This window comes from Sapajus apella, unplaced genomic scaffold (genome assembly GCF_009761245.1).
Source record: "Sapajus apella isolate SASKATOON/1434 unplaced genomic scaffold, GSC_monkey_1.0 scaffold24, whole genome shotgun sequence".
Classification (NCBI taxonomy): domain Eukaryota; kingdom Metazoa; phylum Chordata; class Mammalia; order Primates; family Cebidae; genus Sapajus; species Sapajus apella.
In genome coordinates this window covers 20,736,628-20,864,541 of record NW_022436964.1, presented here as the reverse complement: position 1 = coordinate 20,864,541, position 127,914 = coordinate 20,736,628, and the positions used below count along the sequence as shown (strand labels likewise).

The following is a 127,914-nucleotide window of genomic DNA, read 5'->3' as shown; positions in this document are numbered from 1 at the left end:
CGGAGGTTGCGGTGAGCTGAGATCGTGCCACTGCACTCCAGCCTGGCGCCTGGTGACAGAGCAAGACTCTGTCTCCAAAAAAAAAAAAAAAAAAGTAAACATTGATGACTGTGAAAATGCCTTTTGGATTTCATGAGCGGGGCATTGATGACTTTGGAATTTCAGGTGCATTGTGGAAGCCTGACTGTAGGGAATTAGGAGTTTGTGTGTGGGGAGGAAATGGAGTCACAGCATAAAGACCAAAAAGCAGTCCCCAAAATTTGGCAAGAAAAGGAAAAGAGAAATAGGGTTCCAGTTTTTATTCTGACACCTCCCCATCCCTCGTTTTGGGACAAAAAAGGGATTTTGGGAAGACTTAAGGTTTGAATGAAATATTTAAAGGTGAGATGAGGGAGGGATATGTTACGTATCCCATAAAGGAGGTGAGGCTGGGCCGCTAGATGAAGTGGGAGATAATCTAGACATACTTAAAATTAATCTTTGCTAGAATGAGAAAACAAATGGGCAATTCGAGGGAGCAAATTTGGTTGTATCAAATAAAATGAGATGATTAGAAAAGATAAACAACTTTTAAAGAGGTGATGATTAGATACTGTCATGCATTTCCTCTTATCTTGTAGGCATTTTGAAGCACTGTATCTTAATACCTAGGAAAAGACTTGGAATCAAGTGAGTCCCAGCTCTGTGAACTTGGGCAAATTATTTAATCTTTCTAAGCCACAGTTTCCTCAACTGGGAAACAGATGGTAATATGACCTGCCTAATAGGAGTGGTTGGAAGAATGCATGAGACTATGCTTGTAAAATATTTAGTACAGTGTCAGCACATAGCACTTGGTATTAGGGGTGATTCTTTTTGTCTTAAACTGCTTTATTGAGGTTTGACTGGCATACCGAAAGCTGTACATATTTAGCATGTACAACTTGGTGAGTTTGGAGATAAGTATATACCTGTGAAACTATCCCCAAAGTCTATACCATAAACCTATCCATCGCCTCCAAACGTTTCCTCTCGCCATATTTATTTATTTATTATTTTGAGGGGTATGATAAGAACACAAGAGCTACTATATTAGCAAATTTGTAAGTATACAATGCAGTGTTAACTACTATGCTAAACAATAGATCTAGCCAATGAGTCTTATCTGCTTTGAAAATTTTAGACCACCCTAGACTTGAATTATCATTAATATTCTAGCACTCCTGGCACACTCTGCCTTATAATGCCTGGTGAAGAACCATGACACTGGAGCCGAATGGCTGAGCCACCTGTTTGTTGTGTGGTCTTTGGGGAACGTTGCTTAATGTTTTGTGCTAGTTTCTTCATTTGTAAAAAGGGGATAATAATAGTACCCACTTCATGATGCTATGAAATTAAATGAGTTCATATTTAAGAGGTATGAATAGTGCTTGCTACATAGTATTTGCAATGCCAGCGTTTGCCGAGTAAATAAAAATGTTTTTCCTCTGTGTTGTTGTTGCTGGGTTTTTGTTGTTGTTGTTGAGATGGAGTCTTGCTCTGTTGCCCAGGCTGGAATGCAGTGGCATGATCTCGGCTCACTGCAACCTCCGCCTCCCAGGTTCAAGCGATTCTCCTGCCTCAGCTGCCTGAGTATCTGGGATTACAGGTGTGTGCCACCACTTGTGGCTTATTTTTGTATTTTTGGTAGAGACGGGGTTTCACCATGCTCGCCAGGCTGGTCTTGAACTCCGGACCTCAGGTGATCCACCCATCTCGGCCTCCCAAAGTTCTGGGATTACAGGCATGGGCCACCTTGCCTGGCCTGTTGTTGCTGTTTTTCCTTCTGGGCTTAGAGCATCCCACTTGCTTGGGCACTCATCCTAGCAGGGAGAAATCTCAGAGGATGTCTGCAGCTGTTAGGTCAACACCTTAAAGGAAACTGGACCTTGGTTTGCCTTAGAATGTCATGTCTAGGGAAGGTAATGATGCCCAAGAATAGGGTAGATGACTGTCTGCCTGGATTGTTATAGAAGGAAATGTTCTCTTAGTGGCAAGAAAAGCAGACTAAATGTCCTTGCAGGCAGAGTCGGCCTTGTTTGCATGTCTGATGTTTTCATCAGCTAAGGTGGTATGTTAATCTTACTTAACTGGCCCCTTCTGATGCAGCAGAGAGCCTTGGGTTTGTGATTCATAGATGACACACTCTTGTCTATCTTAACCTTTCTGGCTAAATTAGGAAATGAGAGGATTAGCTCCAAAGTACCTGAGAGTTAAAGCCAACTTGGCATGCTGGGAAGACAGAAGCAGGTGTTGAGGACAGATCAGCCAGGGTCCCTCTGTCACTGACTGGTATTGCTTTCTTTCTTCACATGAGTTTACACAGTAGCACTTCTCTAACACCCATCAGACCTACCTGGCCTCCTAAAGACCCGGACAGGATAACCTTGGACTCATTTTGGAGAACATTTATAACTTTTTTTTTAAGCCCTTGGCTCAGAAAAGCCTTTTGGCTGGCCTTTTGTTATTCTTGCCAAGCTAAGCTAATAACCTTGGAGACACAAAACAAGTGTTCTTTAAATAAATGTTAAGTTTGAATGCTTGGAGGAGGATCAAAGTCATCTTTAAAATGTGCATGCCTTGAGCTCTTTGTGAAGACATGCTCATAAACTGAAAGGAGTAGTGCCTTTTCTCCAGTGACTACCCTCCCAGGATGACTGAAGTCATTTCAATCTGTTTTACCTTCACCTTGGAAAAGGTACTTTTCCACGGGGCGAAGAAAAGATAAAGCAAATCCTGGCTGGTGTTAGATCTCCAGACTCCTCACCCTTTTCCCTGCAGCCACACCCTTGGCCCTGAGATGCTCAGATGATATAACTCTGCATCGCATTGCCTTAAGTGCCCTGAAGCCAAAGAAGATGATGCAACATGATTTTAACACTTGGTGATGGCTTTCCAGAGTTATGGAGGAATGGCAGCTACCAGAGCCTGCAGTCTGTCAGGAAAAGGCAGCTCTTGGAGGGAAAACGGGGTACGCATCCAGACACTACTGCTCAGTTTAGTTGATTCTGCATTTAGTTCCTGCGTTATTGCCTTCCTCCATTTTTTTGTAAACAGTACTTTTGCAAGGCAAGTTCCTCTCTAGGTGATATCCTGGTATTGTCCCCATGGGGCCAGAGCTTCCAGGCTGCCGGAGCTTTCAAGAAACCAGTGGAACTTCTCCAGAAGAAGCCATGACATTCCTTTCTCATTTTCTTCAACCAGAATACCCAAAGAAATATAAATGTTTATCTTGTCTTTTGGGGATTTACTCATAGCTGTTTTGAACTTGGTGATACCTTAAAAGTGGCAGGTTAAGTGGAGATTTCTAGATAAAATCATAAGTGTCACCCTAATTCTGGAGAGACACGTTTCAAATCACACATGACAGTGGTTGGTCCTAGTGAGGGAGAAATGGAACATCAATTGTGTGGTTAGATCTCACTGCTTGCTTAGGAGCTTTGTGGCACTGTGCATGTAGCCTAGGCCATTGAGAAATATCCCGATCATTTCCATCCCTGAAGGATAACTTTATACCCTTAGGTGCAGTCACCCAATTCTATATATACAGGTCACTGTATTGTTCCCAGCCGGGTGCAGTGTCTCACGCTTGTAATCCTAGCACATTGGGAGGCTGAAGCAGGCAGATCATTGGAGGTCAGGAGTTTGAGACCAGCCTGGCCAACATGGTGAAACCCCGTCTCTACACAAAACACAAAAATTAGCTGGGAATGGTGGTGCACGGCTGTACTCCCAGCTACTTGGGAGGCTGAGGCAGGAGAATCACTTAAACCTAGGAGGCAAAGGTTGCAGTGAACCAAGATCGCACCACTGCACTCCGGCCTTGGTGACAGAGTGAGACTCCATCTCAAAATAAAAATTAAAAAAAAATGTGTATATATTGTTCCCAAAGCTATTTTAATAAAGTCTGCTTATTTATATTATCTGGCTTTGACTTTAAAAGTCTAGGATTACAGAGAGGTATATTTCTTCCCACAGGGTGTATTAAAAAGCCCCAGGTGGGGCCCTGCTTGCATCAGGTGGGGAGAGAATTTTTGAAGAGTCACACGAGATTTATAGGCTGACTGCAAAAGTGAACTTCATGGTGTACTCTCATTTTCAGGATGTACGAAAGTGTGTTATGCGAAGGTATATCTCAGCCTGACACAGCCCAAGCATCTCAAACCCCTCTCTGTGTTTCAGGGCATAGGAAAAGGACTGCAAACATTTGTTTTTTGTTTACTTCCTACTTTATATGTTTAGTTCCTACTTTATATAACACTTTGTAGGAAAAATTCAGTTTGATACTCTTTAGATTAAAATGTCCCATTTTGGGATGTAATTCAACTAAAGAGCTATGCGTTGGAAAAGAAACTATCATCAGAGTAAACAGGCAACCAACAGAATGGGAAATTTTTGCAATCCCTCCATCTGACAAAGGCCTAATATCTACAAGGAACTTAAACAAATTTACAAGAAAAAAACAACCCCATCAAAAAGTGGGCAAAGGATATGAACAGATACTTCTCAAAAGAAGACGTTTATGCAGCCAACAAACATATAAAAAAGAAACTTACCATCACTGGCCATTTGAGAAATGCAAATCAAAACCACAAGATACCATCTCACACCAGTTAAAATGGCGATCATTAAAAAGTCAGGCAACAACAGATGCTGGAGAAGATGTGGAGAATTAGGAATACTTTTACACTGTTGGTGGTTGTACAAATTAGTTCAACCCTTGTGGAAGACAGTGTGGCAATTCCTCAAGGATCTAGAACTAGCAATACCATTTGACCCAGCAATCCCATTACTGGGTATATATTCAAAGGATTATAAATCATTCTACCATAAAGACACATGCACATGTATGTTTATTGCAGCACTATTCACAGTAGCAAGGTCTTGGAGCCAACCCAAACACTCATCAATGATAGACTGGATAAAGAAAATGTGGCACATGTACACCATGGAATGCTATGCAGTCATAAAAAAGGATGCGTTCATGTTCTTTGCAGGGAGCTGGATGAAGCTGGAAACTGTCATTCTCAGCAAACTAACACAGGAACAGAAAATGAAACACCGCATGTTCTCACTCATAAGTGGGAGTTGAACAGTGAGACCACATGGACACAGGGAGGGAGACATTACACACTGGAGCCTGTTGGGGGTTGGGTGGCTAGGGGAGGGATAGCATTGGGAGAAATAACTAATGTAGATGACGGGTTGATGGGTTCAGCAAACCACCACGGCACGTGTATACCTACATAACAAACCTGCATGTTCTGCACATGTATCCCAGAACTTGTAATAAAAAAAAAGTAATGACAAAGTTAAAAGACAGCAAGACAAGTCCCCTAGAAACGAAATAAACCCATTTAGAAGACAAAATAAAAATAAAATGTCCCATTTCTGGAAGAATTTCCCCTTTATAGAAAGGGGGCCTGTTTATGAACTCTCACTAGGTTAAATATACTGTTTGCTCTGATAACCCAAACAGGACCATGTGGTAGGAGCTTCATTCTTTCAACACGTCGGGGACACGGGTCCTAAAACACTGGAACAGCAATTGCATCTCTGTGGATTACGCATGTTAATAAATGGGGGAAGGAGAAGGGTGTCATTTTTTCCCAGATGCAGGAATTGGGGAGAAGAGGCACTGGCATTTATTAGATGTAGTGTGTAACAGAATCTTTGCTATATGCATCACATGCATTTTCTCATTGACCACTGAAAGCAGTCCGAAGAGAAAAGAATTGTTATTCTTATTCCATGGAAGAGGAAACCAAGGCTTAGGTTGTTGGCAAGGGACACAAAGCTGGCAAGGAATCAGAGCTGTGTGCCTGCTCATTGTGTTCCATCGTCCCTTGCTGGGCAGTTGGGGAATACAGAATATCAATCCTGTTGCATAGAAGCTTCTAGCAGCCTTCCAAGGTTTCCAAAGGACCATTTCTTATCTCCTGTTTCAGGAGGGAAGATTCTTGAACCCCTGCAAAGCAAACACTGCAGCTAGCCTACTGCCTGATTATAAGCCCAGCACACTTCCCATGGTTCTTCTCTAAGAATCAGGGTGTGCTGTAATAAAGGGCCTTGTACCCACTGGACTCATAAAGATTTGCTGGAAGAATAAAGTTATTCACCAGCTGATAACACTCTGTTCATGAGTAAACTTTGGGCAAAAACAAAATCACATGGAGGCCCAGGGGCACCAGCTCTTCCAAACAAATATCTTTTTCTAAGGAGTTGTGGTGTTGAGTATTTTCTCCCATGTTGTACACAAAGGAAACTACCCAGTGTTCCTTTGGCTATGTAGTGATAAGCATTTTTATGAGGAGGTAGGATCCTCTCAGTGGGAAACAGGGAGCTGGCCTTTCCTTTGTTGTCTATCACAGCAAGTGAGTCGATCACCACCCCCCACCCCTACCCTGTAGAATCCCCTCATGACTGGGGTATTCCAGGCAGAACTGCACAACCCCATCAGAGATTACCCTGAACACAACCATTTGTAGCTTGTAATTGTATTGCAGAGGGAAGGATTGGTCCTTTAGTGAAACCAAGCCACCACCATATTGAGAGAGAATACTTTCTTTTTTAAAAAATATTTATATAGGGTATCTGTCGCTCAGCCAGGAGTGCAGTGGCACTATCACAGCTCACTGCAGTTTTAACTTCCCCAGGCTCAGGTGATCCTCCCACCTAGTCCTCCTGAGTAGCTGGGAGTACAGGCACACACCACCATCTCAGGCTAATTTTTGTATATTTTTGTAGAGACAGGGTCTTGCTGTGTTGCCCAGGCTGGTCTCAAACTCTTGGCCTCAAGCGATCTGCCTGCCTCGGCCTCCCAAAGTGCTGGGATTATAGGAGTTAGCCACTGCACCTGGCCAACTATCTCTTACTAACAAAATTCTGCTTTCATCTCTGTCACAAAATATGCATGCAACTATTCATAATGGCACTGTATTTTCACCTTGTAATCCCATTGGGTAACATGAATGAATGGATTATTTTCCTCAAGCCTCACTTTTCATTCTTGGTGTATAAAGTTTTGAAAACAATAATCCAGCTAGGCACAGTGGCTCACGCCTGTAATCTCAGCACTTTGTGGAGGTGAAGCAGGGCATCGCTTGAGGCCAGGAGTTCAAGACAAGCTTGGGCAGCATATTGAGACCCCATTTCTACAAAAAAATTGAAAAATTAGCTGGGAATGGTAGTGTGTGCCTGTAGTCCCACCTACTCAGGAGGCTGAGGTGGGAGGACCGCTTGAGCCCAGTAGGAAGAAGCTGCAGTGACCTGAGATTGTGCCACTGCAACCCCAACCTGGGTGACAGAGCGACACGATGTCTCAAAACAAACAAAAAAAGCTGTAAAATCTGATTCAACTGACCATATCTCTGCCTTTCCACGCCCATCCAAGCAAGTAAGATAAAAGGACAGATAACAGGAAGAAAAAGGCAGGGGAGAAAAAATGAGGGAAGTGTTTATTGAGACTGAAATGGAACATTGTTCTCTTTTATGAGTTAACAGCATAGTGTGTTAAGAGGCTGATTACAAACTGACTCCAAAATAAGGATAACCTGCCCTCATGAACAGCTCTGCTAACTGTAGTGCCACTAGTTGGGGCAACCTAGTAAGGGATAGAACCATTCAGCCCAAGAGAAATTACTGATTCAACTTTATTTATATTTAGATTTATTTCCTATAAACAATACCAATATTTGCATTTTAAAATTCACATTGAATCATTATTTACTATTTATGATGTTTACATAACAATTCAGTATCACTATGTTGTAGATTTCCGATGTAGGTGGTCAATGCTGAGCACTTATTTACTCTTCTGCTATCTTTGGCACAATTTCTCGTTTCTTAAACATGAAAGCACAGGTTTAAGTTGGCTGCAGAAACATGACTATTTTGGATCTCTGTAAGTACAAGTTTATGTTAAGCATTATTTACAAGATGAGAACTGAAGCACAGACTTTAATAAACTTTCTTCATAAATTAGCAGAATGATAAGCAGAGGGTGTAATGAATAGGGCCAAGACTACTAGTTAGAGCAGTCCTCCCTGGAGGAGGAGACAAGTGTCATGGAATGGAACTATTTACCCCGAACCAGTGATACCAGTTTATGTTGTGGGATTTACTCTGCAAGAACCCAGGTTAGGGGCAGCTCTTTTTCTGCAATGTGGCTTGTTCAACCCATGGAATTTTAATTAAAATACAACTTAGTTGGTAGCTTGCCACTCTTATTTGGGCCCTGAAAACAGAAGTGCAAGGATGGCAAAGTACTGGCCTCTTTGAGTGTGAATGAACTTGGAAGAATAAAGCCTTCCAGTTGGATAAAATCACATCCAACCTTTTGTGAGTGACACCTTTGTATATAATATTATGCAGAGCTGATATGGATTTCCTCCAGGCAGCTCATATCTGGAAGTTGTATATGAATGGCTATGCTACCTCAGAGTATCACAATAATACATCTCTGCTTTAGGCCGATGTGAATTGATTGAACAACATGATTTCTCATTCTAGTGCTCCTGAGAAAGGAGTTCTGATAAGCCCCAAAGCAGACTTGGGTTGGAATTGTAGTTATTATTCAAGTACAAGGAGAACTCTTTATTTCACATTGACGGTTCAATTCTGATCTCAGTCTGGCAAATTATATGAAAATAATAAATATATACACACATATACACACACACATACACACACACACACACATATATATCTCTACGCTGAACACTGGGTTAACAGTTACCAGTGTCCCAATACAGTACATTGAAAAAAGAATCCTTCTCCTTTCCCTCCAAACCCTATGCCTGTCTTAAAAGTATTATTGCAGAACTGTGCTGGTCTGTTTTCTTTGAAATTGGCTGGAGATAAGTTGAAAATGGACATTTTGGCACATTAACTGGGAAGAAGTTGTTTAGATGCATTATAATTTATAAAAAAGTGAGAGGTCAAAGGAAATCCATGCCAATAGAAAGCCTGAGTAAAAATTTGTAACCGATGACAAAATATTTTTTAAAAAAACCCAAAACAGTTGTCTGTGCATGAGAAAGCATTTTCTCTTTCATATCCATTACCTAATTCTAACAGTTATTACTTTATATACTTCCAAACTTTGTCTCTTATAGAATTTCTAAAACCCAGATAATAGAACTTTCCTTTTAATCAATTTTCCTTCATCTTACCCCACCCCCAACTCCCAAAACTTGGAGAGCAAAGCCTGAATCCAAATATAGAAAATAATCTGGAGGTCTGTATATCAAATCAAATGTATACTTGGCCATTAGTGTTTCTCTTTTCCTTAACCAGTGTTTGAGATGACTCTCATGGAGATGTCCTTCCTTGTTTCCAGTCATCTACAGCCAGGGGCCCTAGAACTGTGAGGTCTGGGTGAATGAGATGGTATCAGACTTGTCTACTGCAAAGCCTCCATTGACATAGGACTTCTTGGTGTCTGAGTCTTCATTATCAAGGATTGTGGATTCCAAGGCAAAGGGGTTCACAATGTTGACTTCAGATGAAACATCCATCTGCTCCAGCTCCTTCTTGGAGAGCTTTTCCACGATGCCTGTCCCGAAAGCATCACCGAGGACATTGACCATGGTCCTGAACCGGTCCCTGAGGAGAGACAGGAGGAGTCAGACAGGAGGCCCAGATTTCATTTTCCTTCATCATCAGAGAGATGGAAGGACTTGATGTGTTCAGTTTCAACTTAAGTAAATGCAGAAAGTGCTGTCCTCAATCTTCATTAAAATACAACTTAGTTTATTATTGTATTAAAATACAACTTAGACCGTAGTAGGCTCCTCACAGGCTTGGGGTTGTTCATAAAGGCACAGCATGAGCTCCCCAAAAGTAACAAATGGCTCCCCAAAAGTAACAAATGACTCCCCTAAGTCTCCCTAAATTCCCTCCTCTTCTCCCAAAGAAACATGAATAGAGTTGTTCCAGATATTTTGGGGGGACTGAGAGAGGTTCAGAATTCAGTAAGTTTTTCAGTTCTAACCTCTCTGTCTTGTGGTTTTCTAGATCCCAAATGCCACTGTGGGAAATCATTGGGCTAAGGTCAGAGAACTTGGGTGTTTTGTGGGTGGTATATGTACCAAGTGCATGTGGGGTATGTGTGTGTTTGTTCATGTCTATGGTGTACTTGTTTATTTACCAATTTAGGTCACTCTACTTATGAGCAAACCAGTAGGCATGGCACAGAGAACAGGGTCAGAAAACACAGGTCAGCCCAGGAATGGATTTCTCCATGAGTCACCCTTATCCAGTCTTAACTCCCAGATGGCCTGGAGAAGAGGCCAGTGGCAGGAAGACAGGCAGAGAAGGCACACTGCAGAGGGGAGAATCCAGTTTGATACCGGTGCTTTGTTGATAGGAACAGCATGCAGGGGGAATCTTGTGAAAACTACACCTGCAGAATAGAAAAGGCTGACAGTGCTTACCCACGGCCACCCTGGATGCCCTTCTCTTATTTACAACAAGGCCAGGGATTGAACTGGCCCTAGTGTCTTTTTATCCCATGCCTCTGATTGGACCTTTGACTCATCTGGGTATCTTGGCAATGAAGGTAACTGGTTCCAAGAAGACTCAGGGAAAGGGGAAAAATGCAAATCCATAATAATCACTAGAAAGAACCGTATCTTGCCTCAATGACAGGATATCATTGCAAGAAGGGTGCCACCTCATTTGGGCCTATAGCCCAACTAGCTGCTGAAGGGGCGCCCCACGGCACAGCTTCCAAGACAGGTGCAGGGGCTTTTGCTTTCTGAAATGTGAATCTGTGTTTTCAAGCCCACATAGGATGTCTCTGCTTCCCTTTCCATCTCATCCACCACCTGCAAACTACAGTATATAGCACTGGATTCCTCAGTGAGCCTGAGCTCGTTCTGAGCAAAGGCTCTATGTGGAGTGACACTTACCTACAATGCCAGCAGACAGACCCAGACCTAGATGCTGCAAGATCCATGCATAGGAGTGGGTATCAAGGGTAAAGGAGCCAGGCTGGTTCTAACTTTAACCTTGAGGGTCGCTGAAGGTACGTTCTTACCCAGATGTTCTACTGTATTCTCTGTGTGTGTGTGGGTGTGCGTGTCTGTGTGTGTATGATGTATGTGTGTATATGAGAGACAGAGAGAGACAGAGAGACAGAAGTGTTGTTGATTAGGGCCTGAACAGTCCAACTCATTCTAATCATTAACAAAAAAACTTGCCATTTATTGAGCACATATGGGCTGCCAGACAGTGTTCTAGACACTCCATTCACATGAACTCCCTCAGTCCTTAAAACAACCCAATGAGATAGGCAGGCTTTTCCCCATCTCACAGATCATGCAGCTGAGCCTCAGGTTAAGGAACTTGCTCGAGGTCAAGAAGCTGGTAAGACACTGGATGGAGATTCAAACCCAAGTCAGTCTTACTCAAGCCTTTCCTCGTGCCACTGTCCCTGATGGTTCAGAAGATGCTTAGGATAATGGACTGATTTTGAACTAGGTGGTTCTGAGCCCATGATGCTGAACCAAGGCTGTGGTAGGCCAGGATGGTCCCAGGGCCCTGCCTGGCTTCTTCAGCTTGTTCTTCTGTGTTTATCTTTGTCCCACACCCAGCTCCTAACCTTGAGCATTACCAGGTATAAGGAGCTAATGGATCTCACTGGCTTTTTAAAATCACTGCTCCACGTTATGAGAAGTTAATTATTAATCACGTTATCAGATGCCCTGGTCAGAGGAAACTTAAAGCAGCAACAGGTGGCTCATTAGGCAATCTGAGGAGATAGTTGCAGAGTCCGTGAGGCTAGGAAGCCCGTCAGCGCATCCGGTGGAGGCAGTGCATTTATTCCAACTCACAGGAGCCAGTCGACAGCGATGATCAGGGTGACATCCTCGGCGGGCAGGCCCACGGCACTCAGCACAATCACCATGGTCACCAGGCCGGCCTGGGGCACGCCAGCAGCCCCGATGCTGGCAGCTGTGGCTGTGATACTGCAGAAACAAACCAACAGGAAAGGAGTTAGACATATACCTCTCCCATTAAAGCCTCTGGCCTGAAATGGTTAGTCCCGCTTAGTCCCGATGGCTATTACTGCTGTGCCCCTAAATTGGGCAGTCAGAATCTGTGACCTGCTGAGTCCCAGCTCTGCCTCATTACAGGATGAGAGCTGTGGGATGGGGCTGGGAGGGGTATAATGCCATCTCCTTGCAGAGGGAGATATAGCACACCACTCTAATGTAAGGAAGAACTGCATAAGTGGCACCACAAAAAATGAGCAAGATAGATTTTCAAGAGGAAGGCAGGAGTTTACTAAATGAGGTATTAAGAGAAGGCTTTGTCTACTTATCTATGTATATATACACTCATCCTAATTAAGTGCCAGGTACCTCTGCACCTGCCTTCCTACTCCCTTCTTCCATCTACTCAACAGCTAATAATTTACTGAGCACCTAATATATGACAGATATTTAAGTTGCCCTGAAGGATGGGCAGAGGGATAGTGGTAGGGGCAGATGGGCAATGGCATTTCAGGTGAAGGCAAAGGAATGAGACAATGGTTAAGCAGGCTTTATGCACTCTCTTGACATCCCAGGACTCTACCTCTGGGAAATGCTCTTTAGGGCACTGAATTGAGAAATAGCTGACTCCTGTCCAAGGTACAAGCATTTAATCCTGACTGAGATGTACTTTGTGTGAAAGAAAAATCTGGAATCCAGGAGAGGCAGCCAGATGAACTTTATTACCAGGTATTTAAAAAGATCCCACTTGATAAGATCAGGTGAGGCAGTAGAAATTTTTGTTTGTAATGTGCAGTTTCTTTTTATCAGCAACATCTTCCTTATTTTAACTGTATCATTCTGAAGGAAACAAGGACTCACCATGCCCTGAAAAGTCCCTGGACTTGGATAAGCTTGAGGCCACACCCACGATACTTTCTAGGGACAAGTCCTTGCCCTTGGGCCAAGGCCTCAACTGCTGCTCAGGTGCCACTGGGTTAAAAGGTGAAAATATAAAAATTGCCAATTTAAATGGGAAGAATCTCTGATTCTATCCACAAATCCATATTCTTTGGGGCTAAGAAAGTCTTAGAGTTCTTAGGAAGCTGATTCTTCTGCCCATTCATCTGCCTACTGAGGTGTTGCAGAAAGCATTTGAGGGTACAAACACAGGCCAGAGTTCTTTGACAAGTGTGTTTTCATTCAGTGGTTTGACAACCAAATTACAGTAAATTAGAGATTTGTGTACCAATCACTCTAAAGGTTTCTGGCCTCTATAACCCTGCGGATCTCTTCTGACCTAAGTCCTCTTTGGAAGGCCCAAGTTTATTTTAATGCTGGTTAAAAAAAATTTAAATGGAATGCATCAACAGGTTTTCCTTGTCAGCAGTGATTTGTGTCCATGCCAACAGATTCCTCTTAGAAACCCTGACGTGTCATAGTTAACCATGTCTCTATAGCCTGAGGCTGGGCTTGAAACTCAAAATTCATTTAGTCAAAGAAAACTCTGTCTTTGAGCCTTGATCTTGCTTGCTAGGCTATGGCCATCTGACTGGTGTTGGTCTGGAACTCAGAACTATAAACCTTTAGATGGGAGAAAATAATATATAAAAAGCTATTCCTGCTGCTTGAACATATTCTACTTTGAGTTAGAGGATTTTTACAGAACTATCAGTGGTACAAAGTTGTTTCCCCACATTGAGGCCTAGTTTTAGGACAGACCATTGAACTCGGCTCTCTCAATGGGTTGAAGGATGGGTTGTAAATTGGAGGGAATACAGGTTTTAGTGTCAGACACACCTGGGTGATATACTTTGGCCTCTATGGTTTTACTGATGGCATTTCTTTAGGCAAGTTACTTCTCTGAATCTCAATTCCTTGCCTGTTAGACGGGGACATCATGTCTACTGCAAGCTGCTGTGCAGATTAAATGAGGTTTATACACATAAGGCATCTGGTGTAGCACCTGTATAGTAGAGCTTAAAAACATGCCATTTCCACGTGTATACTTATGTAACAAACCTGTACATTCTGCACATGTATCCCAGAGCTTAAAGTAAAATAAAACAAAAAACAAAAAAAGATTGAAAACATGCCATTTCTGCTGCTGCTTCTGAAATAACAGCAGTGGCTGCTAGTGTTTCTTATACTGCTGCTGTCGCTGCCGCCGCTGGTATTATTACTACTGCTACTGCAGCAACGAAAACAACTATTACAACAACAACTACTGCTATTACTACTGCTACTTTTTTCTGTCAGCTCTTCCCAGGCCCCAAATCTTATAATTATCTTTCTTCTTTATGATTTTTTTTTCCAGAGACAAGGTCTCACTCTGTTACCCAGGCTGGAGTACAGTGGCATGATCACAGCTCACTGCAGCCTCTACCTACTGGCCTCAAGCAATCTTCTTGCCTCAGCCTCCTTAGTAGTTGGGACCACAGGTGTGCTCCAAAATGCCTGGTTAATTTTTATATTTTTTGTAGAGAAAATATAGAAATATTTTTATTTTTTATAAATAACTGTTTATTTATTTTTTATAAATAAACACTGAGCGTGTTGCTCAGGCTGGTCTCAAACTCCTGGGCTCAAGTGATCTGCCTGCCTTGGCCTCCCAAAGTGCTGGTAGTGAGCCACTGAGCCCTGCTGTATAATTAGCTTTACTTTTCTTTTTCTTTTTTTTTGCCTAGACTAGAGTGCAGTTGTGCCATCTCAGTTCACTGCAACCTCTGCCTCCTGGGCTCAAGTAATCCACCCACTTCAGCCTTCTCCTGAGTAGCTGAAACTACAGACATGGGCCACCACGCCTGGCAAATTTTTCTCTTTTAGAATATTTTTGGTAAACATGGGGTTTTATCATGTTGCCCAGGCTGGTCTCGAACTCCAGACTCAAGCGATTCACCCACTTAAGTCTCACAAAGTGCTGGGATTACAGGTGTGAGCTACTGCTCCTGGCCCTAACTATCTTTATAAGACAATTAATCCAATTTCTTTTTGACATGTATACTCACATCAATTTTCAATCAGTTGTAGCCTTTGAGTATTATGATAAAGCCACAAAAGGGCATGTTTTGGGTAGATGGTAGCTATGTTTCTTTGATGTCTAGTCCACAGAAATATACTTTGGGCCTAAAAACTATTAGCCATATGAACTATAACTGTAACTCTCAAGTAAAACTAACTTTTATTATTTCCCAAGTAGAACCAGTGACGATTTTTAATTTTAAGCCAATGATTACTTTGGGTCTCACATTTGTTACTGGTTCTGGGCCGGTAGTTACCAGCAAATCTGATTTAAGAATATACCGGAGAGTAGGGGGAGAGCCTTTAATGTGAATTGACTATTTAGCCTCTAGACCCAGAGTTGATTCCTCTGGCAGTCACGTTAAAAAAATGATTAGAAAGATTTAGAAAACTTATAACTAAAAAAGAGGGAGGGATTTCATTATAAAGTGGCAAATACACAAAAGAATTGGCACCTCATACAGCCACTCCGTGGAAATCAGTTCAGTGGAGACTGGGTTCCACAGGCCAGGGTTAGGGAAGTGGGAAAAAACCCTTGGAAATGTAAAAGTAACAACTGTTGGAAGAACAGGGGTGGTTATGGACCAGAAACTTTCTCAGGCATGATTCCAGATTTCAATTTTAACATACTCTCTGCTGTTATAATTACAGGACTTCACTCAATCTCTTTGGCATGGACTTTTTATAGATTACATGGCATTGGGATAGTTCCCCAGCTGGTGTGCCAAATGGTGTATTTTGCACTTGTCTTTAGCCAACAGAAATACTTTGTGATTTAGGGGCGGGGAGGATTTTAAAAATGCATTGTATTAGAACATTGTTAGTTAACAAACTCTGACTTTATGCCTAGAATTTATGTCTAGGCTGGAAACACAAGAATGAATTGACTTTAAAAGTTCAGATTCAACTTTGAGCAGGCCTGGGGACCCAGTTTAGTCTTTAAGTTGCATTCTAAACTGAACAAAAGTCTCCAGGTTAACTCTAATCCCAGCCTATCACTCTAACACAGCACTGTCCAAAATACCTTTCTGCAATGACGAAACTATTCTATGTCTGCGCTATCTAATTCAGTGGGCCACATGGCTAGTGGTTACCATGCTGTACAGTGCTGTCGTAGGGAAACAACTCTGGCAAAATTCACTAATGACAGTTCTGCCATCTACTTGGGCAGACAATTTCTGTCCTTATTTCATGAAAATTATCTGCAGCATCTGACTCTGTGGACCATTTCACCCTTGAAAATCTCTCTTTTCTGCGTTTCCATGATACCAAGGTTTACTGGCTCCCCTCCCATCTCTCCATCTTCCTTTCCCTCTCCCTCTTGGATTTTCCCTTCTCTATCTGCTTCTAATATTAGGATTTTTCAAGCCTCAGTCCTTAATCTCCTTCTCTTCTCTACAAACTCTCCCTACGTCATGCCATGCATACCAGGATATAGTTGTATTTAATCTTGAAAAGGGACTTCGTAGATCAAGAAAAAGAATCCATCACTGGGACATTCTTGGTGTCCCTTCACAAACCATTTTTAGTGGAGGTAACCTCTACATCACCAGTGACAATGAATGTAACACCACACCCCACCTGATGGTGATGATCTGCCCAATGCCCAAGTCCAGATCATTCAACTGTGCAATAAACACCGCTGCCACTGCCTCATAGAGCGCCGTCCCATCCATGTTGATTGTAGCACCAACGGGTAACACGAATCGAGTGATCCTCTTGTCCACTTGGTTCTTTTCTTCAGCACAGCGGAAGGTGACAGGCAGTGTTGCCGAGCTGTGTGATGAAAAGAGAAAGGAACTTATGGTCTAGAATGCCAGTCCTCAGTCCCCGCCTGAAGACATGCCTGTCTTCCAGAAAGGAAACAAAGGGTCCTTTTAGGTTATCTTGTTGAGAGAAGTAAAGAAAACCACAAAACAAAACAAAACAAAAAAGGGTCCAAACCATGCTGGCCCTGTTGGCAGGTCCAGGAATCAGAAGGTGCTGCGTGCACCGCTGCTCGCAGTGACACCATAACCCTTCCCTGAGCTGCAGACCATGCTCAGAGGGCAGGAAATAAGCAACAGCGTGAAGCAATGTATTCAGGGCCATGGGCAGAGAATATGGCGGTCATTTCTCAAAGGCAGCTATAAAACCCGCAAACTGGAGTCTGTTTTGTGAAGTGAGGTGAGAGTTGATAATGTTAGGTCTGGAGTCTTCTTCCCAAAACCCCTTGTCTGTTTACCTGGAAGAGATCATGAGAGCTGTCAGGAGAGCCTGGGCCATTCCCATGGCAAATCGGAAAGGGTTCTTTCTTACGACAATGAAATATATCAGTGGGAGAATTACAATGGAGTGGATTGCAAGCCTGTAAACAAGAAAGATAAATTAAAGTTTCAAAGATAATACGACCTTCCCACACTTAATCCTTTTATCAAACAGCTTTTTAATTTATTAAACTGTTCGACTTTCATAATGGCCCAATGAGAAAATGGGAGTAGGGCAGGAATATACATCCCCATTCCACATATGAGAGTGTAGAGGCTCACTTAGCAAATGAAGCATCTTGTGAGAGTTAATGACAAACCTAGTAGCTGAATCCAAATTCGAGGCTTCACAGAACAGAGTTATGTCATGCTGCCACACCCCTGTGTGTGCTATTCCTGCCACATGCACAAAAATGCCCTTTATTTCCTTCTGCTGCTGCTGAATTCTTCTCCTCTAAGACTCAGCTAGGCATCCCCCTTCCTCCAGGAAGCCTTCCCTCACTTCCCCAGGTAGGGCTGAGGCTTCCCTCCTTGGCGTCCACTGTGTCACTACTACATTATACCTCATTATACCCCTCATTACAGGGCTGAGTCCTCACCCCCTCCATCCCCTGTACCAAGCTGCTGTCTTGCTGGTGGGGCCCACTGCCCAAGAAGGAAGTCAGTTACAGTAAGTAAAGAAGTCTCAGCTCTTCCTCTTCATATTTTAGGATGGACTTTCTTTTCTTTATTATTCCTGCCTTCTCAAACTGTTCCTTGTTTCACATGGAAATACACAGGTCACATGAACTAGGGGGCTTAATATGAGACTCATTTGGCAGATGGATATATATGTAACTGGCAACTTAGAGTTTACAGATCAGTTATGTGTGTTTGAAATAATAGGAAATGGTCATCAAAAATATAGATCCTGGAGGTCTGGAGAGAGGATCTTCTTGAGAGACAGCTTGTAGCTAAAAACCATGAGGATTGACTTTTAGTTTTCTGTTAGACACCTAGCTGGGGTGAAAGAATAGAAACTGGCAGAACTCCGTTATGAAATGGCTCAGCTCATACACCCCAGCCACATCACTGCTAAGACACAATCCCTGGCACTGCCTGTTTCAACAGCCCTGCAGCAGGGTGGCCTCCAGTGAGGTGGAGGTCCTACCTTCCTTGGTACCATGGTCCTCACACTGTAGGGACCAAGGCTGCCTCTGTGTTGATCTGTGTTTTGGCAAACACAGATTAAGAACTAAATGCTCTGTGCTGGAAATCCCCAGTGTGATCAAGTTCCAATAGATGAGTTGATTGCTCAAGTTGGGTGTTTGTAGATATTGACTTGTGGGGTCAAATCAATGATATTTACTTATTCCCTTGGTCTGTATTTCTTAGCATATGTGACATATTCTGTCCCTGGCTAGGTGTCCAGGGGCACCATTCATAACTCACTCACTGCCAAAGAAACAATAGCTAGGCTGCAATAAATATGCAAACAACCCATTCCCTCTGCCTTCCTGTTTAATGGCTTCTAAAAAGGCCCATATAATTCTTCCCAGCCTTGAGATTCTCCTGGCACTGTCTCTGACATTCTGATGGTGTAGGCCATGGTGGTGGTTAACAGCCCCAGCAACAGTGTTGGAACCAACAGCCATCCTGCTCCTGCTTGCTCAAGTCTGATTTCATTTAGGCCCTTGCTAATTTCTTTCAGGTTCAGGGTACATGGAGGCTATTCTTACTTACTTAGCTAGTTTACATTCTTAAGGAAATGAATGCCAGGGGTGAGCCAAGAGAGGCTACAAGTGGGTTTCTCTATTATTTAAAAAAAGTTGTTTTAACATAACCAACAAAGGCAGTGACAAAGCCTGGTCCAGGCTGTTCTGCCAAGAGCTGACAATTAGCGCAGCATGATCCACCTACAGTACAGCTGTCAAAGGGCAGCCCTCCTCTTCCTGCTCTTTTATCTCTGAACCCTATCTTTCCCAGCACATAGGAGAGAAGCCAGTTTTAACCAACTAAAACCCAGCGTCTCAGTGGCCATCCTATTGGATCAAAGGAGCTTTTTCTCTCTTCACTTGAGTCTGACATACCCAGTCAGGACTGTAGCCATGTAGAGGCCCAGCTTGCGGAATATTTCCCAGTCTTCAACTTCTATGATCTTCCCCGCAATCAGGAACAAAATACCTAGCGGCATGTAACTGGAAAGGAAGCACAACAGGGCGTGATTCTGTCATCAAGTGTCTTCTCATGCTGGGTTGGTGGGGAAGGAACATGCCAGCACGTGCACCCTTAGCTGGGCATGTACACCCCCAGCTAGGCATGAGCACAGGATGGAGAATTGAAGCTAAGAGCTGTTTCAAGTCCTGGGTGAACTATATTGCCCCTAGTTTTTAGTATCTGTGTGCACCTTAAATTCTTCCCATCCAAACTACCATAGGGTGGTTTGCAAACTTGGCAAGAGCATGTGGTTAGATGGGTGCACACCTTATGCCATGTTCCTAGTGCATATATATCCTGCTGATTGTCATATCTGCAGATCTCACTTGAGCTTGATCCTTACTGCCAAATATGGCTCTTTCTAGTCATGGTCATCTCTTGTTTCCCAGGTATGGAGGCAATAGTATTAGTACTGGAAGTGGTCATAATAGCTGTATTTGTGGAGATCTCATTACATCTTGCGTTAGGAAAAATATTTTATGTGCATCATTTCATTTGATTTACTTCTCCTATGCCTGGGGGTAGGTTTTATTGTCCTTTTTAACAGATGATAAAGCTGAGGTTTCTGCAGTATTAAGTGCCCTGTCTGGCCATTTTTACTGAACCCTTTATGTCACTGTCAATGCCTACACTTTGGATTAAGTAATGTTGAATCAATTAAATATGAGGTAAGTGAGGCAGATGCCTCCTAAGAAAGGTGGGCTTTTTGGCATCTCCAGGAATAAGGCAGACATTTACACAGTGTCACTGATATACCCACAGATGGGCACGGGTTAGTGCCCATGCTGTACCAGTTATAAATATTTTGAAACTCACTTTTGCATGGGGCATAATAGGGAAAGCACTTTGTGTTCTTATGTACAATGAACTCCTTCAGATCATTTTTTAAAGAATTACTTCTTACGTGAAGGTTGGTTGGGTACAAGATGATCCCCCAAGGCTTTGAGGGAAAAGACAATGGTTGAAAGCTAGACTTTTGTTCATGAACTTACTCCTGGGTAATAATGTGAAATTATTTAATACTCAGGTGGTAGCTGGGTATGGTGGTTCATGCCTATAATCCCAGCACTTTGGGAGGATGAAGTGGGTGGATTGCTTGAGCCCAGGATTTTGAGATCAGCCTGGGCAACATGGCAAAACCCTATCTCTACAAAAAATACAAAAAAATAGCTGGGCATAGTGGTGCATGCCTGTAGTACCAGCTACTCAGGAAGCTGAGATGGGAGGATGAATTGAACACAGGAAGTAGAGGCTGCAGTGAGTCGAGATTGCACCACTGCACTCCAGCCTGGGGTGATATAGTGAGACCCTGTCTCAAAAACCAAAACAAACAACAACAAAAGCCCCCACAAAATACTCTGGTGGCTCGATATTAAATGTCCAACTTCTCTAGCATGAGGTCACTGAGAAACATACACCTCTTCTTTCTAATTTTGAGGAGAGAGAATTGTCAGGGGAAGCAAAATGACATTAAACAGTGTCTGCTCACCACATGATGATCTGAACGATTTTCATGGTTGCATCACTCAAAGCATTGAAGAAATCCACCAGAATCTGTCCCTTTTCTCCCATTTTTCCAATGACAAGTCCAAAGACAAGGCAAAAGACAATCAAGCCTAGGACATTTATGCCATCTGAATACATGCCAACGATTTTATATTCCTTTGTTTTGTTCTGTAGATCAAAACCAAGAAAACATATTGATGCATGATTATAATCTTGTTAGAAAGTACAGGTCCCGAAATGAGAAGATACAATGACCAAACATAATAAACTGGTGGTCTCCCAGGCAGAGTCAACAAAACTTTAGAAAATATAAAAACAATAATAAAAACACCTATGCATGTAACAAACTTTACCCTTGCTCCCTGAAGTTAAAATGCTTTTCCTCCTCTCAACAAGTCCATATTTGAATATTTCTTATAAAGATTTCTTATTCTGGAATGGTTTACATTTTTATTATGAATTTTAGAATCAAGGCACTTTTCAGAGTCATTTTAACTACTAGCTATATATGGAGTCTGCTTGAAAAAAGACAGGAATTAATAATGTAGGAAGTACAAAATATTTACTAGTGTGAACACTTTTAGGACATCTTACCATCTGTTTTACCCTGATAATGAAGCACAGTAACATTCTTTATGCCTATGGTCTTGGATGACCAATAGGATTTTTTTTTTTTTTTAAGATGAAGTCTTGCTCTGTCACCCAGGCTGGAGTGCAGTGTCATGATCTCAGCTCACTGCAACCTCTGCCTCCCAGGTTCAAGCAATTCTCCTGCCTCAGCTGCTCGAGTAACTGGGATTACAGGTGCCCGTCACCATGCCTAGCCAATTTTTTGTATTTTTGGTAGAGGCAGGGTTTTGCCATGTTGGCCAGGCTAGTCGTGATCCACTCGCCTCAGCCTCCAAAAGTGCTGGGATTACAGGTATGAGCCACCGCGCCCTACCAGGATTTTTTTTTTTAACTTTTACATTCAGGGGTACGTGTGGTGCAGGATGTGAAGGTTTGTTACACAGGTAAATGTGTGTCATGGGGGTTTGTTGTACAGATTTATTTCATCACATAGGTATTAAGCCTAGTATCCATTAGCTATTTTTCCTGATCCTCTCCCTCCTCCTACCCTCCACCCTCCGAAAGGCCCCAGTGTGTGTTGTTCCCTTCTATGTGTTCTCATCATTTAGCTCCTGCTTATAAGTAAGAACAAGCAGTATTTGGTTTTCTGTTCCTGTGTTAGCTGGCTGAGGATAATGGCCTCCAGCTCCATCCATGTCACTGCAAAGGACATGATCTTGTTCTTTTTTAATGGCAGCATAGTATTCCATTGTGCATATGTTCCACATTTTCTTTATCCAGTCTATCACTGGTATGATTTTGGACATATAAAAATTAATTTAAATACCTACTACTGTGATATGATCATAGCTCACTGTAGCCTCAAACTCCTCAAGGGAGGGCCCTGGTGATCCTCCTACCTCAACTTCCCAAGTAGCTGGGTCCACAGGTGCATGCCACCATGCCTGGCTTAATTTCTTCACTTTATCCTGGGTAAAAGCCTGAGATTTACAGAGAGACAGCTGAGTGGTGCCAACTAGGTTTATAAAGAATTATGTTAGCCAGGCACGGTGGCTCATGCCTATAATCCCAGCAGTTTGGAAAGCTAAGGCAGGTGGATCACCTGAGGTTAGGAGTTTGAGACCAGCCTGGCCAACATGGTGAAACCTGGTCTCTACTAAAAATACAAAAATTAGCCAGGAATGGTGGCAGGTGCCTGTAATCCCAGCTGCCTGGGAGGCTGAGGCAGGAGAATTGCTTGAACCCAGAAGGTAGAGACTGCAGTGAGCCAAGACTATACCACTTCAGCCTGCGTGATAGAGTGATACTCCATTTCAAAAATAAAATAAAATTATGTTGAGGAGCCACTGAGCTACCAGTCATTTCTTACTTATGATCAAACATATATTTAGGGAAAAGCTAGAGCATTACTGCACTGGCTACAGCATAAGGTCTTAGGATTCAGCTGGAGAAACAAGACTGTGAGAAGCATGAGCCAATCATAGCAGGATGATATGTAATTAATTATGCAGCCAAACTATGAGATACAAGCATCAAATGGAGAGTGGGACATGAATGAGGGTTTCAAGATTAGGGAAAGCTAGGGCTGAGGAGTCGGCAGCCAGGAGAAAAGCATATTTCAGAAAAATGGCAAGCAAAGGCAAAAATCATCATGCATTGGGCCTCTGCACCCTGCTTGAATATAATTAGTGCTAATTCATCATGGTCTCCAGATTAATTTAACACCCCTTGCTGAATGCCCCCAAAACATCCCATTCTTCCTGATTATAATACTCATCATTCTTTGCGTGAGGACAGAGGCCTGACATCTGTCTTTTCACCGTTATAATCCCAGTGCCTAGCAGGTATGGAGGGTACTCAGAAAGTATTTGTGGAACAACATCAAAAGGCAGGAATAAGGAGTGATGGAGGCAGTGGATCTGGAAAGAAGAGAGGTGCCCACTAGAAGTAAGTCCTGAAAACTAGAGAGAAGCCAGGTCATGCAGGGGCTCTGAACCCAGCCAGAGGAGTTAGGGATTTCTGCAGTAGGAAGCAGGGAGCCAACCGTGGTTTATTGAATTTGATTTTTTTTTTTTTTGAGATGGAGTTTTGCTTTTGTTACCCAGGCTGGAGTGCAATGGCGAGATCTTGGCTCACTGCAGCCTCCGCCTCCTGGGTTCAAGCAATTCTTCTGCCTCAGCCTCCCAAGTAGCTAGGACTACAGACACGCAGCACCATGCCCAGCTAATTTTTGTATTTTTAGAGATGGGGTTTCACCATGTTGACCAGGATGGCCTCTATCTCTTGACCTCGTGATCCACCCGCCTCGGCCTCCCAAAGTGCGGGGATTATAGGTGTGAGCCACCACGCCCGGCCTGAGTTTGAATTCTTAAGTCTAATGAATATTCCTTTTCTCCTTAAATCGTTCCTTTCTGTGTGAAGTTGAGAGAACATTCAGGAGAAGTTTATTATAAGCCTGCAAAGGTACCACTGCACGCCCAGACGGTCTGATCTCCAATTCTGAAATTGGAAAAGCTCTCAAAGCACATTGATTTTATTGATAAGTTTATACTAAACTCTTTTGGTAGCAAAACCTATCCTGAACTGACATGAGGCTCCTGGCTACTAAGAGTCCATTTCTCTCCCTGGGAGAATATTTATGAGTTTATTACAAAAACATTGATGTGCTTGATTCTGGCATGTTGTTGCCCATCCTACTTGCAAAGGTTGCATCATATGCAATACATACACCAGATGGCCTTTCTAAAGTCTGAGAAACTCTGAACTCCAAATCATATTTGGGCAGAGAGAGTCGGACTAGGAATTGTGGACCCGCATTGCATGCTAATATACCTGGCAAATCTACAGCAGTTCCTAGAGATGCCCAGCTCTACTGTAAGCAGACACAGAGAGGTAGAAGAAACAGGGCTCATTTTTTCGCTCTTTATGGTTGATTCTCTCTATTCCAGGTAGTTATGTTCTATAAAGTCCCCATGAACACTGAATTAGCAAATACTGAACTGTTGCACCTGAGGGAAATGCAGGGTTAACTTTCTGGAAACCTTGGACACATCCTTTTCAGCAGTCAATATATAACGTTGTATGTGATAACTTGCTTCATATAGATTGTTGACTTATTAATATTGACCTCAGAGCCAACAGGCTATAACTCATGTCTGAATGAAGCTTGTCTAAAGCACAAATTTTCTCCCTAAGGCACATCACAGTCTCCTTGTGCTTAGCAACACTGGAGAGCACTTCAACATGATGATTTGGTCCTTCTTGTTTTTGAGACAAGAGTCTTGCTCTGTCACCCAGGCCGGAGTGCAGGGGTGCAGTCACAGCTCAAATGATCCTTCTGTCTCAGCCTCCCAAGTATCTTGGACTACAGGCATGCGCCACCACACCTGGCTAATATTAAAATGTTTTGTAGAGATAGGATCTCACTATATTTCCCAGGCTGGTCTCAAATTCCTGGCCTCAAATGATCCACCTGCCTTGTCCTCCCAAAGTGCTGGAATCACAGCTGTGAGACGCCATGCCCAGCCTGGTCCATCTGGTTCATTTTATTCTTTTTTTTGACACAGAGTCTCACTCTGCCACCCAGGCTGTAGTGCAGTCATTAATCATGGCTCACTTGACTTCCCTGGCACAAGTGATCCTCCCACTTCAGCCTCCCAAGTAGCTGGGACTATAGGTGTGCACCATCACACCTGCCTATTTTTTTTTTTTGTAGAAGTGAAGCGTCATTATGTTGCCCAGACTGGTCTGGAACTCCCAGGCTCAAGCGATCCTCCCGCCTTGGCATCCCAACATGCTGGGATTATAGGCATGAGTCACTGAACTGAGCCCTGGTCCATTTTAAACAGAGAAATCAGCAAGAAAAAAAATCACAAAAATGCAAAAAATGTGACATGAACACACTGCAGAATGGACACTGTTTCCAGTATGAGAACCAAAGCAAGAAGGCAGAGCCCAGCCTCATTCAACCTCAGCTGGGAATGTGCCTGTCGGGTGACTCAAATATTTTGCCGCTCTTTGTGTGCCTGCAGATTACTGAAAGCCCTGTAAGGATGGGTTTTGGGATCAGAAATAAATTTTAGCAAGTAGGTGAATTCACAAATGCAGATGTTATGAATGACGCGGATTGACTATATTTCCTGCTCAGTTATGACTCAGTGCCTGCCTCCTGGGGAAGAGCAACAGGAAACAAGAATGGTACCTTGGAAATAGCAGTTGTCATGACGGCTGTGAAGGACTGTTCTGTCATGTTCGTCTCTGGGTCGCTGGGAGGCTTCACTTCTTCACGCTTAGTTTTGTACTGCATGTTGGAGAAAATCAAGGACAAGCAAACAAAAAAAGAATTCTTTTAAGCTTTTGAGGCCAAAGCACAGGAACGTGTTATTTTGGCCAAACATGAGCCACTGAAGAGATCTACCTCCCATGCCTCTATTGGCTCCAGTTGTCAATGATACCTCCCAGCACATTTTGGAACTAAAAGCAGGACTGAGACATTTAAACCCCTGACTCACACAATCTCCTTCAATTATGTCAAAATGTACCTTCACTTTCACAATAAGTGACAAGTTGATGGAGCAATAATACAAAAGAGAGTACCAGCTAGATCTGCAGGTGCTGTCAGAGACAGACTCTGTAAGGATTCCTGTCAATCATTTTTGTTTTTATTAATTCATGAATTATTTAATATTTATTATTTTAAATTAATAAATTATTTTAAATGTGAGCAAAAACACTTCATCACTTTGATAACATCACTACAACTTTAATAAGCATCAAGAAAGGTTTAATGGTGGTTCCAAAATCCACAGTCCCCCTAGGGCTATTCAGCGAGTGAGACTTCTGTTGAATTCTCTTCTTTCAGCCCTGTTTGGTTCTGTGGAGCTTCCCCATGGGAGTTTAAGAAAGAGTGAGTATATTATTACACCAGGGATAAATGTCCCCCCACAAGGCTCTGCCAACACCGAGAACCTTACAAACAACCACTGTGACTGATTTGCAAGACCCCCTGCAATAGAGGAGGTTCTGTTCCTTGTGGAGGCCGGCAGGGAGCAACAGAATTGCCATTTTTGTTGGTATATACAGAAGTCTCTGTTCATGTAATTTATGTAAATGAATACAGCACTTTGTGATGGACTCAGCTGTCTTAAAGCACATAGATAAATAGGAGGGAAAGGCTTGAAGTAAATGGAGTGAAGAGATTGTTCAGTTTTCCTAGAGAAAAAAAGTCATGGCTTTGTTACTGCTCTGTAGAGCTTCAGCAATGGGGATGAAATGATTTTTTATTTTATTATTATTTTTTAGAGACATGGTCTTGCCATGTTGCCCAGGCTGGTCTGGAACTCCTGAGCTCAAGAGATCTGCCCACCTTGACCTCCAAAAGTGCTGGGATGACAGGTGTAAGCTTCTATGCCTGTGTGGGACACAATGATTAAGGAGAAGAGTGAACCCAGACATGGACCACACTGTGAAGGTTAGATCCTGGGTTCTGACACCAGAGGAAAAGGAAAGAGGAGATAGAGAGCTACCTTTTTTCTGCAGACAGTTTAAATTTCCGTACAAATATATCACGGTTCTCTAAAAGTAGGTACTGGAGGCCACATTTAAAAATACTCATTATTTGACAGATTTCTGACTTATACCATTGGAGCCTTTTTGGGGGAAAAAGCATAAAGGAAAAGGAAGCAGAGTAAATTGTGACATGCACCTTACTGTGAGCCAGCAAGGCTGGACACAAAACAGAGACATCACCTTAAACTCTGCCAGTCACAGGTGTACTTCCTGCTGCCATTTTCATCAGGCTTATTCCATTTCTTGGAAAAAAATCTCTTAATTAATAACGGGAAGCAGAAAAAAAAATCTCTTAATTAATAACTGGAAGAGGGTAGCAACTTAAGGGCACAAGTAATTAACATTACCTGCTGAAAACAGGCCTGGACAAGATTCTCAGGGAACATATTCCTGTTGGAGACATGAAAGGCAGTATTATGTAGGGCAAACAGTATTGTTTTGTCATACCTAATATATTGGTGGAAATGAGTATAATATAAAGTTAACACTCTGGTTTCTCTTCTGGCCTCTCCTTTTCCTAATACTTCCTTGTTTTAAGATTTATTTTTTCCTGCTGTGCTTCACCCAAGTATAGAAAGCTCTTCTAATCAACCAATGAGGAGGTTGTATAGAAAGCTCTCCCAATCAACCATCACTTAACTGATTCACTGAGTAACTGACATGCTTGCTCTCCTTGGTGAAATGGATACTCACAGTTAAGAGACTATTTGTTCTTTAATATTCTGAACATTTCTGTTTTCATCAATGAGGATGTATACTTACTGATATGATTTGGCTCTGTGTCCCCACCCACATCTCAGGTCAAATTGTAATCCCCACATGCCAGGGGAGGGGCCTCATAGGAGGTGATTGGATTGTGGAGGGCAGTTTCTCCAATGCTATTCTCATGATCAAGATTGAGTTCTCACGATCATGATTGAGTTCTCACGAGATCCGGTTGTTTGAAAGTGAGTGGTACTTGTTCCTTCGCCTCACTCTCTCTCCTGCAGCCATGTAAGATGTGCCTTGCTTCCCCTTTGCCTTCTGCCATGATTGTAAGTTTCTTGGGGCCTCCCCAGCCATGTGGAACTGTAAGTCAATTAAACCTCTTTTCTATATAAATTACCAAGTCCCAGGTAGTTCTTTATAGCAGTGTGAAAACAGATTAATACACTTACCAAGAGTTCATTGTATTTGTTCCCAAATTCTTTATACCAGTTGCAAATATCATCATAATTACTGAATTACATATTATATCAACCAATAAAATATGAACATAAAAAGGAAGGTATGGTTTCTAAAACTAAGTTGCATGCCTGGAAACTCAATAAAAGCCAATGACTAATATGTTTATGGTTAGATTAGTTATGGGGAGATTATAGAAATAAAAAGAAAAACTGGAAAGATTTACACTCAGCTTTCTTTGCAATGTCTAAACATTTTGGTGCTCTCTTCTATAGAAACTTTATCTGGAAATTGCAGATGATGCATTTATAAGGGCTGTGTATGCAACAGAAACGGTATGAAATTACCATGAGGTGACAAACTTGAAGAAAAGACCTTGGTCTTATGTCAAAAAATTGGTGAATATATTCATTAAGTTTTAAGTGAAAACAAAATATGTAACATGTATCTTATATCATTTTTTATGAGTCTCTGCTTTAACTGGTATTTTTTTATTGACTGACCTATTTACAGCTCTGGTAGCTTTAGATAAGAAGGTTTCTCCTGTACAATTTAAAAATGTATTTTTCTAAGGGTGCTCCAGAACTGACTACCAATCCATCCCAGCATCTCTCTGCAACACATCTGCATCTCTCTTCATTCTAAATCCTGACACAGAAGCCTGTTTCTGTCCTTCCCTCTTGGAACCAAAACTTGGCAAGCAGTATTGGCTATGTAATTTGTGAGTTCCTGGGCAAAATGAAAGTACAAAATAATTTAAAAATTATTAAAAATTTCAATACAGGAACAGCAGAACATTAAACCATGCACAAGGCCTTGTGCTACTATAGGGTTGCAGGCCCTTGAAGCCATCTGTGGCAAGACACTTACCTGATGAGGTCTAACATGGCATCTACTGTACTGACTTCAGGGGTGCTGCCTGTCCTCTCGATTTCAGTCACCTTCTGGGTGACACCAGGCTTGATGCTTACCACCAGCACAATACCTGTGGCCAAGGACAGTGTCCACAGAGCATTAGGAACCTTCCAGTGCACCTGGCACACCTATCACCTTTAGAACAGTGGGCATGGTTGTACCAGACAATACTGTGATGGGGAGGACCCTGAGGTCCAGCCAAAATGCTGAAAATGCTGAGCCTCCTCTGGAACTTCAGCAGCTACCTTAATTACTCTTCCATTTAAATGAGTAAACAGAAGGAACTCCGTGTGTGTGTGTGTGTGTGTGTGTGTGTGTGTGTGTGTGTGTGCGCGCGCGCGCGCGCGCTTCTGGAAACACCTGCTGATGAGAATATTCTTTTTCTTGAACTTATGAGATCAGTCTCGGAAGGTGTTAGGGTAGGGATGATCCATTTTCCATCCCAGAGAATGCATCGATGTCTTTCTGCAACTTTTATCCACAGATGCTACAAAACAAACCTTGCCTTCCTTCCATACCATAGGTCTTCAAGTATCTAGAAAGGAGCCATGTGGGAAAATGTTGTTCCAGGGGTGGAATGAGGACAAATAGATGGAAGTTATAGGGAGAGAAGGTTCATCTCACTGTAAGGAAGAACTGTCTACATGACAGAGCATCTGACAGCACCATTGTGGCCGTGGGAAGTAATGGGTTCCTGTCACTTGAGTGTCCAAGCCAAGGTGGGAGGAAAAGAGACCAAAGCATTGGAGGGTGTTTGACAGGAGGGAAGTGAAGAAGAAAAAGGACCTCATGTTCTTTATTGCTCCTCCCTCAAGAGGAGGCAATGCTAATCCAAGGGGTATAGGGCTCTGGGATGCTGAATGGGTCCATTTTGCTAGTGGGAGGAGTCACAGGGCAGTAAGGGACCATGAGTGGACATGGCCCACTATTCTCCTCTCTCAGGGTTCTAGAAGGGATGTACACCTCTAGCTAATAAGAGAGCAGTATATTGCTTCTTACTGCTACATTTTCTCTGTGTCTGTCTTCCTCAGCAAACTCATGAGATGTGATTTTGTTTTATGGCAGAGTTCAGGCCCCCGTGGGTCCCTTAGCCTAATACCACTGAAGCCTCACCACATCCCACCCCTTCTTATCAGCTCATTAAAGCAGAGCCACAAGGGCCGAGCTGCTGCCACATCTGAGTACATGCTCTTTCTGTCTTCCCATTCCGGGCATTCTTCTTAAAATGTCACACAGGGTTACAAAGACTAAGCATTTTTCAAGACACCATGCTAAAGGTATAAGAAAAGCTGCTCCCTTATTAGAATTTTGTCCCTCTTACAAGTGGGGTTTATCCTTAGCAAGGCTCTATTAGCTGTTAGCTCTTGTTAACTGTGTGAAATGCACTAAAATGCTATATTTCTGGAAATATTTTATAAGTATACTCAACTCCACTATTAGAGAGTAATTACCCACTTTAAGAATTATATAAATGGCCAGGTGCAGTGACTCACACCTGTAATCCCAGTACTTTGGGAGGCCAAGGCGGGAGGATCACCTGAGGTCAGGGATTCGAGAACAGCCTGGCCAACATGGCAAAACCTCATCTCTCCTAAAAAAAAAACAAAAATTAGCTGGGCATGGTGGTGTGCACCTATAATCCCAGCTGCTCGGGCGGCTGAGGCAGGAGAATCGTCTGCACCCAGGAGGCAGAGGTTGCAGTGAGCTGAGATAGTGCCATTGCACTACAGCCTGGGTGATAAGAGTGAGACTCCATCTCAAAAAAAAAAAAAAAAAAAAAAAGAACTACATGGCTTCCTTTCCTTCTACCTAGTGATCCTGACAAGGCATAGACCTGTTACCCTCTTTCTGTTTTTCACTTGAAACTTTAATAAGTAGCACCATGGCTCAAATACAGCCAGCATTACATTCATCACATGAAAGGTACCATGCAGACAGACTTCAAAGGAAAAAGCTTCATGGTACTTTGACAATACTACTTTCTGATTTAAAAAAATTGTGTGTTAGAAAAAGCCCAACTACTTTTTAAAAAATATATTTTTCTAAATTATAAAGAGATTTGGGGGTCTTGCTATGTTGCCCAGGCTGGTCTTGAACTCGGGGATCTGCCTGCCTCAGCCTCCCAAAGTGCTGAGATTATAGGCATGAGCCACTGTGTCCAGCCCTAACTACTTTTTTTTTTTTTTTCAAGAGGGAGTCTCGCTCTGTCACCCAGGCTAGAGTGCAGTGGTGTGATCTCAGCTCACTGCAACCTCCGCCTCCCAGGTTCAAGCGATTCTCCTGCCTCAGACTCTCAAGTAGCTGGGACTAGAGGCACATGCTACCATGCCCAGCTAATATTTTTGTATTTTTAGTAGAGACAGCTTTTCACCATGTTGGCAAGGCTAGTCTCAAACCCCTGACCACAAGGGATCCTCTGCCCACCTCAGCCTCCTAGAGTGCTGGGATTACAGGCCTGAGCCACCGCATATGGCTGCCAACTACTTTTTGAACGAAAAAAAAATCACCATTATTAGAGTAATAAGGATTCAGAAACAAATTTTACCTAGAACTACAGCAATGACAGTGGTACAGAAATAATACACGACAGCACGTAGACCAATTTTTCCAGATACATTGGAATCCAGTGCAGCAACACCTGAAGGGGGAGACAGAAATGAAATCACTTTAATTTTAAAAGACTGGTTTTCAGGACTGGCGATTTAATCCTCAGGGTGTGAAATAAAGAGCTGAGGGATATTCTCTGCATCTACCAGACAATGGGCAACAACATGCAATGGGCAAAGGCAACACTTGAAAGTTCCAAACACAGAGTTAAGAGAGGAAAGCCCAGTGAGGTGCAAGTCCCTCTGCAGGCAGCTTCCCACAGCCTTAGCCTACAGGAGAGCCCTTCCTTCAGATCTTCCTAGAGTTGGTCAGGAAATAGTCATAAGGAGACCCCCTTCTGCATTTGCACTAAGAACCTTACTAAGATTTGTATTATGTCATTCAGATCCCTTATGGTAAACCTCTTTTGGAATTCAGTTATCGAGGAAAAGTTTATCTTGAAGAACTGAGACAGTCTGTTGTTGTTGTTGTCGTTTTGAGACAGAGTCTTACTCTGTTGCCCAGGCTGGAATGCAGTGACATGATCTCGGCTTACTGCAACCTCTGCCTCCCAGGTTCAAGCAATTCTCCTGCCTCAGCTTCCTGAGTAGCTGGGATTACAGGTGCGCACCACCACACCTGGCTAATTTTTGTATTTTTTGTAGAGATGAGGTTTCACCATGTTGGCCAGGCTTGTCTTGAACTGCTGACTTCAGGTGATCTGCCACCTCAGCCTCCCAAATTGCTGAGATTACAGGTGTAAGCCATCATGCCCAGCTTGAGAGAGTTTTTTTTTTTTTTTTAAACACTTAATGAGAATCATGTAACTCATAATAGTTTTCCTTTCTGGCTTTTCTATCAGGAAGCTCAGGTGCAACTGAAAAAATAATGTTTATATACGATTGTAAAAGTAATATATATTCATTACAACTATCTGAAAATAGGAGAAAAGGTAAAGATGAAAATAAAAACCACATCATTTCAACAACCAAGTTAATATTCTGGTGAATTTTCTTCTAATATTTTTCTCAATTTTTTGTAAATAGCTGAGAGAATTTTATAGTTTTTAACCCCCTCTCTTCTTAATATTGTAGTTGTAAGCATTTTCCCTCATTGTTACAAACTCACCCTTGCTCAATAATCTGTCATGTGGCTGTACCAGAATGTATTTAATGATACACTTACTGCTGGATCTTTAAATGATCCCGGGGCCAAATTCACAGTAATGTCATTATGCATTATAGCTAGCGTGTTTCCTTCCTCTTTTCATGATTTTCAAATTGCTTCTACGTGAAAAACCTTATTATGTATAGCTTTTATTGTGAGACATCTTAAAATTTCCATTTGAAAGAGGAAGGATGTAAATAAATAATTTCCCAGAGCACAGGTAATGTCAGAGACTTACGATCATATTGTTAGATCTTGCTTCAAATGGTCCTTGGCTACCAATAAGGTGACTAAGTATTGCCCACATTTGAAAGAGCTGTCTGGAATGTCAAGGACAACTGGATTTGAGGTGGAAGGCAGGCATCCCTCCTTGCCAGAAACCCTTGCTCTCTATCACAGATGCTCATATAAATGGAGTCAAATGCCATTCTTTTCAACTGGACTTGGACATGGGAAATGGGCCAAGTTGAGAAGCAACTGAATCATTTTCCAGCAAGCTGTCATTGGAGGTTTCAGACACTACCCAGCCTGATTTCCAAAATGACGGTCATATTTCGAGTTAAAGGATCATCACAGAAAATTATTTTTGCATCTTCAACACACATAAGTTGTCCCATAACCATTTGCAAAGACTAAAAGTACAGGGTAGCAGGAAAAAGGAAGAGGTTGTCAGAAGGTAACCCCAAGGGAAAGGTAGTAAACCTGTATGCCTATCAGCGTGCACAGGTAGCTTTTTTATTCATTTCCCACACTATAAAAGGCATATCCATTTTTTTTAAGTGACTAGGGATTATGCTTCTCATATATAATCAAACATATTTGACGTACAGGAAAAAATCTGCAAGGAAGTGATCATCATTATGATGACAGAACAAGTCATTTCTCACTCTAAACACACCATTTCCCTGGCTGTTGATCGCTCCTTTGGAAGTTAATATTTTGAGAGAAGGTACTCTGGCAGCTACCCCAGGATGTTGTTAAGGGGCCATTTGCCAACTTCTGGGAAAAAGTGGTGCAATTGCCATATAATGGGCATACTGCAATAGTCACATTCTAGAATAACCTTGATGGATTCTATTCATTTTGAGAAAAATGCAGTTGGCTGTGCTGAAGAAACTTTCTTTTCCTCACAGTAAGACGATGAAAGATAACAATCAGGCAAGGAACAACAGCAACAACAAAAAAGTCAAGAGGGATTGAAGGCCAAAATTCAGAAACAAATTCACTATCTCATATTTAGTTTAGGTCTCTTAAAGAAAGAGCAAATCATTATGCAAATACGTAAGCTTGCTAAGTATATTATATAATTTAAAATATATGCCTATTTCATTTTAGAGTTCAGTACATTATTTTGATAACTATAATAATTATTTCTAACAATAATCATAGGTTAAGTCACCACCTTAACAGACTCCAAGTAACTCACATAACTACCTGTAACCCTAACATGGGATCTGTTTCCGGATATAACGTCTTTCTTTGGTAGATGCCCAATTTAAGCAGATTCCAGCCCCTAAAGTGCGGTCAAGTGAGAGTCACAGAGTGGGTACAGAACTGTTCTTGGGTATGTGTTTGGTGCCCTCTCAGGATTTTCTTCCAGCAGTGAAACAAATTAAATCTATATGGGTAATTGTTTCTAGCATATGTTAATATGTCTTAATTTGTCTTAATGATTTGGCCGTGGGCTGGTGCCTCTGCTTGTATTCCAGGACTCAGCTGGCAATAAAAGGTGATAATAATGAGATCCCTGGTGGAAATACCTTAAATAATACATCCCCAAGTAGTCATCCAATTTCCCCTCTGTCCTGGAGCACAGCAACTATCTTGTAATAACTTTCAGCAAGGGCCTTTGTTTCCCATTCCTCTAATCTGCCTCCATCCTATCATTTTCCTGGATATATCGGAAATGTACTCAAATCAACAATTATACTTCTCTACACTGTATAGTTACCCCTCTACCTCTCTAGTCATCACTGATGGGGGCAGAGCTGGCCCCCCAAATCCAGGCTCTTAGATGATTTATTGTGTTGTTGGGGATATGGGTGGTGACCATGGTAGAGGGAGAGAAGAAATACAGGCAAACAGCCGAATCTTTGAAAACCTCTATAAATAGGAACATTACAGAACTTAATGACCATAAAATGTCTGTGTGGATGGTTATAAACACCCCACCTGCCAGTAATGTCAATAATGATGAGAATGATCATTATAATACAAATAACGATAATGATCACAATAGACATCATATTGAGCAATGACTTCATGTTAATGCATCATCTTTAATTCTCATTATAACCCAAAGAGGCTGGCATTATTACCCCTGTTTTACAGAGGACAGAACTGTAGCTCAGAAAGGCTAAGTACCATATGATCATAAAGCTGGCGAGGTGAGTGGTATTGCTGGGATCCCAATCTACGCTTGACCTCAAAGGCCATATTCTTAACCACTGTTCCATATTGGCTGTATCCATGTGCTGCAAAATTCTAGACCAGCACTGTCCAGTAGAGCTTCCTGATGATAGAAATGTTCTATTTTTGTGCTGTCCCCTGCAGTAGCCACAAAGTAACACATGGCTAGCAAGCACTTGGAAAGTGGCTAGTGTGACTGACTTTTCATTTTATTTCATTTTAATTAATCTCAATTTATTTTTCTTTTAGTTTTAGAGATGAGGTCTCACTATGTTGCCCAAGCTGGTCTTGAACTCCTGAGCTCAAGTGATCCTCCCACCTTGACCTCCCAAAGTGCTAGGATTATAGGTGTGAGTCACCATACCTGGCCAATTTAATTAATCTCAATTTAAGTAGCCACACATGGCTAATGGCTATCATATTGGACTGCCCAATCTCTCTAGACCCTACCAGTGTTTTGTGTTTCATGGATGCTCAACATGTTGAGTGAGCTAACTATAGCTTAACTCCCTTACCAGATTTGGGAAAAGCTCTTTGCCTCGCAAACATGGGCAGAGGAAAGGAAAACGCTAAGCCCAAATCTCCTGGCAAGTAGTTCCATCACAGCGCTGACCATATAGCTCTAAGACCCAAAGCTTATTCTTAACTGGGTCCCCAGTGCATTAAATAAAGTTCTCTGTGAATGTTTGTACTTGAAGCTTTCCACATGACAGAAAGAGCTGCATTTTTACAAGTAATCCTTCCCTTACAAATGACTCCACTTCAAAGATCCACTTGTGGGTTCAAAGCTTGGAACTCAGCATGTAGTCTCCTTAGAAACCACTTGTACATGGTGGTTTAGTTTGGCTCCCAGGGCAGCCAAGGAGAACACTTTTCAGCCATAAAAGACTTCATGAGAACATATATAGCATCTCAGTGTTTTTCAACCTTGTTTTGTTGTCATTATTGTTGTGCAAACCCTGCCCCTCTAAGCCTTTTTCCTAATCACCACCCCTGTGAAATTCTAAAACCACAAACTGTGTATCTGGTTGTACAGTAGATGATACATGTGTTGTTGTTGTTGTTTTTACATAAAAAGAGTAAGATTTTCTCCCCAAACCCACCACCACCAAATAAAAACAGCTTTTGCTGCTTTGGAGACGATATTGTCTTGGTGAGAACTTGTGTTCTAGCTCAATGAATGTTGACTGTGAGAATGATAATCCAGGCATTAGACTATAACTGGTGGGACGTCAGACAGCTGGCCCACCCTAGTACCAAACAAGTAAACCATTTGTGCTTTATTTCTGAGTTTTTACTCCCAATGGCCACCTGGGTTTCTTGCTCTCAGGCCATCTTTGGTGGCTGGCAAGGTCTAGAGGACCCCCTCTCTTTACAGTTCACTATCAGAACTCATTTCTCCAGGGAGCTGAAAGCTGTCCTATGGGAGGTGATAAATGAGAGGAAACTAAGCAGTTGTGATGGCATCTGCACAAAAATCAACAGTGAGTATTTAAAATGTTTACAGTAATTGGACAGTAACTTTATTTCTGTTGAATGTAATAATAAAAAATAGGGGCTGGGCGCAGTGGCTCATGCCTGTAATCCCAGCACTTTGGGAGGCTGAAGCAGGTGGATTATCTGAGGTCAGGAGTTCAAGACTAGCCTGGCTAACATGGTGAAACCCCGTCTCTACTGAAAAAAAAAATAGCTGTGTGTAGTGGCATGCATCTGTAACCTCAGCTACTCAGGAGTCAGTCAGGAGAATTGCTTGAACCTGGGAGGTGGAGGTTGCCGTGAGCTGAGATAGCGCCATTGCACTCCAGCCTGGGCAATAAAAGCAAGACTCCAACTCAAAAAAAAGGGGGAGGGGGCTAGTATTTTGTATGTCTATTTTTAATATAATTTTTCTAGTAATTTGCTTTATAGTTTACAAAGGTTACTAATCTGTAACAGATCAGAAATTTTAACAACTGGATTTGCTCCATCCAGTTTAAAAACTAGATGCTTTTTGAAGCCCTGGTGCAGGGAATAGGTACTGTGGGCTTTCAGAAGAACCTGAGCTGTCACCAGATTTAGATGACCAGCAGAGGCTTGATGGAACAGGTAGTATCTGAAAAGGGTAGAAAACGAAGAGCAGGATTCCATGAGCCTGGGTTCTATGAGCCCAGGGTTGTCCGTTAGAACCTGGGACAGTTTTGAGGCTGGGCTGTGGCCTAGAAACAGGGATAAAATCTCTGGTTGTCCTTGGAAGTCAGGGGCACCTGCTAGCTCTTTATTTTAGGAAAAGGCATTTGCTTTCTTCACCTCAGGATAAGGCTCTGATGAGCAAGTGCATTGGCTCCCAGTCAAAGCAGTAATCATCTGAACTTTTTACAAAAACACTCCAAAGGAAGCAGTTGCCTGGCTAAACAATAGCATGTTTTAAAAATAAACATCCGAGGGCAAAAAGACTCCTCCTAGAGCTCTCTGATTTAGCAACCACCCACTGAGAACAAAGCTTTCGTGACAATCTCTCCACATTGTTGTTAAGGTATCAAAATTAAATCCCTTATTGGAAGTTCTTTTAGGTCTGGCATTTGGTGGTGTTACACCATTTTGAATGGATACCACATCCAAACCCATTGTTGCATAAAGTTAAAATCCACCATGTAGATGACTCCTGTCTCTGTCACCAGCAGAGAGACCACCTGCGCAGAGAGAAGGCATGGGCTTGGTGGGACAGACTGGGCTCAAATCCCAGCCTCCTCCCAGACTCAGCTTCTCCATCTATAAATTGGAGGACCTAAAATGCCTCTATCGTCTTAAGGTTGTGAGGAACAAAGTGAACAGCCTCAGCTTGCACAGCTGTTGTGAGGATTAGAAATTATGTCTATAACAGACCTAGTACAGTGCCCAGAACCAAGTGTGTTCTCAGTAAACAGCCTCCATGATTCCTGAATAAATGATAAAGATGACGTGTGTCACTGAGCAAATGGAAGGCATTCAACAAGCATTAACTGATTCATTCCCTCCCTCATTCATTCCTTCATTACATGGTCACTAAAGAGATCTTTTAGAAACATAAATCAGGTCATTTTATGTATGAGGATAACTCTTCAATGGCACTGAAGATAAAATGAGAAAATCCTTACCTTGGCAAACAGGCCTTGCAGAGGGGACACTGTCTGCCTCTCCAGCCCTGCCTTGTTTCATCTTCCTGTCTTGTCACCTCCTCCAGCCTTTTCTGGAACAGACCAAGCTCCTTCCCACCCGAAGGCGTTCAGGCACTTTTGTCCACCTGGAGTGCTCGTCCTCACGTTTCATTTGCCTTTTAAGACCTTTCCTCAGAATCCTTCCCTGATTATCCAGGCTAAACCAGGGAGTCCTGATTTCCTTACTTGGCATCCTGTGCATATCATGTCTCAACAATTTTTATCATGGGTTCATTATTTTACATCTCTTTCTTGCTAAGTTTTAAGCTCCATGAAGGTTGGAGACCTCGACACAAGCTTGTTCACAAATGTATACTCAGTGCCCAGCACATAGGAGATGCTCAATAAACATGCTGATTGAATGAATAACAGTCATTTAAGTATGGTTGCCTGCCCTGGATCTCTCTCCCAGGCTCTGACCCACTGGCAGCAGCGTGTTGCCAGAACAAAACTTGCCAGTCGCAGGTGCTGCCCTTATGATCTGTGTGATCTTGAAAAAGTGGCTTAATCTGTCTTCAACCTCGTGTTTCCTTATCTTTAAAGATGGAGTTAAGGTCCCACCTACTTGACGACTTCATAGGGCTACTATTAGGATTAAATAAACAGGCTCATAATTTTCAAATTCCAAAATGTTTCTTTTATTCCCCAGGGAAAACAAGGCAGGATATGATCTTACTTTGTTAATCCAGGGCATAGGGAAATTTCTCAACCTGGATTAGTACTCCCTGGATGTTCAAAGGGAAGGGAAGAGGCAAAGGGGAACATGCAAAATATCTTTCTGTGCATGTGTCACCTATAACATCTACTTTTCTTAGCGACATTAAGAACTCCCTTAAAATAGGTAATATCACCATTCCAGGCTATTTGGTGATGTTAACAAAATAAACTGGTCTTTGAACAGAATCAGCTAAAGATCCCCTTGAAGCGTCTGTCAGCTGGTCCACATTTGATGTTCAAAACATGCATCAAGAAGCAGTGGGCTGGACGGGCGCGGTGGTTCATGCCTGTAATCCCTGCACTTTGGGAGGCCGAGGCAAGTGGATCACTTGCGGTGATGAGTTCAAAACCAGTCTGGCCAACATGGTGAAACTCTGTCTTTACTAAAAAATACAAAAATTATCCAGGAATGGGGGCATACACCTATAATTCCAGGTACTTGGAAGGCTGAGGTAAGATAATCCCTTGAATCCGGGAGGCAGGGGTTGCAGTGAGCTGAGATCGCACCACTGCACTCCAGCCTGAGCCACAGAGACTCGATCTCAAAAAAAAAAAAATTAATTAAAAATAAAAATAAAAAAAAGTGGTGGGCTATGTCCTCGTTTCAGCAGTCCAGGAGCTGTTTTAACATTTTTACATTTTTTTCATTGCTATGGAACATAGTGGTATTTGTAGTTAGGACCATTTTTTCAGAGGACTCCATGAACTTTTTGACTCCCTGAACTTATTGTCCAATAAAAGCATTAAACACACCCCAGAGGATCTGAGGAACTCCACTGTTCTCTTCCAAAGTCTGTATGATTGCTCTGACAGCAGCAGCTAGCTAATGGGTCAGTGAGACTTTCCTGGGCTTTTGCCACAACCTAAATATGACTGAGCTGTCCCTGTTTCTCTTTATCCATAAAATTGGTATCTCAGATTTCTAGGCAGAAGCTTCTTACATGCTGGTGAACTTTACACACTGATGGCAGAGCAAGCCTTTTTATATTGTTCTCATTTCCAGAATGAATGCATTCGGTGCATTCATATCTGTGTAGCTCAATTCTAATATTGTCCTTGTAGATTCTGCTGCTAATTCAAGTACTTTATAGGAACTTCTGAAAGTTTCAGACAAAAAAAGAATAAATAAAAAAAATTATATAGCATTCTAGGTGTTCTATGACACATTATTATTATTATTGTCCCTATTTTAAAGCTGAGGACAAGTTAAGTAACTTCCAGGGTTTCACAGCGAATCCATGGCAGAACCAGGATTCAAACCATAGAAGTACGGCTCCTGTCTGTGCTCTTAACCACTAGACTCTCCTGCCCCTCTAGGATGGATTCTTGTTCAGGTGTCCCTCTGTAGAGAATGGCACAAGTGGGAGTCACTGCTAGAACTTGCTTCCCTCATCTACAGGCTCAAGTACAGTCCCCTTAGCAAAGCACACGAGGCCAATAAAGCCTCATGTTCACCTCTTCCATCCCATTCCTCTTCCCCATGTTTCCAGCATTCCAGTTCAAGTCCCACTGTCCTCCCAAGAAGCTATTTTGGGAGGACAAAGTTGTTGTTTTCTTCTGCCTGGTATTCCCCTCCTCTTCCTTTCACTTGATTTCTATGCTTCCTTCAGAATGGCTCCTTGGCTCCTCCCAATGTCCCCTCCACTGTCCTCATTCCCAGAAAGTGCTTATCACACAGCATTGTAAAGTACTCTTTCTTGCTGAAATAAGACTTAATTTTACATCTTTTGTGTCTATCAGAGCCTGGCTTATTAAGGATGGAATGAATAAATAAATGGTCTCCTAGGTCCATGAATCCAGTACATAGAAGGTCCTTAGAATCCCTTTTTAAGAAATACAATTAGGTTATCTTACAGCTGAACAGAGCTATGAACAAGTCTAGTACTTGTTTAGTCAGAAAGTAGGCTCATGTATGGCGGATCCTCTGGGTTTCACTATCTGAGGGCACGACATATTTATCTCTTGCCACTATTCATTTTATTACTTGCAAATGGTATGTTCATTATGGGAACTCTTCCTTATACACTATGTGGTCACTTCATCTTTGGAGGCTAGGCATTACAGAAATCAAATTGATAGAATAAGTCCTTTTGCTTCAACAGCTGTATTCTAACTTAACACAAATTCTTGATAATCTTAGGGAAAGGAGCACTTAAAGTACAGGAAGACACCACTGGTCCCAGATGTTGCAAATGGGGCAAGAAGTTCACTCTCAGACTGTACAGTCTTAGCCAATAACTTTGTGTTACCCAGCATGGAGTTTTAAGTTTATAAACCACCTTGAATGGCAATTTTTATAAAACTAAACTGCACAACAGACCATGAACGTTTCAAGAAAAGAATGCATACTTCTCTCCCATAGCTAAAGTTGACATTAAATGCTCTTAGCCACCTATGTTTATGAACAGAGGCTTATATTTAATAGCATGTTGGACAACGAAGTGCTGTGCATCTTCAAGTCTTACAATTCTTGCTAACTAGGGTCTCCTGGACCTGGCTGTCAGATGACCTCAGCTCCATGACCATGTGAGTGGCAGGGCCTCACATCTTATATGTGGTTTTCTGTTAGTCTGTTTTCATGCAGTTGGAGTTAACAAATGTTAGCTGAATAAAACTGAACCTTGTCTCGGGGAGGCACGTGGCATGGTTCTTTTCATTGGAGGATGTGGGATTCTTTCCAGATACACAGCTGCCTCTGAGTAAATGAATACATAGCCTTTAAAAAAAGCCTTCCCCAGCACCAAAGATTTAAGTGTGTCGTCTGCTGTAAAGCCTGAGTTTACAAATAAGGTGCTCTAAAACTATCACCAACTGGACTTGATTCTGCTGATTCTCTATTCTTCAGTCTCTTCAGTGCATTCGTACTCATTCCCTGATGTGGTAGTTTATTTTGTTACCTGGATTCACCCTCAACTAGATTGCATCTGGAGTGTCAGAGTCTAGCTGGGCAGGGGTCAGCTCCAGGCTGGGCTCCTGTTTTTGTAAATAAATGTTTTGTTGGCACACAGTCACCCTCAATCATTTACATATTGTCTGTGGCTGCTTTCCCATGACAACCAGAGATGGGTAGTTGGGCAAAAAACACAGGGCCTGTAAAACCTGAAATATTTACTATTGGACCCTTTATAGAAAAACCTTGCTTGAAAGGTAACTGACTCACATACGTACTCCACATCTGGCTGTTGTTTAATAAATACCGAATATATCCAAGCTTTTATAAGGCTTTAAACTTTTTTACTTGGTAATCATAGCAGTTTGGGAGACCGAGGTGGGAGGATCACTTGAGGCCAGGAGTTTGAGACCAGCCCTGGCAATAGATCAAGACCCCATCGCTACAAAAATAAGAATTAGTCAGGCATGGTGGTGTGCACCACCTGTAGTCCCAGCCACTAGGAAAAGTTAGGTGGAAGGATTGCTTGAGCTCAGGAGTTCAAGGCTGCAGTGAGCTATAATGGTACTACTGCACTCCAGCCTGGACCACAGAATGAGACCCTGTCTTCCCACCCTCTCCAAAAAAAAAAGTATTAGAAAACCTCTGATCTTATGGTTGAGGTCATGCCCTAAAAATTTTGAAATCCTGACATGAAAACTGTAGTAACAATCATCTAAAAATTTGGAGCAGATTTTTTTTTTTTTTTTTTTTTTTTTTTTATCTTCCAAATGTAGAGTGTTAAATTTATCTTATGGAGAAGTTCCTCAATTGTAAATCCAATCACCCAACCAGTGTCTGGTGGAAACTGAAAGTCATTGATAAACAAAACACAAATATTTTCTCCTGATGTCTAGTGTTTAGTAATGTGACTTGCCCAGGAAGCAGAATCATTACTAGGACTCATACTCAGTGGCCTGGGGGAGAGAGGAGGGAAGGGAGGGAGTTTTCTTGGGTTGATATCTGCTTGGCTGGACATCCACTGAGCTGCAAACTGGTGCTATTTCTTGAGGAGTTGTGTGTGGCTTTGTTTGAGCAGGTGTTTATAGGAAATTCAGAGCTGCGATATCATAGGAATGGTTAGGAAGGAGCTTCTCCTTGCTCTGGAGGAAGAAATGTGCGCAGGAACTGGCATGGACTGACCTGGACATACTCCCAAGTTCTGCAAGCAGGGTGGTTGCAATGACCCAGCAGGTCCTAAGGTATGGATTCTACTGAAGGCTCCTAGTGGGGTCCACGAGGAAAAACTATCCCCCTGTGGCTGTGAGGGGTTTTTTTTCTGAGGTGGATCTTCCACAATGGCAAGCATTCCAGGAAGAGGTCACTCCAGGTCAGAACAGGATGGCCTGTGTGACAGTAGAATTTTTCCTTCTTAGAACCCGATGTCAGATTCTGGGATCTGTGGTGCAGGGACTCTCTGAACACTTTCAGTGGAGAGATGAGCTGGTCCCAGCCTCCTAGAGGCAAGCTGGCAGCTAAGAAGAGGGGCGTCCCTCTTAAGGGACCCTGGGAGCCCCTTAGGAAACAGCTGGATGTCACCATTGGTGTTTCATCTGCTTTTGGTTTACCTTTGACAAAGATTATATCCTAAGTAGCAGCGTGGTCTCACTGCACTCAAGCTTCTGCTCCTGTCTTAGGATGGAGAAGCAAAGATGGGAACTCCTCAGGTCACAGGGGTAGTGGCAGCCGTAGCAGACACCAGGAGGTGGAGCTGTGCCCACTAGTGCTTCTGGCTCAGGCAAGGGTGGCAGAGGCTGGAGTGGAAGAGCTGGAATCTCTTCCTGAGCAAAGTTATGAGCATCAGGGAAGGATGCTCAGGGGACCTCTGGGAGTGGGACTGGAGGTGCTGTTCTGTTCCTGTGCTGATCATAGGAGGCTCCAATCATGACAATTTAATTTTGAGAGGTATTAAAGAAAATGTGACCTGAATTTAAACTCACTGGCTGCTGAGACATGGATCAGGATTTTTCCAGTGCCATAATTCTCAGGCATATTCATAAGCTATTTCCTGTTATTTCTCTGGTGGTTTGACATAAATGTGACTTACAAGCCTACGTGTTAGCAGACCCCAAGCACAGATATTCCTTGGCATGGCATGAGTGTGTTCTTTAGGATGTAATTTATGGGTAGTTTCTATTAGTACCCACAATGTCTGTCTTGGAAAATGTCTTGACTTTATATCAACTGTGCCATTTCTTTCCTTTTTTCTGTTTTAAAGTAAATTTGAGACATTATGTCATTTCATAACTCCATATACATTTAAAAAGTAAGGGCATTTTCTTATACCACTATATGCCATTATCATCTCTAAAGAAATCATTAACAATTTATTGATACCATCTAATAGCCAGTCTATATTCAAATTTCCATGGTAAATATGACTTCTTAATCTTACCAGCATGTAAAAGGGGGTTATTCCTGTTTTTTAAAAAAAGCTATAAAATATTTTTAAAATCTCACCAGAGGCTTTGATGACAGGATTTTTTTCTACCTTTTAATTTGGCGAGAGAGCTTCCTTTAGGCAGGAGCACAGATGATTAATCTTGGGTCTGAATTCCAGCTGTGTTTCTGCTTCTAATTTACGTATCCTTAGGGGACTCATTCAACCCTCCCCAGCTTCCCACCTGCATCCTCCTTCGGCCTAATAGCTGTATACATTAAGCTACCAGCCTGGCAGACTTATGAGGGTGTTTGCAATGTGAAACCGCCCTTCCTGTGTGTTTTCCACAGCCATCTTCTTTGTGGGGAGGCTGAGGACTATTGCAGGGTTTGGAGGAAGGAGCTACATACCAGGTAAAGGTGGCACTGAGCTGGCATGGGCAGAGAGCAGAGATGGGGCAGGGAAGTGACCAGAGGTAGAACTGGAGGAGCTTAGGGCAGAATCCATCCCCATCTCTTTCATTAAAAATACAAACCAAACAAAAACACATGTTCACTTGAAAATGTAAAGAAAGCACAAAGGATCATGTTTTCTTACTTTCCAGATCAAAATGTTAATCTTTTGGTTTTGATCACAACTTTCAAAAATGTATATACACAACAGGATATCGTATTCTATCCAATTTTACTAAAATTTGGATTGTATACGATATCCTGTTGTGTAATTTGGTTTCTTTTCCCATTTCAGGTTATATTGGGAATGTTTCCACATGTCATTAAATATGATTCTAAAACAAGTTTTTAATAGTTGCTTAGTATTCAAATAATGATACTATGTACACATAGTATACAATATAAATTTGTATACATAGCATACATTTATACATTTGTATGCAAATACACAAGTATACAAATGTATACTGTATTTAGGTATAGTATACCTAAATGTATACTACACATTTAGGGTGCTTATAATTTACCACCATTATAAAAAAATGCTACCATGAATATCCTTGTACTTAGCAGTTTGAACTTATCTCTGCTTATTTCTTTATGGTCAATTCTGAGAAACAGAATTACTAGGTGAGGAGATTAGAACATGCTCCAAACTGTCCTCTAGAAAGCTTGTTCCAATTTTTATACGGTCACTGAAAGTGTACGAATGAACTCACTTTCCTGTAACTGTGCCAACACTAGTCTTGTTGCTCTTCCTCTGTAATCTGACAATTTAAAGCGTGAATATGCCATAAATGTCCCCGCCCTGCTTTGTTCATGTCCCTTGAATCTTTGACTATTTCATTGCCGCAAATCAAAAGATGGTGTGGTGATTTTGCTCGCTGTCTCTAGTTCTTGACTGGCTGCTGGGATTTGGTGAAGGAAAAGTGGAGAAACTACCTGACCCACACTATAGCTTCAAAAGTAGCTGGGCTGTCAGTGGAATGCTGAATTGTAAATTATTTTCCTAGATTATTTGCAAGGTTGAGCTAACACACAAAACATCCAGATTGCAAAAATCTCACTAGAGGAAGTACCTGTTTCTGGCTTCTGGCCAGAGGCTACACTTCCCAGAAAAAAACAAAACAAAACAAACAAAAAAACTCATTTGTTATTGACTGCCAAGAGTGGTGTGTATTTTCAAACATCTGATATTACAGAATTAGTATATTCATACATGTATTTTTACCTTTTCTAAAACTCGAGTTTTGGGTTTGCTGCATAACTTGGATCAAGCTTCTATATTTCCCCTCATAGACACGAGTTAAATAGTATTGCTCATCAGGTGGTTTATGCATCTTGTGCATAAACATTGCAAAATACAGTATATATGTACAATTGTGCATGTTTTTCTTGAAAAGAAGTCCAAAGCTTTAATTGTATTCTCAAAGGATCCCACTAAAAGATTAAGAATCTTTGGCTGGGTGCAGTGGCTCACACCTATACTCCCAGCACTTTGGGAGGCCAAGGTGGGTAGATTGCTTGAGCCCAGAAATTTGAGACCAGCCTGGGCAACATAGCAAGACCCCATGTTTTTTTTTTTTTTTAAATATTTTTTTAAATCTTTGATATGGAGAAGATTCTAAGGGATTATAGCTGCAATCCTTACCGGGGCCAGACAGGTAGTATAAGAGTGAAGTGGACAAGGTATTGGACAATAGGAAGTGGTGGAGACTGTGATATTCTCAAATGCATTTCCTCCAGCTAAATGGAGTAGCTTTCTCTTGGTTTCAGACCACTATTGGTGAGTGGAAATATTGGGCCAGTGTTCCCAGATCTTCATCCCCGTCACCCCTGACCTGACAGGAGAAAGCCTGAAATCTGGATATTTACATGAAATCTTTCCAATTTTGGATACTTATGACAATTTAAACAAACAAATATATGGGACAAACAATTGGTCTGCTACTGTGTCACTCAGGCTGCTAGGCTTAAAAAAAAAAACAGGCATTTCCAAACATAATTAAATATATTCATAAAATAATTAAACGTTCTCTTTACATTTGTCATAAGCCAAGAACATCAAGACCAATTAAAGACAAAGCTCCCAAGGGATTCTAGTCTGTTTGGAGTTTGGTGATTGGGAAATTCAAAGGCCAAATGCGACAGCTCTTCAAGCAATGCGTTTGCTGAACGCAGCAGATCCTGACCCCCACCCTCCCTTCCCCTCACCAATGTCCAGTACTCTACTAGGTCCAGTCCTGCGCCTTTACAGTGGTGGTGGAGAAACATGTTCTAGAAGGGGACATGTCACGACTTCTAATTTCATGTTTACGTAAAACCTTGATTTTCAAGCCAACACCACCAGCTACTGTCATGCCAGGTTTTACCAATTACCAGAGTTAAGCTAGGTGCAAGAAAGTATGCAATGCAGAGAAACTTACCACACCCAGACAAATGACATTTTTGTAAACCAAATTCATCTCTATCTACATAAGGAAGTTTGGTCTTTAAAGGAACACTGCAATATGAACTTGACTGCTGGTCCCCACAGCAAATATGTAGGGCACGTACGTAGCAAGTTCTGGGTTTGACTAGAAAGTAGGGGAGGAGTAGAGAGATCTTGAAGGCAGCTGCTGAGAGGCTCGGGGCAGCACAGCTGCAGTTGGGAAGTAAATGAGTGAATGACTGAAAACATGATCAAAATTGACAACCATATTTTTCCTGAGGACACTAGCTAACATTTCAGTGACCAAATATGCCTCTTTTTTCTTCTATGCACAGAGAGTGTTTTGTTTATAGTATGTTTGAAAATGACATTTTCCTCCCAAGACATCAAATGCTGGTCAAATGAAGATTTGAGCAGTGGTGGACAGTGCTATAGGCACAGCATATGACAAAGCAATGCCATGTTGAAAACAGCAAAATGTTTCCACAGAAACAAATATAGACATTCCAGGTGGAGAGAGGTGGAGAAAGATGGGTGGGGTGGGGGCAGGGGGGAGAGAGAGAGAGAGGGGGAGAGAGAGAGAGAGAGAGAGAAAGAGAGAGAGAGAGAGTGTGTGAGTGTGTGATGTAGCTAATGCATTTCAATTTTCCCCATAATTAGAAAAGAACAACTTAGGTGAAAGCTTTTTAAATAATTATAGAAAATGACATGGTTAGGCTTTGTGTTCCCACCGAAATCTATTGAATTGTAATCCCCATAATTGTGTCAAGGCGGAGACCAGGTGGAGGTAATTGAATCGTAAGGGCAGTTTCTCTCATGTTGTTCCCGTGATAGTGAGTGAGTTCTCACGAGATCTTATGGTTTTATAAGGCATTTCTCCTTCCCGCCGCCTGTGAAGAAGTTTGCCTTGCTTCTCCTCTGCCTTCTGCCATGATTCTAAGTTTCCTGAGGTCTTCTGAGCCATGCTTAACCGTGAGTCAATTAAACCTCTTTCCTTTATAAATTAACCAGTCTCAGGCAGTTCTTTATAGCAGTAGGAAAATGGACTAATACAAAAAACATCAGTTTTCTCAAGGTACCTGTAATCATGCTGGATATAATTAATGGCAAAATGATGAGTTTCAGCATCCGCATTAGAATTTCTCCAGGAAAAGCAAAGTAGAATTTATCCAGATTTGAGAGATTGCTGTGTTCTCGAACCAAGACTCCTGTGGTAATGCCTAAGAAAAACAAGAGTTGGAAAGAAGGAAGAGGAATGTTATTGAGTTCTCCTGTATCCATTTTTATGGAAAAAATACCCCAAAATGCACATTTTAATGGCAAGAAAAATAGTTTAGATTATCTCCCATGAGTCTGTAAAATTTAGACTTAAAATTACATTTTAAAAGGTAGTGAACAGAAAGTATACATTATTCAGTAAATCTGTAAAAAGTATTCTATACATGAAAGCTTTGTTGTCATTTCTTCCTCATCAGTTATACTTAGTATAATGACAAAATATCAAAGAACAGTATGAGAAAAAAATTCATCATCTAAGTCAATCCAATATAACTCTGCGTTTACATTACCACCTTTGTCTACCTGCAGAGATATTTTACGTATTTTATTTTATTATTTATTTTTTTTGAGATAGGGGCCCGCTCTGTCACCCTGGCTATAGTGCAGTGGTTCCATCTCGGCTCACTGCAGCCTCCACCTCAGCCTTCCCACCTCAGCCTTCTAAGTAGCTAGGACTATATGCACACCACTATGTCCAGCTAATTTTTTTTTTTTTTTTGTAGAGATAGGGTTTTATCATGTTGCCCAGGCTGATCTCAAACTCCTGGCCTCAAATGATCCACCTACCTCAACATTCCAAAGTGCTGGGATTATAGATATGAACCACCACTATTGGCTCTTTTACATATTTTATAGTTTACATATCAGTTTGTATTTTTCTCATATTTTTATTATAAGTACTTTTTATGGTATATTTTTATATTCTTTCCTGTTTATGCAACTTTTATAATTTTAAGAGGACTATATCCTCTTGATTTGATACATTTACCATATTATCAAATGACTGTTCTATAATGTTTTACATTCTTTTCAGTTACTTCTAGATAATGATATGTTCAAATTTATCTGATTAAAAGGCTTTTTACAAAGTTTCTGATCTTGAGTACCTTGTACACGAAGACTTATAATTATGTGAGTGTAGGGATGTGTTTACTATTAAGAAATGTTAACATTCTCTGAAAGCCTTCCCTTAACAAGATGCCCATATTGAAATTCTGCAGTTATATGGATAACACAATTTAATGACTTTGATAACTAAAAATCACAAAGTTTTAATTTCTTCTTTATTCTCTTCCAAATATTTCTAATAGCATCTAACTGCTTTACCCTTTCCTTCTCCCAATACACACACCCACATTTTATTATTATTATACTTTAAGTTCTGGGGTACATGTGCAGAATGTGCAGGTTTGTTACATAGGAATACATGTACCATGGTGGTTTGCGGCATCCATCAGCCCATCATCTACATTGGGTATTTCCCCTAATGTTATCCCTCCCCTCACCCTGCATCACCCAACAGGCCCTGGTGTGTGATGCTTCCCTCCCTGTGTCCATGTGTTCTCATTGTTCAGTGCCCACTTATGAGTGAGAACATATGGTGTTTGGTTTTCTTTTCTTGTGTCAGTTTGCTGAGAATGATGGTTTCTGGCGTCATCCATGTCCCTGCAAAGAACATGAACTCATTCTTTTTATGGCTGTATAGTATTCCATGGTGTATATGTGCCACATTTTCTTTATCCAGTCTATCATTGATGGGCATTTGGCTTGTTTCCAAGTCTTTGCTATTGTGACCAGTGCTGCAATAAACATACATGTGAATGTGTCTTTGTAATAGAATGATTTATAATCCTTTGTATATATACCCAGTAATGAAATTGCTGGGTCAAATGATATTTCTAGTTCTAGATCCTTAAGAAATCACCACACTGTCTTCCACAATGGTTGAACTAATTTACACTCCCACCAGCAGTGTAAAAGAATTCCTATCTCTCCACATGCTCTCCAGCATCTGTTGTCTCCTGATTTTTTAATGATTGCCATTCTAACTGGTGTGAGATGGTATCTCGTTGTGGTTTTGAATTGCATTTCTCTAGTGACCAGTGATGATGACCATTTTTTCATGTGTTTATATGTTTCTTGGCTGCATAAATGTCTCCTTTTGAGAAGTGTTTGTTCATTTCCTTTGCCCAATTTTTGATTTTTTTTTTCTTGTAAATTTAAGTTCTTTGTAGATTTTGGATATTAGCCCTTTGTCAGATAAGTAGATTGCAAAAAAATTTGTTTCCCATTCTGTTGGTTGCCAGTTCACTTTAATGATAGTTTCTTTTGCTGTGCAGAAGCTCTTTAGTTTAATTAGATCCCATTTATCTATTTTGGGTTTTGTTGCCATTGTTTATGGTATTTTAGTCATGAAGTCCTTGCTCATGCCTATGTTCTGAATGGTATTGCCTAGGTTTTCTTCTAGGGTTTTTGTGGTGTTAGCTCTTATGTTTAAATCTTTAATCTATCTGGCGTTAATTTTTGTATAAGATGTTTAAGGAAGGGATCCAGTTTCAGCTTTCTGCATATGGCTAGCCAGTTTTCCCAACACCATTTATTAAATATGGAATCCTTTACCCATTGCTTGTTTTTGTCAGGTTTGCCAAAGATTGAATGGTTGTAGATGATACACCTGTATTTTAAGGCAAAAAATAAATAGCATGACTTTTGCATCTTTTTCCTTCATCAGCCTCTGATGGATGTTATGATACTTGGAAGTAAAATGACTAAATGGCAGAAAGATTCAAGGAGGATATCACTGGATATGTGAATCTACAAACTCAAGTAATTAGTTTGTGAATACCAAGAGTTGTTTGGGCACAGTTTATAGAGCAATAAAATGATATGTGAATTATAATCAGTACTAGAATTTTCATTTAAATTCAGGCATCCTTACCATGCCCACTAGTAGACCGAACAGATGAACCTCACAAGATGCATTTTATGTACTAACCTTATCCTTAGCTTAATTTTATTTCCCTAAATATTCTACCTTCGTCTTGATCTCTATTTTGTGCACACACTACTGTAGGCATTTCTGGTGATTCAGTAGTGTTTACACACTACTGCATTGTGAATACAGAATTTTAAAATATTTTGGAACAAACATATACACATAAACATTTCCCAAATTGTACCTAAGACAAAGATGAAACAAAACTCTATTGTCAATGCTATTCTGTTTCTATTTTACAACCCTAGTGTTAGCAACTCTTGAATGGATAAGAACACCAATAATTCAAAATATTTTAAGTAAATCTAAAAAGCACAATGTGCTCACCTCCTGCTTTATAAACTGCCTGTGTTCAGCTGTTCTAGATGAACATACCTATATTATGCTCTAAGGATGCTCCGTAATTCTCAGGACTTTTAAAAAACAAACATTCTCTCTCACACTATTCAGGTTGCTTCAAGTAAATTTTTGGCTTGTATGTCAAAGAAAGCTCAGTAAGTAGAAAATAAAGATGTGTCTGTGTTCAAAAACTAGACACAAAAGGACTCTGTTGAGTAGCAAAAGAAGCCCATGTGCTGCAATCTCAGGGCTTATATTACTAATGATTAACTTTGCCTCTAATTATCGCTATACTAAATTAATGTAGGGTTGTTAGAAAGATATGTACTTGCTATTTTTCAGCCTTCAGCCAGATACAGGATTTTTTTAAAGGGAGAAATAAAAGAGTTGCCAGGTACAGTAGTTTGAAAGCAGTCAACGTTGACATGCACCCTAAGTAAGTTACTGTATTTGGCAATTACAACTTTCTATCAAGCTTGTTCTTGAACTTGAGTGCCACAAATTGTACTCCAATCTTTCTTATTTTCTTTTTCCTTCTTTCTCTTTCTTTTAATTTTTCCCTCCCTCCCTTCCTTTCCTTTCCTTTTCCTTCCTTCCTTCCTTCCAAAGAACAGAACTACCAATCTAGTGCTGGCAATGAAGTTGAGAGAGTCAGCAATGTCACCCTCTGACCCTCAAGTACAAGAAATGGCCAGTGAATGACCTCACCTAGGCGTTATGCCTTGTAAATTGTTGTGCTTTATCTTGGTCTCAAGCAAGTTTGGAAACAGCAGATTTGGGACAAGGAAAATCACCAGAAGATTTTCCAGATCCCAAAAGGAGGTCAGAGTCTCATAGGGCATAACCTTTCCTTACCCATTAACAGAGTCAGAACCTTGGGCTGGTTTAAGGATTACGGTGAGGTCCCCAAAGTCAAAGGCTGCTAGGAAGAACTGCCCTTCTGGGAGTATGCAGGCCAGGCCCACGTGGTAGGGCCACTCCCAGAACTAAGAAAGGTGAAGATTGCGAAAATAAGTAATTCAAAATATCAGCTGTTGAAACTTTATTTTGAGCCTTAACGGAATGTGATTATGGAACTTGAGTGAATAAATAGACAGCTGTAACATTTGTTTATCTGATTATAGAGTAGCCTTTTCCTTACCTACATTGTTTTGTAAAATGTTGTAAATGACTAAAGGGTGCTAGGGAAGACCTCTTCCCTCTAAGTGTGGATCTTCATTATAGATTAACCTCCCTGTTTCCTCTTTCACACAAAGGCTTCATGATTATCACACTGTCTAGGATGGAATGTTAAATACTCACTTTTAAATTGGAAAGGAAATGAAAAGCTGTATGGAAAAGAAAACAAACCACTGTAATTAAATTGTTACACATAAACCAGCCTTGTATAGAAAATATTATAATCCTACTAAACTTCTTTGTTTGCTATACGTAAGCAAGTACTTAACTTTTAACTTTGAAGCACTGACCCCATTTCTCTGGGGTCCATGTTTCTTGGATGGCCATTCCCAGCTTTTCACCCAAATAAATTCTTTAAAACTGGATTCAGATCCTTTTGATTATTTCAGGTTGACAAGATCAACAGTTTCCCTGAATTATATAGCAGGAAGGACTTCAGTAGGGCCAATAAGGAATTCCCAAAGGTAAACTAAGTACTTGGACCCCTGAAGCCTCAGCAATGGATGCAGGACACCATTCTTGGGCTTCCATCCTGCCATAAGGCAAGGTGATCCCAAGCAGATGCTTGGAAAGCTTGAGAAGGACACTGGTATTAGACAAGCAGGCTCAAGTCTGGTTCTCCCAATTGTGAGGTTTGGAACCTGGGCTATAACTTTTAACTTCTCCTGTTGTCAAGGGTTAGATGAGCTGCCTTCAGAAGTCCCTTCTAATGCCTCTAATCACCTCTAAGCCTTAATGTCCTCAACTTTACAATGAGATTACATTATCTCATATCTCATTTTCAAGAAAGCTGTCTGTGCTTTTGAAGCAGGAAATTTCCCTGACACCTTTGCAGGTAGGAACTGGAGTGCTAGATCTAGCTGGCCACTTTGACACTGGCAGGGGCAAACTCCACTTACTTGGACCCATTGCACTTCACCTCTTGCAGGAGGCAGTACGCAGGTGAGCAGGTGCAGGAGCCGGGGTGAGTGCTTTTGGGCACTGGCCGAAGTGAACTCCCTGCAGAGTCCTGAGGCAGCGAGGGCATGCCCACTACCCCTGAAGCCCCAGAGGGCATGTGTTTCAGTCAGTGCTCTTTTAGCTTTTGCCATCCATGGATGGCTCACATGTTAACAGTTCCATGGGCCCTCTGCCTTTTCACATGAGTTGCTCTCCACCGAGGGTAGAGGGTCAGTGTGACAGGCGTTAGCATCCTCACTCACAGCACCCAAGCACTTGTTCGGTGTTCAGGAAAAATCAGGTTACACGAACGAATTGAAGGGTGGTGAATATGGAGGATTTTATTGCTAATGATGAAAGTCGCTCTCAATGGGAAGGGGAGCTGAAAAAGGGATGGAGCGGGAAGATCTTCCCCTAGAGTCCAGCCATCCCTGGCCAGACTCCTCCCTGAGGCAGCGTTGTCAAGCCATCCCTCTGAAGTCAAGCTGCTTCTCTCCACTGTCCAGCTGCTTCTCCTCTTCTCCTCTCTCTGCTGTTGAAGCCTAGAGTTTTTATGGGCACAGGATGGCGGGTGGGTGGGCCATGGGTGGTCTTGGAAAAGGCAACATTCCAGCAAGAAAACAATAATGCATGTCCTCTCTTTGGGCTGTGGATCCAGGCTTCAGAGTGAGGCCCTTGCTGGTGACTGCCCTCTTCTGCCCAGAGTTTCCCTGCCTCCTTGCCCCTATCACTTTCGCCAGCTTTTATGCTAAATATAAGTAAGTTGGTAAAACACAAAGAAAGAAACATAGGAGGAAAACAGCCAAGATCTCAGCTAGAGATTCTTTAAGTTCAAAGATGAAAGTTTAAAACAGAAGATGTACAGAATGTCATTTCTTCCATATTGTCTCAAAAAACAACTGCCAGTCCACAGCCTTGTCTCAGAGGTTCTGAGGTGATTTGCTTTTTTGTTTCTAAGTTTATTTAAAAAAAATGCTTCTCAGAAAACAATACTGGAAATCAGAAAAGAACAAAAAAGTCACATATCATTACATCAGTCTCTCTCTCCCTCTCTCATTATTTCCAGGTCCTAACCAGTCCTTGTACTTATGCACACACATGTTTTCCAGTTATAAAATTCACCCGGGAATAGTAGTTGAACTGCATTTGACTAAGATCTATGAAAACAGCATTGTTTTTCTTTTGGGGTATTTGCAGAAAAGAGATAAAAATCATACATGGTTTTTAAAATGAAAGCCATAGAGTAGTTCTCTGGTACAAAAATTAATTGTGACTTGATTAAATAAGAATTACTGGCAAAGGAAAAGATATTTTTAATTACTGCTGAAACAGCCATCTCATCATGCTAGGCACTACATTAAGCAAATTAATTATGTGCCTTTTTGCCCTTTGGGAGCTAATCGAAGATGAACATTGATATGAGTTAATAAGTATATAATGAACACTTATTGACAAATGACTACATGCATTCGGTGGATAAACAGAAAGATAGTTTCTCCATCCTGTCCTTATGCTGTAATATCTGTACCTCCTTCTCATCTCTTTTTGCATTCCTAAAGAGCTGACTAGCTCCACCAATACAGGCTCTTCACAGGAATTCTGGCTCAAAACACAGATGCCAGAGTCTGTAAAGCTTTTATTTTTTGTTTTCAAATCCTTTAAATAAAGTATTTACTATACTGGCAATATATTGTCACAGCTCTACCTGAAATAAAAATAAGTGCAAAAACTCATCCACAAACACGCCAACTCTAATATATGCAAGGTTGAATTGTTTCTACTTTTCCTTATACTATTGCAGCTGTGAAAGGAAAATAAATCTTGGCGCCCCAAAATCACTAAGCTAAAGGGAAAAGTCAAGCTGGCAACTGCTGAGGGCAAACCTGCCTCTCATTTTATTCAAAGTCATCCCTCTGCTCACAGAGATAATAGCATATCTCTGATTATTGCAATATCTGATTGCCTCCTTTGGAAAGGCTAATCAGAATCTCAAAAGAATGCAACCATTTGTCTCCTACCTAACTGTGACCTGTAAGCTCCCTCCCTGCCTCAAGTTGTCCCACCTTTTCTGGGCTGAACTAATGTAAATCTTACATACACTGATGTCTCATATCTCCCTCAAATGTTTAAAGCCCAGCTGTGCCCTGACCACCTTGGGCACATGTCCTCAGGACCTCCTGAGGCAAAATAAACTTCCTAAATTAACTGAGACCTGTCTTAGATATAGTGAACACATACTATATGTCAGGCCTTGTACTAAACATTTCAAGTGAATTATCTCTTGTATATTGTCTCTTATAATTTTAAACATTATTTAAAATCTGTATTCTGAAATATCTCATAATTTTTATTAGCTATATATATAGTTTTTTGTATGCTTTTATTGAGATCAAATTCATTGAACATAAAATTTATCATTTTAAAGTATATAATTCCATGGTTTTTAACATACAATGTTGTACAACTGCCACCAATGTCTAGTTCCAGTATTTCTATCACCCCCCAAAAATTCCATACCTGTTAGTCATTTCCACTTCCCCTTACCCCCAAGGGCTCCTGGTAACCACTAATCTACTTTTCTCTCTCTATGGATTTGCCAAATCTGGCATTTCATATAAATGTGATCATATAAGATGCAGTCATTTATATCTGGCTTCTTTCACTTAGCATGTTTTCAAGGTACATCTATGTTGTAGCTTATGATTTTTTTTAAAAGTACTTTTCATTTAATATTACGTCATAAGCATTTCCCCCACATTAAACATCTTCATCTTTTAAAAACACTGAGTAATACTACTTTGGCTGTTTAGATAGACTTGCCTCTTGACTATCAGCCAACCATTAAATATTCCAATCCTTGTCAATTTTGCTGAATATTGCTGACTTTTTCTAGCAACCAAATAGGCAAGCACTTTGAACGAACTGGATCTACTTGTAGTAGTATTAATATATCTGAAAACACAAAGAAAACAATTTCAGAAATACAAAGCAAGTTGCAAGAAAGTACATCCAGGCTGATACCGTGTGAGTTAAATTTTCAGGCACAAACAGCATAAGACCTTTTGATGGATAGAAACGTGTAGTAGATTTATAAAGGCATGGACTAAAAGTAGGCTCAAATTAGTGATTATCTCTGAGGAGGGAAAGAGTGGATGGAATTGGGGAGGATACAATGAACTCTCAACCATAATGATTTCTTTGAAAAAAAAAAAAAGATCCGTGGAGGATTTGTTCAGTCTGTATGGTGGGTGTAGACATGTTTTATGGTTTTTTACTTTTCATTGAAACATTTCAAAAGAATACTCTTTCAAAGAATCAATAATTCAGATTCTGTACACTGAATAGAATTCTAACAAAATCACAATTAAGAAATAAAGTTAATGCCAGTGTTGCATGAGGTTTTTACTCCTGTGGTTTGGTTGTGGGAAGGGATCTACAGTAGATGTGGTAGTCAGTTCTGAGACAGTACTCAAGATTCCTACGTCTTGGCAAACATACCCTGCGTGTTCCCCTTCCTTTAAGTGTAGATATCATGGGATTTCATATTTGTGATTAGATTTAGTTCTTTGGCAAAGGTAGAGAGATTTTTGCAAATGTAATTAAAGTCCCTAATCAATTATTTATTCCTTACCCTTTCCAATATGCTCATTTTAAGATGGATAATGGAGTCAGTAAATATTAAAATTGAGAGTTCCACAATATATAGGAACGATATTGCTACATCAAGCACTCATTATATTAATGCAATCATTGCTTTTCAAAGTACTCCCATGTAAGCATGTAGAATAAATCATCCAACAATCATTTACAGATCACCTAATTTATACAATGTATTGGCCAATAGGGAAATATAGATTAATGTATGAACAAAGGGCCTTTAATGTACATAGTGAAATAAGGCATGTTAAATCACATGAGGCATTTTTGAAGAAAGGAATTCAGCAGCAACCCTTCAGACTCTCTGAGGAGAGACTGTGTTCAAATCTTGGCCTCACCACTTAATTAGCTCTGTTATCTTGGACAAAATACTTACCCTCTAGCCCGTGCCTCTGTTTCCTCATCTATAACAATGGGAATAACAAAATGTCAACCTCATAGAGTCATTAGGAGGTTTTAAAATGAGAGTATATGTAAAGTACTTAGAATAAAAAATACCTGGCTCACACTGTAAGCACAGCTATTAAATGTTAGCTATTATTACAGGCTATATACTCTTTATAGATTTTCTCATGAAATGTTCAAAAGAGTTTTAGCTCTGACAGATAAGTCATGGTTACAGAGATAAAGAGCAGCAGAGTCAGAAGTTGAGAAGAGAAATCGATGTTAAATATATTTGGTATGACCAAATTTATAAAATTCTTCCCTCAGTCATATTTATTTTGGTAGAGAAATATTTACTTTTGTTCTATAAATTAAAAACTTCAGAATTAAAATTATGATATATAAAGGATTCATGAAATGAATATAATATAATGTTTGTTAATGTTTATACCACTTGATATCACCAAAATAAAGGTCTCAGGGTCTTAGTGGTACTAGAACAAATGGCATTTGAAAAAAAAGAAAAAAGGAGGAAAAGGCATTTGGTATCTTCTGAAATAATTTCCAGTGTGACTCAATAACTTAATTAAATTCTGCTAATATTTACTATGTCCAAGGACTTGTTTTAGGTCCGGGGTGGGAATCAAGATATAAAAATGGATGATGTAAGACCATCTAAGAGGGCTAATTATAGATGCAACTCAGCACAGGCAGGAGTCAGAGTGAGATACTGAACAATGGAAGGTGGAAGTATTGAGCTGTGAGAAGACAGGGAGGGTGAGGAGAAGGAAGGGGGAGGGCTGGGGAAGGCTCGAGCATAAACACAAATAGGTACCTATCTCAGGATTTCTATGGAATTGTTTATAAGTGCTTCAGGGAAATACTAGTTGATCAAGAGATTGTTTTTCTTCGTCCAGTAATGAAAGGAAGATGCAGCTAGTACTAGGATGGTGATAGGGTCTGGCTGTGTTCCCACTCAAATCTCATCTTGCATTGTAATCCCCATGTGTCAAGAGAGGGACCTGGTGGGAGGTGATTGGATCATGGAGTTGGAATGAGTTGTCACGAGATCTGATGGTTTTATGAGGGTATGAAAGTTCCTCCTTTACACGCTCACACTGTCTCCTGCTGCCTTGCGAAAAAGGTGCCTGCTTCCCCTTTTGCCATGATTGTAAGTTTCCTGAGGCCTCCCCAGCCATGCAGAACTATGAGTCAATTAAACCTCTTGCCTTTATAAATTACCCAGTCACGGGTATTTCTTTATAGCAGTGTGAGAACGGACTAATAAGGATGGCATCAAGAGTAAACCAGGTGAAATCCATGGAAGACTTGAGAAGAAAGAGGAAGACTGACTCAAACAGATATTAGACTGAATAACCATGTGAGATGTGCAGGGATAGAGAGAATATAATGTAAATTTAAGCTTCTTCTTTTTTTTTTTGAGATGGAGTTTCACTCTTGTTACCCAGGCTGGAGTGCAATGGCGCGATCTTGGCTCACCGCAACCTCCACCTCCTGGGTTCAGGCAATTCTCCTGCCTCAGCCTCCTGAGTAGCTGGGATTACAGGCATGCGCCACCATGCCCAGCTGATTTTTTGTATTTTTAGTAGAGACAGGGTTTCACCATGTTGACCAGGATGGTCTCGATCTCTCGACCTCGTGATCCACCCGCCTCGGCCTCCCAAAGTACTGGGATTATAGGCGTGAGCCACCGTGCCCGGCCAAATTTAAGCTTCTTATACTCTGATGTGCCATGCATCACCTTGGGGTCTTGTTAAAAGACAGATTCAGATTCATTAGGACTGTGCTTAGAATAGCAAAGAAGGAAATGAGCCTAGCAAGGGCATCCATAAGAGCTTGCCACCAATAGCAGCACTCACTTTGAAGAGCATAAAGGTGCTGCTGCAAGCCTCAAGCAACTGGACACTAACGTTTGGTTCAACCATCATGCAAACAAGTAGGGCCGCACCCTTTGTAAAGGTCCTGAATAAATAACTGTCTTTGCTGACTTTCTCTCCCACTTAGTTGCCACCTTAAACTGCACTTCCTCCTTCCCTCTGCTGCCTCAGTGTGGGGCTCCAGGACTTCCATAAAGTATGTGGGTATAAAGTCACAGTTGAGCCTAAATGAGGGAAAATGACACTAGCCAGCCATTATAAAGCTTCTAACCATACCATCTCAAACAGCAAACTGATCATGATGAGAAGAAATGCGCTGCAAATATTCTTCCTGGATGATGGTGGGGGTTCGTCTGCCCCAGAATTCTTCTTTAAGACCAATTCTGAAGCAAAAACAAGGTCTCCATTCTGCCATGGATAAAAATGTGATAAACCCACACGCTTCTTCCATGACATGTATCTTTAGCCACCAAGGCATTTTCTACTATACCAGATGTAACCACAGCTTTCCTTGAGATGGCGGAGAGGATTAATGCATGGCCTCAACAGTAACACCCTCTCCAAACAAAGTGCTTCCTTCTCACCCCAAACTCCATTTTTGAGCATAAATCCTGATAAGCTTCCAAATACTTACGAGTAAGTAGGAGGTAGGACCTGGTAGAGACAACCAAGTTTTACAATGTGGCAGAAAGTTAACTGTCTTGAAAAATGTTGCTTTGCAATTTATTTAAAAAAGAGAAATGTGCAAATTATATATCTAATAAGGGTCTAGAATGCATAAAGAATTCTGACAAATCAACAATAAAAAGACAACCAAATTTTAAAAAATAGACAAAGGATTTAAATAGACATTTCTCCAAGGAAGATATACAAATGAACAATAAGCATATAAAAAGATGTCCAACATTTATTAGTCATTATGGAAATATAAATCAAAACCACAAAAGATGTCACGTTATACTCATTAGAATGGGTATTTTAAAAAAACACAAAAAAGAGAAAATGATATATGTTGGTGGAGATGTGGAGAAATTGGAATCCTTTTGCCTTTTTGGTGAGAATGTAAAATGGTGCACCCTCTGTGGAAGACTGGCAGTTTCTCAAAAATTAAACACAGAGTTACCATATGATCCAGCAATTCCATGCCTAGGTATATGCCCTCTGGAATTGAAAACATGTCCTTACACAAAAACTGCACAAGAAATGTTCAGAACAACATTATTCATAATAGCCAAAAGTGAAAACAATCTAAATCCCCAACTTATTATTGGATAAACAAAATATTGTATCTCTATCCAATGGAATATTATTCAGTCATAAAAAGGAATGAAGCACTGCTGCATGCTATGGTATAGATGAACCTTGAAAACACTATACCAAGTAAAAGAATTCAGTCACAATAGGCCATGTATTGTATGATTCCATTTATATGAAATGTCCAGAACAGGCAAATCTAGAAGCAGAAAGCAGATGAACCAAACTGATTTTTAAAACGGGAAAAAAAGAAAAGTGTAGAATAATAATATTAAATGTGATTCATTTAATTTTGATTGGTAATTTGATGGCTTTTTTATGATGTGGGAAAGCTGATGATATCACAGTGAAACTTTTTTTTTCCCCTTTAATCATCATACTAATAGCACAAAGATTGCCAAGATGTGACATTTTGCTCAAACTTCCACTTGGCAGGGTGTGTGTGAGCTTATCAGATCTGAAAGTCTCACCATCTGGAAATAACAATTTGAAAACCTAAATGAAGCCAGACATGTTTATTAACAGCTCAAAAGAAGATGATCAATTTAAAGAAAAGCTGTGATTGCAGATTGTGGAACATAGCCTGTAAAGGAGATGCTTAAGAGCTTAATTTTCAGTTACAGTGTCTAAAGATAAATCAAAACAGACAACAGAAAACCAGGATTATTTTGAGAACAGTGTGATCTGAAAATCCCTGCAGGAAAAGTAAAATAAAAACTAATGGCCTAGAAAAAAATCAGCTATCATTAATCAATGACTTGCATACCTGTGCATACAACCATTTGCTAAGCTCTGTGGAAGATGTGGTCCTGGTCCCCATGCGGTTTATAATCGAGGTGAAGATGTAAGACATAGCAGAAATTTCCATGAGTCACCTAGATCTGGAGTTGGGTATGTTCTACCAGTAACCAGCAGTACGATCTTATATAAGTTACTGAATCCCTCTAAGCCTCTATATCCTCATCAGTTAAAGAGAAATAAGAAGAGCACCTGTCATATGGCTGCTGTGAGCATTAAGTGAAATAATGAATTCATAGCACTTAGCCTTGCCCTTGGCCTGCAGGAAGGCTCAATAAATGTCTATGATTGAATAATAACAACAGATAATAATAACAGCACAAGTAGAACGAGAAAGCTTTCAAAACTAACTTATGGCCTGGTGTAAGTAAAAACCAAGCAGGATCAGATAATGCAAAGAGGAGTCAAGAATCTGCATTCCACTTCTATTTCCACCATATATATATTTAGCTATGTCATTTAATCCTCTTGCTTTTTGATTGCTTTATCTAAAAACTTCAGTGAGGGTATCTTGAAAATGTTGGGAGAACCAAAGGAGAAAATGTACATAGGAAACACTGTGTGATCGAAACCAATGTCATGCATTATTCTTATTTTAGAATGTATTTATTATTCTTATTTTTTCCCATTACATTGAAGACCACTCAAATTATACAGGTATTTATGGTATAAAATTTAGAGGCCTAAAGACACACTCCCAGTGGAGGATTGAACAGAAACTTCTCTTTAAAGCAAACAGAAACCAAAGTTTTATTTCAGCTCAGTTTGTAGCTGTCTAATAAACAGTCCTGCTAGTTTGCAGGACTTATTAGTTTATAAGCAGGTCTGCAAACACCAGTCTTATAAATATGGCTGAAAGGAGTTGGAGAGCCCTAAGGCAGATAGACTGGTGGAAAAACATGACATGGTTAGACACAACTGGGCCCAAATCATTCATCATTTATTTTCTCTGTACCATTAGTTTTGGGACAGAGCATAAATGACAGCCTCTATGTGCCTTAATTTTGCCATAAGTCAGGAAGGAATGATGCCTGACTCAGACTCAGGGTGAGTATTAAATGCAATAAATCATAAAGTGAGAAAATTCTCTTCTTCTTTCATTCTTCCTTCCCTGTCACTTCTGCCTCTCCCCTTGGGGAGTGGAGCCATCAGTGCTGATAGGTGGTAGAGGCAGCAGAGTGACCTGATATTTTTCACTCTACTCTGATGGACTGAATGGGACTGATGGCTTCTCCATCTGAAAGAAGCTACAGATACCGCATTGACAGGCAGCCGGAGTTGGAATAAGGCATGAGGCTTCCATCACCACAGATTCTAAACAAATGAAAGATGTCTGCAGAGGGAGAGCACAAAGATATTTAAAAACCATGCTGCAGGCTGGGTGCAGTGGCTCAAGTGTATAATCCCAATTATTCAGGAAGCTGAAGTGGGAAGATCGCTTGAGCCCAGGCTGTTGAGGCTTCAGTGAGCTGAGATCATGCCACTGCACTCCAGCCTGGGCGACAGCGAGATCCTGTCTCAAAAAAACAAAAACAAAAACAAAACATGCAGTAGAACCTTTTCACCACTGAAGGAAATAATATCTCCATGGTCATCTGTCCTAAAATAAAAAAAAAGTAACAACTTAATTCATTTTTTTTTGATACAGAGTATTGCTCTGTCACCCAGGCTGGAGTGCAGTGGTCTAATCTTGGCTCAGTGCAACCTCTGCCTCCTGGGTTCAGCGATTCTCCTGCCTCAGCTTCCTGAGTAGCTGGGATTACAGGCACCGGCCACCACGCTTGGCTGACTCTTTTTTGTATGTTTAGTAGAGACAGAGTTTCGCCATGTTGGCCAGGCTGGTCTTAAACTCCTGACCTCAAGGGATCCACCCACCTCGGCCTCCCAAAGTGCTGGGATTACAGGTGTGAGCCACCGTGCTCGGCCACAACTTCATTCTTAAAGATAGAGTTGAAATACATTTCAACAATTTGCAGTGGACATCAAAGACTGAAAACGTCCAAGGCTACAGGGGTCAGGGCAGAAGTGAGGGAAGCAGGCCTGTGTGTCTGTGGTGGTCCTGATGTCTCTGCCCAAGCCCTGTCACATGAAAGTGAGGGTCCAGGGTACCCATGTCTTCTAAATTTTTAAAGAGAAACTAAAAATCTAGGTCTTTGTGTCAGACCACCCAATTTTTAAAATCTTTCCAAAAGCTTAAAAACAATTGTTAAATTCTGTGAGCTCACCCCAAATACCTCTGCAAGCCAACTTCCTCTTGGCTGTTGTCTTTCATTCTGGTACACAATAAAAGAAGAGGGAAGGTGACCAGTGTTCACCTGAAAGCAAATATCACAGCAATCAGGAAATGAGCACGAGGAACACACAAAGCCTCCCGTGGTCTTGAGTCAATCTTACAAATGTGTTCTGGGTGACTTCTTTGTGCCAGCACCATAGGTGGTGGTATGTTGTGAGGTCAAAGAGAGGACTCTGCTTCTGCCACTTGGAAATCATATTCTAGTAAGCAGGACAAAACGGAAGACAATAGAACAAGCTGGTCTGCAGGAACGGCCACCCCAAAGTTGTAGTTCAGAGCTACCCTTGAAATTCCCATTAGGTGGGATTAAGAAAGGAAGAATTTTAGATGAACCTTAGATGTGAGAGTAAGATGGAATTCACCAGGTGGGGACTATTGAGGAGGGTGGAGAGTGGAGAGAACACCTAAAGACAGAGGGGCAGGGGAAGAAGAAACTAACGTGTCAAGTGTCTATGGCCCAAACACCTTTATAATATATTATTTAATCATCTAACAAGCCTGTTATTTACAGATAAAGACACTAATGTGAGACAGGTTAGGAAACTTGTCCAATGTCACATGGCCAGCCTCAATATCCAGTTCTAATGGACACCAAAGTTCTGTTTCTTCCATAAAGAGGTGATAAGAGTATGCTCAGTCAGTAGTTTGGCTAGTGCTTGAGGAGTGGTTTAGAGAACAAGCACTAGAAAATCACTGGGGGCACACCATGAAAGGCCTTGAATGCCAGGGAGAAGAATTGCTATTTCTCTGACCCTAAGTTCCCTTCCATATAACGGGTTCATTGTGAGGATTAAATGAGATAAACTGTGTGTTAAACTATAAAGTAATATACAAAGATTAGATATTAAAAATAATGAATAGCCATTGAACATGTTTATATAAGGGCCAGCCTAGATTGGAGATAAGCCTGGTATGTGCAGAATGGGCTGTGCGCAGTGGCTCATGCCTGTAATCCCAGCACTTTAGGAGGCTGAGGCACGTGGATCATGAGGTCAGGAGTTCTAGACCAGCCTGGCCAAAGTGGTGAAACCCTTTCTCTACTAAAAATACAAAAATTAGCCAGGCATGGTGGCATGTGCCTGTAATCCTAGCTACTTGGGAGGCTGAGGCAGGAGAATTGCTTGAACCTGGGATGTGGAGGTGCAGTGAACTGAGATCACACCATTGTACTCCAGCTCTGGGCGACAGAGCAAGACTCCATCTGGGAAAAAATAAATTGTGTAGAATGGATTGGCATAGGGATATTAGGCAGTTGGGTGCTGTTTATAGGCAGGAAAGTAAAGCCCATAGAATTGCAAGATGAGAAGGAGCATCAGGAGTGGGATAGATTGAAGGCAGGAGAAGAGTAAGAATTCCAGACCCATGATTTGGGTTGGGCAAAGGTTTGGTGAGATGATAAGGGTGGTTTATTTCAGACTTTGGGTAAAAGGGAGTACGAATCAGTTTGTTAATTCATCTTGTTTCCCAGAGAGAAGAAAAGATCAAGAGAAGCCGTTCTGGCTCTGCCACATCCCCACAGCCAGCCCTGTTTTATTTCAACTGTTTGCTCAAACTAAACCCAGCACAGTAGGGTGCAACCTGACAGGAGCCAGCTGGGGTGTATTGTGTTCTGTTGTTCAAATGTTCAGGCCCATTCTGGGTAAGTTCATGCTGGTGTCTCTTGGAGGGATGCCTAGGGTGAAGAGCTGAGCTCTGAAGTCAGACAAATCTGTTTTAGAACCTGGCTATTTCATAGATTGCAGGTCACTTCTTCTTTCCTTATGACAACTCACAAAAGAGGAACCAGGGAAGCTTCTGTACCAATGTGGCTCTCTAATAGGATCTGGAACTGAAGACTAATTACTTGGACATGGCTTGAATTCAAAAGGACATTTTGAAGTGGTTGAAGAGGAGGAACTTTCCTAACAACTTGTTCAAAGACTCTTTTACTCCAGGGGACACAACTGACTGAAATAAGTGTAGAGGAGCTAGTGCCTTGTCCCACACTGGAAACACACAGGACAGAAGGCTCCATAACAGACCGTGGCCTTGGGAGGAATGTAGGAAGTCCTGACTCAGCAGCCAGCTGAGAGAGGTGGGAGAAGACCCTTGATCTGGGCAAGCAATGGTCCAGTCCTGCTGGAAAGATGACTCTTTTACCAAGCGAATCCTGAATCCCAGAGAAAGAAGTCTCAGACTACAGTACTCTAGGAGTGAAACCAGATGGACATCTAGAGGAACTCATCCAGACTGGGAAAGCTCTTATCTCTCCCTCCTTTGACACTGTGCTCCACACCGATGTTGATGTTCACCAATGGTTTTGTCTTCCACCCTCTTCTAGGGCAGCACACTCTCCCATAGGGATTCCATCTGCTCCTATAGCTTCCATTTCCATCTATATCTTTGCCTTATTCTGTTTCCCAAGTGACAAACTCAATATACAATTATCTGCCAGGAATCTACCTGGATACCTGCATATGGGACCCAACAAGGGAAGAATAAACTTATCTATCCTCCCTTAAGAAAATCTCAGACTTTTCATCCTGGGCCCCCTGCTGGTTTAAAAATAGGACTATAGAATATTTGATAACTCCTTCCATCAGAAAATGGAGGCTCTGTCCCTGTCTCTTGAACCTGTGTTGGCTTTCGTGATCATCTTGATAGACAAAATGCAGCAATAATGAGGCTGTGTGGAGTCCAAAGATAGGTTAGAAGAAGCCAGCATCTGATGAGTTTTCTTGGGACACTCACTTTGAAGCCCTAAAGCATCATGTAAGAAGTCCTGAAGCATCATGTAAGAAGTCCAGCTACCTTGAAGCTGCTATGTTGGAGAGACAACATGGGAAAACCAGAGCAAGAGGAACGGTATTGGGGGTGAGGGGAGAGAGAGAGAGAGTCAGAGAGAGAAGGATACAGGAACCCCATCTGCTTGAATCTTGGCAGCCCAGGCAGAAGACAAGCCTTTAGATGATCCCAGCCCCAGCCACCAGCTCCCTGCAATCACATAAAAAGACCCTGAGTGAGAATTGTCTAGCTAAGCCCAGTCAGTCCTCAGAACTGTGAGCAATAATGATATGGTCATTGTTATTTTAAGCCACTAAATCTGGGGGTGATTTGTTATCAAGAAATAGATATTGGAGAGCTTACCATGTACCAGACCCTGGGCTAAGCATAATTAACTCTGATCTTCTCAACAACTCTATGAAGTAGCTTCATTTTCAGGTGAGAAGCTGAGGCACAAGCAAATGAAATATCTTGTGTGAGACCCCCACAGCAAATAACTGATAAAGCAGATACATTGAAGCAGTTTGGGAACATTCCAACTGACTCTGTGTTGCATGCCACATTCCAAGTTCTGCTGATTTTACTGGCCAGATGACTCTAATTCATCTCTTTCCCTTCTACCCTCACGGACACTGCCTTGGTTCAGGTCTGCTGCAGTTCTCACCAAGGCTACTTCATCAACTCCCTAAAACTCTTTCTGCATCCAATCGTCTCTGCCGATTTCATTCTGCATTCTAAGTCACAGCTATCTTTCCAGGACGCAAATCTGGCAGAGTCGCTCTCCAGCTTAAAGCCCCTTCAGTGGTTCCCTAACACAGCGTGGCACGTGAACTCCATGACCCACCCTAGTCCCAGCCACAGCCCCAACCATGCCCACTGTATCAGTTCTGCCCTGTGTTCACGTCTTTGAGTCTTTATTTATTGCTCCCTCTGCTCTCTCATTTATCTAATTACCATTTCAGTGACTTCAAAACTCAGCTCAAGCATATTTGGAAAGCCTTCCCAACCTCCTCCATGACCCATGTGACATGTGTGTCCTCAAGCCAGACAACCAGGGAGGCTCTGGTTGGACCTGTGGATGTTATCTTAAGAAGGCAGTGAACCTTCCATGCCCAACAATACCCAAAACAATTAGGTCACATATCCTCAGTGGGAATTAGGGCAGCATCAAGCACTCAAGGTTTTGCTCTTTGCAGGGATGAGAACTCACTAGAAAACAGGAATTCCACACTGTTAAACACAGACCCCCCCCCATTGCAAATGCTGGACACGTATCTACCAACTGACTTAAGGAGATGTATGTATGTGTGTGTACATGTGTTGATCATATAATAAAATTGACTTTTTTAGTGTACAGTTCTATGGTTAACATGTTAAAATTCTTATAACCACCATCAAAATTAGAATATAGAACTCCATCACACCAAAGAGCTCTCTCATGCTTTATCTTTGTAGCCACACCCTTTCTCCTCTCCTAACCTCTAGCAACCACTAATCTGTTTTCCATCACTATGGTTTTGTCTTTCTGAGACTTTCATGCAGATGGAGTCTATGTAAGTTTTGAGACTGGTTTCTTTCACTGAGTATAATGCCTCTCAGATTCATCTGAGTTTTGTGCATGTCGTTGGTATGTTCCTTTCTCTTGCTGAATGGATCAAATTTTATGGATAAACTGTAGTTGGTTTATTTACTTATTGAAGAATATTTGGGTTGTTTCCTGTTTTGATTGATTATGCCTAGTGCTGCTATAACATTCATGTACAGGCTTTTGTGTGAACATGTTTTCTTCTCTCTAGGACCTGTATGTAGGAGTGGGACTGCTGGGTTATATCATAAAGCTATATTTAAGGTCGTAAGAAAGTGCCAAACTGTTTTTCAGAGTGGCTATACCATTTTACATTCCCATCAGCAATGTTTAATAGTACCAGTTGCTCCACATCCTCATCAGCACTTGGTGGTGGTGGTGGTGGCTTTTTTTTTTTTTTTTTTTTTAGCCACACTGATAGGTATTTACTGTCATTTTCTTGTGGTTTTAATTTACTTTTCTCTAATGGCTAAAAGTGCTGAACATCTTTTCATGTATTTATTTGCCATCAGTTTACCCTCTTTGGTGAAGTTTCTGTTCAGGTTTTTGCCTTTTTTTTTTTTTTTTTTGAGATGGAGTTTTGCTTTTGTTGCCCAGGCTGGAGTGCAACAGCATGATATCAGCTCACTGCAACCTTTGCCTTCTGGGTTCAAGCAATTCTCATGCCTCAGCTTCCCAAGTAGCTGTGATTACAGGCATGTGCCATCACGCCAGGCTAATTTTGTATTTTTAGTTTATATATTCTGGATACAAGTTTACACATGCTGGATATGTGATCCACAATTCTTTTCTCCCAGTCTGTAGCTTGTTTGTTCATTCTCTTAAGTGTCTTTATAGAGAAAGAGTTTCTGTTTTTTAAAGTCTAACTCATCAATTTTTTCTTTGAATAGCTTTTGTACCATTGTCAAAAATCAATTGGAGGGCCAGGTACAGTGGCTCATGCCTGTAATCTCAGCATTTTGATAGGCTGAAGCAGCAGGACTGCTTGAGCCCAGGAGTTTGAAGCTGCAATAAGCTACGATCATGCTGCTGCACTCCAACCTGGGAGAGAGAGTGGGACCCTGTCTCAATTAAAAGAAGAAAAAGAAAAAAAAACCACCAACTGGGTATATTTCTGTGGGTCTATTTCTGGAATCTTTGTTCTGCTTCATTGCTGTATTAAGTTGGTGCAAAAATAATAGTGGTGTTTGCCATATATGTCTGTCTTTTCACCAGTATTACACTTGGTATCTTGATGGTTATATTGAAACAAGATAGGATGATTTCTCTTTCTTATTTTTCAAAATTAGTTTAGCTATTCTAATTCTGTCTTTTCATATGAATTTTATTTTTGTTTGTTTGTTTTTTGGAGACAGGATCTCATTCGGTTGCCCAGGCTTGAGTGCAGTGGCGTGATCGTGGCTCACTGCAGCTTCCATCTCCCAGGCTCAAGCAGTCCTCCCACTTCAGCCTCCCAGATAGCTGAGACTATAGGCACATGCCACCATGCCTGGCTAATTTTTGTATTTTTTTTGTAGAGATAGCGTTTCGCCATTTGCCCAAGCTGGTGTTCAGTTCCTGAGCTCAAGCAATCTGCCCTCCTCAGCCTCCCAAAGTGCTGGGATTACAGGTGTGAGCCACCACCGCCTGCCTCTATGTAAATTTTAGAATCAGCTTCTCTGACATATCTTTAAAAAACCCTGCTGGCATTTAGCTCAGAATTGAAACAATCTGTAAATCAATTAAGGGAGAACTGACATCATTATTATGTTGCGTCTTCCAGTCTAAGAACAGGCATGTCTCTCCATTTATTTAGGTATTCACTGATTTCTATCATCAGTGTTTTATAATTGTCACAGTATAGATTCCACGTATGTTTTGTTAGCTACATGCCTAATCTTTACTTTTTGGAGCTGTGATACACAGTGTGTGTAACTTTCCATTTTCAATTATAGATTGTTAGTATATAGAAATAGCAAGTGATTTTTGTGTGTTAACCTTGTATCTTGCAACCCTGCTAAAATCACTTATTAGTCTTAAAAATCATTTTGTAATTTATTGGGATTTCCTATGTAGAAAATTATGACGTCTGTCAACAGGGACAGTTTTATTTCTTTATTTTCAATATGCCTTTTATTTCTTCTTCTTGCCCTGTTGCACTGGCTCAGGGTTCCAGTGAGGTATTCAATAGAAATGGTGAGAATGGATAGCTTTGTGTTATTCCTGCTCTTAGGAGGAAAGCACATTCAGACTTTTAGCATTACATATAAGCTGTAAGTATTTTGTCTGTGTGTGTATGTGTAGAATTCTTAAGCATTTAAGGCAAAACTTGCTTAATTTTTCTCCTTTCCTCTATGGTATGAATGTGTTTGTCCTCCCTCAAATTCATATGTTGAAACCTAATCATCAATGTGATGGTGTTAGGAGGTGGGGCCCTTGGGAGGTGATTAGGTCATGAGGACAGAGCCCTCCTGAATGGGAATAGTGCCTTTATGAAAGAGTCCCAGAGAACTGCCTTGCCACTTCCACCTTGTGAGGTCACAGCTAGAAGGCATCATTCATAAGCCAGGAAGTGGGTCCTCAGCTGACATGGAATCTAATGGCACCTTGAACTTGGACATCCTGGCCTCCAGAACTGTAAGAAATAAATTTCTGTTCTTTATAAGCTACCTAGTCTGTGAGATGTTATAGCAGCCAGAACAGACTATGACACCCTCTCTCAGGTTTTAAAGTGATTTCTGTCTAAATTCCATCAAATTTTTTTTTTTTTTTTTTTTGAGACAGAGTCTCACTCTGTCAGCCATTTTGGAATGCAGTGGCACAATCTTGGCTCACTGCAACCTCTGTCTCCCAGGCTCAAGCAAACCTCCTGCCTCAGCCTACCGAGTAGCTGGGATTACATGTATGTGGCAGGGATTACATGCCCTGCTAATTTTTCTATTTTTAGTAGAGATGGGGCTTCATCATGTTGGCCATTTGAAACCATGTGGTTAATAACTAAACAACTTCACTGGCTTTTGTAACTATGAATTCAATAAAATTTAACTTATGAGTGTTATATTGATTGCTCTCAGGAAATAGCTCAGGAGCATAACAGATAAAAGGCAGGCTTGTTGTTCTTGTCAAGGAACAGTATCCCTTGTCCCGGCTGTGAACAGCACACCCGCTAATTCTCAATTTGTTTCCAGCAGAGCTGAAGCCCTAACTAGTCCAGAAGCTTGGGGGAACACAGTAGGATGAGGGAATGACTCTGGTTTAGCCAATCAGATTGCCATATTCCTTTGATCCCAAGACCATATTGAGGAATGGAGCTCTGACTCAGTTAGGACTGAGTTAACCTGAGGCTAAGGCCCAGGTGTCTTTTTTAAACTAAGGGATTGGAAGATTTATCTTTCCTGCTGGGTGTGGAACTGGGAAAAAGAAACCTCTACCTGGGCTGGCAGCTGTCTCACCACCAGGGAAGCCTGGGAGTAAAAACAACACAGGTATAAAGAGATTATGTGTAAAGAGAGAATGGGTCTAGATGATATTAAGCCCCTGTACCTGAAGCCAGGTACTGTTTCTAGACTCTTAAGTTGTCTGAGCCATAAATTTTTTATGTCACACCCCCACCCGCCACCTTCTACCTTTCTGGATTAAGCCTATTTGAACTGAATTTTCTTTTACTTAGAATTAGAAGAGTCCTAAATTATAGTGGGGAGACAGAGAAGGTATCACTGGTATTCTGGGTGCCTTCTACACCAACCACACTTGCCCTCCTTGCATGGAAGAAAGGCTGGTGGATGCAGAAGCAATGCCCTCTAGATGTGGAGGCCCAGGCAAGGCTTGTGTGACCAGCAGAATATGGTCCCACTGGTACCTAGTTAGGGGATGTGGGAGCCATTCTTACCTCTCATTTCCCACAATGCCCATAAGTAGCAACCACCAGTATCACCAGATGTCATCAAAATAGGCCAGGCATGGTAGCTCACACCTGTAAACTCAGCACTTTGGGGGGCCGAGGTAAGTGGATTACTTGAGGTCAGGAGTTTGAGACCAGCCTGGACAACACAGTGAAACCCCATCTCTACTAAAAATGCAAAAATTAGCCAGTCGTTGTGACACATGCCTATAATCCCAGCTACTCGGGAGGCTGAGGCAGGAGAACTGCTTGAACCTGGGAGGCAGAGGTTGCAGTGAGCCGAGATCATCCCCCTGCACTCCAGCCTGGGTGACAGACCATGACTCCATCTCAAAAATAATAATAATAGTAATTTCTCTGCCATCATTCCCAGACTTTGTCTCTTTTCAATACTTCTTGATGTCCCGAGAAAACCTTTCACCTGGCACTTCATGCCATATGGCTCTGTGCTGGTCACTCTCCATTTGCCCTCAGATTCACCCTGTCTTTCTTTGTCCTGCTCTGTGTGCCGGGAGGCTAATCCAGGGTTCCTTGCCTCTGGTTTTGGCTGAGCTAAAAGGCAGTAGCTCTAGGTCTTAACGGTGGAAAGGCAGTAGCTACTGAAAGGCAGTAGCTGTAGGTCTTAACGGTGGAAAGAGACAGAGGTTGGGGTTTTTCATTTTATCCCTCCTTCCCTGCCTGTGTTCCTCTGTTGCCACATAGGCCCTGCCATTTGGTCCCTGGCACAACTCAGCCCTCACTGGACTGTAGAAACCCCATCACCCTCCCTTGCCTGTTCAGGCCTAGAGGAGCTAATAGCTTACCAGTTATTCATCACTGGGTGCCTCACCATCCCTTGCTGATTCCTTTTATCCTGCAGAACTCTATAAATAGTCCCTTGATTCAATTCTGCTCAGTGAAACCCTTTTGAGTGAGTGCACCATCTGCTTCCTGCCAGGTCCCTAACCAATAAAGGCCTGCATGTCCTCACTCCCAATCCCAGCAGATCCAGTCACAGCAAACTCCTTGCTAGGTCTTAAAGATGCTCCATGCTATTTTGCTTTCTTGCTTTTTTGCTTTCACTCTTGTTCACACCGATCCCCCTCTGTGGAAAGCCCTTTGCCACTATCTCTGCCTAACAAACTCCTACTCACCCCTTAATGCCTTTAAAAAGCCACCTCCTCCAGAAAGCCTTTCCCAGACTCTCTCACCAGGTGGAAGGAATCTCTCCTCTGGACCCTACTCAGTTTTATCTGTATTTCTAATACCCCCTCAAAGAGGTCTAATTCGTGCTCCCCTTCCCTTTTATCTCAAGCTTCTGAGGCAGAAGCATTTGTCTGCTCATTCCCATATCCCACCGCCCCTGGCAGCAAGCTTGACACACTGTGTAGGTGTTTGATTGACACCTGCTGCATTGAGCCAAACCAGGAATGCATTTTAATTGCTATTTAATGCACAGGCCCAGGAAGCCACTGCGTTTTCTACCCTTTGCTCATCAAAATTATGAAATTTTGAAAGGCAGGAGGAAATCACTGAGGGAAAATGTCATGAGCAGAGCATGAAAACTGGGCCACAGGAATGTGGATAAATTCACATTATCTCAGGGCCATCCAACCCAGAAGTGTGTCATAAACACAGCCTCTCCAGTAACTCCTGACTTGTGAGATGTTCACCTTTTGCAATGGCTATGATGCTTATGAGAAGTTAAGTGCCCAGCTCCTCACCTGGGGATGCCACCTGGGAACGCCTCCTGGGGATGGAGTCTTAGGAAGCCTTTGGGCTTAGTTGGGAAAGTTAGGACCAGCCCACAGGAATCTAGTCTCTAGAGTGAGCATCCAGCTGGCTTAGAGCCCAGCAGGTGGGTGAAGCTGTAAGTCTCAGAACAACCAGACTCTCACTCCTCCACAGGTTTGTCAGTCCCACTGGATTATTTTCCAAGATATGTATCTGTGACTTGACTTGTGGATATCAAAATCTTGCATTTTCTACCTGTGGTTGACTGTCTTTATTCTACTTTTTTCCTCTTAAAGTGATTCCTTTGCTAATATAATGGGTGAGTCTACCTATCAACTTGTTTGCAATTTCTGTGAAAACCCTCTGTCTATTCCGTGGCCACATTCCACTCTTTCCTCTCCTCATATCTGGGCAAATATTTGGCCTCCAAGCCACTGATGGAATCACTATCCCTTCACTCAGAATTGTAAGGTTGGGAGAGGCCCTGGAATCCTCTGCTTGAAGGACACACCTTTCCCTCCAGTTTAACTAATATCATGTCTCCCAGATCTCTTCCTCTTTACAATAACCAGTTTCACATGCTTGTAAACACCTTTGTCCTTCACTACACAATTTTAGGAAGACCTCTCCCTGTGTGTAAATAAAATCCAACCATCTCTCCTCCAGCAAATTTTAGTCAGGTGCAACTTAAGATCAGATTGACCTCTGGTAGAAAGAAGGTGGCCCATCATCCTGGATTTTCTAGACCTGCCACAAGCCTGGAATTCCTGGATAAACCCTTAACCCAGAATGCTAAGTCTAGGTAACTAGGTCTCTAGGACTTTCTTCAGCGTGTTCCTTATCTCTGCTTATAAAACTCGTCATTTTGAATGCTCTTCTTCATGACTCCTAACTATGCTGCCTGCCTGCTGTCTACTTTTCTCTCCTAACTTTTGTGAAGCTGTAACTTTCCGCAGTCCCAGAAGGACCACGGAAACATTTACTTTTATCTTCAAGTGAGTTAAGACATATTTTAAGAATTTAAGACATAATAACAAACATTTATAAGGTACTTTATGATTTCAGAAAGTACCTCCATATAGATCAGCTCATTTAATAACAATAGTGGATTAGATTAAAAGTCCAGAAATGACTGTGAATGCATCTAGGATGACCACCAAAGACTAAAAGGAATCAAACATGGTGATTATAATTTTTCCACAGTAACACTGGAGGATTTTGTTTACTCTTGGAATCTTTTATTATATGTTTGTGAGAATCTTCAGCCCCCTTAGTATGTCCCTCATGGAAAACAGATGTTCCCTGAAAAATGAGAGGAGGTTGTAAGAGGGGAGAGAGAATCTATGGAAAAAGTCCTGGCTGCATACTCCACACACTGCAATCTGCCAACCCTTTTCCCTGGTACACAGGGCCCTGAACAGGCTTCAGGAAGCCTACAGGGGCTCAGTGATGAGCACCGATTCAGATAGTTTCAGGGTTCTAGATCTTAGATGCAGTAAGTCCAGTCTTTTGTGGTTATTGACTTGAGGTTAAAAAAGCAACCAAGAATTACTCAATTATTTCCACTTAAGCAAAAGTAGATGTAGATTTCTATTTTTTTTTTTCAAAATAAATAAGCTAGCTGGAGATTATTAGAAAATACAAATATCCAATGCAGGTGTTAAATTAGATACAGAGGAGACCCAGGCATTCTTTTTAGGTTTATAGTTTCTGAATTGGCAACAAGATCTTGTCTTAGGTTGTATCAATTTACTTCACATAGAACAGCATATGTCAGGCCTTTTCCATGTAGTAATAAAAACCATCTGTACAGAAATTCCAAACACAACCATATAGCATTATATGTAACATGTGAAAATGTACTTTAAAATGCAAGTTATTCTATAGCACTTGCAGGATAGAATTTCATAGTAATTTGGCCAGGCACAGTGGCTCATGCCTATAATCCCAGCACTTTGGGAGGCTGAGGCAGATGGATCACTTAAGGTTTAGGTGTTCTAGACCAGCCTGGCCAACATGGTGAAACCCTGTCTCTACTAAAAGTAAAAAAAAATTAGGCCAGAAGCAGGGTCAGGCACCTGTAGTCAACAGAACTTTGGGAGGCAAAGGCAGGCGGATTACTTGAGATCAGGAGTTCGAGACCAGCCTGGCAAAGGCAGGCGGATTACTTGAGGTCAGGAGTTCGAGACCAGCCTGGCCAAAATGGCAACATCCCATCCTCTACTAAAAAATATAAAAGTTAGCCAAGCATGGTGGTGGGCACCTGTAATCTCAGCAACTTGGGAGGTTGAGGCAGGAGAATCACTTGAACTCGGGAGGCGGAGGTTGCAGTGAGCTGAGTTGGTGCCACTGCACTCCAGTCTGGGTGAGAGACTCTCCATCTCCAAAAATAAAAAATAAATAAAAGCACAAAAATTAGCTGGGCATGGTGGCACACACCTGTAATCCCGGCTACTCAGGAGGCTGAGGCAGGAAAATTGCTTGAACCCAGGAGGCAGAGGTTGAAGTGAACCAAGATCGCACTGCTGCACTCCAGCCTGGGTAACAGTGTGAAACTCTGTCTCAAAAAAATAAAAAAAAAAAAAAAAGAAAAAGAAAAATTTCATAGTAATTAAAGAATATCTTCTTCATCCTAACAATCTTTTACATGAAGGGTCAATGGAAATCTACAAGGCCCAACTTAGCATTGATGCTAAATTGTGAAACAAACACCCTCAAATTATTTATTTGAATATATTAATATGCTTATTATTTTTTAATGAATCTGGAGCTCAATTCTAAAGCTTTATAAAGTATTACACTGATAACATATGTGTGGTCAGGACAAGCTGTTCCCTGAATTTAAAAGGTGAAAGACAAGACCCTATATTGCTATCCAGCATTAAAAAAGAAATATGGGCCGGGTGCAGTGGCTCACCTTTGTAATCCCAGCACTTTGAGAGGTTGAGGCAGGTGGATCACCTGAGGTCAGGAGTTCAAGACCAGCCTGGCCAACATGGTGAAAACCTGTCTCTACTTAAAATACAGAAAAATTTTTATTAGCCAGGTATGATGATATGCATCTGTAATCCCAGCTACTCGAGAGGCTGAGGCTGGAGAATCCTCCCTTCAACCTGGGAGGTGGAGGTTGCAATGAGCCAAGATCATGCCACTTCACTCCAGCCTGGGTGACACAGTGAGGCTCAATCTCAAAAAAAAAAAAAAAAAAAAAAGGAAATATGCATATATGGAAATACACAGACCCAGCCCCACATCACACACATGAAACTCCCTATAATCCAAACAGAGGCAATTTCCTTATTAGCAAAGGTATTTCATGACAGTTGAAAATTATTTACCACCTGTTTTGGTAAATCTTGCTACAAAAAGACAATGAATCAGACAATTTTCTTCTTCAAGGTAAAGATGATGTCTAATTTAGAAAATCTTCCAAAACTCCAGCAGAGACTCAACAAAAAAAAGAAAACTTCAGGCCAATATCCATGATGAACATAGATGCAAAAATCTTCAATAAAATACTGGCAAACTGATTGCAACAGCACATCAGAAAGCTTATCCATCACAATCAAGTAGGCTTCATCCCAGGATACAAGGCTGCTTCAACATACACAAGTCTTTAAATGTAATCCACCACATAAACAGAACCAAAGACAAAACCACATGATTATCTCAATAGATGCAGAGAAGGCCTTCAACAAAATTCAACAGCACTTTATGTTACAGACTCTCAATAAACTAGGTATTGATGGAACGTATCTCAAAATAATAAAAGCTATTTATGACAAACCTACAGCCAACATCATACTGAATGGGCAAACACTGGAAGCATTCCCTTTGAAATCTGGCACCAGACAAGGATGCCCTCTCTCACCACTCCTAGTCAATGTAGTACTGGAAGTTCTAGCCAGAGCAATCAGGCAAGAAAAAGAAATAAAGTGTATTCAATTAGGAAAGGAGGAAGTCAAATTGTCTCTGTTTGCAGATGACATGTTTGTATATTTAGAAGACCCCATTGTCTCAGCCCAAAATCTCCTTAAACTGATAAGCAACTTCAGCAAAGTCTCGTGATACAAAATCAATGTGCAGAAATCACAAGCATTCCTATACACCAATAATAGACTAAAAGAGAGGAAACTCAAGAGCAAACTCACATTCACAATTGCTACAAAGAGAATAAAATACCTAGGAATACAACTAACAAAGGATGTAAAGGAGCTCTTCAAGGAGAACTTTGAACCACTACTCAAGGAAATAAGAGGGGACACAGATGGAAAAACATTCCATGCTCATGGTTAGGAAGAATTGATATTATGAAAATAGCCATACTGCCCAAAGTAATTTATAGATTCAATGCTATCCCTATCAAGCTATCTATGACCCTCTTCACAGAACTGGAAAAAACCACCTTAAACTTCATATGGAACCAAAAGAGAGCCCACATAGCCAAGACAATCCTAAGCAAAAAGAGCAAAGCTGGAGGCAACATGCTAGCTGACTTCAAACTATACTACAAGGCTATAGTAATCAAAACAGCATGATACTGGTACCAAAACAGAGATATAGACCAATGGAACAGAACAGAGGCCTCGGTAATGCTACACATCTACAACCATCTGATCTTTGACAAACCTGACAAAAGCAATGGGGAAAGGATTCCCTGTTTAATAAATGGTGTTGGGAAAACTGGCTAGCCATGTGCAGAAAACAGAAATGAGACCCCTTCCTGACACCTTACACTAAAATTATCTCCAGATGGATTAAGGACTTAAACATAAGACCTAACACCATAAAAACCCTAGAAGAAAACCTAGGCAAAACCATTCAGGACATAGGCATAGGCAAGGACTTCATGACTAAAACACCAAAAGCATTGGCAACAAAAGCCAAAATAGACAAATGGCATCTAATTAAACTCCAGAGCTTCTGCACAGCAAAAGAAACAATCATTAGAGTGAACCAGCAACCAACAGAATGGGAAAAAATTTTTGCAATCTAGCCATCTGACAAAGGGCTAATATCCAGAATCTACAAAGAACTAAAACACGTTTACAAGAAAAAAACAAACATATGCATTCAAAAGTGGGTGAAGGACATGAACAGACACTACAAAAGAAGACATATATGAGGCCAACAAACATATGAAAAAATGCTCATCATCACTGGTCATCAGAGAAATGCAAATCAAAACCACATTGAGATACCATCTCACGCCAGTTAGAATGGCAATCATTAAAAAATCTGGAGACAACAGATGCTGGAGAGGATGTGGAGAAATAGGAACACTTTTGCACTGTTGGTGGGAGTGTAAATTAGTTCAACCATTGTGGAAGATAGTGTGGCGATTCCTCAAGGACCTAGAAATAGAAATTCCATTTGACCAAGCAATCCCATTACTGGGTATATATCCAAAGAATTATAAGACATTCTGTTATAAAGACCTATGCACACGTATGTTCATTGCAGCACTGTTTACAATAGCAAAGACCTGGAACTAACTCAAATGCCCATCAATGATAGACTGGACAGGGAAAATGTGGCACATATACACCATGGAATACTATGCAGCCATGAAAAACGATGAGTTCATGGCCTTTGTAGGGAAATGGATGAATCTGGAAACCATCGCTCTCAGCAAACTGACACAAAAACAGAAAATCAAACACCTCATGTTCTCACTCGTAGGCGGTTGTTGAACAATGAGAACGCATGGACACAGGGAGGGGAGCGTCACACACTGGGGTCTGTTTGGGGGAGGACTAGAGGAGGGACAGTGAGGGGTAGGGAGGTTGGGGAGGGAACATGGGGAGAAATGCCAGATATAGGTGATGGGGGGATGAAGGCAGCAAACCACATTGCCATGTATGTACCTATGCAACAATCCTGCATGATATGCACATGTACCCCAGAACCTAAAGTACAATAATAAAAAAAAATATATATGTATATATATATATAAGAAAATCTTCCTCTTAAGATTGCACAGTGAAAGGTAACATTTAGTTAACTACAAAAGCTTACTGCCTTTAAAGAAATTATTTAAATCTACACAGAAGAAAAAGTCAACTTTTTAAAAACCGGTAAGAGCACTGTCTATAACACAATCCAAAATCTTTCAAACCCAATCACAGTGCTCTTTGCTGTTTTATGACAACAAGACCTTTATCTCCATCACTTCATAGAACTCAGAATCTCTTCAGTCTGGTGAAACGTCAGAAAATTCACCACATGCAAGAAAGAAATTCAAGAAGCAACAGCAGAAATGGAGCAAGCCTGATACATCTTCTGGTTGACAATTAACTTTTGCTAATAAAAAAGTAAAAACTTATTTTCAGACTCTTTAATGACCACATCTAGTGTTTGCCCACGCGGTTGTTCAAAGTATCCTGGAACAGGTAACACAGACAGGCTAATTAATTTCTTATCACAGACATAATCTCCAGACAGGGAGAGAAATGAGCAGAATTTGGGTAAGGATGTGAAAGGATACTTGGAGGGGGAAAAATCCGGAAATAAAATCACTAAATGGTGTAAGAGTTGCTAAATACCACAGATGAAAACCCATCCAGGGTTGATTTGGCTGCAAGCCATGGTGCAATTATAGGAAAAAGAGATGGATATTCCATTTTCTCTTATTAGCCCAGAGAATTCTCTGGAAATCAGACTGGTTCTGGCACTGGTTTCTTGAGAAGGTCAGAGCTTCCTTAGGGTACAGAGATTCTCTCCAGTCTGGGGGCATCAGGGCTATGCTATGCTCACACTAAAATGGCTTCAGAACTGTTAGTAACCAGACTTGCTCTTCTTTCAGGGTCCCCAGTCCAGGAGTTAAGTATGTTTGGGATGACTCAGGCTAGCATAAGAGTTCCTCATGGTCTTCACTCAAAAACTCATACAACTGAGTGGGTTTCTAAGGGATCAATGAGACTGGCTCATCAAAGATTTACTTTTTTTTTTTTTTTTTTTTTTGAGACAGAGTCTTGTTATGTTGCCCAGGCTAGAGTACAATGTCACAATCTTGGCTCAAGGCAACCTGTACCTCCTGGGTTCATGTGATTCTCCTGCCTCGGCCTCCTGAGTAGCTGGGACTACAGGCACGTGCCACCACGCCCAGCTAATTTTTTGTATTTTTAGTAGAGATGAGGTTTCACTGTGTTAGCCAGGATGGTCTCAAGCTCCTGACCTTGTGATCCGCCTTGGTCTCCCAAAGTGCTGGGATTACAGGGGTGAACCACTGTGCCCGGTGAGATTTACATTTTTTATTTTTCAATGAAGAAAGTTGTAATCAGCCAAAAATATTTGGGGGCACCTCCTGTGAAGTAAGTGCCATGCTAGACGCTATGATGTGACAGACCTGTGTAGTATTGCATTCTTGTCCTCAGGAAACAGGTAAGAAAAAGTGTGAAAGCACAATAACACATATATTAAATTATAGTTCCACGTAATACTGAAATTGAACCTAAGGGACGATAAGTCTTCCTTACTCATATTATCACCTTTATGCAGACTTGCTCTTACTAATCTTCAAGCCCAGAAATCCTACCACACCTGCTCAAGGCCATTCCAACTATGGCCTCCTCCAGGAACTTTCCCGTTGTACCTTTCTTCTTTGAAGGCTCATAGCATGCTGCAGCCTTCTGGCAGCATTTACGACACTCAGGATCATGTTAGTGATTGTGTATGTATTTCCACCAGTGGACTGAGAGGACAAAATAGACTTTGACTCTGCTGCTTCTCTTACCAGTAACATCAGTAGTTGCTCAATTTAAATTCAGTTCCTAATTGATTGCCAAATGAATAGATTTTTTCCAGCAACAAACAATACTTTTATGTGCCAGTTCTGCTTGATTAACAGTGGTTGCCTGGAGCATTCTGAGGTCATGACAGAGCTCAGTAGTGAAAAGTTCTGTAATCAATTAGTGATGTCTGCCACAAAACAGCCATGGGAATGGTGGTGCAAATGCTGATAAATCAAGGATTAAGAATGCAGAGAAGGGAGATTATCTCCAGCCACCGTCAGAGACATCTACAGGACAAAAGTGGGAATTAGATGCATCTTCAAGGATGGGCAGGATAATAGTGAGTAAAACATTTGAGCAAAAGGATTAGGGCATGAATGTACAATAGTTCTGGGAAAGCAACCAGACAAGTTCCACTAGAATTTGAACACAAACAGAAGATATATGTAGGAGAAGCATAGGGGAAAGGACTAAGCACACATGATAAAGAAGAGCAACAAGACTGACAAAGGATGAAGCAAGAAGGAGGAAAATAGGCTTTATTTCGCTACTTTGCAAGAATGAAGCCTGTGTTAGGTTTGCTAGGAAGGAAGAAGACTTGCTTAATGGTTCATAATTAATAATCTAAGCTTTGGAATCAGACAGTGCTGGGTGCTAATCCTTGCTCTGACTGTGTGCTCAGCTACGTGACCTAAGCCTTGTAAATTCCAGTTTCCTCATCTGGTAAAATGGGAACTCCCTAACTCATTGTGCTGAGGGTCAAATGGGAGATAAATGTACAGAAAACTTACAGTAAACTCTCAATAAAGACTGATATTAGGGTTACTTAGCCACAAGAGAGAACTTTTCAAAAGAGAAAGTATATCACCCTCTCTCAATGTTTCATACTTTAGGGAATCTTTTCTTTTTTCTTTCTTTCTTTTTTTTGAGACAGGATCTCATTCTATCACCCAGGCAAGGGTGCTGCTGTGGCATTATTTTGGCTCACTGCAGACTCAACCTCCCAGGCTCAAGTGATCCTCCCACCTCAGACCCCTGAGTAGCTGGGACTATAGGCGTGAGCCACCACATCTGGTTAATTTTTGCATTATTTGTAGAGGTGAGGTGTCACCATGTTGCCCAGGCTGGTCTCAGATTCCTGGACTCAAGCAATCTGTCTGCCTTGGGCTCCCAAAGTGCTAGAATTAGCACTTTGTGTGTGTGAGCCACTATGCCTGGCCCATAATTTGGGTAAATCGTTTTTTTTTTTTTTTTTTTTTTTTTTTTTAATTTGGATAAATCTTAAACCTGCAAAGTGGCTAAGTGGCTCAGAAAACAAGTCTTTGAGATACCCACAGAAATTGAGCAATATCAGTTTATTTTCCAGTAATGTGGAGAGGCTCAGAAGTCAGGCTGTCTGTAGTTTAGGCATTTCTGGTAATGGTGCATTTTTTGTTGCTGACTTAATTCCTTACTGAATTATAAGTAACTATATAACTCTTAAGCAACAGAACAGTGGTAGAAAAATAATTGTACAATCTCACCCAAGCTGTTTCCTATAAGGATTTCCCCCTTGGTTGAGTGAGTGCTGTAGTTTTAACCATCTGAAACTGTTACATATAAATAGTTGTCTCAGGGAGATTGTAAGAATAAACACACTGTGTGGCCATGTGGACCCTCTCTGAGGGTGTTTCTGAAGCCAGATTCCAGTCCCAAAGGCCACTATTGTTTCAATATGCAGACCAAGCAGAGTTACTTGATGCCACTATCAAGAGCCTTCCTAGATGTGTGGAGATCTGCTGTGACAATTGTCCTGTTTTGGACACAGTTAGGGACTCTGAGACTAAGAAGGGGCTGGGAGTGGTGACCTCAGCCTGAGTGCAGAGCGACTGGTGGAACACCTTGTCTTCTCAGGGCTGGTTCTAGGGCTTAGTGGCAGAGAACAAGGCACTGTATCCCTCCTCGTCTTTGCTGAGTGGGGACCGCTGCCCTGAGCTCACATAGCTGAGGCTGGGCCTGGGAGAGGAACGTGAAGCACCTGTGAGCTGGGATGCGGTCTGTCCATCCCAGAAAGTACAGGATTATTTACTAGAAAGGAAATATTCTACCTTTGGTAATGGAACAGGCAGTCAGCAGATATTTTTCAAAGTAAGGTAGTAACATTTCGGGCAAAGAGTGAGTCACTGAAACACTTCCTTTCCATTAACAGAGGTGTTACTGTGGAGTGTACTAATTACAACAGAGCACTCTTTGTTGCAGTTTGGGGCTGTTCCCTGAGCAAGTATAATGGATTAACTCTTTCTAAATCAATCTCTGGGGTGGGGCAGCTCATACCTGTAATCTCACTTGAGGTGGGCAGATTACTTGCAGTCAGGAGTTCAAGACCCTCCCGGCCAAAATGGTAAAACTCTGTCTCTAATAAATATACAGAAAATACTAGCCAGTTGTGGTGGCAGGCACCTGTACTCCCAGCTACTTGGAAGGCTGAGGCAGGAGAATTGTTTGAGCCTGGAAGGTGGAGGTTGCAGTAGCCAAAATCACACTGCTGCACTCCAGCCTGGGTGACCGAGTGAGGCTCTGTCTCAAAACAAAACAAAACCAACAAAATAGAAAAGGCCATTTAAAACACTTACTACTTTAACAGACACTGCTATGGGGGATTTAAATGGGCCACTCAATGTTATCTAAAATGAGTTCATTTTATTTGAGAGTGCTTGAGTTGCCAGAGCATATGTGACCCCAGATCTCCGGCGACATGGGAAATTTGCAGTTCCTCAGACGAACACAGCTTCCCTGGCACCAGGCCAGTATATAATGGACTCTCTAGGATAGTTATTTTCTGTCTCGGCTCTGTTAAAGGTAATCACAATTTCTCACAAGTAATTAATGTGGAAAGCTTTCTTTCTATATAAGCAAGGGCTCTTTTTCACATGCATACATGCTCTATAATGACTGATTCTAATCCCACCTGTTTCTGCCTTGTCTGACATAACCCAGGCTTTACTCATCTGAGCTCCACCACATCCTGAATTTGCACACAAAAATTTTCTATGCAGTGTGTCTTCATTTGAAGCTTCCTTTTTTCTTTTCTTTTCTTTTCTTTTTTTTTGTGATGGAATTTTGCTCTTATTGCCAAAGCTGGAGTGCAATGGTGTGATCTCAGCTCACTGCAACCTCCCCCTCCCAGGTTCAAGCAATTCCCCTGCTTCAGCCTCCCAAGTAGCTGGGATTATAGGTGCATGCCACCACACCTGGCTAATTTTTTGTATTTTTAGTAGAAATGGGGCTTCACCATGTTAGCCAGGCTGGTCTTGAACTCCTGACCTCAGGTGATCCGCGTACTTCGGCTTCCCCAAGTGCTGGGATCACAGGCATGAGCCACCATACCTGGATGCTTCCTTTATTTCTTTTGTCCAGTACTCAAATTTTTGACCTGTAGGCAACTTCTATTTTGTAATTTTACTATACTAACTGTATCTTTTTTTTTTTTTTTGAGACAGAGTCTTGCTCTGTCGCCAGGCTGGAGTGCAGTGGCGTGATCTCAGCTCACTGCACCCCCCGCCTTCCAGGTTCAAGTGATTCTCCTGCCTCAGCCTCCTCAGAAGCTGGGATTACAGGCATCTGCCATCACAAACACCATATCTTAAATTAAGCAACATCCAACAAGATATTCAACATTTGCCAGCCATTAGCAATTTATATTCAAAGTCTTCCCAATAGGTGGCATTAAGATTATATATTCCAACTGCATGTGCAGAGTCTAATATGTAAAATCATTTTCAAGATTCATTTTATAATTTTGTGTTCAGATCATTTTGTTTGGGGTTTTAATTTGATAGACTTGAATTGTATATACCTTTCATAGAACAACCAAGAATCAGAATCTTTTCAGTGATCCTTCAAATCTGATTCTGATTTGGTTGCAAAAATGAAAACATCAGGCACAGGCATTCAAACCTTAAATTCTCTTTATAATTCTTTAATATGTAGAACTTTGGCTACACCAGAAGAAAGATCTCTTCTCTAAGGTACTTAACTAAGGAGATAAGTGAGATAGATAGATGATAGAGATACATAATATATATACATATATAATGTATATAATACATAAATATTATATGTATATGTATGTATACATGTATATATAGAGACAGAGAGACATATCTCTCAGTATTTTAAAGAAAGTATAAGCAATATCATATATACTTTATATATATATATACATATATATATATATATATATATATTTGAATGAACTTACACTATCAACTCCCACATTTCTAGAAAATATTATGGAAACCAATTAGTAGTGCTCATTATTTTGCTAATATTGTCATGTCTGTGGCATGTTATGGAATAAATATATTAATACAAATTAAATATATATGAATCAACTAGCAACCTTATCTGTTTTCATCAGTTTTCAGAAATATATAAACATAAAGCTATATTCCTCATTAAAAGCGTAAGTCCCCATTCTATATGAATAACTATGCTTTTTTTGTTTTCCCTATGTCAAACTGATTATTTATTGTTGTGGAAATGACTGGTTTTGAGTATATAGGAACTAGGCTATTCCTATCATTTTAAAGAAACTATTATTTTATTTAGTGTTTTGGAGTATCCTGCACTTTGCAAATATTTTAAATTAGAGACATATAAAGTTCAAAAACATACATATATTAGAGCTTCTAATCTAATACTGACATAGAACATATTACCATGGTAATAGCCCTGTATACAATTTACATTTATTATCCTTATGTCACTGATCAGCAGTTCAAACAAAACAGTTGACTCAATGTCAAAGTCATTTCATCCTCTGGTAATGCCCTTTAATCCTCACTTAGCTCCCTACAGAAGAGTTTCTCTGGCTCCCAGCAATGAACTGAGGAATGACTATACAGTCATAGAGCTAAAGGTTCTTAAAACTAGAAGGACTCTCAGAGATTTTATAACCCAAGTCAACAGTTACTCAGCCTACATTCCACTAGGTCCTGATCCTAAGCCCTTAGCAGACAGCAGTAATCAATTTGAGAACTTTTGTATTCAACTGTTTTTCAACAAACATCATACCAGATAGTCCACTACCTATAAATGGTAGTAGGCATATGAATAGTCTTCTTTGCTCTCCCAGCTAATCTAAATCCCTTTCTTGTTATTAAGAAACAAAAGCCCAGAGAGTATAAGTATCAGATATACTTTAAAAATTTTTCTAAATTAGTTTTTAAGAGTCAGTCTCATTTCTTTATGGTCTCATTTTATTTTTTAGTGCCTATTAAATGTAAAAAGAAGGACCTCAAGGGGTCTGTAATCTAGTTTTGAGAAAGAAAAGATTAACATGCTTGTTATTTAGGTAGACTCATTAAGTGTTAATCTGTGTTGCTGACATAGATCAGAGGGGGCTGAAACAGGCAGAGGAGAATTTATGAAGGAAATAGAGTTTGATCTAAGCTTTAGGCTCTTTTATTCCCTTGACAAAAAGGACAACCTTTTACTAACTCTCTGGGTCATAAATGGCTCAACAATTCAACAAATGTATTCAGCCTACTGTGCAACGTGACAGGTACTGTGGGCACGGAGAAGCGCAACACAAAATTCCTTTCCTCAGGGTTCATGAGTTGGAGAGGGAGGCAGAAAAATCAGAATATAGGATAATAAACACCACACAGCAACAGGAGAGGATAGTGGTTAGAAGCAGAGTTTCTGGAGCCAGACTTCCAGGGTTTGAATCCCAGCTCTGCTCTTGGCCTTGGGAAAGTTTCTTAACTCTCTGTGCCTCAGTTTTCTGAAAATATGCCTGATGGAAAGATTAAATAGATTAGTAAGTATATAGCACTTAGAACAGTACTTGGCACAGAGTAATGGATACATAAGTCTCAAAAAGAAATTCTGTGTTGTTTTAAGCCACCCAGTTTGTGGCGATTTGTTACGATAGCCACAGGAAAGGAATACAGTGCTTCACCCTTAACTCCTCCCTTCCATCCCAGGATTATAATGTCGTGTTCTCTGTTCAGGGCCAATTCCCAACCACGTCCCCCACTTCACACTTTTACTATCCCAGGCCTCACTCCACCCAACATCATTCATTGTTCTCTCTCTCTCTCTTCTGCATTTATTATTCTTATTATTTAGAGATAGGGTCTTGCTCTATCACCTCGGCTGGAGTACAGTGGTGTGATCACACTCACTGCACCCTGGAACTCCTGGCCGCATGTGATCTTCCCACGTCAACTGCCTGAGTAGTTGGGGCTACAGGTGCATGCCATCATGCCTGGCTAATATAATTTTTATTTTGCAGAGACAGGGTCCTGCTGTGTTGCCTAGGCTGGTCTTGAACTCCTAGTCTCAAGCAATCCTTTCACCTTGGCCTCCCAAGGTGCTGGGATTACAGACATGAGTCACCATGTCCCGTTGCATTTTTATTTTTAATGATTGTTTCTCTTTGGGTTCAGTCAGACTCCAGTCTCCTTAAAAAACAAAAAACAAACCAAAAAAACAAAACAAAAAAAAGACTGGTGCAGTGGTTCGCACTTGTAATCCTAGCACTTTGGGAGGCTGAGGCAGGAGGATAGCTTGAAGCCAGGAGTTGAAGACCAGCTTGGGCAACAAAACGTGACCATGTCTCTTAAAGAAAAGAAAGGAAAGAAAATACTCTCTGGGTTTTAAATGTAACTTCCACTTTCTCTGAATTCTTTCACACCTAAGTGCCTCCAGATAAAAGCCCAGAAGGTCACATCCATGTCTTTTGTATCCCAATCCTGCTGAACATTATCCCCAGAGCCCCTCACTCCTGCCCCTGTCTCTCACCCATCACTGTTCCGGTTCTTAATTTCTATCACACCACTTCCAGTTTCTCCTATGGGCCCCTTCTCTGTCCAGGCTCCAATGTTGGGGTTGTCCAGGACTCTGTCTTTGGTCTTCTCTTCTCCCTATTCTCTGAGAATAGGTTCATTCATTCCCAAAGCCTTAACCAAGTGCCTGACATGCTCTCTTAAGTCAACACTTCACTTCACATTTGTCTCCTGAGCACTGGACTCACTTAGCCAGCTGCTTGTTGCCTATCTTTACCCAAACACCCGCCTGGTTCCTTGAACTCAACATGTCCACAGTGGAACCTGCCATGTTCTTTTCCAAGTTGGTGCCCCTTCCAGGACTCTCTATGCTCTTAGAGATGCCCACGCCTTCTCCCTTGGACCAAATCCAGCCAAGTCCTGCAGGTTAACCTCGAGCAGCTGTTTTTTATTCTGTTCCACCACCGGCTGCTCAGCTGAGGCACCCATCCACCCTTGCCTGTACCCTGGACCTGAACCACCCTATTGCTCTCCCCCTGGCCTCACCTCCGCTTCATCTCCTACTCTCTCCCTCCCTCATTCCAGTCCTTGATGTTTCTCAGACAAACTAGGATGCTCCCCAGATATCTGTGCAACTTGTTCCTTCACCTCTCCTTAGTCTTAATTGTCACCTCCTCAGTATGGCCTCCCTTGTCACCCTGTTTAAAACTGCAACCCCCCACCTTGCCAGCCCACTCCCTGTGCTAAACTACTTCAGAACACTATTCCCATCTAACACACTTTATACAGTAGCTTACCTATGTGTTCTGTTTATGGTCTACCTCTCTCTACTTGAACATTAAGTCCCATGAGGACATGTAACCGGGTGACAGGAGCAGGGCCGTGGGGGTATCCCAAAGATGCTCACTGTTCCCCTATGGGATGTGTTTTCCCAGGTCCTTGGGCCTCACAAAACCAAGAATGGGGAGGGGATTCCAGAGAGGGAAATCTGTATAGGTAAGGGAATAGGGGAAATTTAACCCCGGGCCGCATTTAAGTTCTTGTTCAGTGAGAGGAGCTTTTCCAGACCTCCTCTGGAGTGATTGATCTTTGACTCTAATATAGGATTGGTTGCCTGGCCCGGGATCAAAGCCTCCTCCCTTGGAGCTTTTGGCAGGCTTTCTAAACAAAGGAAGCTCACCTGGGCTGTCTACCTAGCCCACGCACCACACAGGAAAGTTTGACAAAGAACTCTAGGCTTCTGGATGGGGAGGTGGATGGAGGCATTGCACTGGGAAGTTCTTGCCTTTGAAACCACACCCCTTGTGGACCCGGGAAGAGAAGTTAACAAAGTCCTTCAGACATGCTGTGTGACCCAGCTCTAGAACAATCCTTGGTGCACAGTGGGTGATGTCTGATATATATCTGTTGAACGAATAGCTGAAGTGTTGATTGCTGCAGGGATATTCCTACGCACGGCTGAGCCAAGGTTCTGTGCAGATGCGTGACTGGGCCTGGAACCAGCGGTTCCCGGGCCCTACCCTCAGGGGCTTCACAGACAAAGCGGGAAAGCCTATGCCACGTCTCAAATTGGCACGGCCAGATGCATGCTACATGAGCTCCAGGGTAGGAGACATGAGGCTGGGCAAGGGTATTACTAGGACCGTGAAGGAACTGTTTCTGATTTTAGACAATGGAATCAGAATCTATGCATGACTGCTTCCTTAGCACTCCAAAGAAAACAATTTAAAAGGAATAAGCTTGCCAGCTCCATCATGTAAATCCCAATACCTATTGCTTTTTCTGAATATCTCTAAGTTGAAATCACAGATTTTTCAAATGACTAAAGTAACAGCATAACTGGTCTGGAAAGATTATGTTTTATATTGTGACTAGGCTAAGGATATAAGAATTACCTTAACATTATACAATATGTAATCATTATTGAGTGGCCTGAATTAGAAGGCTGGCAGAATCTTCACTCAGTAATTCTGCTTGGACAGAATTCCTACTTAGAGCAAAAAACCTTCCTTCAGAATTTAAATACATACTTAAATTATATTTATATAAATTATATATTAAAATATTATATTTAAATGAATTGAGGATTAGGGTGTGGGGCACAAAACAAAATGATTTATTCTACTTCCCCTTTAAAAAAATGACTAATACTACTGAGGCAGGTATTAGCTCAGGCAGAGCATGTAATCAGAACACTTGAATCATCCTAGACTAAATTACAGGCTGGACACTAAGCAAGACTGAGAAAGAAACATAGCATGAGAGAATTTATTTCATAAGAAAATTTTAATTTTCTCATAATCAAATTATTCAGATTTACCTTAAAATAACAACTATTGAGTGCTGAATATATTCCAGCCACACCACTGAGTATTTTCACATTATCTTAATCACCTCTAATAACAAATGAGGTAATGACTGATATCTCCATTTTCCAGAAGGGGAAACTGAGGCTTGAAGGGAATACACAATTTGCCTAAACGATAGAGCTTGATAGGGAATTCAAATCCCAAGGATTCTTTACTCCAGGCTCTGTGCTAATTCGGCCATTGTATGGAAGCAGAGAATAAGCCTATAAGAATTGTAATGAAAGCCATGAAAATGTTCCTAGTGGTATTTTAGTAGAGGATTTTCCTGTAAAAATCCGAGATATTATTTTCAGGACCATGTAGGGTGTCACAGAAACTAACAAAGATGGTCAACTATCTATTCAATCCCTTCATCTTGTGAACAAGAATTTGAGAAATGCTTAGTTCTTAGCATTTCCTTGTCCATAAAGAGTGAACTTCCACACCTAATAAAGATGACCTTTTATTACATTTTCCCTCATGTGCTATATCTAGAAAAATCAGAGGCTTTAAGTTGGCTCATAAAAATCTTTGTCCCTTATTTCCATAATCAAATATTTTAAAGTGTTAGGGCTACTGAATTATATATAGCAGGGACCAAACATCTCATTTCATTATTATTTCTTTAAACTACATTTTTAGAAGTAGAGATGAGATCAGGCTGGTCTCAAACTCATGAACTCACTCATTCCTCTCTCCTCAGCTTCTCAAAGTGCTGGGATTACAGGTGTGAGCCACTGTACCTGGTTAGGGACCAAACATTTCAATGGCTATAATCAGAAGATGATGCTTTGTCAGGATAGTTAATAAATTTCGCAGGTTTGTTTCTTTTTGAGATGGAGTCTTGCCCTGTTGCCCAGGCTGGAGTGCAATGGTGCAATCTCAGCTCACTGCAATCTCTACCTCCCGGGTTCAAGCAGTTCTCTTGCCTCAGCCTCCCGAGTAGCTGGGATTACAGGTGCCCACCACCATGCCTGGCTAATTTTTGTATTTTTAGTAGAGACAGAGTTTCACCATCTTGGCCAGGCTGGTCTTGAAATCCTGACCTCACGATCCACCTGCCTTGGCCTCCCAAAGTGCTGAGGTTACAGGTGTGAGCCACCACGCCTAGCCACAGTTTTTTAATTCTTTAAGGTCCACATGCTGAAAAGTCCAGAAGGGAGGTGACATCAGAACTCTTGTGATTTTCCTGGATCAATTAAGGCAGTTATAAAATAAACTATCATGATCTAGCAAAAGCTTATGAATAGACTCAGTGTCACTGTTATAAGTCACTGGAATTTCACTGCCAGTTAAACAAGTCAGCCCTTACAGGCCACACAAACAGAAGTATGATTTTCCACTCAGGCCCAGTACTCTGAAGAAACAGGAAAAGAAAGGGCCCCTGTTAATGGTGTGCAGTGTTGGATCTAAGTTTGAGACTTCTCAGACCAGAAGCAGGTCTGCCCTTTGTTGCCATCTGAAGGAGCAATATCCAGGAAGATTTTAGCTGGGCACTTAGAATTTTTAATTAGTGGCTTTCCTTTCTGGAGGAAAGTACTCAAACCAAGCACACACACATTAAAATTGGAGGAAAGTGTCAATCTGAGACCAAAGGTCATGTCTGCAAAATGGGCATGTATTTCTTGACCCTGAAGATGTATTCATGCAACAGGTTCCAAAAGCCAGAGAACAATTGCTTAAAATATTTTCCAAACCAGTCTCTAGTGAATCGGCAACATTTGGGTAACAAGTGAATGTCTCTGGAGAGCCCCATGCTGTAAAGGCAAAATTACTTTACTTTCACAGGGAATCAGGAGGGAGACACAAGCCAATGTTTACCTTGCAAAATCTTTTTCTTTTCCTTTAGACAGGGTCTCACTCTTGTCACCCAGGCTGAAGTGCAGTGTCATGATCATGATCACGGCTCACTGCAGCCTTGACCTCCCTGGGCTCAGGTGATCCTCCCACCTTAGCCTCCTGGGTAGCTAGGACTACAGGTGTGTACCACCACGCTAATTTTTATTTTTATTTTTTTTTTTAGAGATGGAGTTTCACCACGTTGGCCAGGCTGGTCTCCAACTCCTGGGCTCAAGCAGTCCTCCCTCCTTGGCCTTCCAAAATGTTGGGATTATAGGTGTGAGTCACCACGCCTGGCCCTCTAAAAGTCTTTTCTCTCTCTCTCTTATTATTTTGTTTTGGTTGAAGGTGGATTCTCGCTCTGTCACCCAGGCTGGAGTGCAGTTGTATAATCTTGGCTCCCTTCAGCCTCTGCCTTCTGGGTTCAAGCAATACTTCTGCCTCAGGCTCCTGAGTAACTGGGATTACAGGCATGTGCCACCACGCCTTATTTTTTATTTTTAGTAGAGATGGGGTTTCACCATGTTGGCCAGGCTGGTCTTGAACTCCTGACCTCAAGTGATCCATATGCCTCAACCTCCCAAAGTGCTGGGATTACAGGTGTAAGCCTCTCTCAAAGTCTTTAAAAAGAGTTTTAACAATTAATCCTCAACTCTCATCACTAGGAAAATAAACAAGTCCATCTCTTCTCTTTGCCCTAAAGGAAATCAAATTGTTCTTTGTACCTGTGATTTAAATATGGTGGAGTAGGATAAACCTTCCCTTTAAAATGTCCAATATGGAAATATTCCAGATTTGCTTCTCTACTTCTCTTCTTTCCACCTACAAATAGCCTCTCCTAGGGCTATTCCAGGATGTTACTTATTTACTAGAAACCTCACTTTCCTTTGCACAAGGTTCTTGAGAATCCAGTCTGACCCCAAGAATCCCATTAACTTCCAAAGGCCATTTCCCTCCCCTTCCTCTGCCCTGAGGGAGAGAGGGTGGCTCAGAGGGGAAGGAGGTAACACCATATATTCTGAGATTTAGAAGCAGCAACTGGAAAGGAAAGTACCTGAGTTTGGGAGGGGACAAGGTGTCTCCACTTGCCTTTTCAGCAGACACTTCTGCAGTTTCCAAAGGGAAGGTGGAGACTTACCTGCTAAGAGTCCCTACTTTGGAGCTATCACAGGAAAAGGAGACAGATAAGGCCCTAGCCCCAAGGAAATGCATCCCCAGGCCCAAGCTAGAAAACACACAATCTTGGCAAAAAATCAGAATCTAAATAGGAATAACTCATACCTCTGAGCAATGGCTCAGACATCCACCTGGTCCAGTGATCTACGAGGGGTGGATCACTTAAATACACCCTTGTTTAAAAACAGGCAAGGATGGCTTAAACATTATTTTAAATACAAAAACAACGTGGAGAGCAAGGAAGGCAGGAGGGGAGGCGGCTGAGTTCTTTTAGCTTTCTTCCCCGTGACCTCCCGTGGGCCACAATGGCACATCCCAGAATTCAGGCATGAATCTGGCAGCTTTTCAGAGCCCGGGTGCAGGCAGTTGGCGCTTGCCGCGTGGTAAGGCACCTTTCCACGCACTGCCCAGGGTGAGTGGCAGCAACGTTCTCAGCCTCCCGCCCGTAAGGGTCCGGCCCATCCCGGAGGCCAAGGTGCCTCTTCCAGTTCGACTGAGAACTGTAATCCACACTCAACCTCTGTCCAGGCAGCGTGGCTGTGGGTGAGGGGTGAGGCCAAGGTGCCTCTTTCAATTCGACTGAGAACTGTCATTCATCCACAATCTCTGTCAGGGCAGCGTGGCTGGGGGTGGGGGATGAGAAAGGTGTCGGTGGTAGCGGGAGATACAGTGCAGGATTAACAAAGGAAAAAATCTAACCCTGTTTTCAAACGAGCAGAACCGAGAGCTACTTGCTTCCGTTTCCACCCCCAAGCCCCTTTGATCATTTTGGGTAGAGCAGGAACCAGCAACTCAAAGAGCACTTAAATGGGAGTCCCTGAGGAGCTTTGTTCTTAGTGTGCAGTAATCAGAACGCTTGGGGTAAAGCCCCCGCCGGGGGAGGGGAGCGAGGCTAAGACCTAGAGGGCGCCGAGGGACCCTGCACGGAGTGCGCCAGTGCCAAGCCCACCCTCACTGCCGCACGCGGCCTGGGCGCAGGGAGCGCGTGAGGGTGCGTGTATCTCCCACCCGCCGCGCCGCTCACCTAGCACCACCGCGGCCACAGTGGACAGCAGCAGCCAGTTATTCTTCAGGAAGCGCTTCCACTCACATCCCTTCCTCGCCGGTTTCCCCATGGCGGTCGCCGCTATTGTGCGTGGAGCTCGGCCGTGAGCTCGTGGGCTAGGCGACCCGGGGACCGCTGGCTGCTCGGCGGCTGGCGAGATGCGGGTGTATAGGAGATAGGTGACCGCTGGTCGCTGCAGTCGCCGCTGTCACCACCGTTGTTGCTGCTGCCACCTGGGATCGCGCACCGCACCAGCCGCCCAGCCAGCCTGGTGGTTTTGCGTGGCAGGCGCGCTCGGCTCCTCCTGCCGCCGCCGCGCTCGGCGGCGCCCGGGCCAACCAGCGAGGCAGGAGGGAGGAGCGGCGAGCCCGGGGAGGGAGGGTGGCTGGGTGCGTGCGTGGGGCGCCCGGGGTCCCCAGGGAGCAGGCGTGGGAGGGCGCCCAGCGCTGCGGCAGGAGCTGGGGCGGCCTCTCTGGGAACGCTGCGTCTTGCTCCACAGCCTTCCGCTAGAGTCTGTCTCGCTTTCCACGCCCCCCCTTATGTTAGGTCTTTGGGTTCAGAGCTTTCTTCTGTCCCTACCCTAGAGAGGCGGAGCCACTGACCCCCTCGGCGTGAACTTCATCCTGCACACCTCCCTCTCCTTTCTCCACACTAGCAATTTCCAGTGCCAGCACCTGGAGAACCGGGGCCCTTTCGAGTTGGGGGAAACTGATTTTTGCCTTGGGTCTCTCTTGCCCCGCTACGCAGGCTGGGATTTGCCAGCAGCCGCAAAAGCCTGAAGCCTCTGGAAGGAGAGAACGGAGTCCTGGGGCAGAACAGGGCTTTGGAAACTTTCATGTGGAGCCTCCGTTGCCCCCACAGGGATTATTAACTCTCCACTTAGAGTCGCGGGAGGTGATTTGTCTGTGGACACTGGGCTTGGAAGTGATCCCTGCACGCGGAGATGGTGATCCCTCTTAGAACTTTACTTCCGCTCCTTGGGACTTGCTCTGTGACCACAGGCCCTGGAGCTTGGAGAGTTGGTGCAGTAATTAGGACTGAGAACCCATTGGGGAGCTGTTCTGGGGAGAAAGTGGGCGGCCCATCTCTAAGGCCCAATGCATTGGAAAGGCAAACACAGGAGAAACTAGATTAGTAGTGCCAAATATACTTGGTGTTGCTAAGTGAATTTCTGATTCTCTCCCATTTTTCTACCCATTTTTTTTTCACTCTCACACAAACTCCTTTCCCCCCTTTACCAAATCAGTACCTCCACAGCTGTAAGCTGTCTTCTTACCAGCTTTCCTAATATTAAGCGAGGCTGGAACCCTTTTTGCTTATGGTAGAATCTACCCTGATTGAGGGTAGGGAGAATTTCCCCTACTAGATTTTCTAATGACTAAATCCTCACAATTAGAGTTTCATTCCTTTGGCGTAAATTGATAGAAGCATCTTTGAAGCGGTAATAGACTAAGATTTACAACCCTGTAGACTTTAGTATGAATGAGTTTATCAGCTCCTTTTTAGAAAGTAAACTTTGAGAGAAAGAAGGGTAGAGGGATATTAAGGTCACTGGGTGTCTGAGGAAGATGTAAAGAAATGTCAGAAGGGAAACTATAAAGAAAGAGAGAACAGTGCCCGGCGCGGTGGCTCACATCTGTAATCCTAGCACTTTGGGAGGCTAAGGCAGGCAGATCACTTGAGGTCAGGAGTTCGAGAGCAGCCTGACCAACATGGCGAAACCCCGTCTCTACCAAAAATACAAAAATGAGCTGGGTGTGGTGGCGGGCACCTGTAATCCCAGTTATTCGGGAGGCTGAGGCAGGGGAATCACTTGAACCCACGATGTGGAGGTTGCAGTGAGCCGAGATCATGCCACTGCACTCCAGCTTGGACAATGGGAGTGAAACCCTTTCTCAAAAGAAAAAAAAAAAAAAGAACAGATTTATCCCACAGTAAAAGGCAGCTGGAAAAAACTTAAATGTCCAACATGAATGGTAAACATATTATGGAACTGCCAAGCAATATTACCTTATGCAGCCTATATAAAGGAAGTTTATGAAGTTTTTAACAGCATGGGATGGGATAGCATGTTATAAATCTATATTTATAAATATAAAGGGAAGAAAGAAATACTAAAATTGTATATACAATTTGATCACATATATATAAGTTAAACATACTGGCCAGGTACAGTGGCTCTCACCTGTAATCTCAGTACTTTGGGAAGCCAAGACAGGAGGACTGCTTCAGCCCAGGAGTTCAAGACCAGCCTGGGCAACATAGTGAGACCCCTGTCTCTACAAAAATTAAACCAACCAACAAGCAGATGGGAAAAAAACCATGTGCTTAGAAAAAATGACCAGAAGAAATATGCCAAAAATTTTAACAATGGTCATCTTTGCCTTCTGTCTTTTGTATTTTCAAACTGTCTACCATAGAGCTGGGTGTGTCGGCTCACATCTATATTCCCAGTGCTTTGGGAAGCTGAGGCAGAAGGGTCACTTGAGGCCAGGAGTTGGAGACCAGCCTGGGCAATATAGTGAAATCTTGACTCTACAAAACTTAATAATAATCTGGGATAGCCGGGCGTGGTGGCACATGCCTATAATCCCAGCTACCTGGTAGGCTGAGGCAGCAGAATTGCTTGAACCTTGGGGGCAGAGGTTGCAGAGCCAAGATTGTGCCATTGCACTCTAGCCTGGGCAACAAGAGTAAAACTCCATCTCAATAAATAAATAAATAAATAAATAAATAAATAATATAATCTGGGCACGATAGCATACACCTGTAGTCCCTGCTACTTGGGAGGCTGAGGCAAGAGGATGGCTTGAGCCCAGGAGTTCGAGGTTGCAGAGAGCCTTGATTGCACCACAGTACTCTAGCCTGGATGACAGAGCAAGACCCTATCTCAAAAAACAAAAAGCAAAAAAAAAAAAAAGTATCAACCTTAAGCATACCCATGCTCATCATAGTTGTAGATAGGGCACTACTTACAAAATAAACATTCCTGAAGGGAGAGAAAAGCGGAAGCACCTGAGAAACTATGTGTACATCACAACTATTTGGGTTGTAGTAAGACAATTACACCTGGGTTCTGGAGGTAAAGTATTTAGGTTCAAATCCCAGCACCATCACTTATCAGCTCAGTGACCTTGGGCAACTTGCTAAATTTTTTATGTCTCAGTTTCTTCATCTGTAAAATGGGGACGTTAATTATCTTTACCTCATGGAGATAGTTTAAGAATTTAATATAATAATGGGTGTGAAAGGCTTAGGACACTCTGGCACAAAACTAATATTATCACCAATTTTACTTGGAGTCAACCTGAACAGGCATCTTTTAACACCATCTTTTAACACTTGCCTGTCATCAACACACCCTGAACCACTTCAGACCCATGAGAACGCTTGCTTATTGATCAACAGGAATTGCCCTTTAGAGGTTCAAGGGACCTTATATCACCCATTGCACTTTCACACTGGGGGGACCAAGGCTGCTGGTCCCCTGAAGATTTGCTGCAAAATCACTGACCTGAGGCAGATTTATTTATTATTATTATTATTATTTTTGAGACGTAGTCTCGCTCTGTCGCCCAGACTGGAGTATGATGGCATGGTCTCGGCTCACTGCAACCTCTGCCTCGTGGGTTCAAGTGATTCTCCTGCCTCAGCCTCCCAAGTAGCTGAGACTAGATGTGTGTGCCTCCACACCCAGCTAATTTTTTTGTAGTTTTAGTAGAGAAAGGGTTTCACCATATTGGCCATGATGGTCATCTCTTGACCTTGTGATCTGCCCATGTTCGCCTCCCAAAGTGCTGAGATTATGGGCATGAGCCACTGGGCCTGGCAAGAGGCAGATTTATTAATAGGAGAAAAGGCATGCCAATGTATTTGACACATATACATGGGAGCCTTCCAAATGAAGCCCTAACCTCCCAGTGAGGTACAGCAGTTTATATACCATCTTGAGGTTACAGAAAGAATGGGGGCTTGAATCCTGGTAAAACAGGTTGTGGGAGGCGAGGATAAGACAAATTGCTGAGGGGATTACTAGGGAGAATGAATGGATCCCTGAACAGAGATTAATTTGTGAATAGTTCTCTTTGATAGTGAAAGTGTCTCTTCTGGTGTGGTTACATTCTTGTTCTTACAGGGAGGGGAAGAAGAACAAACAATTATTTTCCTTGTTGGGTCTGAATCTTAGGCAGGTAAAGGCACTTCCACTTCTTTGTGAGAGATGGTGGCTGGGGAGGTCAGAGAGAACTTGAGGTTTCTCCATTTCAGCTTGTCAAAATGCCATATTTTGGGATATTGGTTTCTGAGTTCAACAACACTTAAAGCCTCTGTAGTGCCTACTTGTTTTATGCTCATTTAAATTATGCATTGAAAATAGTGCAATATAAAAGATTAATAAATTTCAGTATATACAAACATTTTGAAATAATAAAAATCTTCCCAACTAAAAGCAAATCAGGCCAGGCTCTGTGGCTCACACTTATAATCCCAGCACTTTGGGAGGCTGAGTAGGTGGATTGCCTGAGGTCAGGAGTTCGAGACCAGCCTGGCCAACATAGTGAAACCCTGTCTCTACTAAAAATACAAAAAATTAGCTAGGTGTGGTGGTGGATCCCAGCAACTCAACAGACTGAGGATGGAGAATCGCTTGAACCCAGGAGGCGGAGGTTGCAGTGAGCTGAGATGTCGTGACATTGCACTCCAGCCTGGGCAACAAGAGCGAAACTCTGTCTCAAAAAAAAAAAAAAAAAGCAAAAGTCAGGAGTCTTAAAAGCTCAAATCCAATAGTGTAATCCCCTGATGGGTTCTTCTTGCCTGCTGCACAGATAGAGCTGATTCACTGAGACACTGGAATTGTTGTCAAACAGTTTAATTAATGCAAAGCTAGTCACATGGAAAGACAGGAGGTTATTACTCAAATCAGCCTCCCTGGAAACTTAGAGACTGGGGTTTTTAAGGATAACTTGGCAGTCAGGGTTTAGGGAATAAATGCTGCTGGTTGGCTGAAGATAAAATCACCAGGGGCGTGGAAAGTGGTCTTTATGCTCTGAGTCAGCCTCTGGGGTGGGTCCACAGGACTGGTTGAGTTGTGGATCTGGGTGTGGTCAGCCAGTCCTCAGAAATCCAAAGGTCTGAAAAACATCTCAGAAAACCAACCTTAGGGCTGAGTGCAGTAGCTCATGCCTGTAATTCTAGCACTTTGGGAGGCCAAGGCAGGCGCATCACTTGAGGTCAGGAGTTCGAGACCAGCCTGGCCAGCTAGGTGAAACCCCAACTCTACTAAAAATTCAAAAATTAGCTGGCCGTGGTGGTACATGCCTATAATCCCAGTTACTTGGAGGCTGAGACAGAAGAATCACTTGAGCCAAGGAGGCAGAGGTTGCACTGAGCCAAGATGGCACCACTGCAGTCCAACCTGGTCGAAGAGAGTGAAAAAAGTAAGAAAAAGAAAAAGAAAACCAATCTTAGGTTCTACAATAGTGATGTTATCTACAGGAGTAGATTGGAGAAATTACAAATCTTGTGTCCCCTGGAACAATGTTGGTTATCATTTATGCCTACATCTTAGCAGAATTCATAATCCTAATTATAATAATTATAATAATCCCCCTTCATAGTCCTAATCTTGTGTCCTTTCATTGGTTCTACAAAGATGATTCCTGTTCTCCAATGAGGAGGGGATAGTTTGGGAAAGGGCTGTTACTTTCCTTACTTTAAGGTTAAACTATTACTTCCTCCTAAAGTTAGTTTGGCCTGTGCTGGACACAGTGGCTCAAGCCTATAAGCCCGGCAGTTTGGGAGGCTGAGGCGGGTGTATCACCTGAGGTCGGGAGTTCGAGACCAGGCTGGCCAACATGGTGAAATTTGTCTCTACTAAAAATATAAAAATTAGCCAGGCATTGTGGTGGGCACCTATAATCCCAGCTATTCAGGAGGCCGAGGCAGGAGAATTGCTTAAACCGGGAAGGAGGAGGTTACACTGAGCTGAGATCACACCACTGCACTCCAGGCTGGGCAACAGAGCAAGACTCCATCTCAAAAACAAAAAACAAAAAAATCCCAAAAGTTAGTTTGGCCTGTGCCCAGGGATGAACAAGGACAGTTTAGAGGTTAGAAGCAAAATGGAGTCAGCTATGTCAGATTTCTCTTACTGTTATAGTTTTGCAAAGGCAGCTTCAGTGGGCCAAGTGGATTTTAAACTGTATTTATATTATTGCTACATAGACGTTCCATTTTAGTTGGTAATACACACACACACACACACACACACACACACACACACACACACACACAAATAAATAAAATAAAACAAACACTGACAAAGCACTTATATACCAGGCACTGTTCTAAGCACTTGGCACAAATTAATTCATTTGGTCCTCTCAATAGCTCAGTGAGGTAAGGACTATTGTTTCCTCATGAGGCTGTTGGAAGAATCAAATGAGCTATTGTGGCTCATCATCCTTATCTTACGGCTGAGGAAACTGAGGCACAAAAAGATTCAGCTCCTTGTCTAAGTTTCCCCTGTTAGTAAGAGGAGGAGCAAGGGGCGAGTCAGGTGGTCTGGCATGTAACCAACACCTCTTATGTAAGGAACAAATATAGAATTGTTACAAAAAACTAGCCGAGTTACATGTTGTATTTTGTGCAAGGCCTTTAAGAGTCCATTTGCCTGTGTCCAGCAGATACTTTGGTTTCTAATGTGCTGTTCTCAGTTGGGCACTAAATACATTTTACGGGGGCAGTGGTTGAACTCCTGAATCCTCTCCTTGTAACTGCTGCTGGCACCTAATTCTATGGCATTTCCCTGCCTAAAGCAAGACATAGTATATGAAGCACCACTTTGGGGACATGTCTAGTGATTCTAATCTTTAACTTAGATTCTTTTTATTGTCCTGTGATAGTCATGGACAAAAATGGTCTCAAACTGGACAAAAATTGAGAGGCATTTCCCTTGCAAGCTCTACTTAAGAACTTGACCACTCAGTTCCTAGACGAAAAAGTTCTCTCTCCAAGCCAAGTAGAAAGAATTGTTAGATTTTTTTCCTTCCAGTAAATCTTGGCATCTCTTTTTTTTTCCCTAAGTCCTTTAAATTCCATTGTCCAAATAAGCCTTTGGCTAGTTTTTATTAATTGCACTTTACTCATATGCTGCTGCTGCTTTTTAAAGATTTAAGTAACTCTGGTATTTCCTTTGTTATTTTTTCCCGTTTTAAAAAGTGGTTGACTCATGGACTCTCCTGGTAGTTATGAAAGGAAGGAGACTTTGACTTAGTCACAAAAAGTTACATCAGCAGGACTTATATATTATTTGGGACATAAATGAAAAGGCATTTGGAAACAAAAAGTAAGACATCTGCTTCTGAGATCTCTAGAAATAGTTTCCTGGTGTATTCTACCATCATAAAACAGTTGTGGTTGGTTGCTTTGTCCTTATGCTGTGGCAAGGGAGGAGGAGGAGGTCATGGAGTACTAGAGTCTCCTTCAGCATTTCAGCTGCACAGATTTTTATGACCCATGGGTCATGGGTCAGGGGAGAAAGATGCTGTGAGCACAGCTAGATACCCTTTTTAACAGTCTCTTCATCTTCCAATCTCAATTGAGATCTCACTTATCTTGGAATTATAAATCGAAGAGCAAAAGAACTGTAACTCATTAAACTTTCACGACAATTCTCCAAGTAATATTTTATAAAGATAATTTGGCTGGAAGGAACTTACCTATTAGTTATATGACCTTGAACTCTTGGCTTCAATAGAACTTTACCCCATGGGCATTATTGCTCACTCTGACAAATTGAAGAACAATTTCATATCATTTTAGGATATGAAAAAAAAGTTCTCTGCCTCAGGCAAGCTGTGTGTCCTTGACCAAGTCATTTAAACTCTCTGAAACTCAACTTTTTTATTTGAAGATATCATTTAAATTAATAAATGCAAATAGTCAATACATATTTGAAACATGAAAAAAATTTCAATCTCACTAGAACTAAAGGAAATACAAGTTTAAACCAATATTTACCAGCTGGGTAAAGATATTTTGACATAAAATATTTTAAAATTTACAATTGCAAAAGTTATACTTTTAACACTATAAACTTAGAGAAGGTATAGAGAAATGGGCAGTGTCACACCCTGCTGGTGGACCCAGAAAATGCTGTGACTTTTCTTTTTTAATAAATAAAACTTTATTGAAGTTAAATTCATATAACATAAAACTATATACTTTAAAGCTAACAACTCATTGGCATTTTGTACATTCACAATGTTGTAGAATCACCCCTCTATCTAGTATCAAAACATTTCATCACCCCAAAATAGAACCCATTAAACAGTTACTCATCATTCCCACCGCCCCTCAACTGCTAGCAACCGTGGATTTACCTATTCTGGGTATTTCATATACATGAAATTATAGAATATATAACTTTTGTCTGTCCTCTTTTACTTAGTTTAATGTTTTTGAGGTTCATCTACCTTACAACATGTATCAATACTTTTTTCCTTTTTTGGACTGATTAATGGTCTATTGTATATATATGCCAAAGTTTATCTTTTCATTCATTGACAGACATTTGAGTTGTTTCCATATTTTGGCTATTGTGAATAATGCTGCTATGACCAATTGTCTTATGAATATTTGTTTGAGTATCTGTTCTCAGTTCTTTGGGGTATGTATCTAGAAATGAAATTACTGGAACATTTGGTAATTTTATGTTTAACTTTTTGAGGAACTGTCAGTGTTTCCCCCACATCTTTTTTTTCTTTTTTTTTTTTAACGATTTTATTTATTTATTTATTTATTTATTATACTTTAAATTCTGGGGTACATGTGCAGATTGTGCAGGGTTGTTACATAGGCATACATGTGCCATGGTGGTGGTTTGCTGCATCCATCACCCTGTCATCTACATTAGCTATTTCTCCTAATGCTATCCCTCCCCAATCCCCCAACACCCTGCTATTCCTCCTCTAGCTCCCCACCCCCCAGGCCTCAGTGTGTGATGTTCCCCTCCCTGTGTCCATGTGTTCTCCTTGTTCAACGCTCACTTATGAGTGAGAACATGTGGTGTTTGGTTTTCTGTTCTTGTGTCAGTTTGCTGAGAATGATGGTTTCCAGTTTCATCCATGTCCCTGTGAAGGACACGAACTCATCCTTTTTTATGGCTGCATAGCATTCCATGATATATATGTGCCACATTTTTTTAATCCAGTCTATCATTGATGGGCATTTGGGTTGGTTCCAAGTCTTTGCTATTGTGAACAGTGCCACAATAAACATATGTGTGCATGTGTCTTTATAATACATTTATGCAGCCAACAAACATGAAAAAAAGCTCATTATCACTGGTCATTAGAGAAATGCATATCAAAACCACATTGAGATACCACCTCACACCAGTTAGAATGGCGACCATTAAAAAATCAGGAGACAACAGTTGCTGGAGAGGATGTGGAGAAATAGGAACGCTTTTACACTGTTGGTGGGAGTGTAAATTAATTAAACCATTGTGGAAGATAGTGTGGCGATTCCTGAAGGATTTAGAAATAGAAATACCATTTGAGCCAGCAATCCCATTACTGGGTATATACCCAAAGGATTATAAATCACTCTATTATAACTCTGTGACTTTGCTGGGGACAGTTAGGCAATTAGTAACATCAGTCTTAAGGGCTTGTATTCTCTAACTCAAACATTCTATCTCTAGAAACTTATAACAACAACCAAAAAATACCCTAAGATGTGCACAAGGGCTGTTTATCCCAGCTCAGTTGGAAACAACTTAACTGTCTGGGAAAGTGGACTGGCTACAGATCAAGTATGTAAAAGTACACTAGATAATAGAACATCACTTAGAGATTGAAAAGTATATTTTAGCTTTGACCTGAATTACATGGGAACTACATGGGATAATGAATTATATTGGAAAATGGTACACACACACACACACACACAGACAGACACACACACACAATTATGTTTTTATTTTTAAATTTTATTTATTTATTTTGAGATGGAGCTTTGCTCTGTTGCCCACTCTGGTGCAAAGTTCACTGCAACCTCCACCTCCCAGGTTCAAGTGATTCTCCTGCCTCAGCCTCCCAAGTACCTGGGATTATAGGCTCCCACCACCATGCCCAGCTAATTTTTATATTATTAGTAGAGAGGGGGTTTCACTATGTTGGGAGGCTGGTCTTGAACTCCTGACCTCAAGTAATGCACCCACTTTGGCCTCCCAAAGTGTTAGGATTATAGGTGTCAGCTACTGCACCAGATCTTTTATTTTATTTTTAAAGTATTAGTACAAACACATGGATTTATATGTGTTTTGGATAGATTTATATGTTTCAATTACTTACAATCATGATCTTTTCCCATGCTCAAATCATCCCATCTTTGGCCAATGGGAGCCCCTTCATTTTGGCAGCTGTGTTTTTAAACAACGATTTGTCTTCAATAGTGTCTTTGTTTTCTGACTCAGCAAGATGTCCCAAGACCATTTTGTATATTTTTTGCCCTGAAACCAGAATCAGTTATTTCTTTAAAGGGTTCAGGTTCCTTTTCATGGGGAATACTATTCAGGAACTACAGTCTTGGTCCTGAGGGTTCATTGCTATAAAGTTGTCATTGTTTCCAGACCTTTTCAATGGACAAGGCTTAGAAATCTGTATTTCATAGCAAGAGACAAATAAATAATAATTTCATATTGTTATTTCCAGTTTTTTAAATGATGGTATAATATACATAATGAATTTTACCATGTTAATGTTACCATGTTTTTAAGTTTACAGTTCAGTGGCATTAAGTAAATTCATATTGTTCTGCAGCTGTCACCACTATCCATCTCAGGAACATTTTCATCTTCCTAGACTGAAACTCTGAACCCATTATACAGTAACTTCCAGCCAGGAGTGGTGGCTCATGCCTGAGATCCCAGCACTTTGGGAGGTCCAGGCAGGAGGATTGTTTGAGCTCAGGAGTTCAAAACCAGTCTGGACAACATAGAGTGACCTTATCTCTGCAAAAAAATACACAAATTAGCTGGGTGTGGTGGTGCACATCTGCAATCCCAGCTACTCCAGAGGCTGATGCAGGAGGATTGCTTGAGTCTGGGAGGTTGAGGCCGCAGTGAGCCGTAATCATGCCATTGCATTACAACCTGGGTGACAAAAGAGAGACCCCTATCTCAAAAAAAACCATGAAAAACCATCCCTTCCATGCCATTGCATTACAACCTGGGTGACAAAGAGAGACCCCTATCTCAAAAAAAAACCACAAAAAACCATCCCTTCCAAAACCCACTAATGTCCTATTCCCCACCTGCCACCCCCACCCCACTCTAACTCCCAGCAAACATCATCCTACTTCTATATCTATGAATATCTGCTCTTTTGTGAGTGGCTTATTTCACTTAGTGTGATGTCCTTTAGGTTCACTCATGTTGAAACTTGTGTCAGAATTTCCTCCTTTGTGTGGCTGAATAACATTTCATTGTGTGTGTTTACCACATTTTTGTTTGTCCATCCATTGGTTGATGGATACTTAGGTTGCTTCCACCTTTAAGTTACTGTGAATAATAATGCTATGAATTGGATGTAGAAATTTGTTTGAGTCCCTGCTTTAAATTATTTTGGGTATATACCCTGAAGCGTAATTTCTGGAGCATATGGTGATTCCATATTTAATTTTTTGAGGAGCTGCCATACTATTTTCCATAGCAGGTGTACTATATCCTGCCAGCAATGAACAAGGGTTCCAATTTCTCCACATCCTCAGCAATGTTTTCTATTATATTTTCTAGCTTTTAAAATTTAATAAAAAATCTATTCCAACAGAGATTAATCAATTTAAATGTAAGATTATAGAATTTTGACTACACTTTAAAAATTTTAATTTTTGTTTCTTTTCTCTTTACCTTGAAAATCTTGATCCTTAAAAACATTAATTCAAGTACTTACTTCCTAATACTATAATGTACACATAAAAGTTAAAAAAAAAACAAGACCCATATTCTAATAATAAGACCACTGAATTCAGTTTAAGATTTCTCTGTTATTCTTGTGGTCCCCAGAGAAACACCAGTAGAGATATATAATTAAATTACTGTATTTAAAAGTTACTGTAAATAATTATTTTCCCTGTTATTCCACCAATTTGATATACAGTTATGATTATACTCATCATATGGATATGATTATATTCATCAATGGGTTATATTCATCCATTTGTTTTCAGATGTTAAAAACTGGTTTTTAAGAATTTAATAATTTTTAAATTATGTAAAGCATTTACATAGTCACTCAAAACTATAAAACAATACAATCAGGCCAGGCATGGGGGCTCACATCTGTAATTCCAGCAATTTGGGAGGCTGAGGAGAGAGTATTGCTTAGGCCTGGGAGTTTGAGACCAGCCTTGTTAACATAGCAGTATCCCATCTCTATTTCAAAACAAACAAACAGAAAAGCCCCAAACAAACAAAAAACTGGCATGATTAGAGAATTCTCACATTAATATCCAATCCCTCTCTTCTTCTACTATCCTCCTTCCCACTGTATGTAGCAATTATGTATCTATTAGAGTGTTTAGTTTACTCTTCAGTTGCTTCTTTTTAGAAAATATAAACACATATATTCATATTCTCTTCCCTTGTACACAAAATGGCAGCTTGTAAGGCCTGTTCTGTGCTGCTTTCTTTCATTGAACAGTATATCCTGGTGCTTACTCCATATCATAGTACTGAAATCTTCCTCATTCTCTTTTCTACTTAATATTCCCCTGTGTAGGTGCATTATGAAGAAATCTTCCTCATTCTTTTGCACTGCTGCAGAATACTACACTGTGTGGCTGCATCCATAGTTTATTTAGCAAGTTCACTAGTGATAGATATGTGATTTGTCTCCAGTATTTTGCTGTTACAAATAATACCACAAGGAATAGCACTGACCTCACTCAAGAGTACTCTGGTAAATGTTTACCAACAAGCTCTCTGGAAAAATGAAATAAAAAAACAAGCTTGATTGAGCACCTTTTCATGATATCTAGTGGGCATTTGGATAGCTCCTCTTCAGTGTAGCATCTGTTTAAGCCTCTTCTTACTTTTCTATTAGGTTGTCTATCTTATTGTTTCCTCTATATGAGCCCTTTGGTGGACATATGTATTTCAAATACCCTTTCTCATTATTCACTGTCTTAGTGATTTCTTCTGAATTAAAAAATTTTAAGATAGTTCAATTTATGAGAAGTTTTCTTTAAGTTTGGAGCAGGGTTCTGTTTAAGAAATATTTGCAAGCCTGGGCAACATAGGGAAACCCTATCTCTACAAAAAAAAATTTTTTTAAGTGAAGTGGGTGTGGTGGCAGGTGTCTGTAGTCCGAGCTACTCCAGAGGCTGAGGTGGGAGGATCACTTGAGTCTGGGAGGTTGAGGCTGCAGTGAGCCATGTTCATACCACTGCACTGCAGCCTGGGTGACAGAATGAGACCCCATCTCAAGGAAAAAAAATTGCTTTGAACTTCACATTGAAAGTAAAAAAGAAATAAAATAAGAAAATACATATTTGCTTACTCCAAAGGTATGAAGATATAATATGTTTTATTCTAAAAGCTTTATTATTTTTCTTCTTTCATTTCTATCTAAAATCCATCTGGAATTCATTATTTTCTATGACATGGATGAAGATTCATTTTTCTCTATATGCATATCCAATTAACCCAGGAGCATTTATTGAAAAGATCATCCTATCTCCACTACATTGCAATGTGACTTTGGCATATGAATCTATTTCTGAACTCTCTCTCTCTCTCTCTCTCTCTCTCTCTGTGTGTGTGTGTGTGTGTGTGTGTGTGTGTGGTTTTTTTTTTGTTTGTTTTTTTTTTTTTTTTGTAGAGATGGGATTTCACCATGTTACCCAGGCTGGTCTTGAACTCCTGAGCTCAAGCCATGTGCCTGCCTTGAACTTTCTATTTTGTTTTATTGATCTATTTGTCTATCTTTCCATTAATTTTCTCTGTCTTGCTTATCATAGCTTTATATGTGGCTTTGATATTTTATATTGTAAATCCTCTAACTTTTTTTAAGATTGTCTTGCTTATTAATGATCTTTTGAATTCCCGTATAAAATTTAGACAGCTTATGAATGTACACAGAAACGCTTTCTGAAATTTTGTTTGGAAGTGACTTGAATCTATAGATCAATTTGGGGGAATTAACATCTTTACAATATACTAGGTTCATGAATTTTGTGCCTTCTAATACGTGGAGCTGGTCTATTTTTTCATTTATTTAGGTCATTTTTAGTTTTTCTGAATAATATTTTGCAGTTTTCTGCATAGATGTCTTGTGCATCTTCATTAGGTTTTTCTTTCAGTATTTAATGTGCTTTGTTATTATTGTAAATGGCATCTTCTAAAATTTTTATTTATTTTTATTTAACTTTTAAGTTTAGGGGTACATGTGCAGGTTTGTTATATAGGTTAACTTATGTCACAAGGTTTCTTATACAGATTATTTCATTACCCTGTTACTAAGATTAGTTTTTTTTCCTGATCCTCTCCTTCCTTTCACCTTCCACTCTCTGATAGTCTCCAGTGCATGCTTTTTTTCTTCTATGTGTCTATGTGTTCTCATCCTTTAGCTCTCACTTGTATGTGAGAACATGTGGTATTTGGTTTTCTGTTCCTGGGGTAGTTTGCTAAGGATAATGGCCTCCAGCTCCATCCATTTTCCTGTAAAAGTAGACTTGATATTTTTTTTTGAGACCGAGTCTCTCCTTGTCGCTCAGGCTGGAGCGCAGTGGCCCGATCTCAGCTCACTGCAACCTCCACCTCCTGGGTTCAAATGATTCTCTTGCCTCAACCTCCCGGGTAGCTGGGATTACAGGTGCCAGCCATCATGCCCAGCTGATTTTTGTATTTTTAGTAGAGATGGGGATTCACTGTGTTGGCCAGGCTGATCTCATTCTTTTTTATGGCTGCATAGTATTCTATTCCATGATGTGTATGTATCACATTTTCTTTATCCAGTCTTTCACTGATGGCTGTTTAGGTTGATTCCATGTCTTTGCTATTGTGACTGGTGCTGCAATAACTGGCATGGTTTCAGAGAAAAAGAAATGCTTATACACTGTCAGTGGGAGTGTAAATTAGTTCAACCATTGTGGAAAGCAGAGTGGTAATTCCTCAAAGACCTAAAAACAGAACTACCATTAGACTCAGCAATCTCATTACTGGGTATATACCCAAAGGAATGTAAACAGTATTTTTAAAAAGATTTTTCAATTGTACATTAGTGATATCTAGAAATATAGTTAATTTTTGAAATACTTCTCTTCATATCTACAATCTTGCTAAGTTCATTTACTAATATTAATAGTTGTATATGTGTTATTTCTGATTTTTTATATATACAACATGTTATCTGTAAATAATGACAGTTTTAGTTCTCTCTATTGATTGGGTTTTGCCTGATACATCAACCTGCATTCCCAGGATAAACTCCACTGACTATGATGTATTATCCTCTACATATATCGTTAGATTAAATTTGTTAACATTAAAAATTTTTTTACATCTATATTATGAGGGCTAATGTTCTGTTATCCTATCTTCTTGTGGTGTCTTTGGAATAAGGGTAATACTGGCCTCATAAAACGAGTTGATGTTTCCTCCTTCTCTATTTTATAAAAAGGTGTGTATAGGATTACAACCTTAAAATGTTGGATAGAATTCATCAGCAAAGCTGTCTTGGGCCTGGATTTTCTTTGTGGGAAGTTGTTAATTCAATTTCTTTTATTGGTGTTGGGAAGTTCAAGTTTTCTATTTATTCTCAGGTCAGTTTTAGTAATTTGTGTGTTTCACTGTATTGTCCATTTTATCTAAGTTATAAAATTTGTTGGCATAAAGTTGTTCATAATATACCGCATATTTAATGTCCTTTAGGTCTGTAGTGATGTCTTCCTTTTCACTTTTGATATTGGTAATTTGTGTACTCTCTTCATTTTCTCTTGATCAGTATGGTAAAAATTTATGAATTTTATCATTTACCCCATCAAAGAACCAGATTTTGAGTTCATTGATTTTCTGTATTGTTTTTCTCGTTGGTGGGCCACATTTTTAAAGTACTCTCATCTCTATGATCTTTTGCTCTCAAATCTTGGCAATTTTCTATCAACTTCAAATGTATTTAATACTTTCAAATCGATTTTTAAATTATGTTTTCCGGCTTTTCAAGTTGTTCTCAGCAGGAGCACAAATCTGCCACATGTTACTTCATTAGAGCCAGAGGCAGCAATCCAAGAGGTGTAATTTTGGGTGGCTGGTATTGCATGATTCCTGGTTGCAGGATTCCTTAGTTCAAGACCTTTCACTGTTGCTTACTAATAATGCTACTAATAACCTTGAGCAAGTCATACAAATTGATTAAGCTTTAGTTTCCTTTTTCTGTAAAATGAAGCTAATAATGTCTTACATTGCCATGTTTTTGTAAGAATTAAGTAATTCAAAGTGAAACTTTTATGAACTATGACAAATTTTTTAAATATAGCAAGGCTCATATTTAATGTCTACAACTCTCAGAGTCTTGAAGGCAGGACTGTGTCTTTTTGATTTTTGACTCAACACCTAGAGCAGTTCTGAGAACATATTTTGGTGTTTAATAAATGTGTTGAGCTGAACCAAAGCCATTATAATTCCCACATACTGACTCCAGAGTATATGTATACTGTATACCCTAGTTGTTGACAATATCTGAGTTAGTTAGGAACATGCTGATTTTTTTTTTTTTTTTTGAGACAAAGTCTTGCTCTGTAGCCCAGGCTGGAGTGCAGTGGCATGATCTCAGCTCACTGCAACCTCTGCTTGCAGGGTTCAAGTGATTCTCCCGCCTCAACCTCCTAGGTAGCTGAGATTACAGGTCCATGCCACTGCAGTTAGGTAATTTTTTGTATTTTTAGTAGAGACGGGGTTTTACTATGCTTAATTTCTGTCCTACAGACCCAGAAGTCAGGTGAGTACAGAAAATGACAGTTAAGCTACTTCTTTTTTTTTTTTGAGACAGAGTTTCACTCTTGTTACCCAGGCTGGAGTGCAATGGTGCAATCTCGGCTCACCGCAACCTCCGCCTCCTGGGTTCAGGCAATTCTCCTGCCTCAACCTCCTGAGTAGCTGGGATTACAGGCATGCGCCACCATGCCCAGCTAATGTTTTTGTATTTTTAGTAGAGACGGGGTTTCACCATGTTGACCAGGATGGTCTCGATCTCTTGACCTCGTGATCCACCCGCCTCGGCCTCCCAAAGTGCTGGGATTACAGGCTTGAGCCACCGCACCCGGCCTTAAGCTACTTCTTAAAGTCAACTTTTATAGGCTAGGACTCTCCCCACCATTAGTAAAATTGCTTCCAAGGAAACATGTATTCTGTGACTGTGACGACCAACATATTCACTGAGTTCTGTGACACAGTATTTGGTAACCTGAGAACTATCTGTATTGATTCTGTGTACAATAGGTAACTAAAAAATGCTATTTATCTTTCTGCCTTTGTAAATCTCCAGTGAGACAGAAAAATGCCAGGAAGATTGTTGGTACAGACATGGATTTCCTTTAAAGAATGGTTCAATTTTACATAAAGTGTTCCTGTGCCCTTTAGGTCCTGTGTTAGGTTTCCTATCATGTTAAGTGCAATAGTTCTTTTGATGACTTTCAAGCATGTTCTAGGCCAGTGCTTTTCAAACTATCTGGGATGAACGACCAGACTTCTTTTTCTTCTTCTTTTTGAGACAGGATCTTGCTGTGTTTCTCAGGCTGGAGCACAGTGGCACATTCATGGTTCACTGCAGCCTCAACCTTCTGGGCTGAAGCAATCTTCCTTCCTTAGCCTCCTGAATATCTGGGACTACAGATAAACACCATGCCCAGCTACTCTGTGTGTGTGTGTGTGTGTGTGTGTGTGTGTGTGTGTGTGTGTGTGTATTATAGAGATGGAATCTCGCTATGTTGCCCAGGCTGATCTTGAACTCCTGGCTTCAAGCAGTGCTCCTGTCTCTGCCTCCCAAAGTGCTGGGATTACAGGCATAAACTAGTGCTCCTGGCCACCTCCTTCTTTATAACTCTCTGATCTGTGGTAGTGTGGTAGAATCCTAGAATGCAATTTACGCCACATGTGACTCAGCATACAAGTCTGAAAACACTGGTCTCTTACCTCATTCAACAAGACAATTTCACCAGTCTTGAGCTTGGACGTTCTGGCAATGTCAAGTTGCTATAAGAGTCTCTACACACTTGTTCCTGATTTCTGGGCCTATCTTATTGCAGACGGGTGAAACGTTCACAGATCACACTTTGAATAGTGGTCTTGTAGGTGTGCTCTGAGAGTCCTTCTTACAAAATGACAAGACCCCTGCACCTCTGGGGAGTCTTTTATTGACCTAGAGTAGATATAATCTAATGGTGTGGCCTATGGCCAAAAGTAGTCTAAGAATTATTGGTCTGTAACACAGAGTTGCCAACTTACTTGGCGTATGCTTCTTGCTATTCCCATTCCTTTGAACTGTATCGGAAAATTTGGAGATCTTATAGTTTTTACCAATTATTATAATATTTGTGTTACAAAAACATAATATGTAACACAATCTACAAAGCACTTTGTCACTGCCAGACTAAGTTTTGCTGCAGTAACAAATGATCTCTGAAATCTCAGAGCTTGGCAATAACAAACTTTTATTTCTTATTCGTGCTTTATGTCCCTTAAGGGTCAATCAGAACCAGCTCCGCTTGATCTTCATTTTAGGACGTATGATAAGGGTGTAGTGCTAGTTGAGACATGGCTGCTGATATTGGGTGAGGGAAAAGAGAAGATGGTAGCCATGTGATAGCTCTTAAAGCGCTACAGAAAAATGCACATATTATTTTATCTCATATCTCATTCACCAAAGCAAGTCACAGGACCAAGCCTGAAGTCATGGAGGCAAGGATGAACAAGCTCCCAGAGGAAGGATCTTGGATGGAGAGGCAGCAAAGGATCCAAACCCTCGTAACACCTATTGCAATCATTCTAAAAATTTGAGTGAGAGTTGAAGAAAGAGTAGAGAGGCATTTCAGAATGTAAGAAATCTGTCCCATAAACAAGGAAGATAAAATTACTTTTGCTAATTTTAATACCAATTTGAGAACATTTTACTCTGATTTTAAGGCTCTTTGAGAAGAATTGGTTCTTTAAGTGCATAACTGAAAAATGTATCCCTTGTGTAAGAATTACAGATGATTCATATTAAAAACAAAACCATAATGGATATTGATCCATCTTTCTGGAGTATATGAGGCTGACATACAAAGAAGCATGAAGTAAACACAAATGAGAATGAAGTACCACCTGATACGAACTTAATTTGTGCCTGAGGTTTCAAAACTTTAAGGTCTTTTATTTTGATTTGCATGATTCATTTAAAAGGTGAGGGTATCACGGAAAAAGAGTGACATATTCATGCTCTGAGACTTGTTAGAGAATTCCTCATTTGGTAAAATAAGAACATCTACAACTCCTAGAGAAGAAGAATGGTCTTAGTAGTCGTTAAAAATTCTTAATTCTCTATGGATGAGAACAAAATTTTCTCACATCTTTGTTCAAATAGGGCTCATTTTGGTATCAAAGAATTAATAAGCCTCCTTAAGTACCTAACATACAGCGAAGGGTAATTGGGTTCATTTGGGGTTAGGGCCCTTCAAGATCTCTTTTTATATTAAAAACACTCCAAATTTGAAATACTTTGTCAGAACTAGAAAGAAAGAAGAAGGACAAATCCCCATAGCATGCAGACATATAAAAGAAAAAAGGAAAGAGAACTCCTTGATTTTCTTCTTTTCTTTCCCTCTTTGCCAATAATTTCTTATTTTTCTTGGAATCTTACATTACTACTCTTTTAAACTCCTCTTGGGATTGCTTCTTCTACTTCTGTTTAGTGAGATGTTAACAGCACATTTTTCTAAATGCTCCTCATATTTAAACTCAGATCAGGGATCAATGAATAATTTTGACCTTTAAATCTTATTATTAAGAAGTACATTGAGGAAGGTGATGGCTGCCATAGATAGCGGTTTCTGTAATGAATGTGGGGAAAGTAAATTAAAGACCTTCTGGAAATGATTCACCACTCTATATGCCACTAAGAACACTTACAATTCATGGAAGGAGGTTTAAAAATCATTAACAGGGGTGTGGAAGTTGATCCCAATACTCATGGGTGACTTTAAGTGGTTCAAGAACTCAGTGGAGAAAGTCACTGCAGATATCATGGAAACAGCAAGAGAACTAGAATTAGAACTGGAGCCTGAAGATGTGGCTGAATTGCTGCAATCTCATTATAAAACTTGAACTGATGAGAAATTGCCTTTTATGGATGAGCAAAGAAAGTGGTTTCTTGAGATATAATCTACTCTTGGTAAAGATGCTGTGAGCGTTGTTCAAATAACCACAAAGGATTTAGAATATGCCATAAACTTAGTTGATAAAGCAGTGGCAAGGTTTGAGAGAACTGACTTCAATTTTGGAAGGTCTACTGAGGATAAAATGCTATCAAATAGCATCACATGCTACAGAGAAAGCTTTTGTGAAAGGAAGAGACCATCCATGCAGCAAACTTCATTGTTGTTTCATTTTAAGAAATTGCCATAGCCACCCCAACATTCAGCAACCATCAATCTGATCTGTCAGCAGCCATCAACACTGAGGCAAGACACTCTATCACCAAATATTTACAACTTTCTGAAGATTCAAATTAGCATTACCATTTTAAGCAATATTTTAAAATTAAGATACGTACATTGCTTTTTAGGACATAATGCTTTTTTTTTTTTTTTTTTTTTTTTTGATGGGGTTTCTCTCTCGCCCAGACTGGAGTGCATAGTGCGATCTTTGCTCACTGCAACCTCTGCCTCCCTGGTTCAAGCAATTTTCCTGCTCAGCCTCCTGAGTAGCTAGGACTATAAGTGTGCACCACCACACCTGGCTAATTTTTTGTATTTTTAGTAGAGATGGGGTTTCACCATGTTGGCCAGGCTGGTCTTGAACTTCTGATGTCAAGCAATTTGCATGCCTCATTCTCCCAAAGTGTTGGGATTACAGGTGTGAGCCACCGTACCTGGCCTAAACATAACTTTTATATGTACTAGGAAATGAAAAAATTCATGTGAATCACCATACTGCAATAGTCTTTTTATTCTGGAACCAAACTTGCAATAGCGCAGCAGTATGCCTTTTAGGATCTGGAAACACATTATTTTTGAATGTCCCATTATATCACTTCATGAAGATATTAAGAGTAGAGTGTTTTTGAAAAATTAATTGCATAAGTGACTGGAGAAATCCTATAATATTAGGTTTGGAAGGAATGTTAGAGGCAACTTCATCCACCCAAATAAATGATATAATCCACCCAGGATATCTTGTTTAGTGACAGGGCTGGAACTGGAACGTAAGATACTATGTCTGTTTGACCCTCAGTACAGGCTCTTTTTACTATACAAGATGCCTAATTTTTTCTTGTCTCTCTACTTCCAACCTGTTCTCAGAGGTCGCCGCCACATAAACTCTATTAATAATCTCTCCATCAATAACTTGTGGATAATGCTATTTCGTTGTCTACAAAGAGTGTGGTGACACATTTTAAAGGAACTGAGCATAACTGAAGACCATTAGACGGAAGGCAATCTCATGCTAGCTATGAATTAAATATAAATCAATCCAAAGTCGGCAATTTATGGGCTCACCCATGTGAAAGAATAATAACTTTAGAATATGCCACAAAGGCAGGCTTAAGGCTCATCACGAGTACTCTTTTTGTATTTCTATTTTAGAATGAGAAATTGATTATTATTTTAGAGCTATATTCTGCTTTGCCCTATCCACCCAGGTCTCTGGAAAAAGGTATAAATTACCTAGTGAAGTGGAAAAAAACTAAGCACTTCTTAATTCTTAATAGTTTTGAGGAAGTAAATGGTATAAGAATAAGAAAGAGTTATTAAGAAAAAACTAAGGAAAAACAGAATTAAAGGCACATGTGTGTGTATGTGTGTATAATTCTAGATTATATGAAATAAAAATTTCTTCAAATTTGTGAGATCCTCTGCTTCAGGGTGCCAGTAAAGAAATGCATCACCTCCAACTATACGTTCTTTCTTGAATAATTCCCCTCGTTTTGGAATTATGAGGGAGAGAACTTAACTGTCCCAGCCTGGAACACATCAAACCCACAGACCAGAGGAAGGTAAGATATATTCCCTGCAACAAAGGAGAGCAGCTCCTCAAAACAGAAATGGAGCTGCATTTACTAAAGTAAGAGGAGATACATGCTAGAAAGAGTGAAATAACAGTTGTTTACTAGTATCTCCTAGATTTACCCTTTCATCCTCTCTCACATACTATCATAATGTGTTGAGAAACAGCAAGGTGTAGGGCAAAGGGACCTGGACTTGGATTTGACCTTCGGCTCTCCATAACTTTAGACAAGACGTATGTAACCTTTATGGGCTTTATTTTTCTAATCTGTATAATTAGAGGACTTTAGCATATTATTGCAAAGATTTCTTTCTTCTGCAGATGAGTTTATCATGCACACTTAGGTGCTGTCCATGGTTCTGCCAATTTACAGTGAAATTTGGTAAAGGTACTTCAAAGACTTTAGAATTTATCCTGGTTAAACAGCAAGATTCTGGCGTGGAGCAGATAAAACAAACAAAAAACAGCAAGATTCTGAAGGCAGGGAGTCAAATAGTCACCCATTTTACGGTGACTAAAAGCTGTGGAACTAGGTTCTGGCTCCAGCCCCGTCACTAAATAAGTTATCCCAGGTGGATCATATTATATCGGTCTTGGTCCAGGACTTAAGAGGTGTAGTGCAGGCTCATCTGTGCTTTTGTCTTTGTGGCATTCATATGCCCTTCTTCAGTTAACAGCACCACAGTTTTCCTTTGATCAATCATCTCCTATTAGTCCATGTGATTCAGGTTGGGTTGGCCTCCTTCCCACCTCTCCCACCCACCCTGTACCCCTCATTGTTGCAGTGAGTGACTGTAGTTGTGTACACAATTCCAACCCCGGATGACTGAAGCTAAAGACAATCCTGGGATTTCAACTGAAAAAAATTTAAATGCTATTTCAACTGAGGTTGACAAACTAGTAGCATGTTATCTTGGACCTACTTGGGAAGAAATCTTGTGAGAATAAACACAACATAGAAAAAAAATCAAATATGAGAAATAGGAAGAAATAACATTTTTTACGCATCTGAATCAAGTTATACCTGGAACCCATAACTCATACCTGACTATTTCGATTTTATAAGCCAATAAATACTAACAATTTTTCTTCTTCTCCTCTTTCTCCTCCTCCTTCTTTTTCTTTTTGTTGTTGTTGTTAAGGCAGTATAAATTTGGTTTTAGAGCTTGAAACTAACAGAATTATGTCCAAGTACATCCAGAATAGTGGCTCAACTCTGGCAGTCCTAGGTCATTTACCTTCTCTGAACTTCCACCCACTCACCTGGAAAATACTAGAATAAACAAATCAATTCTGCAATTCTTTAGTTCTTCATTGAACCAGCATGCTTTCTCAAAGTCCTCTTTCAATGAAATACAATTTTTTAAAGATACTCTTTGGAGATATTCCATTGATAGATGCAGGTAATTACTCTTAGAGATAAAGGTGCAGATGTCAACACTGAGGTAAAATTTGAATCCCAGGATAATTCCAGTCTCTGCTAAGGGTTCAAGAGTTTGAACAAAGTAAAATTAAGGATCCTGGCCTGTCAGAAATTTGTGAACTTCGGCTGTTCTACTCAAGTAGTGATTAATTTAGATTTGTATAAATTTGTGTTCATTCACAATCCCATATTCCCTCTTACGGCATAGCCCCCTACTTTTTCTTTGCGGAACGATTTGTTTCCCAATTCACGTGGTCTTGCTAAGACTATCAGTCAAGACATCCCACCAACCTCCTCCAGCTGGTCAAGACTTTTGGGGGAATGTGAGTCTTTAGTGTCACAAGGTTGCAAAAACAGCTGTAGCTGATTCCTTCTTTATTTATGGTATATTACGAACGCATTTTAAAAATATTTATTTTGAAATAATTATAGACTTACAAAACATTTACAAGAATAGGATAAAAATTCTCAAATACTTTTTACCCAGATTTCCCAAATGAAAACATTTTACAGCTTTTCTTTTCATCTCTGTTTCTCTTTTACTCTCTCTCTGTATCTACTTATCAATTATCTATCTATGTATTTATTTACATCTATCATTCATATTCATCTACATCTATCTACATCTATCTAGTTTTCTGAATCATTTGATAGTAAGATATAGACAAAATAACCTTTTTTTTTTTTTTTTTTTTTTTTACAGACAAGGTCTCTCTCTATTGCCCAGGCTGGAATGCAGTGGTATGATCCTGGCTCACTGCAACCTCCATCTCCTGGGTTCAAGCAAGTCTCTTGCCTCAGCCTCCCAAGTAGCTAGTTTTACAGGTGCCCGCCACCACACCCAGCTAATTTTTGTACTTTTAGTAGAGATGGGGTTTCACCATGTTGGCTGGGCTGGTCTTGAACTCCTGACCTCAAGTGATCTAGCCACTTTGGTCTCTGAAAGTGCTGGGATTACAGGCATAAGCCACCATGCATGGTCACAAAATATATTTTTTAATTGTAAGCATGTTAGTGTGTACTTCCTAAAAACAAGGACATTCTCTTATGTAACCATAGAAAAATTACAAAAATTAGAAAGTAATATTTATATAATATTCTTATGTAATCTACAGATTATATTCAAATTTTGCCTCGTTTCAATAATACCCTTTACATAGCTGCGTCATTCCGGTAGTGGTTCTTTAAAGAAGAACCACTACCATATCATTAATTCATTCTCCCAAGACGGCTGGAGCTCCACTGATTTCTGACCTTCATATGGCTTGATGGTTCAACATTTCTTTTGAATCTCTGGGCCACACTATGTAGAAGAGATAGTTGTGTTTGCCAAATATGCTTATGCATGCGTATATTTCTCAGCCTCCTTATGTTTATATGGGTCCATATTGTTAGATATGGCCATGAGCTGTAAATGAAAGTGACACGGCACACTTAAGAGTGGGCATGGATTCTCTGGCTTACACTACTTTGATAACCCTAGAATTTCAAATTGCCAAATGCAGGAGACTTGTTCTAAAGAGTTGTCACCATGATCTCAGACATTACAGAAATGAAAATATACATACTTGTCTTAAACCATGAGATTATGGGGTTGATTTGTTACCACAACATAGTTTAGTTTATACAAAGCAGATACCCAGTATCCTTCCAAAATTTTTCCTTGGTGTAAGTTAGCTAGGGTGGTCTTCTCAGTTCATGAAATTAAAGAACCCTAAGTACATATACCATGGTTACTATAACAGTCTCCTAGATGGTTTCATTGCTATCTCTCTAGTCTCTGCTCACTCCAATACAACCTCCAAACTTCTGCCAGTGTAATCTTTGTACAATTTGGGATGGATCACTCACCTGTTCTCCACTGTTTACTGTATGAAGTGAACTTAAGATTCTTCCTAACCAGGTTAGCTCTATATTTTCTACCACCTTTTCTTTAGATGTATGTTGCTAGTCTTCATTTCCCCAGCATTAAGCTTTTACAGATAAGGAACAAAGTTGTGTTAATCTCTGTACTTCTCAGCCTTTGACATCAACTAGCACAGGGCATTTTCCTATTGGCTGTTGTTTCTATCTAAATGCATGGTCAAAAAGTTTCCATCTGTTTTCCTGACAGACGCTCTCATCAGTGGGCAGGTGCAGATGAGATAAAATGCAAGGGGAGAGGCTGGGCAGAACTTCCACTCTGGGTGAACCCCCCAGTTCTACCACTTGCTACCCATACAATTACTTAACTCTGGAGAGCCTCATTTTCTTCCCATAGATTAAGGATGATCATAGTTAACTTGCAGGGTTTCTGGCACAGGATGCTGGGGGTACCAAGGAAAAAACAGTCACCCGCCTCTTCCTCTTAACAAACCAGAGATCAGGCAAAAAAAAAAAAAGAAAACCTGAACTCATGGCTTGTATGATTTGAAGATTAGCCTCTCAGTAAACTTGGAATTTATACTACAAACTGCTCGGCAAACTTTGTGAATTATGAGCTAGTTGAGGTGTTTCTAGTTCCAGATTTTTTTTTTCAGAATTTCCTTTCCTTTCAGACAGAATATATACCTCATGTAGAAACTATGATCTCCTGATTCTGAACCTTTGCACATTATGACAGAGAAGGGAAGCATTTTACAATAAAAATCAAGCATGTACTTCCTGACTAAAGCAGAGTTGTTAGGAGGCAGTTCTTACAAAGGTTGGAAAGCTATACTGATATAAGTGTAGCTGCTACTAACAAGACATGTCTTCCACCGTATGAGCATTTATAACATTGATTAAACTTTATGTCAAGATGGAAAACTCATTAAAATTTCAAATGTAGAAAGCTTCAGGCTACATTTCTTAAATTGCAAAATATGATGGAAAGATACTTTTTAAAAAACCTAACCACATGGGATTTAAAAATACAATAAAACCAAAACTTTCCCAAATAATTATTTTATACATTTAAAAAATATTTGTAGTAACAAAAATAGAGATGGGGGTCTCACCATGTTGCCCAAACTGGTCTCAAACTCCTGAGCTCAAGTGATCCTCCTGTTTTGGCCTTCCAAGTGTAGGGATTACAGGCAGGAGCCACTGCAACAGGCCAATAATTCTTAAGTGAATGAACTCTTGTGGTGAGGTCCCATATAAAAGCTATATGACTTCATAATCATTTATGTATGTATAATCAAGATAGGCTAGACTTCAATCACAATTCCAAAATATTGTTTCTTTATGGAACAAAAGGTTACTCCTACATCAAGGCATATCTCCAAAGTAGTGTGGTGGCCAGGTATGGTGGCTCAGGCCTGTAATCCTAGTACTTTGGAAGGCCAAGGCAGGAGGATCCCTTGAGCTCAGGAGTTCGAGACCAGCCTGGGCTACATGGGGATATCCTGTCTCTAGTTTTTCTTTTTTTAAACAACCCACAAAGTAAGCTGGTAACAAAATTTAGCATAGACATCCAGGCTACTGGAAACTTCAATTCATCATGGTTCCAGGGATCAAAAGGGAATGATGATTCTCACACAGGCTCTTAGAGTTTCTGCCCAGAAGTGATATAAGTTACTTCGACTTTATTGTTCAGAACAAGTTATATGGTCATACCTACTTCAAAGCAGAAAAAGAAATGCATCCCACAGCATGCCCAGAAGAAGCTGGAAATATCTGTAAATGTCTCTAATGACAAACACAATGTGTGAAAGAAAGAACGTGAGGCTGAAGTGGGGACATCACTTAAAGATCGACTGCCTGTAAGCCACTTTGTTCATTGGCTCAGCTTTGAGAAGTGGTTCAACTTCTTTGCCATCAGGAGATAATGAAGCTGTTGAGACACTTTCAGCCTCTGTGCTCACAGGCATGGGAATGGGTCTGGTTGTTTGAGTAGCTGGGCTGGCCAACTCTACTTGTGTGGGTTTGCTGGGCGTGGATTTGCCCCAAGTTCTCAAGTTCTAGGAAAACACTAGATGATGTCATCCCTGATAGATGAATAGACAAATGGGATTGGGGAGTTAGCAAGGAACCAGATTATATCTGCAACTAAGGAGATTGTCTTAGAAGATAATCAACCTTAGGTGGGACAGGAAACAAGGAATCATATGAGAGCTTTAAGGAGATAACTTTAGTAACTCGTATCAGTCAAGGAAAGCAGGGCTCTATCAGAGTAAAATAGAAACAGGCCGGTTGCAGTGGCTCATGACTGTAATTTCAGCCCTTTGTGAAGCTGACGTGGGAGGGTCACTTGAACCTAAGAGTTTAAGACCAGTCTGGGCAACATAGTGAGAGTTCATCTTTGCTAAAAATAATAATAGAAATACATGTCAAAAGGACAGACACAAACAGTGAAAAATATTGTAAAAGGGAACCAGAAAAAGAAGGACCAGAACATGGAACAGGCTGGTCTTAGGTGTTGAACAGAGGACTGGCCTTAGGAGGCTGGCTGCTTTCCGTAACTCCTTAGCAAAAGAAGAGGTAAAGTCATCTGAGTCCTTGGGGGAGGATGTCCTCCATGAAGCCATCTAATGGAGAAAAAAATGTCAGCATTTCTTTCAGCAGATCAGCAGTATCTAGAGGCAAAAATCAGCCTAGAAGCAGACTGAGGTTCAGGAAGGGAGATTCGTGGTTACTTCTGAGCAAGAATGAAGAATTTAATTTTAATTTAACATTAGCTGAGATTCTGCTTGGGACAGCAGGCATAAAACAAGTACCGGTAGTACTTTGGGGTGAATGAAATAAGGTGAACATGTTGGTGGTAGTGTTGTGGTTGGGAGATAGTTCAGGGACCACTCCTCGTAGGAATAAGATTTGAACTATCTTAAAAGAAATTTAAGGCCAGGCGTGATGGCTCACTCCTGTATCAGGCATGGTGGCTCAAAACTGACTCAATCTTAGCACTTTGGGAGGCCAAGGCAGGAGGACTGGTTAGGCCAGAAATCTGAGACCAGCCTGAGCAACATAGTGAGACCCATCTCTATAAAAAATAAAACTAGCCAGGCATGGTGGCACATGCCTTGTAGTCCCAGCTACTCAGGAGGCTGGGGTGAGAGAATAATTTGAGCCCAAGAGTTTGATGCTGTAGTGAGGTGTGACTGTGCCACTGAATTCCAGACTAGGCAACAGGATGAGACCCTGTCTCTATTTAAAAAAAAAAAAAGAAAGTAAGCATTATGGCATAGAGGTCCATTGCAGGCATAGGGTACATCATGAGCAAGGAACAAGGGTAGCCGAATGAGAATCACTGGAGATGTTTGCAAAAGTTGGTGGATGTGTTTGTTGAACCACAAGCCATTCAGTGCATCTGGAACCTAAGTACAGGCAAAGAGAGGTAGAAAGTGAGCTAAAGAAGGAAGCAGAGGTCACATAATGAAAGGATTTTCACATCATGAGAAAGAATTTGGGACCAGGCACAATGGTTCATGCCTGTAATCCCAGCCCTTTGGGGAGGTGAATCAGGTGGATCATCTCAGGTCTGGAGTTTGAGACCAGCCTAGCCAACTTGTTGAAACCCTGTTTCTTCTTTAAAAAAAAAAATTAGCCAGGCATGGTGGTACATGCCTATAATCCCAGCTGCTTAGGAGGCTGAGGCAGGAGAATCACTTGAACCCAGGAGGTGGAGGTTGTAGTAAACAGAGACTGAGATCGTGCCACTGCACTCAAGCCTGGGTGACAGAGCAAGACTCCATCTCCAAAAAAAAAAAAAAAAAGAATTGGATGTTTCCCTGCTGTCTTAGTCCACTTGGGCATCTACAATAAACTAGCTTACACTTGGTTATTTGTAGATAATAGAAATTTATTTCTCATGGTTCTGGAGGCTGGGAAGTCTAAGATCAAAGCATCAGCAGATTCAGTGTCTGATGAAAGCATAGCTCTCTCTTTCATCGATGGTGCCACTGGGTGCATCCTCACATAATGGAAGCAGGCAAGGGTGCCTCCTTCAACTTCTTTTATAAGGGAAATAATCCCATTCATGAGAGAAGAGGCCTCATGGCTTAATTATTTACTCAAAGACCCCACGTCTTAATACCACCACCATAGAATTTCAACATGAATTTTGGAGGGACACATTCAGACCAGAACACCTGTAAATCAGAGATTGCAACCTGCTAAACCAGGGGCTGGTTTTGGCCATCAGATATTTTGTTTGGCAACACAACATTATCTTAAAAATTGAAATATAATTTAAAAATTGAGAGATTTCATATAACAAAAAATCTATAATTTTGGTCTTTCTAGGGAAAATGAGGAAGTCTGGGAATCCAGGGCCTATATTCTGATATGGTGAAAACTACTTGGAGATAAATATAAGCTGTCCTCTTGGATGGGACAGGTCCATTTCCAGTTTCCTTCAGTCCCCACCATGCTGTTGATTCCTCAACTAGCAACCAGCTTCTCTCTCTCCTTTTAACTGCGTGGCCCTCATAGTGGAGTGTGTACTTGAGGATTCAGACATCTGCATGGAAAGTTTGAGTTGCCCCTAACATGCTGTGTCCATGAGTAGGTCATTTGGTCCCTCTTGTCCTCAGTTTTCTCTAGTTTATTTTTATTACTTATTTTTATTTTTAGAGTGGTGCAATCATAGCTCACTGGAAGCTTGAATTCCTAGCCTCAAGCAATCCTCCCACCTCAGCTTCCTAAGTAGCTGGGACTACAGGTGTGTGCTACCATGCCTGGCTAATTATTTTTATTTTTACTTATTGTAGAGACAAGGTCCCACTATGTTGCCCAGGCTGGTCTTGAATTCCTGGCCTCAAGCAACCTGCCAGCCTCAGCCTCCCAAAATGCTGGGATTACAGGCATGAACCACCACACCTGGCCTAGGCAAATTTATTTCTATTGTCACTTCCTGCTTCATCACTCTATGACTTTATATAATAAAAATAGTGATGAAAAACGCTATAGTACTTTACAGTTTTCAAAGGTTTCATATACATTTCTTACAGCCTTTGTTAGATAAAATGTTCCTGATAGAACACATGAAAAAACTGAAGTCAGTGAAGTGAAGAAACAAATCCTGTGCCTTTTCTCCCATACTTTATTGCATCACTGTGCCATGCTTGAATTTCCATCTTTTTAATATTCTCCAGAGCTGATTCATAATGATTAAAATAATGAAATGCAACCAACTAGCATATATGAGATAAAATGTGTGAGCTGTAACTCCAAGGCAACGGGAGAGGTTCCATGTGAAAAACAAAAAATAGTCATGTATTTTTTAACCCTCATGTTTCTTGTAAGATGCTTTGACATCTTAGGCAAGAAGGAGCTGAACTGAGCCCCTATGGAGGTTTTCACTTACCTCTTTTCAGACAATTTATCCAAGCCTGAAATCTTTGAAGCAATTTTGTAATCAAGTCTGAAAACAAAATTTCAATCCCCAGATGCAGCAAAGCCTGTATAGTTAGAGAGAGTGGGTGTGTGTAAGGAATGCAAATGCCACTGGTTCCATATACCCCAGGGACTTTGGCTCTACTTACGTGTTCATCTGAAGGGAGTGGAAGATGGCTTGCTTTCTTCATGATAACCAACAAAGTTATCAGATTACCAGACCTGCAAAATCACATCAGCAGCCAGATATTTTACTTCATATGTAGGTGAGTTTGAAGTTGTTGGAATACAAAGCAATTACAGGAACCTGGCTTAATGATTTGCATATGACAGACAGATTAGAACCAAGAGCTTGTCATTCTGTTCATTCAAAAAGTGTGTATACTGAAAGATAATTGAGCTAATGATGTTAACTAACTCAGACAGGAAGGTTGGGGTAAAACATAAGCTGAACATATGATTACATAATATCTCTGATGGAAAGGATAGAAGGACATTGCTTAGGTGTCTTTATTATTGTGTATGATAAGCATAGTAATTGTTATGCTGTTCTTGTGAGTTAGGATCAGTGTATATTTTATTTAGCAGAAGACCCTTTGTATGTCTTTGTATGCTGATTGGTAGAAGGGCATTCTGAACTGAATGAAAACTGGATCACATTTCAGACAAATAGCTCCCTTCACTTTGTTCTGCTCATCACTTCTACGACTGATCACCAGATCAAGAGGTTACTCTTCTTTTGACCATGATCCCACCCCTTAATCCTTTCCTTGTTGGGGTGTCTGCTCTGTGGTGGATCATCAACATATTACACAGCTTTAGTCGAGACTCTTTGACTGTAATGTAGAGAAACCTGAGATATAACCTCTCTACAGCAGGACAATAGATGCAGACAGACACAGTGGAATTATAGAGTGTCAACCTGAGACAGATTAACATAATTTTGACATGAGTCAACCTTTTTGACACCAGGCCCACTAAGCTATTTCTTTTTGCATTTGGGAAAAACAAGGGCCTTTCTAAGTTCCTGGGCAATCTGGAATTTAAGTAAAAGCTGCTTTCTTTGCAATCATTTGACATATAAGCTTCTTATTTCTTTTCCTGTTTCCCACAGCCACTTCTTGAACTGGAAACGTGCTTTGCAAGTGACTTTTTTAACAGTGTGCTCTTGCTTCCTTTCATGTCATCTTACTTCCCCTTTCAACCCTGGTTACTTTCTTCTTCATGATTACTCCCTCCTATATTGGTCTCCTTAAATGGGTGACACTGCTTTCCCTTGATCGTTCTGTCTGACCTTAAGAACCTGCATCTTCATTGTTTATTTTTCTGTTAGTCAACTTCTAATTTATGATGAATGAGAATTCTCTTTCTCATTCATTCATTCATTTTATTTTCTCATTCATTCTTTCATTCATTCATTCTAGGGAGATAAGAGACTTCCGGTCAAATTGGAAAAGTAAATTTATATTTCAATACTTTCTCACTGCTCTATAATGTAGACATGGATAGAAAAAATTAAAGAAAGTCCTTGCTTATCAGAAATGAACAATGTAAGCATTGAGTGGTTCTGGAATTACAGGCTTGCCTCTAGAAGCAGACAGTAGCTTGTTACTGGAAGCAGGGACTCAAGAATGTTCCATGAGAGTTGGAGGCCTGGACACAAATTTGTTACTTGAAAGTAGGTACTGGAATGGGACTCAATGTTACATAAAAGAAGGTTAGGGGGTGGGAAACTGCTACCAATCAATGCTTGGAGCCTGTACATCCTGGCAAATGCATGACTTGAGAGGTGGGAGGACACAAACTTAAGAGCTTCACCAGCAGCTGAAACTAGCTGCCTGCTGACTCAGTG

General features: G+C 41.0%; 1 protein-coding gene across 1 annotated transcript; it reads right to left on the bottom strand.

Moving 5' to 3' along the window:
• Positions 1-7,449: 7,449 nt before the first annotated feature.
• Positions 7,450-95,853, bottom strand: SLC1A1 (solute carrier family 1 member 1). Its single transcript, XM_032291037.1, has 12 exons — positions 95,056-95,853; positions 48,506-48,646; positions 31,728-31,820; positions 29,138-29,252; positions 27,451-27,493; positions 25,737-25,835; positions 20,949-21,133; positions 19,333-19,440; positions 17,242-17,364; positions 16,599-16,793; positions 11,856-11,990; positions 7,450-9,624 (listed from the first exon to the last, which is right to left on the bottom strand). Exons 1-12 carry the CDS (start codon positions 95,144-95,146, stop codon positions 9,378-9,380), a joined length of 1,575 nt encoding a protein of 524 aa, XP_032146928.1. The 5' UTR covers positions 95,147-95,853; the 3' UTR covers positions 7,450-9,377.
• Between the last annotated feature and the right edge of the window lie 32,061 nt (positions 95,854-127,914).

Coding starts and splice junctions, on each gene's coding strand:
- SLC1A1 (XM_032291037.1), bottom strand. CDS start 95,146: ATGGGGAAACCGGCGAGGAAGGGATGTGAGTGGAAGCGCTTCCTGAAG. Junction 27,494..29,137: donor GCCATGTTAGACCTCATCAG/GTAAGTGTCTTG, acceptor TGTCTCCAACAG/GAATATGTTCCCTGAGAATC. Junction 11,991..16,598: donor GGGCAGATCATCACCATCAG/GTGGGGTGTGGT, acceptor TTGTTTCTGCAG/TATCACAGCCACAGCTGCCA.